The sequence below is a fragment of the Thamnophis elegans genome, chromosome 2 (genome assembly GCF_009769535.1).
Source record: "Thamnophis elegans isolate rThaEle1 chromosome 2, rThaEle1.pri, whole genome shotgun sequence".
Taxonomy (NCBI): domain Eukaryota; kingdom Metazoa; phylum Chordata; class Lepidosauria; order Squamata; family Colubridae; genus Thamnophis; species Thamnophis elegans.
The window spans coordinates 36,464,592-36,586,487 of record NC_045542.1 but is presented as its reverse complement, the minus strand read 5'-3'; the positions used below and the strand labels follow the sequence as shown (position 1 = coordinate 36,586,487).

Genomic DNA, 121,896 nt, shown 5'->3' with positions numbered 1-121,896 from the left:
GGAACCAGACCAGAAGTGGGTTCCTACCAGTTCGGACTGGTTCAGCCAAGTAGGTAGTAACTCGGCTGCCCACATCCCCATAACCAGTTCTATCGGTGGCACCTACGGCACATGCGCATAAACAATTTTTTCGTGCAAAATGCGAAAGGGACACACTTCGGGCACGCAAAGTGCGTGCATGCCCAAAGTGTGTCCCTGAGCGAACCAGCAGTAAAAGAAGCCAGGACCCACCCCTGAACCAGACCTGATCTTTCTTCCAATAATTCCCTTCCCTTCTGAAAGATCTATTTGCAAATTATTGGCCTGTCTCTATATACCAAGTTTAATGATAAAATAGTTAACAGGAAGAAAGATAATACTAATTAAAAAAACAGGATTAAGGTTCAAAATTCTCTGTTAACAAGCTGTTACCAACTTTATATTTTTCTTTTTGTTCTACACAATCTCTAAATCCTTCCAACAGCATTGGAGGTTTTGATCTTTCACCATTCTTTGGGTTTTAAAAGAAGTCTACAAAGTTTTTATTAATCTACTTTGTAAATGTCAGAAAGAAGCATCATCCATGATTTTTTTGTAGCAGCTGTTCCTTTTCCAGTCCCTTTTCTTGATTTATCTTTTGTATTCCTAGTTTGGTAAATTCAATTTTGCTGTCTTCCATGCCTTCAAACTATAATGATTATGTCAAGCAAAGTTTTAAAAAAATCTTTCTCGTCATCTTCTAAAAGTTTACTGTTGAAATCTGTATCCTTTCTGAGACTATGAATCCATTAACATTTTAGTCCATGCAAAAAAGAAAAAAATTACCAATTTAGCCAATTTACCTATTCCAATACTTTTCTGCCTGGTCCTTGGCTTGCCTCTAGTGACCATTTAGAAACTTCACCAATCGTATTAAAAGAGGAGAAGGCAGTTCAAACATGGTTCCAGTATAGGCAATTACAGGCCAGGTTGAAAATAGATCAAAAAATTGGTTTTGTCCAAATTGAGGACAACTTATTTAAACAAATAAGAGATCAAAGTTTAATGCATATAAAGAGGATATATAATGTATTAATACAGATAGATTCGGAAACAGAGCTAGTTAAAGACTGTATGGTCAAGTGGGCTCAAAATATTGAAGAACCAATAATGTTGGATACATGGGAAAAAATTTGGGTAAGAAATGTGAAATTTACACAAGCTCAAAACCTGAGAGAAAATTTTTACAAGATGTTCTATAGATGGCATTTAGATCCTAAAAAGCTGGCTTCTATGTATCCAAATTTACAACCCAAATGTTGGAGATGTGGTTCTCTCGATGCTACCTATTTCCATATATGGTGGACTTGCCAAAAGGTTAAGGCATTTTGGATAAAAATATGGTGGATTATGCAAAATATCTTTAAAAGAAGGATAAAGTTTACCCCTCAGTTATTTTTGCTAGGTATAAGTACTGACTTTACAGCGGTAGAGACTAACTTGATTCTGCACTTAATAACGGCAGCAAGACTGTTGGTGGCGCAATACTGGAAGAAGGAAGACCTGCCTACAACTCAAGAATGGACATTGAAAGTTACAAATTTAGCCGAGATGGCTAAAATATGCTAAGAGATGGCTAAAATATCGGCATATCTTAAAGATCACTCAAATGAGAGATATAAACGAGACTGGAAAAAATGGATTGACTATATACAAAACAAATATGGGACTAAGAAATTCCAGTTAGCCTATGCTTAAGATCAGGAATGATTTAAATTGTTTAAAGTTAGCTTAGCAAGAAGAAGCTAAGATCAATGTAGAGATGTTATTAATTTCTTTATTTCTTTTTTTCTCAATAGATTTTAGACTGTGTTTGTTAAAAATCTATACCGTGTACGGGTTCTGGGAATTCGCGGGGGGGGGGCGGAGGACGGGGGGGGCGGGTAGGTTGGAGGCAGGGAGGGATATACATTAGGCTAGACACGATGTGTTAGATCTCAATGCAATGTGACTTCACATGTATACTGTTTTTCTCTAATTTTTCTTTAAAAATAGGATAAGCCAAATACATTAACATATAGTGGAAATACACCGAGGGGAGGAGGAGTAGGAAAGAAGAAAGATGGGTAGAGAGGGATGGGAGAGAGGGTGGGGGGGAAGGCGAAAGGGAAGGAGGGGAGCAGATCTGGAGAGAGGAGTGGTAGAGGGGGAAGGGAAGTAGGGTAGAGGGGGATGATGGAGGGAAGATAGAAAGTTGGAGGGTGGTGGAAGAAAGAGGTGTATGGAGAATGGAAGAGGTATATTGGGCTTTTATTTTCTGGGGCATTGTTGACAAGAGGAATTGATGCAATTACTGTTTAATACTGTATGGTGTATACATGTGAGTGTATGAAAATGAAAATGAAAATAAAATATACTAAAAGGGAGAAACTTCACCAATCCTCAGTTCCTAATATATATCTGGTTCTGCTTTATGCAATAAAAATGAGTGATATGCCAAATCTCTCTGGTTTCCAAATTCAATTAAAATGTTCTTAAACAAAAATCCTTTCTTTCCAGCTTTTTTGCCAATTTTATACTATTTACATTTTTGAGTCTCCCTTTAATATTTTTTTTAAATCCGAAGAAAATAAAACTCATCGGATATCATATTAAGCTTGCTATTTTGAAGATGTCTAATATTTATAATGTGGTTACATTGAACCAGGATTGGGTTCTGACTTCTGTTACTGCCGGTTCACTCAGGGATGCACTACGCATGCATGGGCAGTAGTAATTAAAAATATTTTGATTTTGATTTTTTGATTTTACCTTTATTTGTATGCCGTCCTTTTCCCTGAAGGGACTCAGGGCGGCTCACAATTCAAAAGGGAGGGGGGAGACGACAAACAATAAACAATACAGCATATTAAAAGAGAAAAAAACGCAACAATCACACCATTCGAGTGGGGCTATAATCTTAGCCCCAGGCCAGCCGGGACAGCCAGATCTTTACAGCAGCGCGAAAGGATTGGAGGGTGGTGAGGGTCCGAATCTCCACGGGGAGTTCGTTCTAAAGGGACGGAGCAGCCACCGAGAAGGCCCTCCTCCGGGTAGTTGCCAGTTTGCACTGGCTAGAAGATGGGATTCGGAGGAGGCCTAATCGATGCGATCGAATCGGTCTGGTGGAGGTGATTGGCAGTAGGCGGTCTCTCAAGTACCCAGGCCCACTACCATGTAGGGCTTTATAGGTGATAAGTAGCACCTTGAAGCGCACCCGGAGATCCACAGGTAGCCAGCGTAGCTCGCGGAGGATAGGTGTTATGTGGGTGAACCGAGGTGCACCCACTATCGCTCGCGCGGCCGCGTTCTGGACTAGCTGGAGTCGCCGAATGCTCTTCAAGGGCAGCCCCATGTAGAGCACATTGCAATATTCCAGCCTAGAGGTCACAAGGGCATGAGTGACTGTTGTGAGGGCCTCCCGGTTCAGGTAGGGACGCAACTGGTGTACCAGGCGAACCTGGGCAAATGCCCCCCTGGTCACAGCTGACAAATGATGTTCGAAGGTCAGCTGTGGGTCCAGGAGGACTCCCAAGTTGCGAACCCTGTCTGAGGGGCGTATAATTTGACCCCCCAGCCTGAGAGATGGAGTACTTGGCCAATTCTTGGGAGGGAAACACAACAGCCACTCGGTCTTTTCTGGATTGAGAACAAGCTTGTTGACCCCCATCCAGTCTTTAACAACATCCAGCCCCTGGCTCATCACATCCATCGCTTCGTTGAGTTGGCACGGGGCGGACAGATACAATTGAGTATCATCCGCATATTGATGGTACTTTATCCCATGCCGTCGAATGATCTCACCCAGTGGTTTCATGTAGATGTTGAAAAGAAGGGGGGACAGGACCGAACCTTGAGGCACCCCACACGTTAGGGGCCTAGGGGTCGATTTCTGCTCCCCAACTAACACCGACTGCGACCTGTCCGAGAGGTAAGAGGAGAACCACTGTAAGACAGCGCCTCCCACCCCCACCTCCCGCAGTCGTCGCAGAAGGATACCATGGTCGATGGTATCGAAAGCTGCCGAGAGGTCAAGGAGCACTAGGATGGAGGCGTGGCCTCCATCCCTGGCTCTCCAGAGATCATCGGTCAATGCGACCAAAGCGGTTTTTTTTTTTTTTTTATTAAATGTTTTTTAGTTTTAGTTTAAAACGGGTACAGCATCTTTCTTAATATATCAATCAATTACAGATAAGTTTTGGTACATCTCCTCCACAGTCAACCAACATAACTCATATTAATTCAAGCATTATTATATATCCATTTTCATTTAACTGTAATTATTATTTAGAAATATTGGTAGGAGTAATAATCTTAAACAATACCTACCCACACCGATGGGAAGGGAGAAAAAAAAAAAAAGAAAAAAGAAAAAAGGACAAATAGAAATTAAAAATTAAAATAAAGGATAGTAGATAATACAAAAAAAGACAAAAACGACAATCAGGAAAACGAAACAAAACACAGGTGTCTATTATGAAAAAAAAAAGAAGTATATCAACTGGTTACAACATGTTTTGGTGCTTCTCTTCCGTTAGTTCATATTAATTCAGATATCTTAACTCGAATATTTACCATATCAACATCATTATACCTCCAGTTTTAATTATTATGGTTATTTAAACATCCTTCATCCTTAGCTATGCTAAGGAATTAGTCCATAACACATGCTGGCAGTTCATTTACTTATTTGTAAAATCCTCTATTATCATCAAATCCTCATATCCTATTTTAGCTAAACATCCATAATATTCAATTATATCATATATCATAACATTTTCCCAGTATTGATTAACATTTGATTGTATGAATTTTATTTAGTTTTTTAATAGTGCTAATTATTATAGTTAATACTCTTTATGTATAATCTAAAGGTGTTTTCTCATATCCAATTGTTAGTTATCATATCAACTCCACATTATATACATTACTATCAATATCAATTATTATTCAGCAATATCTGTTACAAGAAAAAGCAATTAGGTTTAACTAGTTTTCAATTGTATTCATCAATCTATCAGCCAGTTCCAAATTATATATATTGCTATCCATATCAGTCATTATTCAGCTATATCTATTACAAATTGAAGTAATCCGATCTAGCTAATTTTAGGTTGTATTGTCCCATCTGTCAGCCTGTGTCCCTCCAACAACGAGATTTCCTCCGTCCAATAGCCATTCGTTGGATAAATTTACCAAATGTTTCCATAAGCAAATCCAAACAGAAATATTTCGGCACCTTTGGATTCTGAATGTTGGTGATGAAATAATAATGTTGTCCTAGGCTTATAAAATTTCCCAAATTAACTTTAATTCTCAAGGGTGGATTCTCCATTCCTCCTGCACACTGTCTCTTTAAATGAGTCGTCTTTATAGCTTCCCCCCTCCTTTCTTCCTCTGAGATAGACCAGACACCATTTCTCACATTTTCCATTTGTGTTTCAGGAACATTTAAGCATTCAACGATCTCAGTTTTAACTTCATATTTTAGAATCAGTTGATCCAGTTTTCTTTCCAGTTTTTGGTAAGAATCAAAGAGTCCTCTACACGCAGAGAAAAGAGTCTGAAATGAAGTCTTAGAGGTATTTTGGGACGCCATGATGTGTCGTAGTTAAAAATTAGAAGCTCTCTTTTTTTTCCCCACAAGCTTCAAAGCATTTTTTTTTTTTTTAGTCTCTTACAGGCTGTCAATCTTATCTAGTTGTAAACAGAACTAGGTAGTAAAGTAATAAAAATGTCGAATCGTGACGGGCTAATTAGTAGGAGATAAGTTTTACGATCCACTTAGGGAGATTCAGAGGGGGGAGGATGTCGCGGAGTTTCTTGAAGCATTTAAGAAGTAAAGTAACCACCAGTCATAAATCCATTAGAAAGAGCCAATTCGCCGCTAAATCTTCCTGTTCTTTGGATTCAGTTAGCTTAATTTTTTAACACGAACAGTCTCTCTTGGATAATAAAATCAGCTTACCAGATGACATCACTTCTTCCATTCTTAGGGGCAACCTGCAGTTTCAGTTAGCACGCAGCTAATCCAAAAAGGAATTGGCACGAGGAGTTAATACCCCCCCCCAGAGATTTGCGGATATCTCTGGGGTCCTGGGTCCCTCCCCACCTTCACTGTCGTCTCCGGGACAGCTAGAGTTCAAAGAACCCGTCCAAAAATCCTTTGGTATAGAGGAATTTCAGGAGTAGCCTGAAACTCCATCTTCTCACTGCTAAGCCCCGCCTTCTTCCCCTGAAGCCAGACTGGAACGGATCGAGATAGTTGGCTTCCTCCAAGGACCGCTGGAGCTGAAAGGCCACCACCTTCTCAACAACCTTCCCCACAAAGGGGAGGTTGGAGACTGGACGGTAGTTATTTAAAACAGCTGGATCCAAGGATGGTTTCTTCAGGAGGGGTCTCACCACCGCCGTCTTTAAAGCGGGGGGAAAGATCCCCTCCTGAAGTGAGGTGGTAACAACCGCCTGGATCCAGCCTCGTGTCACCTCCCTGCTGTTTACAACCAGCCAGGAAGGGCACGGGTCCAGCACACATGTGGAGGCACCTACAGCTCTCATGGCCTTGTCCACATCCTCAGGGGCAACCGCCTGAAACTCAATCCAGCGATGATTTACCAGATCATCCCTTAGTGCCTCGGCTGGAACTGCGGGATTGGAGTCCAGGTCTGCCCGGAGCCGAGCAACCTTGTCTGCGAGAAATTGGACGTAGTCCTCAGCCCTGCCCTGCAGCGGATCGCCCGTATCCCTCCTATTTAGGAGGGAACGGGTTATCCTAAACAGGGCGGCTGGGCGCGACTCAGCAGACGCAACCAGAGAGGCAATGTGTGTTTTCTTAGCCGTCCTAATTGCCCGAACGTAATCTCTGGTGCAGGTTGTCAAAAATGCTCGGCTCGATTCGGATTTGCTGGACCTCCAAAGGTGCTCTAGGCGTCTCCTTCGGCGCTTCATCTCCCAGAGTTCCTCAGTGAACCAAGGAGCCTTCCGGGATCCACTGCCTCGGAGCAGCCGTAGAGGTGCAATCCGGTTAAGAGACTCCGCCGCTGCCAGATCCCAGGCAGCAACCAGAGTCTCCACCGAATTGCGGGCGAGAATATCAGGAATAACCCCAAGCTCCGTCTGGAACCCCGAAGGGTCCATAAGTCGCCTGGGGCGGAACCACCTGGTCGGTTCCTCCTCCCTACAGTGGGGGTTTGGTCTCCGAAAGTCAAGCCTCAATAGGTAGTGGTCTGACCATGACAGGGGCAAGATCTCGCTACCCCTCAGACCAAGATCACAATTCCACTGCTCCGAGAGGAATACGAGGTCAAGCGTGTGACCCGCTGAGTGGGTTGGTCCTCGGATTACTTGGGTCAAGCCCATGGTTGTCATGGAAGCCATGAACTCCTGCGCTCCATCAGAGTGTTCACCGAGCGAAGGCAGATTGAAATCCCCCAGAACCATAAGTCTGGGGAACTCAACTGCCAGCTCGGCTATCGACTCGAGGAGCGAGGGGAGGGCTGTTGCAATGCAGTTAGGAGGCAGGTACGTTAGCAGCAGACCCACTTGACCCTTGAGGTCCAACTTCACCAGCAGGGACTCACACCCAACAAGCTCTGGAGCAGGGATCCTACGAGGTGCTAGAGACTCTCGGATAACAATAGCCACACCCCCACCCCTTCCCTGAGCTCTCGGCTGATGGTGCACCTGAAAACCCTCTGGGCACATCTCTACGAGGGGGACTCCTCCCTCCGGGCCCAGCCAGGTCTCAGTAATACATGCCAGGTCTGCCCTCTCGTCTAATATCAAGTCCCGAACGAGAGGAGCTTTATGAGTTACAGACCTGGCATTTAGCGCCAGCAGCCTGAGGCCAGGGTCCTGATTGCTCACACCACCTGGCCTTGGAGTGGGACTCGTAGGGCCGGAAGGAGGGATCTCTGTGATGTAGCGAACCCTCCTTCCCCGGTAATGGCCTGCCCTAAAGTCCCCGCCATATCTGCCCCTCCCTGTTAAGACCGTAATGCTCCGTCCCACTCCCGTGTCCGTAGTTCCACCCACCACCCCTATAGCCCCCGCGTTCCCCGACAAGCCCTTCGAATCAGTCATCCCCTCACATAAACACAGTCACTCGTCCATACATTCCCCACATAGGTCAGTTAAAAACACAGAAAATACAACAGTAATGAAATTTAAAAAGTGGGTACAATCATCAATCAAACATAACAGTCACACTACATTCCTAAAAAATTTTTTGCGTACTGTGTAAGAGAGGAGAAACTTAATGTTTTTGGTCTTCTCCTCTGTGGAGTCCAGCAAAAAGGGCAAGGCCCAAGCGTTTAAAGTTTAAAATGGTTGGAGGATTAGTGTCAGTTGAGGGAAGGTGCCAAGCAGGCCCCCTGCCCATGTCCTATTCGTCCCCTGCCTTCTTCTTTCTGCAAAAGTAAAGTGCAGGATGGTATACAGGGAAATGGCTGGGAGTCTCAGCTTCTGCACATGAGCAGAAGCAAAAAACAAGATGGCGGCGCCTATGGCGCCACCGATACAACCAGTTCAGGTGCATGGCCAGTTGAGTTACTACCTACTCGGTAAAACCAGTTCAAACTGGTAGGAACTCACCTCTGCATTGAACATTTCCAAAAGTGATCGGCAAGTAAGTTTGATTGTCTTCGTGTCTTTATGGAAGGCTCCACCTCAAGAGCAAAGTTGTCACACCCTTGGCTCTTGGCAGTCAAACCCATGAGAGACTGCTGTTTTTCGTTGTCCTTGTGAGGCATTCATAAGAGCTCTCCCGAACTCTCATTCAGAAAAAAATGAACAATTAATCTACCCACTGGTCTTTCATTCTGCACAACAATTGTCTCTGCTTATTTACCTAGATGTCTTTTAGTCAGCCCTGGTTCACCATCATATTCTTATGAGCCTTGAAATAGCCACAAATCCTTGATTTCTTAGCATGACGAAAATCCAGCATTGTGGCAACATCTAGTTGATGTTTGCTAACACTAAAACTTTAACTAAGGTCAGGCCTGAATTATTGTTGGACAGGAGTGTCTTGGGAAATTGCAGGGCATTAGGCTAAATTAGGAAGGTTTTTTTTAAGTATCCTGGAAGGAGATAATAGCAAATCACTTCTTTATTATTATCAAAAACTCCCAGAACGACACATCTATAATGTTGCTAGAGAATCAAGCTCAACTTGAAGGGCTTAACTAGAAGTCTCTGTTTTTCTGTCAGTTACTTCTTTGCATTCTTTAGCTGCTTGATATAGTTTGCTTAAGCTCCATTGCCTTGCATCTGAACCTGGAGGTTCAAAGAAGTAACCAAGGTTACTTGGTTAAGAGGTTCAGAGAAGTAACCAAGACGTGAATGAGGTTGTGCCCTATAATCTCATCCTGATGATGCCCTTTAATGAAGTTGCGTAACTAGTCATTTGTCTCTCTCTCTCTCTTATCTCTCCCAACTTCCTCCTCTGCTGTGAAGCACCTCAGTGTTCAAGCATTGCCCAACCCCTTTACCCTGGCATTCCAGCTATGGGATTAAAAAAGGGGGGCCTCCTTGCGTTGGCCACAATGCAAACTTGTGACCAGATCACACAGCCAATGTTCCCCCCCTTCCCCCATCTTAATTATTAGAAAGAGGAGGGGGAAAGCCCCGTGCTAAAAAGAAAGCAATGTCTTCATGCTCTAAAGAGAGGTGGGTATATGCAAATGAGCTCCCTTTTTAATAGCGGGAGGGTCTTCCTTGCCTTCTTTTGCCATCAACTGTTCAAGAGACTACAAAGAACGAACTGGAGATTTGAAGATGTCACAGATCTGGTTCTTATGGGCTGCTGTTTGGGCTCTCCTGGTTACTACCTCAGCTCAACGCAGTAAGTAGAACTCCGTTTTCTCGTAGAGATCAGGTTTATTTCACCCACAGAAGTTTGCCCCACCATAAACTATAATCTTGTGTGCCAGCTTATTTCCAAAAATCAGACTGAGCTACACCTCAACTCTGCTGTCAGGAAACCCCTTGAGTAGTATCTATTAATTTCACTTATGCACAAGGCATGATCTTAATATTCTCTGTGTTGGACTGTTCAAAAATATTCAGAGCTCAAGATTTAATAGCTGTTCCTTTACTGTGTTGTCATCAGCATCACAAGGTAAGTTCAGGTATATTAGCCCAGGAATCAAAGGAACACAAATCCTTATGGCACAGTTAGACCTTTAGAGGCATTTTATTTTACACACACACACACACACACACACACACACACACACACACACACACACACACATACATATATATGCGTGCGTGCGTGCACAGATGCCTTATTTTTTTGCATGCAAAATCAAGATGTCCATTGTTTTTCAAGCTTTCCTTTTTAACAAAAAATATTCTCAGGAAAATATGATTGTAGATGAAATTAAATTAGATGAAATAAGATTTGTTTTAAATAATATATATTACATGCACACACAATTCATGTGCGTCCATGGATCAAACTAGATTTGATTCCTTTCACAGGTGCTAATGTATGAATGGCAATGGTAGATTTTGCTGAAGGAACAGTGAGCAAATACGGCACACTGTGAGGGGCAATGAATGGAGAATCCAAGCCGATTCCTTGGGACATAGATCTAACCTAGAAAATAGTTTTAATTTAGAGGGCAACTTTGCAGAGAAAGCTATCGGCATCAAAAGAAAGACTAATTTGCTCTTGTTTTAAAATTTGGATCAATTCTACAATATTCAAAATTCTTATAAAAATGTTTTTAGGGAGTAGTTCACCTCTACCCAGCTCATTACGGTGTGAGAAAAATAATGATGCTTATTTGCCACTCCAAAGCTGTCCTGGAACTTGGTTTAATTTAATAAGTTATGTTACACATACTCATTCATGCATACATATACACATAACTCTTGCAAAGCCAAACCTTGTGGTGATCTGGATTTTTGTCTAGGCAGACAAGACTCACTAATCCTCTTTTGTTAGTGCTTGTGGCTTGGGCTATGGAATGTGTGTGCCTAACTTGCCAAAGACTGATGGTGGAGAGTCTCACCCTGCTTGGTCAGATCCAATTCTTAGTCACCCCGATTGCGTTGAAGTGGGTATGTGGGAGGAACCTCCATTTCAAATCTTAACAGCCTTTTAATGTTCAGCTATTAGTTGTGGTTGTGTATCCTTTGTTCTTTGTGAGTGCTCCCTTTCTTTCCTCAGGGAACTTTCCAGACATGGGTCTTTCATAGCAATTTCATTAAGAATTGGCACGAGCTAGCATTTAGTAGGCATGAGTCTGAGGAGGATGAGGAAAAGGGCCACCATTTCGTATTAGAACATATATTTTACACGCAGCAAATCCCAAATTCAGTTCATTCCATGATATTTCCAAGTAAAGATTTTTTTAATTTTTAATTTTCTAAGTGGCTTACTGTTGCTGTCTTTAAGGATTTTTTTTTGACTTTCAAATCTAGTTTTAGTCCTAAAATTTCCTGGTGATCTTGCATTCAAGTACTGCTTAAGTATGACCTTGCCTATCTCTCATGACTGAAGAAGATCAAACAGATGTTGCTGCCAGGTGAAACATCTTCAGAGAGATGGACAAACATTCTTCATGAATCCTGGGGAGAAATTTTCTGACTGTGAGAGCAATCAACCCATGGAGCAGAAGTTGCCTTCAGAAGTGATGGGAGTTTCATCACTGGAGGCTTTCAAGAAGAGACTGGACTGCCATCTATCAGAAATGGTGTAGGGCCTCCTGCTTGGGCGGGGGGTTGGACTAAATGACCTACAAGGTCCCTTCCAACTCCGTTAACCTGTATCTGTATCTATATCTGAATTTGCCTTGCCCAACCTGATACTTTCCAGATCTGATAAACCTCCTCAACCCCAATAATGCCCAGCCAAAACTGAAGTACAGCCCCTCTCAGCAGGTAGGGAAGATCAGTGTAGGCATTGCTAAATGAAATGGCTGAATAGGTGTGAGGCAGCTTCTCATTTAATCTGGGATTGTTATTGCAGTGAGTTCTCTCCATTGCTTCCTTTTTTACCAGGAAAAGTCAGGAGAACTGAAAGGGAAGCGGGAATTTTGTTTTGCTTGTTTTAAAGAGAAGTGTCTTGGAGCAGCCTGTGTAACTAATGGTAAAAACCTGGGAAACCAACCCATCTTCTCACATTTAGCAAATGCGATTCCCCCCCCCCCCCATTTCACATTGTAGTTTCCTATGTACGTCCTCTGCTTCCCACAGGTAGTTTGGAACACCCTTCTCTAGGCTCTCTCTCCCCACTGCCAGTGATGTGGCTAGATACTAAAGACTTTCTTTTATTCCGCTATAGGTGCAGGCAGCATGTGACCGATCAGCCCACCCTAATGCTGGGGGGGCTCATATCACATGGGCCTTGGCGGCCTCTATTCAAGCTCTTTCATGTGACTCTCAGCTGAGGCAGGCCTGTATAGCCACTGTGTAGTAAGGAAGGTCAGCCACTACAGGTCTAAAGCTTGTCTAACCACTTCTCTGTCCCATTTCCTCCTTTGAATAGAGGCTGATTCATACAACCACAGGGGCAAGAGCAGCTTCCTTTAGGTGATATGTCTGTGGAGATTCTCAGTCATCCAGGTCACGGTTGTCTCAAAGGTGCTTTTTCAAGAGGCAACTGGACTTTCCGTTTTTTTTTCTTTGAAGAGGTTTCGCTTCTCATCCAAGAAGCTTCTTCAGCTCTTATTGGATGGACCCATTCCCCACCATCCAGTCAGAGCTGAAGAAGCTTCTTGGATGAGAAGCGAAACATCTTCAAAGAAAAACAAGAAAGCCCAGTTGCCTCTTGTAAAAGCACCTTTGGGACATTAAGGTGATATGGGTGTGGCACTACACAGCTCTCAATTCTTGCATGCTGCCCCAGAAGCCTTCCAAAAATTGCCTTCAAATTATTATTTTTTTATTTATCAAGTTTTGGTACCATCCATCTCATTCTCAGAGTTACAGAAGAAGGAGGCTATTTAGAAGATTTAAATGTATTAAAATTAATATCAATTAAGCAGATATTGTTGTTGCTATGGCCTACTGGAGGATATTCCTTGACCAAACTATTCAAAAGCCAACTAGGTTTGCACATGCTACCTTCGCTGCCGCTCTTATTTTTTAAATAATAACTTTGTTAAATTTTAACATTATACATTAAAATACCAACTAACATAAAAGGGAAAGGGAATGACAAAACAATAAAGTGAGAAAAACATACTTCAAACAAATACTGGTACAACAAAAGTGATCTCCAACTTTCTTTTACTATATGGGTATTAACAATACAGCAGTCTTAGTTTAATGAGAAAACACCATATATTATACCTTAAAATACTCATAAGTCTATATGCTAAAAATCAGCAATCATTAAATGCTCATCTCTTAATTTTATATAAACGATAGTAAGTTATCAAATATAAATAACCTTGTATTTAAAAAGCTGCAATATTTCTTTAGTCAAGTCCGTTCTCATTGTCAGAACCCAAAAGCGAAAGCTGATTTTTTGTCTTTATCCTGTAAGAAATCTATCAAAGGCCTCTGGGTTGCATGAAATTTAACTGAAATTTTATTGTCTCGGAGCAAAGCAGTCAATTTTTTTTTGCCATACCAGCTAGCTCCCCTAACCCCACTATGCCGATGTTTAAGATAAGAGACCCTTGGTCGTATAGTGTTACTTTCTGGTGCTATTTTAGGTCACTTTTCTTCTTTAAGTGAAAAATATGGAAAACCGTAAAATAATGTGACAAATATTACAGCTGAAGATTGGTTCTATGTGTCTTTCCCTGTGTCTTTAGTATCAGACACTAAAATAAAGACTGTAGCATTCCAGAAATGACTTTGCACGTTTTGGGGAGAACCCAGCATATTCAAGGACCTTCACATCTGGGCAGGCTCAGCATGAGAAGGGAAGGAGGGCGGATCAAGATGGCCAGAAAGAAATTAATCAACGAGCAGAACATTCCTTTGCTGTCTATCCAGCTTTAATCAGGCCATAAAAATATATTTTGCTCAACTATAATCCATTTACGTAAACATTCACTTATGTTCATTCACTTATTCAGAAGCAGGCTTTGGCAGAATCAAGGTAATATATGGTTGTTATACATCCAGCAATGAATGATACAAGTGACTTTAATAGAGTTAATGTTATTATACCATGGCTCCTAACTTTATCTCTGACATATTAGAAATTATGTGGTGGCAAAAAGCAGGAGTATTTCTGCCAAAAAAATTCCAAAAGGCATGTCAGGTACAAAGGTTGTGGCCGGCATTACTGCTGGTTTGCTTATAGGCACACTTTGCGCATGCGCACTGGATGTGTGCTGTGCATGCATGCACAGTTCAATGGAAATTGTTTTGTGTGTGTGCAGAACTCCAAAAAAAAAAAGATGACCAGTTCTGGGGCGTGGCCAGCCTGGGTCACTGCCAGTTCAGCGACCCAGGCCGGCATACCACTACCATTTTGGCTGAACCGGGCCAAACCGTTAGGAACCCACCTCTGATCAGGAGTATACGTTAAGTTGCAGTTCAGAAGGTTTATTATTTAAGCCAATACATGAGAATCTAGTCAACTAAAATTCAGTACTAAATTGACACCAGATAAAGGTCAATGGAATTCAAGAGGGATTAGACTGTTTGTGGGAAGGTAACGACTCTAGGCTGATGACTCATTTAACTCTGCCCCCCAGCTTTGGCTGTTCTTCTCTTACCAGGACCATTGCAATTATGCATTTAAAGTCTGCCTCTTTTTCTATATGTTAGATGGGTGTTTCAACTGCATGGCTGTGTCTGCCCTCTGGACTTTTTTGACTAGTGCTTCTCCCCCACACCCAGTGAATGCCCCCAGGATTAAAGCAGATTTCTTTCTTCTAGGGTTCAGTGGCCGGAACAACAGATGGGGGAAAAACGGGAGCCGGAGATACTCTGCGTACAAGACGTGGAACTCCAGTCTTTACCCCCGGTGGAGAGAAGGAGATGCCAGGCAGGGAAATTGTTGGCGAGGTACGAGATAAGTTTGAAGCAAGGACAGAAGGACTGAACAAGAAGGGGAAACAATTAGTTGAGGTTTCTAGGCCTCAGTGTTGGTGGTTAGGGTGACCATGAACTCAACTTGCAGTCCTTCTTTGAAAAGACTATCAAAGGCTCATCTTTGGGGTGGAAGCCTTTTCTGCCTGGCCTAAGTTCCACTTAACCATTAAAAACTGTTTGACAGCTTCTTTGCATCTGGATAGCAGTCTGTCACTTGGTCACCCAATCACAGGCATCCTTGTTGAAATGTACTGTGTCTTTGTTTGCAGTTATCCTCTCCTTTTCTAAATGTGCTTCTGTGGGGTCCTTGAGAACAAACCCCACTTCCTTCCAGCATTGATGATGTTGCCTAGTTGGGTAATGCAACATCTAAGCAAACAAACAAACAAACGACCTCCCCAACCAAGTTCAGAGAGCACCAAGGAGCCCACAGTTCATCGCTGAGCTACAAATATTCTCCTCTATTGAAATGTGCTTATGTTCTTTTAAGTTGTTACTAACACACTTTTTGCAAGCCCGTGCCCTCTTTTATCCTCGATAGCAGAGATATGGAAGTGTAGTGCCAGCTGTGGTATAGGTCAGAAACTTTGGACACTTTTTCCCCCTCTTTCTAGGTGGCAATGTCACATTTGATATCGACAATGATGCCCCGACTTTAACAAGTGCCAAAGTCACGTTCAGGATTGCTTTGCGCTTTCCCAGCAATCAAACCGCGCTGCCAGATGGACGGGTAGTGTGGAGCCAGAACTGCATCATAAATGGTAAGCCACACCCATTGAAATGGGATGTTCCTGTAGGAAAACTGTGATTTCAACTGAGGCCTTTTGGAGAATTATTGACCACTAGCCGATAACCTGGTGTTACTCGGCTATTTATTTATGAAAATAAATGTCCGGACCAAACGTAATTTCTAATGTTGGTTTTTCCCCTTACCAGAGGGAGCCCCCTTGTGGAGTACTGTGAAGCCGTTATCATGGCAATTCCACTGCACTGTACACTAGAAGCTATTTTATGGTAGTACAGTAGAAGCCATTTTAAGGCACAACAGGCGGTATCTTAACAGAACATACACCTTGTGGGATTTTAGGGGTATCTTGCCCCCACAATATTTGTTTCCAGAGTCATCTGTGTACCAGGTTTGGTTGAAATTGCTCAAGGTGTTCCAGAGTTATGCTGGAACACACACACACACATACACACACACAAACACATATTCATTTCTCTATTTTATTATCTTATGCAGGCACCCGTATGAGAAAAGGGGACCCTGTTTATCCAGACCAGGAGGATGATGCTTCTGATTATGTGTTTCCTGATGGACAACCCTTCTCCCCAAGCAATCGCCGGCCTGGCAAGTTTGTCTTTGTTTGGCAGACATGGGGTAAGTTGCTGCTTGGACACTTCGTGGTGGTGGTGGGTAGTCCCCCGCATTTCAGTCCTTTCCTTCTTCATTACAGGTAATCCTCGACTTATGACCACAATTGAGCCCAAACATTTTGTTGCTAAACAAGATAGTTGTTAAGTGAGTTTTGCCCCATTTTACGACCTTGTTAAGTGACTCACTGCAATTGTTAAATTAGTAACACAGAAGTTAAGTAAATCTGGCGTCCCCGTTGATTTTGTTTCTCAGAAAATTGCAAAAAGTGATCACATGACTCCGGGACACTGCAGCCATGATAAATATGAATCAGTTGCCAAGCATCTGAATTTTGATTGTGTGACCATGGGGATGTTGTCATAGTCATGTGAAAAACAGTCTTAGATCACATTTTTCAGTGTTTTTGTGACTTTGGATAGTCACTATACCAATGGTTATAAGTCGAGGACTACCAATATTCCAGCCTAGCAACTTATACAGTGTCTGACTCCAGTGTATACAATGTCTACAGAGTCTGATTCCATACATTGCACTAAACCATAAGGTGGTTTGTGTTTGACTTATTGTAAATGTTTGTTTACATTTCTTCAAAATATTTTTATACTGCCTGTCATGTTAATGACATTTGGGCGGGGAACATCAACAGTATGCATGAGTGGAAATAAAAGTAGGCAAATCAGAAAGCAAAATAAAATAGGTCACAGGTGAGTTTGTTAACCTGCAGTTAGCAGTTTTCAGGGAAGCGCTGTTTTGTGGAGAAAAGCAGCTCAGGAAGAGATGAGTTGTTTAAGCAATCTCTGCTCTGTCAGAGGGCAAAAAAGGAAAAAAAAATAGGTTGCCCTAGAAGAGAATTTTATCAGAATGAAAAGCAGCAACTAGTGACTTTTGCAGCATCTCTCCCTCCCTCCCTCCCTCCCTCCCCCCTCTCTCACCCACACTTACTTAGTGATCATTTCACTTAGTCACCGAGTGGTCAAAACCAATTGCATTAAATGATGACCATCTGTATTTGCATGATTTAGCTTTGAGATACAAGTTTCATTACAAAATTAGTATGATTAGGAGTGTTTCTTTTCTGGACAGATGTAGATGATAGATAGATAGACAGACAGAGATGATAGATAGATAGATAGATAGATAGATAGATAGATAGATAGATAGATAGATAGATGGATGGATGGATGGATGGATGGATGGATGGATGGATGGATGGATGGATGGATGGATAGATAGATGATAGTCATAGATAGATAGATAGATAGATAGATAGATAGATAGATAGATAGATAGATAGATAGATGAGAGAGAGAGAGAAATAGATAGACCGATGATAGTCATAGATAGATAGATGAAAGTTAGATAGATATGGATGGATTGATAGGTTGATATAGATGGATGGATGGATGGATGGATGGATGGATGGATGGATGGATGGACGGACGGATGGACGGATGGACGGGCGGGCGGGCGGGCGGGCAGGCAGGCAGGCAGACAGACAGACAGACAGACATAGAGGAGGAAGGCAGTTTCCCTTCCCAACTTAGGAAGTGTTATGCCTACTATCTTCAGCCCTGGCATTTCTCCCATATTCTTTTTCTTCCTGCAGGGCAATACTGGCAAGTGGTAGATGGTCCCACCTCCTCACTGACCATTGAAACAGCCGATATTGCTTTAGGCTCCTATACCATGAATGTGGCAGTCTATCATTACCGGGGACGGGAGAAATTCATCCCTATTGGTGGTGCCTCAACCCAGTTTAGCATCACGGGTAAATATTAATGGACTTGGCTGGGGACAATGCTTGATAAATCTAGGAATTATGTGACATTGTCTCCTGCCTTCTGCATGCAACCATTTAAAAGATATCCAAAGGTTCCATAATAAAAGTTAGAAAGGCTAGGTTGCTTTGTACACTAATTCCAGCTTTTTTTTTTATTAACAAAACGAATCTGCTGGACTGATAACAAGGCAGTTACAATAATTGTGGAGTAACCAAATTGGATTCCTGAAAGGAATGGAATAAATTTGTTCCAAAAAAAGCAGCTGCACTGATGATAGCACTTAGCACTTAGACTTATATACCGCTTTTCACTGCTTTACAGCTCTCTCTAAGGGGTTTACAGAGTCAGCCGAATATCACCCCCAACAATCTGGGTTCTCATTTTACCCACCTCGGAAGAATGGAAGGCTGAGTCAACCTTGAGCTTGGTGGAATTCGATCTGCCAAATTGCAGGCAGCCGGCAGTCAGCATAAGTAGCCTGCAGTACTGCATTCTAACCACTGCACCACCAAGGCTCTAATGTTACCTTGTTTGATAGTGAAACATTTGCAAGAAAACAACCAAGCTCGGAGAGCACCAAGGACCCCACAAGTTGCTCATTCTCTCCAAATAAAGTTTCCATGTTGATTCCACTGTTGATTTTCTGCTTCCTTTCCCAGACCAGATCCCATTCCAAGTGAACATTGCGCAACTTCTTGATACCGATGGGACAGATAGTCGTTTTGTGCGGAACCGAGCCATCTCCTTTGCTGTGCAGCTCCATGACCCTAGTCAATACCTCCATGATGCCGACATCTCCTACTCCTGGGATTTTGGTGACCAGAGTGGGATTCTGATTTCTCGATCAACCATGGTCACTCACACCTACCTTTCCGCTGGTACCTTCAATCCTCGCGTGATGCTTCAGGCTGCCATTCCCGTGGCTTCATGTGGAGGCAGTACTTCAGAAGATCCATTCATCATGCCTACCACCCTCATGCCTACCACCACCCCGAGTGGAACTACGGTTCAAGCTTCCAGTGTGTTTTCCACTATAAGTAGCATCACTGGGGCAAGCACTGAAGAGGCTGTGACCTCTGGTAAGGACTCATCTGCTTAGCTGATTTTAGCCAATATTCCATCTATTTCAAACTCAGGTTTCTACCAAGACTAAATGTACTTTTCAAATAAATTGGGATATAGCTAAGGAGTTGGCATAAATTCGTTTTGTGTCTAGAATGAATGTTCAGGTCCAGGGTAGAAGCGTTAAGAGTTTTTAACAGGAAGTTAAAAATGTTTTACTATAGCAGTAGAAAATTGAACAATGTTTTTCAACCTCTTTTAGAAAAAAAAAAGGGATGTGAAGGGGTCCCCAGTCAATTAGCTAAAAGACAATTTTCTATTTTTCTAATCTTCAAAACCATTCAAGACTCTTTTTTGTATGATGTAATCTCACTCTCATTTCACACCGGGAGATGAGCCCAAACAAAGATGTAGAAGTTGAGGGGATGCTTGTTTGTTTTTTGTTTTGCTGCCAATCTCACTATCAAGTGCCTCTGGGCACCTTATAATGTCGTAAATAGAAGAATAAAACAATTAGAAGGTTAAAATGTTTTTTTTAAGTTGTGCATTAACAGTTAAAGCATTAACAACGAACAGGATAAAAAGGACCAATAGATAAATGAGGTGGAGGTGGGATTTCTCAGAATCCTTTCCAAGGGCAGCTGAGATTTGAAGAAGCTTCTTAAAGTAAATAAGAAAACCTGGAAATATTAAATGTTCCTGAGGTGAAAAAGAGTTCAGAGTTTATTCTGCTCCTAGACTTCTTCCAAAGTTGGATAATTTCTCATTTTGATCACACTAGAACACTATTCAAGTATTTTCATAACAAGAATGTGAGCACCTGAAGCATTTATATCAGGGGTGTCCAACCTTAGCAACTTTAAGACCTGTGGATTTCAACTCCCAGAATTCCCTAGACAGCCATGTTTAGTTGAAGTCCACAAGTCTTAAAGTTACCAAAGTGGGACACCCTGATCTATATTCTGGTTTTAAAATCTTGAATCCACAAAAGAGCTTCTGAATTTTCTTTGGAGTACCATATTTTTCGGAGTATAAGACACACCATGGTTTTTAAGAGGTAGATTTTTTTAAAAAAAGGTTTTGCACTCTGCAGGCCTCCCAAACCTCTGCACACCTTGTTTTTTGCAAAAAAAAAAAAGGGGGGGGGATGCAGATTTTTGCGAGGCTTGTAGGGTGCTCCTGGGGACTGGGGGGGGCAAAAATGGCCCATTTTTTTTGCTTTTCTTTGCCCTCCCCAGCCTTCAGGAGCACTTTGCAGGCCCCCCAAACCCTCTGCACGTCCATTTTTGCAAAGGGGAAGGGGTTGGTAGGCCAAAAATGCTGCATTCAGTGTATAAGATGCACCCAGATTTTTCACCCTCTTTTTGAGGGAAAAGGGTGCGTCTTATACTCCAAATAATACGGTGTATATATTTTCCTAGACAAAAACTATCCTTGATACTCCATATTCTGAGTGACACTCATATTCCTTATTAGCCTTTGCTGATCTACCTGTATTGGATTCCCATGAGCCTACATAAATCGCAGCCTGACAGAACTTGAGAACATCCATTTGGGAAAGATTATTCCAGGTTCATGAAGCAATCCTATTGCCCAGCTTATGCCGTCAACAACCAGCCTATGCTAAACTGAACGGGAAGATTTATATAAAATAATAAAACGCAGGGTTGATGCCAGCCCTTAATGGAACATGTTATTAATTATAGCAGAAGAATTGGGTCTTCTAGTAGGTTGCAACTATCCTGTAGAAATTAAGTTTTGTACCTTTCCTGCATAACCTCTCATTCTGTTTATTATCTAACCCATCTATCTTTTGCAACTTTAGTCCCAGCTTCTGCGACTTCAGTCCTTTCCACTGTGTCACCAGCAGTAACCGAAGAGGCAACATCTGTAGCCACAGTTCCTGCCACAAACATCAGTGCTGCACCTGAAGAAACAGATTTGGCGGCTGCTTCTGTGGAACCTGCAATTGTTGTATCCTCTGATGCCACTGAAGACAGTACAGGCACTGAGAGTGTGACTATTGCCATGTCTGCATCTCCCCCAAATACCATGGCATCTACCACAGCATCTGAATCTCTACCAGACTCTGTGACTCCAGGTTCTTCATCCACAATAGCACCTGAGAATGACACAGGCACACCAGAACCCACTGTTTTGTCCCCCGTTGCATCTACAACTATCCTTTCAGGTATTTGAAAAGACTTTTTATCACAACTAGTGTCTCTGGCAGAAGGTAGGCCTGGCAAGATGTTCCTTATGCCTCTGAGAATAGCCTGCTGCTTTCTTCATCTGCATGTGAAGGGTAGAGTTATAGAACAGAGAAAGAATCTCAGTTGGGGCTCATTATAGGAAGTATTAGAAGCCAAGAACGGAAAACTATTTGTAGGGAAAAGTTTGATGGGTGAATAATCTAAATCAGGGGTGTCAAACTCAAGACCTGCGGGCCGGATCTGGCCTAGGGGTGCTTAGATCTGGCCCCTGGCTCTGTCCTGGAAACAGTGGACCAGACTGTGGTGCTTCTGACAGTGAAAACGGAGTTCAGGAGGGCCGCGCATGGCCCTCCCAAGCTTGTTTTCAGCAGCAACAGCCTCCTGCAACCCTCTACCAGCGAAAAGAGAGCTTGGGAGGGCCGTGTGCTCCATTTGCACTGGCAGAGCCCTCTGGCCACCATAGGTGTTCCTGAAACAAGTGACGTTGAACTGGCCATGGCCACCCTGGTGATGCACCCCTTGGTCCCCTCTGAGAACAAACACAACTCTGAAGCGGCCCTCAATGAAACTGAGTTTGACACCCCTGATCTAAATCAATTGGGGGAACAGTAGACCATCTGAAACTTGCCCTGATTAATTATTGTTTATGATTGATTAAAACTATAATTTTAGGGCAGTTCTAGAGGAGAGATGAGGCCCTCCACTTACTGCTCAGAATATTGCTTGCTGCTGGATAGCGTTACCAGGATTTGTGCTTCAGAAACATTTGAGGGACATGAGGTTTTCCACCCATATGCAGAAAGCATATGTAATGGGAAGAAGGAATGACCCTTGAGGATCAAGAAGAGTCACTATCAAGACAATGATCAGATAAAAGAAAACCGAGTCCAGGCCAGAATTGTAATCCAAGGAAACATCTCAAAAAGATAAAGGGAGGGAGAGGAGAAGCACTTTCAGACTTCCAACATTCTGTTTCTATGAACTTATAGTAAAAACAGTATTAGCCTACATGACTTTGCTCTCCTAGGCTGGACTGTTTTGAAGGGCTGACATCATGCTAGTGTTCCTTTTCTTGAATGCCGTACAATTACCCTCCTCAATTTGATCCCATCTAATGCTAGGACAGTTTATTGAAACTGTAATATCTCTGAAACCATCAATTTTGTGATGAATCCAGATGTTTCATCAGAATGGAAAAAATTGTCATAAGCACCACCACTTGCATATATATCTGTGACATTATGAATACACAGACAGACAAAAGGGACAGACTTTGTCAGGACAAATATTTCATGTTTCTCCCCCACCCTTATGCCTTAGCAACAATTGCCTCTTCCAGTGGTTCCCAAACCTGGCAACTTTAAGACTTGTGGACTTCAACTCCCAGAATTCTCCAGCCAGCAGAGCTCTGCTGGCTGGAGAATTCTGGGAGTTGAAGTCTACAAGTCTTAAAGTTGCCAAGTTTTGGAACCACTGGCCTATTCTAATCAGTTATTGTATTCCTGTTGCTTATCCTAAACAGGAGAAGGCGACCTAGTATTCTCTAGATGTTTAATTTCGATTGCCATCAGCACCGGGCCAGAGACAGTGGCAAGGGTTGTCAGAAGTTGTGGCCCAAAACATCTAGAAAGCATTAGTTCATTGAATTTCAGAGGCAGTCCATTAAATTTATGGCTATCCCTTCCAGCAAATACTATTTTTGAGATGGAGACAATCTGACGCTAAGGGGCAATACTAATAAGGCTTTATCCATGAATATTGTAATATATTGCCAGTATTTTTCCACCAATAGATAACTCTGAAGATACAGCAGCCATCAACCCAGAGGATTCGGTTATGCCTGACACAGGAACAGTTGCAGGAGATGTGGTCCAGCTCCTGGTGAAACGCCAGGCACCCACTGGATGCCTCCTCTATCGTTATGGAACCTTTGCCACTAATCTGGACATCATCCGTAAGTGTAGGGAATGATGGGTAAAAGGAACCATTAAGCACCCACACCAATTAGGCCAGAGGCTGTTGGGCATCATTAGACAAGGAGGATGGACCTAAACTACACGCAGTGCCATCTATCTTTAGAAGGTGACAGAATCATGTGATCACTGTAAGGCAGCCTACCCTAATCCAATCGTTGCCACATATTAAGTTCAAAGCTAGCAGAGAATTGTGGTCAGAGCACATTTAGAAAGTAGGAATAATATGACATGTCTGGGGTTAAAAGTTACACAAAGTGTTCCGTGAAAGTTAAAATGTCCATTCCACACTCTGTTTTCCAAATCTAAAAGCAGGTCCATTTTGTGCCACCTTTGGTGCTTTCCGAGCTTGGTTGTTTGCCTTTGCACTGCTGGTGTTACTTTGCTAAGTAATAAAACATCTGCAAGCAAATAATCAAGTTCAGAGAGTATCAAGGACTCCACTCAGTTCAATCCTGAGTTCAACTCTTCTATTGGAACCATGTCCTTGTTACCTGAAAAATCAAACATTTCTTCCAATTAACTTTGACTTGTAAAGGCCAGGTTTAAAGGGCCTCCATGCACAGGAACAATTCACAGGGTGAAGGGGAGGGGAATATAGGACCTCTATGCTACATAAACATTTCTGCGTTCTCTTTTATTGCAGAGGGCATAGAGAGTGTGGAAATTGTGCAGGTAGTACCACTGACGCCTGCTGTTGCTGAGAATGCAGTAGATCTCACTGTGACCTGCCAGGGAAGGTAGGTTTCATAGCTGAAAATAATGACGCTGATAGATTCCTACTTTCTTAAAGTGGTGGTTGAAGTATGTGGGAAGAAAGAAAAGATATTGGACCTCGAGCATCAGGAGCTGTGAAATAAGCCCCTCTCAGAATGGTGGGTGGTGGGAAAGATTTTTGAATAGCAATCTTTGAATAGCATAGCAGTCATGTGGAAATCTTGCCAAAGGAGTGTTCCATATGTATGATTGTGGGAAGAGAAGTGGCCTTTTTTGATGGCTGGACTAATTAATAGCCTTGTTTCACTTGTAGCCTCCCCCAAGAAGTCTGCACCACCGTTTCAGATCCTGATTGTGTGATAGTCCAGGAGAGTGTGTGCAATCCTGTTCAGCCAAGCCCAGACTGCCAGCTTGTTTTGCGCCAGGCCTTCAACCAATCTGGCCTCTACTGTGTCAACATCTCACTGGCTGATGCCAACACCTTGGCTGTTGCCAGCACCCAAGTCAGCGTTCAGAGTAAGCCGTACTATTCTATGGTGACCTAAGTCTTCTGTCGGACAATGTTCCTTCTGTTTCTCTTTATGTTATTGGCAGTTTTATTGCACTCCCTCCTTCTAGTATGCTGACAAGCAGAGGCAAAACATAATGGTTGGGTTTACATATCATTCTAAGCCCGTGATGTCAAACCTATGGCACGCGGGCCACAGATGGCACGCAGAGCCCTCTCTGTGGGCATGTGAGTCACCCCCCAACTCAGCTCCACCCCACATGTGTGCGTCCTTCCACCGGCCAGCTGATTTTTGAGTATCTGCCGCACATGCAGGAGACATGCCCGCATGCGTGGGGGTTGCACACACATGTGCAGGGGGTGTGGTGCCGCCCCACGGCCTGTTTTTGACTCCAGGAGACTTCGGGGAGGCCTACTAGGCCCAAAACAGGGCATGTGAGGGTCACGTGCATGCACGAGGGGAGCACAAGGGTTGTACACACATGCACGGGGAGGGGCGCATTGCATTATAGGTGTGGGCACGTGTGCATGATTTCGGCACACAAGGAGAAAAGGATTAGCCATCATTGTTCTAAGCCATAGTTAACAACTACAGTGGCTAAATTGACATACATCTAAGCTAAAAACAAATAAATTGTGTTATGGTTTAACATGTTAACCAATTTCTTCCTGGTTTTTTGCTCTTTGTGAAGAAGCATGATAAAGTTGAGGTAAAGTTGTTCACAATAAAGCTTGTTTATTTTTCCATTAGAAATATATGCCTCTTCTAAAGGAATGGTTTGTCCCATATTTCTAAAAGAACAGCATATAATCCTTATTAAAAGCACCACTAAATATCAATTCCCCTGTTTCTTATAGCAGAAAGGAATCAAGCTTCAGCTCAAATTACATTTGTAGTTGGAGTGTTGCTGGTTATTGCTGCCATGGGAGCTGCCATCTATACCTATCGGTGAGTCTACTCCCATTCATATTTGGGTTGTTCATCATTAGCCAGGAGTGAATGTACTGTGTATATATCATATACTAACTTAGGAACTATAGTAGCTACTAACATCTGACTGAAGATAGGACAGTCTGACATTTCCCAACCAAGCACAAGAGCTGCAGGTTAAATCCTGGCCTAATGTTCATATTCTGCTTTGGCTAGGAGATGATGCAAGGGGATCTGTGCTTTTGCTGCTCACCCACAAAAATCAAGTCCTTATGGCATCTGGGATGGATCTGAAATAGCAAGGTGATTAATCTTTGGAGCATGTTAAGTTACTGCATCAGAACACAGAAAAGAGTATCTGGCTGGACGTTGACCGATAGTGTCTCTCCAAGATTGCAAGCAAAGGTTTGCCCTGTAGTTAACAATCCTTGAAGTAGGCATGCCACGGATGCGTTCTGCTCTAAGTACAGACTCCCTTCCCTCTGTTAAATTCTCCATTGTGTTCTTTGACATTTAGGAGAGACAACAGCAGAGATGGAGCAGCTTTACTAGGGCAAAATCAGAGTAACAAGGGCAATTTGCCTAAAGACATAGCAAAGGGGTTAATTTGCTCTGTGAAGCTTCTACACAACAAATATTCCTCCCCAGAATTTCATTAATCGCTCTCGTTGGCTGTCTTTGTTTTTTTCAGGGCTTCTTACAGTATCTTGCAATTTGTTCCTTAGGCCTTCTGGGTACGATTTCAACTATAAACTAACCACTCTGAATGGCCAGGTCACTCTTGTCGTATTGTTTATGGCAGGCATTTTGCAGAGTCTACCTGGTGGAGGTCTTTATCCTTCATAGGGCCGTTGAACAGCAGAAGACTAAATCTTTACTGGTTGAGCTCTTCTCTTTTGCCAGACAAAGAATGTTAAGAGTTCTTATTCAATAGAGCAAGCTGAGTAAGGAACATGGAGATGCTTTGGGTGCTCTCAAACATCAATGTGCTCAAGATTGTTACTAATATCTTCCTTGGTTGCAGGCATTTGAGACACATCCCTCTACGGGCCATGAGGTCTGCTGGCACTTCTCCAAGGAACTGGTTTCCTGACCGCACAGCTGTACGCCTCTTCTTTGGCCAGGCGTTTGGCCAGAGGGCCAGTGGGGAGAGCAGCCCCTTGCTCAGTGGCAACGTCATCTAAATGGAAGTCAACAAGTTTGCAACTTGTTTGCAACAAGTTTTGCAAACTGAAAACTGAACGTGTTGAGCCCTTACTCAGAAAGGAAATAATGCCCCCTATATTTCCCTTAAGTTGATGCTCTTCTGATGCCAGCTGAGTAAACTCTCAGCCACTTTGAGGTGCCATCTCAGTGCCTGCCTGGGTGGGGAGATACAGACAGCACCGAAGGAAGTGTAGTCGTTTTTAGAGCACCGCAATTGCATTCAGTCCGTGCCATGCTGGTCCTAGGGAGTCAAGACAGCTGTTCGTTTGGCTTTCTGACATACCTCATTGGGTAAAGGAAAAAATCAGCATTGTAGTTTTGGGATTGTTAGTTTCTAAATTAACGTCCTACAACTGGCCAGGTCTTCTAACAAATGATAAGAGAGTTAACCCTGTTCACCAGTTACTGGCCATGTTCTTAAACAACCCCTCAAAAATGGGGCTGCGTTAAAAGTCTGACTCCATTTTATTTTGTATGCCCCATAACTAGATGGGGGTGTGTGTGAATCCTGGCAGGAAAGATATGAGAGAGAATAATATCATCTCTATCTTGTCTGCAGCGGCATGATCACCAATCAGCCACTGCAGACTTTTATTTTTTTCCAAAAAGAAAAAAAAAGAAAAAAAGAAAAAGGAACCAGCAGCACAAAGTGACAGAACTCAAGATGAAATGGTTCACATCTGCTTCTAAGACATCCTTAGTAGCATATTGCTGTTATGCATAAGCATTTCCCAGGAAAGAGGCACATTAAGTTTAACCCATGTCATGCAAACCCAGAGAGAACCAACAAGATGCAGGCTGGTATCATTTAAGCCAATGGAGCATCTCTGTATTTTTTTTTTAATTTTGTCTGTCCATCTTTTCCTTAAAAAAACACAGTATTTCCTTTATACACCATGAACAAATATATCAAGAGTTTGATGGACTACTTCTCAGTGTGATGTTTGTCTATGCAAAGGGAGCCACTTAGGTGGGGAAGAAGAGCAGTTGTATTGAGACATCCTGTTTGCTAAGCCGAAGGATAGTCTAGATGGAATCTGGTTGTAGAAACTGGTCAGTACCAACAGGCCACCTCATAAGGGAATGGATTTCCAGTTGCCTCGTTGATATTGTGAGCAAGATAACAGCTCCAACTGGATAGTGGTGGCTCCAGGGGACAGAAAGAGGAGGAGAAACAAGACACAAACACACTTGGCCAATTCTGGAGGTGGAAATGGGAATGAGGGCGGCTGCATTTCACGAAACAAATTCTACAAAACTTCCTTCAAAAAAAAGGTGCTAGTACCGAGAACAGGAGAAACAACAGGCTGATATAAAGCGAGCATTACTATGTGCAACCACTTTATATTCTTCAGAAAATAAACTTCAGAGATTCCTTTGAAATTGGATGCCTGGGAAGAGAGTAGTATGAGGCAAGTCAGAGTGGACAAAGGAATCCACAATTTATATGACAAATAATTCCCAAGTCAGGGTATGGTCTAAGGCCTAAGGCAGTGATGGCGAAACGATGACACATGTATCAAAGGTGACATGCCATGTTTTGGGTGACACTCCAGGTTCATCAACACCCGACAACTATTCTCTAAAGTACGCCCCATTCTCACAGAGTTTTCTGGGGAACTCTGGGCCATGTGGCACGCACCGTTCCTCAAGGTTTGCACCCATGTTGAGGAATGGCACATGCTGGCCTTTTTGAATGGCAGTGGTGCTGCTACTCAGGCTGAAAGTAAAGGCCTAGGTGGCCAGGCCTCTACTACATACCCGTCCTAAGACGCTACTAAGTGTCTCTGCTCAGGGTGACCTAGGGAGGAAGGAGAGGGAGGGAGGGGGAGGAGGGAGAGAGGGAGGGAGAGAGGGAGGGAGGGAGGGAGGGAGGGAGAGAGAGAGAGAGAGAGAGAGAGAGAGAGAGAGAGAGAGAGTGTCAAGTCAAGTTAAGCTTTTTCCAATTTTTGAACAAGCCGAGCATGAAAGGCTTGCTATCATTGGCCTCAGTTTTCTTGGATAGCAGGAGAGGCAGGGTTTGCTGCGGTGCGATCCTAAATTTCTGGAAAAGTTGTGGGAAGAGCGACGCATCTGTTAGAATGAAAGTCCTTTAAGCACACAACCACTTCCACTCCAAAACAGAATAGTAATTTGACACAGAGTAATTCAATACGTGAAGGCAAACTGTTATATAGGGATGGACTTTCTTATAAATTCTGAAATTGGGGGAAGGGGCGTTGCAATTAAAATGATATGCGTGGTTTGGTAATCTAAGAGTGGTTTACTAACACTGTATAATCTAAAGCTGGCCTTGCCTTTTCTAAGTACAGATGGACATCTGTATGAGCAGCTACAAGCCACGTGGGAACAATAACCACCAAAAGCAGATTAGCCACGTTGCTGTAGTAATATGAAGACTTTCTGCATGGCCCTATAGCAAAACCTTTGGGAAGAACAAAAACTGACATGGCTATGCAACAAGGCTACTCATCCTGATGAGGAGTTTCTGCTTCATTACATTTGTGTCATTGTCAGCAAAAGAAAATTGGGGTTTATCAAGTTTACTTATTTGTACTTGAGGGTGAGATAAGTGCAAAGGCAAGAAATCTTGTTTCAATTGATAAAAAGTTCTGATTGGGAAGATTTTGGAATGATCAGGGATGATTTGTCCCATCCCAGCCTATTTATTGTAAGGTGGTTTTGTTCTTGAAAACCCCCAAAGCAGTTTGAAAACCCCCGGAATGGGGGGGGGGGGAATTACAGCTCTACTTTAAGATGCCAAAAATGTGATATCAGAAAAGTAGACACACTGCATGATGTTATAGGTAAAATATATTACTTTCTTATGTCCTTATCTCATGCTGCATTACAGCATTCATTTGGCTGTCTGCAAAAATCCCACGTTAATATGAAGTGTTGAAAAATCAGCCAAGCCCCTTCCCCCTGGAAAACCCCTGCTTGTTGTTGTTACAGGGAGGGTGAGGCCAGTATATCCACAAACTGACCAACAACTCAACCATAACACACACACACACACGCCCGAGAACAGAGCATCTAAAAAAATACAGCACTTTTTACAGCCATGGTAGAAATAATTCACCATAACAACATTTGCTGAAAAAGTTGTTATTTGAATTGCTGGGTATGGAACTAATTCTTCAGCAGTGTAAACTATGTTGAAGGCTGCCCAAGTTGGCCCACAATGCCCATTTTTGGTATACAAATTATTCCATTTGCTAATTAACCTTTCCTTCATCAGGCATCCTTGACCTGTGATCATTGGTCAAGCTGGTTCTAGGATGTGAAAGCAGTAGACCAACCCATTCAGATGGCTCAAGGCTCATGAGGATTTCTAATCACACTTGTTATTTAATAATAAATAATAATAAAATATTAAATTCAATAGTTTGAGATTTTGTGAGGGTCCAAGTCCCAACTGGATCAAATCTTTTATAAAACTGTATTACTGTGCAGTTCTAGGCTGTATTAACAGAGGGATAGAATCAAGATCACGTAAAGTGTTAATACCACTTTATAATGCCTTGGTAAGGCCACACTTGGAATACTGCATTCAGTTTTGGTTGCCACGATGTAGAAAAGATTTGGAGACTCTAGAAAGAGTGCAGAGTGCAGAGAAGAGCAACAAAGATGATTAGCGGACTGGAGACTAAAACATTTGAAGAACGGTTGCTGGAATTGGGTATGTCTAGTTCAGTGAAAAGAAGGAGTAGGGGGAGACATGATAGCAGTCTTGTAATATCTCAGGGCCTGCCACAAAAAAGAGGGTGTCAGCCTATTCTCTAAAGCACCTGAAGGCAGGACAAAAAGCAATGGATGGAAACTAATCAAGGAGAGGAGCAACCTAGAACTGAGGAGAAATTTCCTGACAGTTAGAACAATTAATCAGTGTAATGACTTCCCTCAGAGGTTTTGGGTGCTTCAAGGCTGTATATGTTAAAGAAGAGATTAGACAACCATTTGCCTGAAGTGGTGTAGGATTTCCTGCCTGAGCAGGGATTGGATTAGAAGACCTCCAAGGTCCCTTCCAACTCTGTTATTCTGTTACTATCACCAAGACGTAATAAAGGTTGTGAAAGACTAAATGCAGAACATTGAATGGAGACCAGGCGGCTGTCACCAACTGATTTGTTCCTGCTACAGTGTTGGGAGTCATTTAGATCTCTTGTTCTCCCTCAAGTACTTCCCATGCTGTACTCTTCTATAATTTGAATAGAGGATGCAAGTGCTCAGATTCATTCCTTATTTCATAACAACCCAGAAGCATCATTAAGTCCAATAAAATCCTATAAATTCTCTGTAAATGCTAACTCTTTCAAGTAGCCTTGTCTTGCTCAGCAGGCCATAACATAGTCTCTATCTGATGTATTTTATTTTCCAATGTTTTTGTTTCCATGTTCCCTTCATTTTCCCACTTCATGCTGCTACGTTGAGAGCTGTGTTCAATGTTGTTTTTAACACACATTGAAATAACATATCAAGTTTCCTCATTATTGGTAATGAATAGTGCCTACATTGTGCTTTTTCTCTGGAAGCCCCTGACCATCTGCCTCTTATTTCCATTTTAATCTCAGAACTCTCTGTATAGCTCCTGACAGAATGGGATGTCAACCGGCTCTCCGCAGTTGCATTCTGATATTCTAACCGGGTTAGGGCTGTGCAGGGCTTCTGATTCAAGTGAGAAGAGGCACCTGGGAACATGCAATAGCACAAACACGGGGTTTGTTTGCTAGCTCATGAAAACAGGAAAAGTGGTTTCCAGAATCTTGGAAACCATAGATATTGGTATATTGTACCTCTGTGACACAGTGGCTCAGTGGCTAAGACATTGAGCTTGTCGATCAGAAGGTCAGCATTTCGGCGGTCCGAATCCCTAGCGTAGCATAACGGAATGAGCTCCCATTACTTGTCCCAGCTTCTGCCAACCTAGCAGTTTGAAAGCATGTAAAAATGCAAGTAGAATAAATAGGGACCCCCTTTGGTGGGAAGGTAATAGCATTCTGTGCACCCTCGGAGTTTAGTCATGCCAGCTACATGACCACGGAACGTCTTTGGATAGCGCTGGCTCTTCGGCTTTGAAACAGAGATGAGCACTGTCCCCTAGAGTCGGGAATGGCTAGCACATATGTGCAAGGGGAACCTTTGTCTTTCCTCTGTGGCAAACATCTATGAATATTCCCACATGGCCTTGCAAAACAGACACCAACGCCATTGTTTCATTCTATGAGTCACTAAACAAAAAACGGCAGTGCCAGAGTCTTTTTCTGTGGCAAATGTACAAAGTTAGATGCAATAAATGGACAACTGCACCTTTATTGTGCTAAAAATGGTAGAATGGAAAGGCCTTAGTTCTTTAAACATGATGTGCTTGGTGCTTTTGGCATCCTGGTCTGTCAAGGAAAGTGTGGCATCTCCCAAGATACTATCTGAAATCCTATCTCCCATCCCAGGTCAAAAACAATACATTACAACTAGGTCTAACAAGCCACAGTCTTCCTTCTTTATTGCACAGAACTCCAGCAGTGGAAGTTTTACTGAAGAAATTATGAGGGGCAGAATGGTTCATACACCACCCAGCGACGGTTTGTTGACTGAACCACATTGGCTGGGTTCACACTAAGCTATAAACCAGCATTTACAAAATACAATGGTTGGACCCAGTTACAAAGAAATCACATTGATGTCTCAGAACAAGATGAACTCAGCCTCTTCTCAATTCGTAGAAAAGAAATGCTCTACTCTTTGCTATCAACAGTTGGCCCCTAAAAACCTGTCCCTCCAAAAGATAGACCTGGGGCATTATGGGGATAAAATCAGCAAAAGGTGAGGGTGATTGCAGAGGGAGGGGATTAAGCTCTTCCACTCTCAAGGTGGCGCAGTGGTTAAATGCAGCACTGCAGGCTACTGCTAGATCAGCAGGTCAGCGGTTCAAATCTCACCGGCTCAGGGTTGACTCAGCCTTCCATCCTTCCGAGGTGGGTAAAATGAGGACCCAGATTGTTGGGGGCAATATGCTGACTCTCTGTAAACTGCTTAGAGAGGCCTGAAAGGCCTATGAAGCGGTATATAAGTCTACTGCTATTGCTATTGCTATTGCTATTTTTTCTGTTGCATCGTGTTCTGCTTTTTATGGGTGTCCTGCAACACGTTGGGCTTTTACACAACACAACTGCACTGCAGTGCTGTGTGCCTAGAAATTTCATTTGGAGAAGAATGCTAGGAATCTTTGGTTGATTTTTCAGGATCAACCAGAGCATAATCCTAGTGCCACAAAGGAACAATGTGTTATAACAAAATAAAAAGACAGCCTTCTGATTTTTATAAGATTGGTAGTGAAAAACATCTTGACTATTGTCCAGTGCCCCTTAATCTTACTGTACAAGTTTTTCACACACTTGGTACTAAAGCTATCCTTGACAGATAGAATTTGGGATGACTGAATCAAACATCAAACCTGCAACAGTAAAAATCTACAATGCTTGCTTTTACCCTGTTATTATTATCCCTGTGTAATCTTACATTACCTTCTTGCACACAGTATAGTGAAGGAAAGCGGGAAAACCAGCTAATCCATGCTGAACAGCTTTACAAATCCAATTAAGGCTTCCATCATGAGCAGATATACCAGCATATGTGCTGGTCTCCAATTTTTCATCCTCTCTATGACTGCAACACATTGAATGGATGTTTCATGCTTCTGTGTATATCCTGCTACATGGTTTCAAGCAGTTACAAAGCCAGTTTGCACAGAACCTGTGGTGTATGTGTGTGGAAGAATCCTGTGGCCCTCCAGTTGTTGCTGCACACATCATTCACCTCTCTCTATGTTGACTGGGTGTTGAAGTTCATGACTTCTGAAAGGCTGCTTCTGCCCTAATATTTAATGCCCATATAGCGATTCCTGACTGAGATTGTGCTCCCAGGATAGCAAGTAAAATGAGCCAATGGTGGGATTCCATTTCATTATCTTTTGTGGGCCAGAAATCTGGTAACATACATTGTTTCATACAAGCTTTGACCAAAAGGCAAATAACGTTTTAACAACTGGGAAGCCCACCATCTAACAGCTAATTTCTGTGTATAGCCAAGAAAACAGACTACAGTGGGAAAAACATATCCAAGCCCAATCCTTTATTACGACGTTGAAGCTCTTCTGAGAAAACTGTACAGGGAAGGACTTGGCATGGAATCATAATAAATTAAAAAAAAGAGGAGAGGAAAGGAAGTGGAGGGAGAAGAAAAGGACAGCTGGTGCCACCATTGTCTTTCAGTAGTTACAGCAAGTGCAAAAAGCAAAATCTACAAAGAGCAGAATTTGAACGACAAAGAGGTAGCAATCTACAGAGGCTTTTTTAGTGGGCAAAAAAGGAAGAATTTGGCATCCACACATTAAAAGGGAGACTAGCACAGGCAGGAAACCTGAGGGCACCACCAAATCACAAGGTGCTGCAAAACCTAGCAGGGCAGAGAGCCCACGTTCTCCTGCTCCAAACTAGGAAATTGGGCAAGACTGATGTATGTTGCAAAAGCTAAGAATTCGGATCTCGCCTTGCCATGTACAAACTATATAGAAATTTGGCTTCTTCTAATTTGCTATGGAAGGTGGTGACGGAACAGGGCTCTCCTTGTGGCACAAAGCAGCAGGATACCCCAACCGAGGACCCAAAGTTGCACTTTGGTGGGGGCAGCTGCGCCTGGGAAGAAACAGAAGCCCCATTCAGGTCTCCTGGGGTCCCTTTTTCAGGCCAAAAAAGCTGGAGGAACGGGGAGGCGGTGCGATGAGCATCGGAGCTTGGTTCTTGTGAGTTATTCTGATCTGAAAGAAAGATGGAGCAAGATGTGTCAATACTTTAGAACAGGCCTCAGGTCTTTCCTCTACTTGCCCATCCTCACACCCCCATATCACAGCTTATGGATGATTAGAGCAGACCAACCACTGTCTGGTTGCATCTCCTCTTCACCAAATAAGACATAGAGAGGTCTCTTTGCGGTCATTACAAGTCAACGTTGACTTGATGGCACTCCATCAATCCATCAAGAGAGAGCTTCCAAACCAGCTAGTTGATCTTTAAGGTCCTAATTTAAGTCCAGGTGATTTCAAGGACCACTTGGTAGTAGCCAGCCTGTTTGAAGTGATACTTTGGTCTTCTGAGTGGACAGGAACCTACTGAGTGGACAGGAACCACCAGACTAATCCCCACTGGATCTGCTGCTAGTCTTGTGCAACAATTTAATTAGTAAGGTGGTTTGTTTCAATTAGCTAGGAGTGGCAATTTGAAAAAGAGCCTACCAGCTTTTATGGTGGTTGTCACTTCCTGGGTATTTATTTCTTGGAAATTTGAGGAAAAAATGTCCTATAAAATCTGCAATGACCCAGTTGGAGTTGGAACTATTCTCTAGTTTTTTTTAACCGAAACCCTTTTTTAAAAAAATCTAACAAAAATGGTAGGCTCAGGCAGAGAGAGGGCTAATTCTCTCTTCCAAGAATGTGTGATATTTAGGCCACTGTGGAATAAGTAAATCTACAATTAAGTCAGTGATCTTGGTGGTGATGGATGTTCCTAGCCAAGAAAAGCTCAGGCTATTGAATTTGCATAATACAACATCACTTAAAATGATCTGATTAAATATATTATGCAGCCACTTTCTCTTGCTCGCATGCAGAAAGCCTGATAAAGGGAACATGTTTTAATCATATCCCACTGCATTAGTTATACTGCATCCTGATAAAAGATCACTGTTGGAAATAATCATTTATTCCTTATTGTCCAGATGCTGTGTTGTAAGAATGGGGATGGTGGTACAAATGTTCTATTGGCTATACAAAGAGCAGCCAATGATCATTTGAAGCTTCAGGTTTGCCTTCACATAACACGAACTGACAACTTTTAAGATCATTCTTACAACTTTCTTACTGACCATTCAAGAGATAGATCAAACATTTCTCAGTGGCCTTCTTTTATAAAATTTCCCCCAGAAGACAAATGGCTGGCCCTATTTGTAGCTACTTTCAACACTGTTTTAAAAACTCATCTGTTTTTTATAGTTTTTAATTGGTACTCATTGCTTTTAATAGGCACTAGTTTTTTTAAAAAAAATTGAAACAGTGTAGCTTACATATATTTTCATGAAATGTCTGCCTTGGTGGATTAGCTTAAAGTAATAAAGCCTTCTCATTAACTGTTCCTGGCAATTTTCATATTCCAGCAACTTATGAAATATTGCAAGTTTCAGATTTTACCAGAATGCATCTGCTTGAACACTTGAGCTGCTTAGCGAGCCATAAGGAGTTCTCTGGACTCACCAAAATAGGTATTCATATCCAAAGCCACAAAACATAGAATATGACCTTAGGAGGTGCTTACTGTGCACGGTGCTTGCATCCATGGCTCTCCATCGATTTGCATGGGAAGATGCTTGAAGGTTCTGCAAAAAGGACATGAGAAAAACAGGAAGTTGACATGAGATGATGAATATTCAGATTTTACATGCAATTATCCAAAGAACAAATACCGAAGATGACAGTAAATATGGGACACCTTAAGTGTTGATTTCCTACCTTCATGTGTCTATATTACAGCCAGCACCATCACACCTTCGTATCACATATTATCACAGCAATTGTCAGGTGCAAGGAACCAGATCCACATGTGTAGAGTTTGCTAACCACTTTATTGTATTCTGCCTATAATACAGGAATCTTCCCAAACTGCTTGCCTTCCCTTGGGAATAAATAAGTAAAGTCCCATGGAAAGGTCGGGAGCTCAGACCTAGGTCTCTTGTAACTGTACAACAATTCAAGGCTAATTCCCCACTTGAATCCTTCCCCCGCCAGCCTGGCTGGGCATTTCCCAGCAGCAATCTTTTTGGTCAGTATTCTTAGTCTCATATGGCAGATGTGGAGGTGGGATGAGGCTCAGGGATAATGGCTGCTTAAGAACACTCACTGAGTCATTCTGTATAATGGTACTGATTCAACTCAGCTCAACTAAGAAGGGTGTCAATTAATAGACATTTACTCTAAAGGCTCACAGAGACATCATTATTATTTCACATGCATCAAGGCTCTGTACATGCCCCCTTTGGGAAAGTTGAAGGAAAGGCTGTCAGAGTTCCAAGCAGCAACTACAAGAGAAGATAATACATCCATTGAGTTGCCGGCCCACCTACCTCAGGGTGATCTCAGAGCACTTAGCCAGCCGCGTGCCTGCATTCTTCAAACCGGTGTAGATCTGTCCCATTTCAAACACACCCTCCAGGCCCACCACCTCCATCCGTCGATCACTCAGATCTGGATAGGGAATTAGGGAGGGGAGAAAAGCCAAAGGTAAGAAAAGTCACCCCATCATCTCAAGCTCCCCTAAGAAGTCCTCACAGCAATGTTTCCGAAAGGGCAGCAGAGTATATTAATCTAGTTTGGCCTCTTAGAAATCATATGCCATTCTTCATTCACCCTCTCAAGCCATGCCTGCCTTTCTCTGCTATACGTACTACTAATCTACAAGGCTCCAAACTTTGTACCCACTCTCCTGGATCACCTTGTACACAGTTCTTCAGGATTTCAGCTTCCGTGATGACTTGAGGCTGTGCTGCTCCTCCAGCTGTGCTACGTGCCGCTGCCTCCCCCAAAGGTCTTTTGGTCTCGCCCCAGAGGTTGGAACCCCCATGCATGCTAGGGATATTGAGGACAGCTATTCCAGAGAGGGCTCCACTGAGGTCCAGGGATTGCCCGCAGCACTTGGTAGAGACAGACATGAAAGAAAGGAAGGTGAGCAAGATAGTAACTGCTGTTTTTAATGCAATAATTTGAACAAGCACTATAGAATCCAAGTTCTAGACCCATTCTTGCACAGCTGGGTAAATATGCAGAAATGGTACCGCTAGGACAGTGGTGCTTTGCAGGCGGTATGCCCACCTGCCCGCCCGAGCTCCTTACCTGTATTTGAGCTCTTTGGCGCTTCCGCACAAGTGCACAAAGCATACGGCGCCTGCACGACGCTCCACCGAGCAGCTGGAGCGTCGTGGAGGTAAGGATGCATCCGTGCGTGCTGCGCGCATGCATGTGGGGGACACTGGGCCCCGTTGCACCGTACTGTTGCAACGGGATCCAGAACCCACCACTGCACTAGGAGCAGGGTGTTTGAGAACTCAAGTTTCTTATTAACAATTTTGCCTGAGGTTGAAGTCCTAATGCTAAAAATGTAATAAATTGATCCAGGCTAATCAGTGTCAAAGAAAGAAAAACACTTTGCACCAGCGGTGCGATTCAAATAATTTAACAACCAGTTCTCTGCCCTAATGACCAACTGGGTAGGCGGGGGTTCGGTGGTCATGTGACTGTGTGGCCGTGGCCAACTCAACGTCACTCACGTCGATGGGCGCTTCGCCTTAGCTGTTACAATGTAATAAAGGTTAACTGGAGAGGCAGTTTCTGTAAGCATGGCAATAAAGATTCGGCTAGAAACAACACCAGAATGTTTCCTTCCTGCCTTCCTTACAGGATTAGCCCTGTAAAGTGGGGAAAAACAAAATGGGATTTCTTCTAACAACCGGTTCTCCGAATTGCTTAGAAAGTTAACAACCGGTTCTCCCGAATAGGTGCGAACTGGCTGAATCCCACTACTGCTTTGCACATGTTCATAGGAAACATAATGTGGCAGGGCAAAACAAAATCATTTTGGACCTAAAGCGTGATTTTGTGTTAGACGCCACTGCAAAGAATTGCATGCTGGTTAGAGAAATCAACAATATTCCCAACCCAGAAGAGCGATCACCTCAGAACCACAAAGGAAATGCTCACCTCTATAGACAAACACTCCTTGAGCTTTTTGCATGTGGCAAAGATAGTCTCCGATGTGGCAAATTCAAAATACCAGAGCTTGTTCTTCATCCTATTCAGAAAAGAGTAGAGTAGCAGGAAAGGAGCAATGTAGAGAGGGTGTGTGATTGAGCCCCACTTCTTCCCCAACAAGCACATCCACGGGCAGGACTTGCCCACTGGGAGCTCCACTCCATGGCAGATATTCACTTTTCACTGCCCAGTGCAGAGCCATTCTCTCTGCATGACTAGCTGTCCTTATATATTCCTGGGGAAATCAGATCAGGGTGTCAAAAGGAGTGGGAACATTTCTAGAGACAGAGTTGAACACCTAAGTACTAGATCAAGTTTCATGGGAAGACTTGAGATTTCAGAATTGCCATATCAGCCTTGAAAAGAGACAGGACAGCTGCAGCACCAGGAAACACCACCCCCACCCCCCACCCTCTTCCACAACTGAACTAACCTGCTGTTAAATTTCTCTGGGTATTTCTCTCTCATGACGTGAAATCGGTGGGCAATTGAGGCATCCTGAAGAAAAGGAAAGTGAAAAGGAGAAAGTCAGGGTTGAAGAAGTGCTTTGTGGAGATGAGAGCCTCGAGACAGAAATAACCACAAGGTTAACTCTCCCCTTTCATTTCTTAAACCCATTAGCGCCGTCTCTAGGTCATTCCAAAACCACCACTGTCGGGCACAAGTTACCACAACCAATGATGAATAGTTTCAAGCAGAAGCTTTATTGCTAGTCACCTATGTTATAAGAATCTTGCCAGACAGACTTCTTTCCCTTGGGAACGGTCAGATAACTTTAAGGGATTCTGAGGAAAGTCAGGCCTGTGCCACGTCCTGCGAGGACCCTAAGCTTGGCCCCCTCTTAACACCTCCCCACAGTCTAGACTCCACCCCATCCATCTTGTGTTACGAAATCCTGTCCTTTTTCCTTTTCATTGCTATGGCTCTTTATGATGGCCACTAGTTCTTTCTGCGCCTACTGTCCTCAGGGGCAACAGGAAGGTTACAGCAGTCCCAGCATCATTGCTACTCTTTCTCTCAGTATATGTAGAGAATAAATACCCCCTTCTTTGCCTTCTTGAGCAAAGGATGACCCTTCTCTTGTGTTTTCATCTGTTCCTACTTACTACGCCGATGGAGAAATAGTTATTGATGATCTCATAGGGCACAGGGTCTCCTTTCTCATCTGGGTTATCTGGCATCACCTGCACTGACCAGCGGTCCATCTGTATGATGTTACTTGCTTCAATATCTTTCAGTATCTTTACCAGATTCTCACCATCATAACCTGGGAAAGCGCAGAGCATTAGTTGGGAGAATTAAGGGTCACTTATTTATGATCACACTATTTAGGAAAGCGTTAGACCCTTAACTCTAAAATCTCTATCATTCGGCTTCTTCTCATTTTGACCAGGCAATTTTCAGCTAAGAATGAATATATCCAGGCAGTCCAAACTCTTTTTCCTTGCTTATATATTAACATTAATTCACATGCTATTGTTCATATTGGAACTGTGGTTTAAGGGCAAAACTAAGGTTGTTTTCATACTAGAACCTTAAACATTTCCACTGCATCACCTATCCATCAGTGAAGTGACATCAAATCTGCCTGTTTTACTATTATTTTTGGCACAAAAATAGTTGGATAACTCTAGAAGAGGCTATAAATTGCTAGTGTGGAAAAGCCTAACCTAGAACGGAAAACAGTTGTGATACTAAGCTAATGTGAGAAGCTAATGTCAGAAGTTGATTCATTTCACATGGGTAGCTGTCTTTCTGATCATTTATTCCTGCCAAGAAAGGCAGTGACCATGAGAAGTATGCAGAAATTATACGACTGAGTAAAGATCTGAAACAAGAGTGCCCCAACTGGACTTTATTATCCCTCTTATTGGCTATATCTTATAATAAATGGTGCGTTATTAATACTTGGGAGTCATATGTTCAACCATTATATGAATTCAAACTCAATAAGTTGAGGTTTAAGGTAGAATATAAGGGGAGTCTAATTGTGTTATTGATGTTTACTTCTAAATGGGGATTATTTCAATTTTGGCCTCACCTAATTCCCAACTACAAATCCTTTGCCTAGAACAAGGGTGTCAAACTCAATTTCATTGAGGGCCGCATCAGGGTTGTGTTTGACCGATGGGGGGGCAGGGGGTGTGGCCAGCTCAACATCATTGTCGGGGATGCCTGTGGTGGCTGAGTAATCTGCCAGCTCCTAAGTTCCATTTTTGGCTGCGACGGTTTCCTGCAACCCTCTGCCAACAAAAACAGAGCTTGGGAGGACTGCCCATGGCCCTCCCAAGCTCCACTTTTGCTGGCTGAGGCACCGCGGGCTGGTCCTTTGCTGTTTCCAGGTGGCCCTGTGGGCCAGATCTAAGCACCTCGTGGGCCAGATCCAGCCCACAGGCCTTGAGTTTGACACCCCTGGCCTAGAAATACTTCTAGACTTCATTCTAATTGTTTTCCTTCATTTTAACTATTTCATTACAAATTAAAGCTACAGAATATACGGTAGGAAGAGAAAGATAAATGTAATTACAAGTATACACACATAGGTAAAAATAAACCAAAATTAATGAAGCAATGAATTTGAGCTAGTCACTCTCTCTAGTCAGCCCTAAGGAGGCAAAGGCAAACTACTTCGGAAATCTTGCCAAAAAACCTGCAGGGACTAATTGAGGCACTTGCCAGGTGTCAACAATGACTTTAAGGCAGCCTCTCTCCCCCAATAAAAAGTAGAGGCTTTGTTTCATTACTTAGTTCCACTTAGTCAATACTCCAATTCATAAAAGCAAGCAAGTGAAAAAAATCCTAAGGGTCTCTCTTTTCCCCAGGACAAATAAATTCCCTAGTGCAGTTTAGAATCTTTTGATTAAACTTCCATCTAATCCCCCTCTCAAGACTCCAAACTATGTTTAAATTATCCATTCGCTCCTTCTCTGAAATTCTCTGGGTCAGACGCTGATTAGTGTTTCACTACCACATTTCTTTCCTTAATTGTGGTGATCTTTATATATGCAGAACTCTTAGTAGAAATGCCTTCCCATAGAAGGTCTCAGCTTGAAACAATCATTTCCATTCCTTAGAGGAATTATGGCATGGTCTAGGTCTAGGAAAAGGGGTGTCCAAACTTGGGAACTTTAAGACTTGTGGACTTCATGCTGGCTGGGGAATTCTGGGAGTTGAAGTCCACAAGTCTTAAAGTTCCCAAGTTTGGACACCCCTGGTCTAGGATATCTCTGAGGTGGGGATGGGTCCTGACATCAAGTTTTGGAATCTTCTGAAATCACAACAGATCATACCCAGCATCTATGACTCCAGAGACAAACCAAGAGACTGACTAAGCTTATGAATTTAACTTCCTCTCAAGTTCCTTCCCATGCTGATTTTCAGTAAGTTCATTGGTCCTAATCTGAGCTTAGAAGAAATATATGTCAAATGCACTTCACAAGATCAAAGAGAATGCTCAAGCTTTGGGATTCATGGGTGTAGCAGAAGGAAGGCCTGCTAGGCTTGATAGCAACTGTTCCTCACCTCCACCCCAACGAAGACAGCGGGCCAGATCATTGCCAGTTCCTAGAGGCAAGACAGCCACTGGCGGCCGACTTGGTAAGTTGGCTTTATCTGAGGAGAAAGTAACATGATGTGTTAGAATAATTTGTTAGAATTTGGCAATAGTTCTTTCTCCACATAATACCATGAATAAAAACAGGGAAGTTAGTTGACAACCAGTTAGTAGGAACCTAAGCCTGTTAATGGTACTTTTAATAGGCCTTTGGCAGTGGTGAGTTTTCATTTTTTTTTTTACTACCAGTTTGCGTGTGCACACACGCTCGCACACATGATGCTTCTGTGCATGCACAGAAGCTTCCAGGCGGAGCCTCCAGCCACTGCCGATACTGGTTCACCTGATCCGGGCCAAACCGGCAGAAACCCACCTCTGGCCTTTGGGTTTTGCTGCAAAAAGTATTGTTTTAATGATCTTCAGCAACCAAGAAACCATAGTCATGTTTCTCAAATATTTACCAATGGTGGCATAATAAAATCAAGATTAATATGGATTTTTAAAACCATTCTATTAGATGTGCTATAACTATATTAAGAATATGGGAATAGATACAAATGCAGTGCCTGAAAACACTTTTGTATCTCTCGGCACAAGAAGCGTTTTATGTACAAGAAATAATAGGCAAATGTAAATGGCTAACTTTACACAAGATAATAAAATTTTGTCAAAGGGAATCTAAAAAAAATCAAGAGAAGAATTGGTGACCGAGGGAATATAGGTGTCAGGGTTCTCTTATTTAGTAATATTAGAAAAAGTTAATATAGACAAAAGACTGAGTTTGAAATAGATATGTGTACAAATAATGAACATATTTTATTGAAATTTGAAACAAGTAAAAATGAAAGAATGTATAATAGTGGGCTAACATTTTTGGTTATAATGTACAGATGAAACAATGGGAAAATATATGGTTGAAAGAAATGGAATTAACATAATTATTTTAATGAGCATTTTTATAGAGTATCACAGCATCGATATATGTCACCAGAGAAATTGTCTAGAATATATAAAGACACTTCAAGTTTGTTTTGGAAATGTGAACAAGAAGAAGTGACATTTTATCATGTTTGATGGATGTGTAAGGTTTTCCTTTTGGGATTGATGGACAAATAATTGGAAAAAAAGTCATGGAACTTTGTTTTATAGATAATAACTGCAGTGAGATTATGCAGTTTGGCAGTTTGAGTCTCACCTACCCAAGGTTGACTCAGCCTTCCATCCTTCTGAAGTGGTTAAAATGAGGAGCCAGATTGTTGGGGGCAATAGGCTGACTCTGTAAACCGCTTAGAGATGGCTGGAAATCACTGTGAAACCGTGTACAAGTCTAAGTGCTATTGCTATTCTATGCCCCAAAGTGGAAAGATTTTGCATTATTCACAATTAAGTCATAATTAATGATGATAAAACATGCTGATATGCTTAATTTGACTTCTTTGAACAAAGAAAACATAGTGTCTATGTTTATTGTTGACTGGAAACTCTTTATAGATGTTTTTTGCATGAAAAAAACATGTGGTTTTGATGATTAGACAGAACAGATTATAGAAAGAACAGAGGTATGTTGTAACCATAGAGTAAGAGATAAGTTCATTGTTTTTTCTTAAAACTGCTATAAAGAATATTGGCAGCTACTTCTTTGTATCTTCTTTTCTTTTTCCTTTTTCTCTGTTTCCTTTTTTGCACTTTTAGCTTTTTTTATTTCTTCCTTCTTCTCCTCCCCCCTCCCCCGCGCTCCCTGTTTCTATTATTTGGTATTAGTTTTTAATTCTGTTTTAAAAATATTTAATGAAACGATATAAATAATACTTACCAATGGCATCCAAGATCCATCCCACAGTGCCATCACCCCCACAAACTAGGATACGGAAATTTGGTATATCTCGGAAAAAGGTGAGGCTAGGACAAAAACACACACAAAAATTAGGTACTGATCCAGCAGAACATGTGAAATACAGGAACATCAGATTGATGTACAAAAGTTCACATTAACTCACCCAGGTCCAGGGCCTCCCTTTAATAAGTTATAAACTTGTCGTGGGTTCAGCAGATATTGAAATTTCCGCAGCACTCTATCAACAAGACATAACCAGTCAAAAATCCCCACTGCAGTGAAATCTGAACAAGAAATCCATTTTGATAGAGAAATAAATATTGCATCCCATCAAACAGGAATGCAGGGGCCTTCAGATCTCATTAATTCTAGGTCCCTTGGGAACCTCCCCAAACACAAAGGCAAACCAAATCTACATCAGAACTGGCCACCTTTTCAGCAACAGCTGCCAACATTTTTTTTAAACACAAATTAAAATTAAATATGTCCCATGTTCGGTAAATTTTCAGCAACCTCTCTGCAGAAAACTTGCAAATTTTCAGGCAAATGTAATGTTAATGTTAATTTCTGGCAATTGCCTGGAGTAGTCCCTGCAGTTTTCTTGGCAAGATTCCAGAAGCCATTACCATTGCTTTTCTTCTTCCTCAGGCTGAGAGGGTGACTGGCCTAAAGTCACCCAACAGGCTTCATGACTAAGGTGGGACTAGAACAGTGGTGGGTTGTTCTTACCATCGCTACTGGCACACTGCTCAGTCTGTTCATGCACATGGCGGACATGTGCTGTGCACGCATGTGCAATCCACCGCCCCTGCGACAACCAGCTGCTTGTTGGGGCTTGTGCATGCGCCGCACGCTGTGCGTGCATGCACACTTTGCCATTTCCCATAAAAACAGCTATAAAGCGTGGGTGGGTGGGTGGGCCAAATGAGCCACCATACTGGTATGCTTTCAGCTGCTCCCAGTCACTACCGGTATGGCCGTACCGGGCCGTACCTGCAGCAACCCGCCACTGAACTAGAACTCACAGCCTCCAGGTTTCTAGTGTGGTGCCTTAATCATCACCCCAAACTTTTTAAAATATATAATTTATATTTTTTAAATTTAATTTTGAGGTTCCACCACCAATACTGGACCCATGGCATTATATAGGCAGTTCAGGATTTATATTACATCCAAGAGAAACATTTGGGAGCGTAAGAGGAAAAAATGTCCTGAAAACAACTTGTTTTGCTTGCATTCAAGAGCAAAGTTGGCTTAAGTTGTCCTACGACGCCTAGCTTGCCCTATTCCCACATTTGCACTTCCAACCTTACTCCGTTCTCACCTCTCTCCTTGTTTTCCACCACTCTTAGGATTGACAAAGACAAGCAAGGGGTGTGTGTCAGGCAAAGGGTTGATCTGTGGAAAGGGGTTAGAAACACAAATAGCCTTGGTAAATGGCCAACTCTGATTGCCCTGCACTGTGACAACAGGATGCAGATTGGGATACAGCACAGCACATACAGAGATAGAAAAAACAGGGGTAAATTGGGCTGGGTGGCCAGAAACGACATCAGTCTAATCATGCAGCTACATGGATTTACTGTAAGCTTTATTCCCAGAGGGGGGTCTATGTGTACCAAGCTGCACATAACAATTTTCCTTATTGCTATGAACGTAGTCAATCAGCTTTCAGCATAAATGCGTGCGTCTCTTTCAATGGCTAAAGTAAAATCAATTCTGCAAATATCTAGGAACATTAATCCCCAGATGCACCTACCAGAAATTGCCTGGTGTTTGCAATTTCTGATCTGATAACCCTTTCACTGCAGTGAGAAGCAACTGCCTCTGGCGGAGTGGCTACTTTGCTGCTTCTGAACCATGACAGGGTGTTTTTCAGAAGAGGTCTGGAATGTTCTAAAATGGGTTTCTTTTCCAAATGGAAAGGCGGGAGAGAGCAGGGATTGACAGACAGCTGGATGGAAGGGAGGGACTTCCATTCATCCTTCCCTCTGGCCCTTTTTTTGTAGGCGTGTTGCTGAATCATAACGCCCAGCATCCTTCATTATCAGCCAAGGTGGTTAGGAGTGCTGGAAGCGGCAGTTGAGCAGGATCAGGGACCTGCACAATTTGTCACATTTGAATTTGATGGATTGAATATCCCTCTTTCATCCTCTCCTCTAAGGCTGAAGAGGAGAAGTGGAGATGTTAAGGTCACCCGGAGGTTTATCTGTGTTCTCAGGGTCACCTGATTGGTGCAAATGGTCGTGGAGCCTTTTTGGAACTGTTGAAAGGACTGTGTGGTAGACTGGAGATAGATGAGGTCGTATCCCTGTTGAGAAAGGGCTGTTCAATTTCGACATAGATGGCTTCTTTGACACCTCTTTCAAAACAGCTATCCTCTCTGTCCAAAATATGGGCTTTGTTGTCTTCAAAAGAGTGGCCTGTGTTTTTTAAATGCAGACAGACTGCTGAATCTAGTCCTGATGGGTTTGTTCTCCTATGTTGTGCCATGCGCTTATGAAGTGGTTGTTTTGTTTCTCCAATGTATAGATCTGCACATGCCACATTGCTCAGTTTCTGTCTGAGTGTTTGATCCTCGGGGTGGACAAGCTTCTGCCTTAGTGTATTCTTGGGTTTGAAGTGTGCACATATGTTAAGTTGGCTGAAACAACCACTTGATAAATACATGGCACAACATAGGAGAACAAACACCTCAGGACTAGATTCAGCAACCCATCTGTATTTAAAAGACACAGGCTACTGGAAGCATTCTCACCTCAACCCTAGACAGCAGGGAGTGCTCAGAGAGCTAAGTGCTGCAGTGAGGGATCCTGTGCCGACAACCAGCTCTGTCCACTTTACCTCAGACACTCACCCGCAAGGCCTGTCCCTCAGGAGTAGTGAATGGCTGAGCTGGTTCATCTGAAGGGGTCCCGTTTTTTTGGCTGTTCTGCCGCTCCTGTGACACATGGGAGAAAGATGAGCAGGTGATGGGACAAATCAGAAGATTCAGAGATGGGAGAGAACTTTTGGGGTAGGAACGGGCATGGCCTATAAAAAACATCCCCCAAAGGTGCTTTTTCAAGAGGCAACTGGACTTTCTTGTTTTTCTTTGAAAATGTTTTGCTTCTCATCTAAGATCCTTCTTCAAAGTACCTTTGGGGCAACCATGGCCTGGATGACTGAGAATCTCCATAGACATTCCTCTCTTGATGGTTAAGTGCTTGCAGGTCTCCAGAACAAGGACAGACAAGCTCCTCCCTCCCTCCTTCCTTTAAGCAGACTGTATCTTTTGATTTGGAGGAATTTTGTTTCCCAACAAGATGATGGCTCAAACCTTTCTTGAAGTCTTTGCTCTTTGTTTTGAAATGGGGCTAAAAGGAGTAGCCTGGGGTTAGCTCTTCACTGATGCAAACTCAGCTCAGCTCATCTAATCAACGGGCTGTTCTGAAATGGGGGGGGCATTCAGGGGTGGGCTATTGCAGGTTTGCCTGGGTTCGGGAGAACCTGTAGCTAACATTATGACCGGTTTGGAGAACCTCCAAATCACACTGGCTGGCCCTGCCCACTCCACCCCTCCCCTCCCAGGAGTCTCCATGCGGCCCATTTTGGATGCAAGGTAAATGCAAGGCCTGTGTGGAGGGTCGGGAAGGGGGAAAAACAGGCCTCCTGGAAGTTCCGGAGGCTCAGGGGAGGCAGTTTTTGTCCTCCCAGAGGCTCAAGAAAAACCTCTGGAGCTTGAGGAAGGTGAAAATGGCCCCCCACCATGGTGCAGGAGGCCGACTAGGCCATGCCTACCATGCCCACGCCCACCCAGCAACCGGGCAGAGAACCCGTTGCTGAAATTGTTGAAGCCCAACCCTGGGGGCATTCCACAATTGGCAACCCCCCCCCCCAAAAGCATTTTATAACACTTCTCAAAATAGAAAACGGGTTTGAGTGTACGTCAGAAACAGGATGCATATGCTTCTACAGCAGATTCCTTGGGAGGAATATCAGAAGTTGCTTTATTCTGAGTCAAAGTATGGCTGTGTGTTCTATCGCTGAGCTGTGGCCCCTCCCTCTGATTCTCCTCTTGTAGATTCAACTGCCCTGTAAGTGGCATCTGATGAAGGCAATTTGAATCTCAAAGAAACATAACATTCTTCGCAAGGGCAACACATACAGGAGGGTGCACCCCCCCCCCAAAGGAATGAAACTAGAACAGTTTAAAAATAGCTTTGGGCCATTCCACCCAAAAGAGGAAATAGACCAAAATATCTCTTGCAGTGCATCAACATGATAAATGACTCACTGCAAGCCCTGTTTTTCTTTTCTTTTTCTTTTTTTTTCCTTTTCCATCAGCTGCTTTATGTACCCTTTTGAAGATCAGCTTTGGAGCTCTCCGAAGCTTGCATTCCAGGTTTTCCTGGCATTCGGGCTGGTCCTGATAAAGACACTGCCCAATTAAGGATTTTTCTTTCCTCCCAAGAACTGGCAAAGTCTTTCTTTCTTTCTTTCTTTCTTTCTTTCTTTCTTTCTTTCTTTCTTTCTTTCTTTCTTTCTTCTTCTTTCTTTCTTTTTTCTTTCTTTCTTTCTTCCTTCCTTCCCTCCTTCCTTCCTCCCTCCCTTTCTTTTTCTATCTACATACATACGCGCGCGCGCACACACACACACACACACACACACACACACACACACACGGTAAGGGTGTGCTTTAAATATCTCTGCTACAGTCCAAGCACATGCAAAACAACATGAGAAGATCTGTAACCTGAATAAGCATGCTTGACTGTTTCCCCCTCTTTGTGCTGGTTGAGAAACATCATCCATCCTTTCATCAGTCATGCTATTGAGTGACAGATGTTATAGTGCAACATCTCTGTACAATCCCTTGTAGGGATAGTTGATCCACTGTATATGAGTGTTTCCCAATCTTGGCTACTTTCAGATGTGTGACTGGCTAGGGAATTCTGGGAGTTGAAGTCTGAAAATGACTCAGATTGGCAAACGCTGATTTCAATAAAGGAGAATATTTGTAATTCAGGTTTGAAATGAGGGGTCTTCGGTGCTCTCTTGAGTGTTGCTGTTTCATGATCCAGACTAGGAACTGAGGATGTTACCTAGTTCGGGTAATGAAATGTCTGCAAGAAAATAATCAAGTGCAGAGAGCACCCAGGACCCCCTCAGGCACTGATTTACATATAATGCAAACTCTTAAAACTCTACCTTTAAGTTTCTATAACAGGATGGCCAATTATAATAACTGTCTCAAAAGGCTCCTTGCTCTCACCAGTACAACAGGGTAGATTGCTGAAGGCGGCAGGATATGGTCTCTGAGATTCCCACTGTCACAGGTGGAAGGCATGAGAGGTTGGCACTCATCATGAATCTAGAAGATTAAGATACAAAGCAAGTGTTTCTCAATGCCTCAGTGAAGGCAATAAAAATGGGCAGACAACCCCCAAAATCCCAGGATCCATTTGTCTTCCCTCTACTAGGTAACATCAGTTTGGGTTCAACACAATAATGGTTTCCTTTTACCGTTTGGAACCGGGAGTGCTCACTCGCTTTGCTCACTTATGGTGCTTCTGCGCATGCACAGAACCTTCTGCACATGCACAGAGCATCCAGGACAGTGGTGGGATACAACCAGTATGCCCCAGTACGGGCGTACCAGAGCCTGCTGGGAGCACCAGGTACCGTTCCGGTATGGTGTTCCAGAGGGCCCACCCACCTGCCCGCTCTCCTTACCGCTATTTGAGCCAATAGGATGCCTGTGCAATGCTCCGCCGAGCAACTGGAGCGTCGCGGGCAGTAAATATGCATGTGTACGCTGCGCGGGTTCATGTGGTGGATGCCGGGCCCTGTTGCAGCGTACCAGTTCCAACGGGATAGCCGGAACCCACCACTGGTCCATGATGACGTCTGGGTGGAGCCTCCCGCCCTGCCGCTGCTACCGGTTTGCCTGAACCGGGGTGAACCGGCAGAATACCACGTCTTAGAATTTTGCCTTCTGTATCACAAAGCAAGAGATCCCCTCCCCCTACTTTGAGTTGATTTAAAAAATTGACTTGTGTGTAAAAAACTAAATTCTAATTCCGGAAGAAATGATAGCAAGCTCTTTGAAGATGCCTAGATTTACACCCTATGCGCCATATATAAAAACTAAGTATGCTGATAAGAAAACAAATTCAATGCTTTTGCAAAAATGATGGCTTGTAAAGGCAACTTGTTAAACAATGGCCTTATTTATGTCTCTGCTCTTCTAACCCACATCTAACTATATCCATGAAAGAGTCAATATTCAAAACAATGGGAGTCTATAACCTGAGAAATAATCTGGAAAATCCCAACGATCTCAAAAATACATTTGCGTAGACAATATCTCTAAAAATAGGGAAACATAGTTTCAGATTTCATGAAAGTTATCTAGCTGTGGCAAAATTACCATTGGGTCACCACAAATTTTGGACAGTTAATCTATGAATAGGCAAAGACTAGATATGGTTCTTGCTCTTTTGAAACCCTCATTTAAATCCTCCTTTCCAATAGTTTTTCTCCAAATTTTCCTGCTGGGCAAATTCGAGTGAATAGGCAGGAAAAAAATGCTTTAAAAAGTGGGGAGGGAAAGCTTCCGACGATCGTGTGGATCAGCTGTGAGCTGCGCAATCGTCGGAAGCTTTTCCCCCGCTTTTCAAAGCAATTTTTTCCTGACAGTTCGCCTGAAAAAAATGCTTTAGAAAGCGGGGAAAAAGCTTCTGATGATCGTGTGGCTCACAGCTGAGCCATGAGGTCCTCAGAAGTTTTTGTTTTTTTACTACCGGTTTGCAGAACCAAGGACAATTGTCTCTACTAGTTTGGCCGAACCGGGCTGAACCAGGAGGATTTCACCCCTTCCTGTGACAGCGAGACAGAGATTGGGGGCAACACACCCATCAATGTGGAACAGTGGTGGGTTCCGGATCCCAGTGCAACCGTTATGCTGCAATGGGGCCCGGCATCCACCACTTGAACGTGTGCAGCATGCGTGTGCATGCATCCTTACCTCCTCTGATGCTCAGCGACACCTCTGTGATGCTCCAGATGCTCAGTGGAGCGTCTCGCAGGCGCCGTATGCTCCATGCATGTGCGCGGAAGTGCTGAAGAGCTCAAATACCGGCAAGGAGCTTGGGCGGGCAGGTGGGCCCTCCTGAGCACCGGAACGGAACGGTACCCGGTGCTCCCGGCAGGCCCTGGTACGCCCGTACCGGGGCGTACCGGTTGTAACCCACCACTGATGTGGACCTTGTTTCTCAGCTGTTTCTCTGCCTTTCCAGAAAGCCTCTGATAGCGAAACAAGGCCAGGGGGCTCCACACACCTCAATCTGGGGCCTGTTTCTCAGCTGCTAAGCAAAATGCTGACAGCAAAACACAGGCAGGGGGTGATGCGTGCAAGCAGCGGCAAGCAGCCGCAGAAGTGGGCCAGCAAGGCAAGGCAGGTGTCGGGGTGTGCAAGGCCTGGTAAGTAGGGCAGTTCCACACACATCCATCCTCACCCTAGCTTAATTTTTACCCATGTGCCTCACGCCACCCCGTGCATGCAGGGGGCGTGAGGCACATGAGCGTGCGGGGTCTTAACTAGGGCTTACTTTGGGGGGTGGCTTATATTGGGCACACATATAAAAATCAAGCTAGGGCTTACTTCCAGGGTAGGTCATATTTTCAGGGAAACAAATACAATACCTACTGAATAAGAGCCACCTAAGGAAAAGCCCCTCCTGATGCCAGAATCCCCTTTGAAATCAAATCATGGAGTCACAAGTAGCTTGCCTTCTGATGGCACCAGACACAGTGCATGCCTGTGAGACTCTGGAAACTCTTGATCTTCTTTTGACACTTGTCACACTTATTGCCCTCGCAGCCTCCTCTTACCCAAATGTGTGCTTGCACCTACAGGAGGGAAGTGAGGAATGATGAAATCCGGGGGAAGAGAGAGAGAGAGAAAGAGAGACCAGCAGAACTTCAGACCTCAGGCTACAAGTTTCTACCTTACTGACACTCTTCAAAAGGGAGGCTTAAAAAACTGAAATGGGGACAAGGGAAGGGATGGGAACCAGAATTCCTGGGGTCTTCCTGATATTCTCATTCACATTCTCTTTTTGACATTCTCATTTTCATTCACAGGCAATTTAGTTAAGACTTACTTACTGTAAGTTCTTCAAAGCACGAGTTGAAGTTTTGATCACTCACTATAAAGTCTTCAGGATTAGACAACAGCATGCGTGGGCAACTGGAAGCCACACATGGTTCCCCTGGCCTCTTTATTTGCTACCGAGAGTTTATTGCTCCTTGACTTATGACGGGTTGTTTTATGACAGTTTGAAAAACACAGCCACAAAATGTGTGCTTTGCAGCCTGTAAAGACCCCCAGCTGTTGTAAATGGTTGTCCTGCCCCTCTCCATGGTCATGTGACCACACATCGAGTAGGTCAGCTTTATTGCGGCATTGTGTAGTCACACTACCACAATTCACACTAGATTTTGCCAGTTTCCGCCAAAAACATTCATTTAAATGAATGGGTGTGCTTAATGATTGCAGTATTTGCTTAATGACTACCCTGAAAAAGGCTGGAAAATTACATCCCATTACATGGGTGCCTCAACTTATGATTATAATGACCCTTACAACTGGATTTCTGGTCCCAATTATGGTCATAAGTTGAACATTACCTATAATTCAAAAAATACCATGTTTGCCCTAAAATAAGACAGGGTCTTATTTTCTTTTTGACCCACAAAATATGACTTGAACCTTATTATCGGGGGAGGGCTTATTGTTTTGGGATTGTTGGGCGACTGCTCTCTTGGCTGCTCTCTCCCTCTTCAGCTGGGCACAGTGCCAGTCACCAACCTAGCGGTATCCTGAAGGCACCAAGCAATGTGAGCGCTTTTGCCCCTTCCCTGGTTCCCATGGCTTGGCACCTTCGGGATACTGCTAGGTTGGTGAGTGGTGCTCTGCCTGGCTGGAGGGGGGTTGTCCAAGGGGCTTATTTTCGGGGGAGGGCTTATTTATTTTTGCCCACCTGAAAAATATGGCATGGCCTCATTTTCAGGATATGTCATATTTTGGGAGAAACATGGTAGCAAAAATACATAAGGTTTCTTATCTGTTACCATGCCATAAATACCTTGGAGTTACCTTATGGTAAGATGGATGGCTAATAAATTTGATAGCTAGCTAGCTAAATATAATGAATACCTAATTAGCCACTACCCAAAACATTATGTCTTTTATTTACCGGATCTTATCGGAGTATAAGATGCACTTCTACCCCCCTAAAAGAGAGTGAAAGTTTGGGTACATCTTATACACCAAATGTAGCCCCGCCCACCCACCGGCCCCCACCCTTTGGCCTCTGCCTCCCAGTAATTTGCCTCCTTGCAGAAAACAGCAAATAGCCTATTTCTGTTTTAGCGTCAGCACAGCCTGATTAGCACAAGCAGCTGATTGTCAATTGGATCAGCCTCCTGACCATCAACTGTTTCAGGCTGCAGGGATTGCCATTGACTATTGCCGCCTCTGCACACCCCTTTTTCAGCCTCCGCAACCCATTTTTGGCCTCTGCGTGCCTCATTTTCGGTCTCTGCGTGCCCCATTTTTGATCCCTGCTGCCCGGAACAGGCAGAAAATGGGGCACATGGAGGCAGCAATCCCTGCACCCTGAAACAGCTGATCATTGGGAGGCTGATCCAACCAACAATCAGCTGCTTGTGCTAATCAGGTTGTGCTGTAGCTGAAATGGGCTGTTTGCTGCAAGGAGGCAAATTGCTGGGAGGCAGAGGCAGATATTTTGTTTCTTGTTTTCTTCCCCAAAAGCTAGGCGTGTCTTATATTTTAGAGGGTCTTATACTCTGAAAAATACAGTACTTTTAAATGAAATATTAATTTAGGCAAGTTTGTCTTTTTAAAAACATTATCTTTTTCGGTTGCCATCTACTTTTTTCCTGTCTCCTGGGGGAATGAATATATTTTCCAGCTTGTGTTGCATGCTGAGAGACATTATGTCTCTCAGCATGCAATATAAACTGGAAAACACATCCATTCCTCCAAAAGGCTTCTAGCGGTGATTATGACACTAATACCAAAGCCAAGGAAGGGCAAAGAGTTGAAGTAAAAAGGAACCAAACAAGGCTATTTCGATCTCACATATTGAGGACTAGAAACAGGCATACCACCTAGACCTCTTAGAAGAATGAAGGGAAGGGTTGGGAAGATGAAGGAGCCAATAGAAATGGGGAGAGCAGAAATCCTGGATAAGGAAGGCAGAAATACAGAAGTCTGGCTGATGGGTGCAGAACTTGTCCTTGCTGGGTTACTCACATTGGTGTCACGGCGGTTCTTAGCATAGGTGCTGATGCAGCTGAGAGGAGCCTTCCGAGCACAGCGCTCATGCACGATGTACTTACAGACTGTGGGCGAAAAGGAGGAGGGATTCAATTAGATGCTACGGTAATAGAAATTAAAGAACCCCTGTTATTCCCCAAGCAGCATTCAGCTTCTCTACCTGAACTTGGATCCTATCAGCTTAGCGTAACATCTCCTTTCCTCTCCTTTCTCCCCATAGCTTCCTCACCCTTATTTTTTGGTTGAGCCTTTTCCCCCCAAACCTAGCGATTCATACAAAACAGCTGAACGACTCCATTGCTATCCTGGATAAGGGATCCCATGAGCCAGCAACAGCGAAGCACAGCTAAAGGCCTGGGGAAATGACCAGCAGTCTTTTTTTTTTTTTTTAAATCCAGCTAGGCAAAAAAAGTTAAATTGGAATAAACGTCTGTGGGGAGCGATCCGTTCAGGCAAAATTGGAGGCGGTTGAAGCACCCCTAGTGGTGTACCAGTGCCCCCTAGAGGCACTGGTACACCATGGTACAGGTGTACCAGTGCCTGCTGGGAGCACCAGGTACCGTTCCGGTACAGTGCTCCAGGGGGCCTACCTGCCCTCCTTACCTGTATTTGAGTCGATCGGGGCTTACACGCATGCGCATGGAGTGTGTATGGGGCCTGCACCATGCTCTGTTGAGCGGCTGGAGGGTCACAGAGCCGTCACAGAGTGTGGTGGACACCCGGCCCCATTGCACTGTACCAGTTGCAATGGGATCCGGAACCCACCACTGGGCACCCCTAAATCTGTTTCTGTTGGGTTTATCTCCAGGCAAGACTGTAAAGAACCAGAGGAAGAATTTCTCAAGAATTCTTGCTTTTCCTGGGACTATTTTGGAAGTTTCCCCAGAAAAGAAGGTTAACCTGCTATGAAACCTCTCTTCTATGTTCACATGACTTGGCTGAGCACAGAAGATTAGCTTTTGTGGGATAAAAGCAAGCCTCTCTAACCCCATGGCTGATTTAAATATTTGTATGACACACTAACCTGTTTAACGATCCAGTTTAGTGTGTGATGAGAACACGGCTAAAAAGAAACTCTTGGAAAAGAGAACATGAGAATTCAGCCTAGTTTTCTCTTCTGGTTTAAAGTCAGCGTGAATTCTTAGATCTTCTGCTAAGCAGACTGTGGTTGAAAGATTTTTCACCTTTTCTAAATAATCAAGATGCAATTCTTTTTGGATTTGGAAAGGAGCTAAGGAGGATTTCTGAGATGGCATTTTTCTTTTTCTCGCTGAATATTTTATAAACATCCAGAGAGAAAAAATTGCCAGATTGTTCAGAGGAAGAGAAAGCTACTTTTAAACTTCTGGGTGGCCAAAGCATACAAATACTCCAAGTTCTCAGGAAGAAATAGCCCTGAACAAACAGCCCTGCACTTGCTGTGAGTACAGAATGCACACATGTACACATATGTGCAATGTATCTAAAAATATTTTTTTAAACAGATGCTCATTTAACGAGGGAAAATCCTCCAACTTATCCAAATAGAATTCGTAACAGAATTATTTTGCATCTGTTTTAAACTAAGAGTATACAAAGATAGATGCTTCTTCTGAATAAATTAAATTACTGCTATTATGAATGCTATGCTGCATGCACTTAAATATTACATGCTTCATAAATATTTTTGTCAACATAATTAGTGATGGGCAATGTTAATGTGTTCCAGCAGATGGCAGTATGGGGCTGACCTTGCCTAGCTCAGAAGCCAGCCAAATTGAGAAGACTGGATTGAAATTTAAATGGGAGCCCAACACAGAATAACCAGCATTGGAACATAGATTAGGAAATGTGTGTGTGTGGGGGGGGGGGAACCAAACTGACAACCGAAAATAGATTTTTAGTTGCTATTGAGAGAGAACTGCAGGGTTCAGTCCACACAATCACTGGAAATTGAGTGTTACTTTAACACTATTTTTTATCACATCTTTCCCACATTTTCCCCACATCTTTCACCTTCCAAAACCTATGCAGTCTTGAACCAGGTTTCATAGGAAATTTCTGCTTTCTTTTGCAGTGTGGTTAAGGCACCAAGCTAGAAACCAGAAGTTTGTGAGTTCTAGTCCCATTTTAAGCATGAAAGCCAGTTGGGTGACTTTGGGCCAGTTGCTCTCACCGTAATGCACCTCACATGATTGTGGTGGTTTGGAAACCAGGAGGAGGAAGGGCTGCAGGTAGTCCGCGACTTACAACAGTTCATTTAGTGACCATTCAAAGTTACAATGGCACTAAAAATGCGACATACAACTGTTTTTCACAGTTGCGACCTTTGCAGCATCCCCGTGGTCATGTGATCAAGATTCAGATGCTTGGCAACTGGTTCATATGTTATGTCCGTTGCTGTGTCCCAAGATCACGCTGCAACCTTCTGACAAGCAAAGTTAATGGGGAAGTCAAATTCAATTAACATCCGTGTTCCTAGCTTATCAACTGCAGTGATTCACTTAACAACCGATTCAAGGGAGGTCGTAAAATGGGGCAAAACTCACTTTAACAAACATCTCTCTTAACAATAGAAAATTTTGGGCTCAATTGCGGCCGTTAAGTCAAGGACTACCAGTATCAGGGATGTTTGCTGCCTTTAAATTATCAAAATAATGAAGGTAGGCCTTATAAATAAAGAGCCACAGGATGAAAGTAATTCCCGTGGAGGATCACATTTTATGACATCACAGCTGCCTTGCCCACTGGAGGTTCCAGTTTCTCCTAGGTGTCTTTAGATAGGGTTGTTGGGAAGACTACTGAGGCCAATTCAGGCAGAGCCATCGGCACCAGGACCGACAAATCTGGGTGAGATGGATAAATGAAGTGACCTGGACCATTGCAGCTTCTGGTTTGATCTATGACAGTGGTTCCCAAACTTGGCAACTTTAAGACTTGTGGACTTCAACTCCCAGAATTCTGCAGCCAGCAGAGCTTCTGGGAGTTGAAGTCCACAAGTCTTAAAGTTGCCAAGTTTGGGAACCACTGATTTATGAGGAGGATATCTGCTAAAGCAGCAGCTGGAGGAAACCTTCGCCTTCTGCTTCCACCATCAAATCAGTCTCAGCTCCCTTGAAGGGCTGGAAGCCTGAGCCCCCAGGAAGAAAAGACCATCTCCCCTCTTCCCACACAACGCCCAGGACAGAGCAACACACTCACAAGTACAGCGCAGCCCCTGCTTGCGTAGCCCCAAGAGCAGCGTCTCACACACGTTGCAGTAAACAGGGCGGTTAAAGTGCTTCAGGCGCCACAGGTGCTGCCCGTCATCTTTCATCGTCTGAAGCAATGGAGAAAGTTGGCAATTAAGGAAGAGGCTTAAGGGGGTGACTGGTTTGGGAGACAAAGGGAAGAGGAGGCATCGAGGCTCTCTGAGTGGGAACAGAAGGTAGAAGTAGTGAAAGGATTTGAGCTAAAAAAATTTCCTGAGCACAAAAGTGATATTGCTTTCGGAACATGCATGGAATGGCTTGCACCTAAATGCCTATTACATACCGTGTTTTCCCGAAAATAAGACAGGGTCTTATTTTCTTTTGACTCTCCTAAAATAAGCACTTGGCCTTATTTTCAGTGAGGTCTTATTATTTTTGAGGTGCAGGATGTGGCGAGCGTGGTCACCATATGTGTTACAATATTTTTGGGGAAGGGCTTATTTTAGCAAATGTGCTGAAAAGCCCGATTGGGCTTATTTATCTAGGGAGGATAAATAAGCCACTGCGTCCCTACAGTTATTTGAGTAACATTTTCTCTTTAAGCCAACTCAAAGTCAAAGCTATATAATGGTTTTGTTTCACCATTCATTACATTGTCGGAGGTGAAATCGGCGCTCAGCTGCAGGTTTTATGGCCATTTTAGGATGATGCTGTCCTTCCCCTTCAGTCCACAGTCAGCCTCCCATGCATTCATTCTGCTGCAGTCCCCAAAGGAGATGGAGAGAGCAGCAGAATTGCAAACAGCCTTCAACTGCTGACTCGACATCCCTCTAAGACACAGCACAGCTGGCTGGGGAATTCTGGGAGTTGAAATACCCAGGACTTAAAGTCGCCAAGGTTGAGAAACACTGCTCTAAGAGCTTTAACTCCGTGGCCCCTATCAACTTAGCTAATTCCTTATTTGTTGTCTATAGACAAAGGAAAACAAAGGGTGAGACATCTTAAGTAAAAGTGCTACCTGTGACTCAGTTCTCTGGGTGATTCTGAACTATTTTTTTTTTTGTTTAAAATGTTTAACTTCGATAGAAGAGAATGGGAGACAGGAGCAGAATCACTGGAAGGCACCTGGAGGTAAGAATTTTCCAGCCAGACCAGCAGTCCTTCTCTAGTGTCGTGATGGGAAGGGGCAGGAAAGGTGAAATAAATCAACCAATTATCACATGTCGGACAAGGAAAATCAAAAGCCACGTTCAACAGTAAAGTTAGAAGGACCAAGGCAAAACGAGGCCTTCGTCCCCTCTGTACTTACCGCCTCCAGTCCAAGTAGCACCAGGAGGGGGACGGTGGTGGCACCTCCGCGGAGCCATTCAGAGAGAGACACAGTACCGCTGCTGTCATAATCAATTTCACGCATCATCTCCTGCAGGATCTGAGCGGGGGAAGGGTTGATCCGAAAAGGAGAGCCTTAGGAGGGAGCCATTGCAGTGCTTGTTCCAGTCCATTTGTCCCAAAGTGATGCACAACCCTCATTTTAGGAGAAAAATTTCAAGACAGCTCGTCTTTCTTGTCAAAGAGGCACCCGACAAGCTACAATTATCTGCAGCATAAGGCAGGGACTACTCTTTCCTCATTGCACAGCACTGAATTGGCTCCTCATTCCCAGGTCTTTATTTATGCAAATCTTGAAAAAAAAAAACCAGATCCCTTGAACAAACTGAAAAGAAACCCGAAGTCAGGATAATGCTGTATCTTAAATAGAATTAATCATGTGCCTCCAGATTTAGGACAAGCTATCCTTCACCATCAATAATTCAGGCAATAATTTGGGATATAGAAATGTGATAAATACATAAGCAAAAAGTATAATGAGATCTCTCATACCTATCCAGTATCCCACATCCTTCTGTACACTTATCTGAATGGCAGCAACTACTGAGCAGAAACACGGAAAATAGGTTCTCCCCCACCCCAGCACTCAATTTCTTGCAAAAAACAAAAACAACAACCTTCCCCACAAATCCAGAAAACTCTAAACCTCTTTCATCTCTTAATAGAAGCAGAAAATGAAACCACAATTCTATTAGGTAAATCCCATTAACTAAATACTGATTCTATATATGAAAGTCACATCCGGCTTTATCTCATTTAGCTGTAGGTTCCTTCCCTTCCAACTGTCTCCTAATCTTTCTTCCTTAATGCACACAATATGAGCTCCTTCCCTTTTGGGTGTTATAGCAAAAATTATTGTTAATAGCAATCCTGGTGTCAGTCTCCAAAAACTAAGAAAGACATGCTGAGTTTCCTTTATTGTTCCACACCTATACAAGGGAAATCTTGCCAAACTAAAGCAACTACTTGCATCATTAAAGATATATCTTGAGAACTCCTGGGGAGGAACTGACTTGACTCTCTTCCTCCCAACCAATCTATCTAAAATCTTCCTGCCTCTTAGTCCTCTGGAATGGCCTCCCTCCCTCCTGGGAATCCAGACTACGTTCTACTGCATCCAGTTCTAGAGCCCAACATAGACACCTACATTCTGGAGCCAATCATGGTGATTATACGTTGAAAGTATGTAAATGGGGAAGGGGTAGATGAAGCAATTGAAGGAATTCTGTACTTACTGGTTTAAGTTCAGTGACATCCCAGTCCAGATATTCAGCTACGCGCATCATCTGCGTGATGATGCGGTCTACCTCCTAGAGAGAACACCACCATTTAGGACCAGAATTAAATTCCAGTGGTTCATATGAAGGGTCATGCATGCATTTGTCAGTCTGGCACCTCTTATTGTGTTCAACCAGGGGTCAGCAACCTGCAGCTCTGGAGCCACATGTGGCTCTTTCATCCCTCTGCTGTGGCTCCCTGTCGCCTGTCGGTGCCATAATTTCCGGTTGGGAGGAGGAGAAAACACAGTGTGCCAGGAGGAGACTCTATGGCACGTGGCGGGTTTACCAGTCAGTTCCACATTGATAGGGCTTTTGGTTAGCACAGGTAGAGGAAAAAGGACACCACTCTAGGAGGAGACTCTATGGTGGGGGAACCAGACTTCTGGTTGGCTCCAGAATTGAACGGGGGGCTTCCAATTAGGCCCTTTGTGGCTCTTTGAGTGTTTAAGGTTGCCACCCCCAGTGTTAGACCACGGGTCCTCAGAATTGCTAACAAAGGATGTTCTTGGCATTGTAGCCAAAGGTATCAAAAGGAAGAATGTTGATGAAGACTGATCTAGAGGGATAAATTTAGAGCTCAGATGAAAGCAGGTGTCCCCAATTTTTTTTAATCAAAGAACAGAAAATGAGTCAGACAAAAGCAATATATCTTAGCCTGTTGAAAATGAGATATTTTGGTTCTCACAGGAGACACAGTGATGGGGGCATGCGGCTGTTTAATAAGAAGAGAGCAAATTTCTTCTTCCTCCCAAAGGCGCCATAGGATGTGGTCTCCAGAGGACCTTCAAAGTTTTTACCAAAATATCATTTATAATGTGAAAGGAGGGGAAACCGCGTCCCAAAAACATCTAAGAGTTTCTTCTAGCTGCATTTAATTAACTTGACTTGAGGGTGATTACATTTATACTTACATTAAATCAAATTTAATTTTTATTGTGGCCTAACCACAGCCCTTGGAGCAAGTCTGCTGCACATCACTCAAAAGCCCTGTGTGGTCCTTTAACCAAAAAAGATGGTACCTTTCGGTGCTAAACCAACAGGAACCAACAAAAATCAGACTGATGTGTACACTAGCACAGGAGGCTGTCAGCTATATTACAGTGGGATGCATTACTGAAAAGATTTTGCATCAAAATATTTGGGCCTTTTTTACCACAAAAAACTGAACATACTGGTGTTTCTGTGTGTGTGTGTGTGTGTGTGTGTGAATCTGTTGTGTGGATAAACCAATACTTCTATCTGAAGTGGAGTTAAAAAGAACAGGGAGACTCGGTTCCAAAACTCTATAATCTTATAACGGCCTCATGCTACTTACTGAATTGTCAAGAAGACCATTTCCATCTTTGTCATAAAGCTTGAAGGTGACTGTGGAAGGAAAAATGGAAATAAAAAAATAGAAGCTTCTAGACAAGGGATCGCCAAATACGCATGTCTCTGCCTTTACCCTCTTGCCCCAGGCCTCTTCCCTCAAGAGTCTTGTTTCATCTAGCCTTTTCATTTCACCTTACTTGAGGGAGACAAAGCGTATTACTAAAGCAGGCTCCTTCAGTTTGAGAGCAAGATCAATTTCTTTTGCAGAAACCCCAGCATAAATTCCCCAATGTCAGTTTTAAAATGTCAGTTTTCAGCAAGGATTTCAAAAGACTTCTACAAATTTAAAACAGAGGCATTCTTGTTAAAACTGTATGAGCTTAAGATGGATGCCAGCAGAAGAATTACAATTATCCTACACAAATAGGAGGTGAACATGACTACCCCGAGCCTACTAAAGAATGCTACCCTTCTGCATATCCAGCAAAATTAAATTCTCTTTCACAGTAGAGTGAGTAAAAATTAATCAAAATTTTATATACCTATGATAATATATTTGGCGGATGACTCTAGGGAGGCGAAAATCATATTCAGGAGGGAGGGAGGGAAGGAGGGAGGGAGGAAGCGAGGGAGGGAGGGAGGGAGGGAGGGAGGGAGGGAGGGAGGGAGGGAGGGAGGGAGGAAGGAAGGAAGGAAGGAAGGAAAGAGATATCTTAATGACAGCAAGTTGGTTCTCTGTCCTGAAGAATTATCAAAATCAGATTTTCCCAGTCAAAACGTGCCTCCATCAAAAAATCAAGCTCTGAACTGAGACCTTTAGCTGCTATTCTGCTCTCTTGATCCTTTGCAGTACTCACATTCCAGTTTGTCTTCGGGCCTCCCACCTTCTAGCAGCGAGAAGTAACAAGAGACGTCATTGACGCAAACAGAACCACTGGCTGAAAAGCAGAGAGTACACTGGGTTAAGTAATCCTTCGTCCTCGGAACTGCTAGATATTCCGGCTGCCTAACCCAGCCCTCCTCAAAGAGATCCTTACTAAAAAAAAATGGGATGGAGGGGCAGAAAGGATGCAAGCCCACCCTCTTCCCCAAATCCTCAGAGAAAGGTCAATATTTTATATGAGGCAGCTTGCCAAGCCGACATACCTGGCTCTTTTGTGGTTTGTCCTGCCGTAGTCTGGAAAGACATGAAGAGGTGACAGCAAAGTTCATCCGAGATCGCCTCCGCTTCCAAGTAAGTTTTCAGGAAGAGCTTGAAGCCTTCGAAGTCTATGGACTGAGAACAGCATTATCAGAGAGAAATAAGGCAAAGCCACAGAGAAGAATGCCAGGAATCACAGCTACTGAACATTCCCTATTGATTGTGCCAAAAAGCGGAGCTTTGACTCAGCTAATAATGTGTCACTTCAGTGCTAGATATATTGCTGTATGCAGGCAATGGTAAAAATGCTATTTCTCATTTTAATGGGAAACAGGATGGCTGTTCCCCATTGTTTGGTTGCTACTGGAACTACCGTAATGAAATTGTGATTAATGGACCCAGAAAGAAATCATTGCATATACTTCAAACAAGAGGAACATGTGGAGTGATGGGGATGGGGGTTTAGGATAAGCCACAATGGAGCTGTTGAATGTCAGATGTAGGAAGGGAGGCTGGAGTCAGTTTTAGGATATATGTCACCTTATGTGTCCTATGAGAACTGGTGTTTAAAGATACCCAAAATAAATCAGTAAAATTGGCAACTGGGATTTGGGTGTGTGTGTGTCACAAACCCATATTTGACATTTTGCTTAAAAAGCTACTTCACTGCAGAGGAGATTGCAAGAATCACACACACAGACTGGAAGGAGGACCTGGGTCACGGCCACATGACTGACTTTTGTACTTCTGAACATGTTCCGTTTACATGAAGGAATGGGAGAAATGTCAGATCTGAGAATCGTGTAATGTAGTTGGAGGATTCACCAACATCTCAGAATGAAGGAATAAACCCTCAAATAATTGGCAGAATGGAAAACCAAACACCAAGGCCACGTTCTGGTGGTGTGTGTGTGTGTGTCTGTGTGTGTAGGAAAAACAGCACACCAAGATAAATAGTAGAAAAAATAAATGCAGTTAATGAACAAAAAAGAAGAGCCAGAAGCACAACCAAGCTGCAGTACTAAATACTTGGGTGCAATCCCAAAACAACCGGAGTGCCACTTGAACACTACTGGCATTGACAAATTCAACATCAATCAATTGCAAAAGGCAGCTTTCCTCAGACCAGCTTATGTCCTTGCAACGATACTTCTCATGCCATCAAACATCAACATCTGCCTAACCCAGATCCTTGGGAGGACTCGGGAGGTGGATAAAAATGCCAAATCCAGTTGCAACATTTGGCTGACGAACCATAAAATAACAATAATACTTCAGATTGTATTTGAAGTTATGCTTTCAGTTCTAGGCAAGAAACATTTTGAAAAGATGTAGGACAGGAACTGGACAATGCAGTGCTTTCCAAATGTTTTGGCCTACAACAACTTCTTGCTATTGGCCATGCAGGCTTGAGATGAATCCAAAATATTTGAAAGTCACCATGTTGCCTGCCACTGACACAGACACAGTGAAAGTGGCTCAGGTGATGGCAACAAAGACATTTGGGAGTGCAGAAAATAAGGAAGAAAGTTGAAAGAAGATGATTATTTATAGCTGCTGAAGACTAAGAAAGGGATATGAAAGCCCCTCAGGTAAGAGTTATCACACAAGAGTGAGTAAAGGGTTGTTCTCATCTTCTGCAGGGAGTAGAACTGGACCTAGATTACAAAATGTCATAATCTTTAGAGGTTTAGATTTACATGTGACAAATGAATCAATTACTTGGGAAAAGGGCTCGTCTGCTGGAAATCCTCAATCAGAATCTGACTGACATCTTCTGGCTCCAGCACTGGATTTCCTGCTCAGAATTGGGGATTGGACTACAAAGCCTTCGCTGTAATTCTATGACTCTGTCTGCATATCACAGCTGATCCAGTTAGTATGTCGCTTCCATATGCCATCAGCAGACCATCTGGAATAGCTGGGTCAGACAGTAACCGTGTAATAGCACCCCCACTCCCAACTGCTACAAAGGAGGATTGGAATACGGTAATTTCTCTTCCCACTGCCTGCATTTTTTAAAATTTTCCTCCAGGAGGGAGATAGGCATGGGTTGGGTAACTTGGAGATTGTGCTCTAGAGAGCCACAGCCTACCTTGCTTGTTTCTGCTCCTTGCTCTCATGCACAACCCCAATGTGACCAAAAACTAATTGAAGCCAAAATAGCTACACAGACAAACTATCTCTCCAAATGCTGTTCCATTTCCATGGGGCTCTCTAGGATATCCTCTTGATCACCGACATTGGGGGAGATCATTAACCTTTACAAAGTGTGGCTATGACAATGCAGAGTGAATTGATAGAGGACTGGTTTAGTTGCAAATAAGATCAAGTCTCTTTGGAGCTAAATCTAACGCACGCTGGGTAAAACAGCTGAGTTTTAGAGTTTATAAAACACTTTTAGGGACGCGGTGGCTCAGTGGCTAAGATGCTGAGCTTGTCGATCAGAAAGGTTGGCAGTTCAAATCTCTAGCACCACGTAATGGTGTGAGCTCCCTTTACTTGTCCCAGCTTCTGTCAACCTAGCAGTTCAAAAGTATGTAAAAATGCAAGTAGAAAAACAAGAACCACCTTTGTTGGGAAGGTAGCAGCGTTCCGTGCACCTTTGGTGTTTAGTCATGCCAGCCACATGACCATGGAGATGTCTTCGGACAGCACTGGCTCTTTGGCTTTGAAACAGAGATGAGCACCACCCCCTAGAGTCAGGAACAACTAGCACATATGTGCGAGGGGAACCTTTACCTTTATGACACTTTTACTGCCCTCCAGAATGTCCCATAATGCAGCTAAGCATCGTGGAAACTCAGAATTTATGTGTGAAAGACAGAAGACACCCAAAGCGGTATGTAAGTTTGAAAAGATGTTGTGCTGATTTGCAAAGTCATCTTGCTGGTAAACACCTAATTAGGCAAATATACAACTTAGCAAGGCAAAAGATGGAGATGTTTGCAGGAAAGGAAGCAGAAGATACTCACATCCCCTTGCCGCTGCTGAGACAAGGTACCCTCTCCATAAAATTCCTTCAGCACATCCTGCACTTTCTTGCTGCTATCTGTGGAGCAAGGAACAACGAAGACTGACAAGGAAAAAAAAGTGTAGGAATTCTGCTACACTTCATACTATAACCGGGAAATGTGTCAAGCACGACATTTGCATTGGCTAACGATTAGAACTCTCTGAATGCTGTCCTAAGTTTCAAAGTGATGTAAAAATCAGAGGGTTGCAATGAGGCATCCAATCCAGCTGATGGAAATTAAAAACATTCTTAACTTGGGGTGTTAAAATGCAAGGTATCTAACTTGTAGAACGAATGGGTGGCCCAAGAATTTAAGTCATTAAGATAAGCCAAAGTTAAAGATTATCTTGTTTAGCAGAGTCCTTAAAAACTAAGACTATGCCTTCCTTGATATTTGTCTCTGGAAACTCAACTGTGATTTGTGCAGCCCACATGAGATATCAAGCTAATGCTACTGGGTTTGGGGGGGGGGATGGATGGAGGGAACAGATGGACATGGGCTAGCACAAAAGAATTATCCTAAGAGCCTTCCTGGGACCAGCACAGAAATGGCTGCTTTTCCTTTCTCGATGCTCAAATCAACCAGATTTAAGTTCTAAGGAGTTGGTACGGCCTTTGATTTTAGAGAGGAAGTTCTAGCTTTAACAGGTCTGCCTGTCTGTGCCTCTACCCCTCCCAGGGGCTAAGAGAAACCTACTGGTACAAAGGGAGAAGGAAAAGGACTCACAGTCAATATACTTCTGCAGCTGGGTGAACTCCTCTGGGCTGAGGGTGGCCCACTCCTTGCCGTCAGACATGATGCTGCTCTTCTTCCAATTTATGTCTGCAAACAGAGGAGTCAGGAGATGTCGTTAGACAGCAGGGGACGAAGATGAAATGGGCAGAGAAGGTGCTCTCTGGGCACACAATATCTCTCCCTCTCCCTCTCTCCCTCCCTCCCTCTCTCTCTCTCTCTCTCTCTCTCTCTTTCCCCCTCGGTAGTCTCCTCACATTCTCTGGACTGATCCGCTGAGCCAGCACATTCTTTCCTGGCACAATTGGCTTCTGGAGCAGCAATTGGGAATTTGGCCATGGCACAGGCAGCCCCTGGAGAGGCAAGATTCCAGCTGCACAGGCTGAGAAAGAGAGAGAGACATACCGCCTGGAGGATTTAACTCCTGGAGAAGCGCAGCGATGCCAAAGGCTTTGCTCCCGATGCAGGTGGAATCCCGACTGAAGCCAAGCCAAGCCAAAAGAAACCGGCGGCGGTGGGGCATCGCCCAAAGGAGGAAACATGTTGCACAGCAGCTTTTTTAATCTGGACAACAAGCTCACGCATTCAGCCTGTTAAAGGGACAGTCCCCAATTACCTGCGTGGGTGGGTGAGCAGCTGGCATTGCAACAGCTGTATCTTTTGCCCCAGGGCAAGCCCATTTTTTTTCAGAGGCCCCTGCAGGGCTGGGAAAAGATGGAGGGATCCAGAAGCGAGGCAATAGGCAGTCAAGGAGATCATTCGAATGGAAGGGGGAAGGAAAAGCAGTTTGGGATGTGATTGGGATCAATTTAGCAATTTATACCAGTCTGCTGCAGAGGGTGCCAAGTTTGATCCCATTAAAATTTAATGGAGGTTTTGAGTGTTATTGACGGAAATGCCACACATTTTACAGAGATACAATCTTGGCACTGAGTGCAAGGAGGGTTTGCAGGAAGCTGTTGGAGGGGGCATGTTTTAGCAGCTCACTTAAAGGAGGAAACTTCTATCAACTGAGTGCAACTGAGAACATGTCATCATCCGGCATCCGCAACCTGATGCCCACAGACCCCAGTGGGCCTGCAACATGCTCCCTTCTCCATCCCAAGTACAGTTAGTCCTGGATTGTTGCAACCATTCACAGAGTGACCATTCAAAGTTACAACGGCACAGAATCCCTGTGGTCATGTGATCAAAATTCGGATGCTTGGTATCTGACATGTATTTCAGAATCCTGTGGTCATGGGTTTCTCTTTTGCAACCTTCAGACAAGCAAAGTCAATGGGCAAGTCGGTTTTATTTAGCAAACATAATATAACAACTACAATGATTCCGTAAGCAATTATTGCAAGAAAAGTTGTAAAATGGGGCAAAACTCACTTAGCAATTGATGGAAGATTAGGGCTCTAATGTGGTTGTAAGTTGAGGACTATCTGTAAAATGCTCATCCTGGAATTTTAAAAATCCTTTTACTTTTACATTTTTATTGATTGGTTAACTTGAGAGGTCAATATGCCACAAAGCAGAGCCACAGCTTCCATCTTTATTAACAAGAATGTTTCCTCTTTAAAACACATAAAAACTGTTGTTAGCCACTGAATTCCTTATCAGCGAGTTCCAGAGATCTCATTTCAAAGGTTAGGGTTAACATATGTGACTCCATCTCTCTTTCTTTTGTTCCACACTGTCTTTGACTTACAACCACAACTAAGACTGAAACTTACATTGCTTAGCAAGCCAGTCGTTGTGAGTCATGCACAATTTCACAACTTTTTATGCCGTGGCTATTAAGTAAGTCACATGTACTTTAAGCGAATCCTGCTTCTGCCATTGACTTTGCTTGTGAGAAGTTGACTGGAAAGATCGCAAATGGAGATCATATGACCCGGTTGCCAAGCACCCAAATTTTGATCACACAACCACAGGGACGCTGCAATGGTTTTAAGGGTGAGGACTGGTTGTAAAGCACTTTTTTCAGTGATGTCATAATTTCAAATGGTCGCTAAACAAGTAGTTGTAAGTCAAGGACTACTTGTATATCTTTTATACACATGATCTACAGTACGATGAGAAAAGAAATAACGAAGAAACCAGAACCAAAAAGCATTCATCCCATCCCATTACATAAAAACATGAAGACATCAACTTGGGTGAAGAAATCACCCTGAAATATCCTAGGCACTCATGAATTTCATTTCATAATGACAACCTCTATATCTAGGCCAGGGCTGGGTAACTGTGACAACTTTATGACATGTGGATGGCTGGCTCAGGAATTCTGGGAGTTGAAGTAGTTAAGTAAGCTCCCCGTTGGGAGAGCGAGTACGTTCAGCGAAGCATTGTGAGAGTTGTGTTGGAGAACACAAAAACCAGCATACAGAGACACTGCAGTTTAAATAGGCTTTTACTTTCATGTATCAGAGTCCATCAAACAGTTCAAGTCATACATGGAAAATTCAGTCAGTCATCAATGTCTTTCAGTTAAAGGATAATCCAAATAATATAGTCCAATATCATATTATCAGTTCAGTACACAAAGTTTGTTAACAGTTGCAAAACTTACAATAGCTCACGGCACTTCCAGATCAGCCCAGCATCTAACAGACAGAGAGAGAGCTAACAGACATTCTGGCTCCCTCTTAGGGCTGATTGAGGAAAAACAGCAACCAATCACATTTTACAGTATGCTTTAAAGAAACAGGTACAACATTGTTACATGATTTATATATTGCCAACCCAACCGTTAGAATTATATTCCTAACATTCTCCCCTTTGGGTAGGACAATATATAAATCTTACAATCTTAATCCGTATTCCTCACAACAACGTTTATGCTTTATATTACCTTGGGCCTTAGTAAAGTGGTCTGCAATGTTATCCTCAGACATACAATACTCCATAAATACTAATTTACTATTCACACTTTGCCGTACATTCAGATATCTTATATCTGTGGACTTTGACCTAGTTTTTACAGCAAGATTGGATGCCATCTGAATTGCTGCTTGATTGTCTTCATAAACAACAATAGGCTCTCGTATGTCAATCCCCATATCAAGTAGGAGTTGTTTATAGCAAACCAAATCCATACACACTAATGAGAGACATGAGAATTCAGCCTCCATAGTTGATAGACTTAGTTGTAACCACAGGTTGTAAAATTGCCATAGTTTGCCCATCCCGATCTGGGTAGATGCAATAGGACTCCCCAACAATGTCAGCAATCCATAAGTTTTTGAATAGTAAAAATGGAGATGTGTTATCAAGTAATGAAAAGAAGGACTAGGGGAGACATGATAGCAGTGTTCCAATATCTCAGGGGTTGCCACAAAGAAGAGGGAGTCAAGCTATTCTCCAAGGCACCTGAGTATAGAACAAGAAGCAATGAGTGGAAACTAATCAAGGAGAGAAGCTATTTAGAACTGAGGAGAAATTTCCTGACAGTTAGAACAATTAATAATTGAAACAACTTGCCTCCAGAAGTTGTGAATGCCCCAACACTGGAAGTTTTTAAGAAGATGTTGGATAGCCATTTGTCTGAAATGGTATAGGGTTTCCTGCCTAGGCAGGGGGTTGGACTAGAAGACCTCCAAGGTCCCTTCCAACTCTGCTATTGTATTGTATCTTTAGATGCAGTAAACAAAATATTGAAGAATTTGACTCACCAAGTTGGGAGCCAGTGTTTCAGCACATATGTAACATGTATACCTCAAGTGCTCAGCTCAGTAACTTGGCCATTACCATTTTCCCCCTGCTCCAGCCTCCAACAAAGCACAAGGGAAGTCCAACATAGAGTGCCTTACAGTAATTGTACTCTAAAGTGATAAATGCAAGAACATTGCTAGACCATCCTGGAAAGGTCACTGTTCAGGGATAGGTTGCTCCCGGCATTGCACATGCATGCACATTTGCTCAACAATAGGTATGTGCATGTGCAAAACATTAAAAAAAGAAAAAACGTGTGCAATTACAGTTGTTCTGCGCATGCGCAGAACCAAAAATCAAGATAGCGGCCACATAGAAGAACAGGTTCGGGGGCGTGGCAGCCCTGGGTTGTTGCCAGTTCCAGTGACCCAGGCCACCAAAACACTACTGGTTCAGCCAAACAGTCCAACTGGTAGGAACCCACCTCTGTCACTGTGGATATACAAACTTAAGTTGGCAATAGGAACTCCTAGCTACAGAGTTCCCTTAGGATTCCAGTGACAGCAGTGGGGCAGAAACAGGATCCTTTAGACCTTCTGATTCAAAGGGGAAAGATGTTTTGGAGTTCCCGTAGGTATCATCAGCACAGGGCCCAGGTGCACAGTCACTGTACTACTCTTTTTTGAGGTTGCCCTTGAAAGTAGAAGCAAAATATGGACACAGAGCTGAGTCCCTATCTTATGAAGATGGTCCACAGAGAAATGGTGCCCATGGTATCAAAAGCTATAACATCAAGCAAAATCAAAGGAGTCATACACCCTTTGCCTTTTTCACATGCATCAGGCTGATCATTTTCCAAGCCAGGTTGTAAAAGGCCAAGACAACGGTTTAAACACAAGAATACTGGCAATTGAGTGGAAGCCATTTACACAAACAGCATTTACAATAAAGGCAATATTTGATTGAATCCTTTGCATTTAGAGAGAGCTTCTTCTAGGCTAGCCAGACTATTTCTTCTTTTAATGCTGGAGGTACCACTTCAGGGGTGGGTTCCTGTCAGTTCTAATCTCTTCTATAGATTTCCACAAATCTACAGTGCCATTTAGAACCGGTTCCAGCTCTCTCCCCCCACCAGTCCGCACATCATCAAGATGAAGAGCGAGAGGATGAATTCTGGGAGTTGAAATCCACAAGTCTTAAAGCTGTCAAGTTTGAACACCCCTGGGTTTTTTTTTCTAAAGGGTTAGGGGTGCAAGGGTCTTGTAACTTGACAGCTTTAAGACTTGCATGCTTCAAATGCCAGAGTTTCTGAGCCAACATTTTGGTTGCTAAGCAAGAGCGTTGTTAAGTGACTTTCACCACATTTTACAAGTTGGCCACGCCCACTCAGTCACATGACTGCCAAGCCACTCCCACCCAGTCACATGGCTGGCAAGCCACTGCCACCCGGTCACATGGGCGGCAAGCCACTCCCACAAAGCAGGCCACACCTACAGAGGAGGTTGTAAAAAAATTTGAAACCCGCCACTGTACCACTTCCTCACAAAATAATGCATTCCCCACTTTCTGGATCCACTTAGCCAACCTCCCTCCCCTAGTCTGAGTAAATCAAGATCAACGGGAGTTAAAAAGCCTGTGGTAAACCAGAGAATTAAAACTATCGCGTCCACCATCTGAGGCTTCATAAACTAAAAGCAATTCTACACAATTAGACCAAATGGCATGCTGTACACTGTGACCTGCATTAAAAAGCATCCTTTATTGGCACAAAAATGCTTCACAAATCAGTCACATCAATTCTTTGAGAGCTGCAACACTGGGCTTTCTAGAGCAGATGACAATAAATGGGACCGTGTTTTACAGCAGTTTTGATGAAACCAGGCTTTCAGCCAAACTGCGGCCACGGCAAACAGTGGGTTCTCACAAGTGCAGTGTTCATTTAATGCAGGCGTGTCCAAACTTGGCAGCTTTAAGACTTGTGGACTTCAACTCCCAGAATTCCCTCCCTCCTTCAATTCTGGGAGTTGAAGTCCACAAGTCTTAAAGTTCCCAAGTTTGGGCACCCCTGGCTTAATGACTGGGGTTCACTTGATGGCTGCAAAAAAAAAAAAGAAAACTTTGTAAAATGTGGTTGGTCACGTGACCTGGCCATTTTATGATAATCATTTAGGGCAGGCTCCATTACAGCCATATGTCAAGTACTACCTGTAGTTGAGGATGTGATAAGATGCTTCAAAGTAAGCCTTCTTTGCAGTCTTCAGTACTGAAGTTATATCCAGCTGGCCTCAATGTGCATTTATTCATTCAGTATTTTACCACTTGTGCTCAAGGCGACTCCTGGCCTGCTTTATTCCCCTGAGGCTCCAGGAGAGCCAGTTTGGTCTATTGCAGGGGTGGGTTCCTGCCAGTTCTAACCTCTTCTATAGAAGAGGTTCCACAAATCTACAGTGCCTTTTAGAACCGGTTCCAGCTCCCTCCCTCTGCCATCATCAAGATGAAGAGCGAGAGGAGGAATTCTGGGAGTTGAAGTCCACAAGTCTTAAAGCTGCCAAGTTTGAACGCCCCTGAGGTTTTTGTTCCCTAAAGGGTTAGGGGTGCAAGGGTCTTGTAACTTGACAGCTTTAAGACTTGCGTGCTTCAAATGCCAGAGTTTCTGAGTCAACATTTTGGTTGCTAAGCAAGAGCGTTGTTAAGTGAGTTCCACCACATTTTACAAGTTGGCCACACCCACCCAGTCACATCGCCGGCAAGCCACTGCCACCCAGTCACATGGCCGGCAATCCACTCCCACAAAGCAGGCCACACTTACAGAAAAGGTTCTAAAAAGTTTTGAAACCCACCACTGGTCTAGTGGTTAAGGAACCAGGAGACCTATGAGTTCTAGTCCTGCCTTAGGTATGAAAAAACAGCTGGGTGACTTTGGGTCAGTCCAGTGGTAGCTTCCTACCAGTTCGGCCAAACTAGTAGTGGTATGGCAATCTGGGTTGCTGGAACCGGCAGCGACCCAGGCCTGCCACACCTCTGAACCGGTTCCCTCATCACCGCCACCATCTTGTTTTTCAGTTCTGCGCATGCTCAGAACAATTTCAATTGAACTGTGCACGAGCGCGCAATGCACATCCAGCGCACAAGCGAACCAGTAGTAAAGCCGGGCAGAACGCACTCCTAGGTCAGTCCCTTTCTCTCAGCCCAACCCACCTCACAGGGTTGCTGTTATGGAGAAAATAGGAGGCGGAAGGCGTATTAGGAATGTTCACTGCCTTGATTTATTTATAACCAATAATAAAGATGGGATAAAAATAAATAAAAACAAAAACAAGAAGGAGGTCTAGGATCCTCGGTTCTGAAGGGAAGGATTGTTTCAGTTGCTTACAGGTAGTCCTCCACTTACAATAGTTCACTTAGTGACTGTTCAAAGTTACAATGGCACTGAAAAAAGCAACTGACGACCATTTTTCACACTTATGACCGCTGCAGCATCCCCATGGTCATGTGTATCAATATTAAGGTGCTTGGCAGCTGGCCCATAGTTATAATGACTGCAGTGTCCCTGGGGTGATGTGATCAGCTTCTGACAAGTAAAATCAATGGGGAAGCTGGATTCACTCAACAACTGTGTTACCAACTTAACATCTGCAGTGAATCATTTAACAACTGTGGCAAGCAAAGTCATAAAGTGGGGCAAAACTCATTTAAGAAATGTCTTGCTTAGCAACAGAGATTTTGGGCTCAATTGTGGTCATGAGTTGAAAACTACCCATATTCTGTTTCCTTATTCCAGTGATGGCAAACCTTTTTGGCACCCAGTGCCCAAACCGAACATGTGTGCATATGCGTGTGCCGCAGCGCCAGAAATCTGAAGACCAGCTGGACAGCATGTGCATGCCTTTTTTTGGCCATTTTCAGGGCTGTTTTGGGGTCATTTCAGGCCCTTTTTCGGGCTGCTTTTGGCCTGGAAAACGGCCTGTTTTTTGGCTGTTTGGGGGGTTATTTTCTGGTGCTCCAGCACCCATGAAGACCAGCTGTGCATGTGCACGCTGGAAACCAGAAGAGCAGCTGGCAACAGCACAGGTGCCCACAAAAAGGTTCTGCGTGCTACCTCTGACAGTCGTGCCATAAGTTTGCCATCACAGCCCTATTCAATAGGTCAACAAAGGTTTCAGCAAGATCACTTACTGCAGCTTCTTGAAATTCCCCCCAGTGCCCAAGAGTCCATTACTTTCCCTATCTCCTGGGAGTCTTACCATCCTCATGAAGCACACCCATACAGGGCCTGGTTTTCATACCTCACCATTTCCCCCAAGTGCCATCAATGTCAGAGCTTTTCCTTCATCTTCTGCTTCTGCTTCTTTTCTTTTTCTTTTTCTTTTTGCTTTCCAGTCATTGTAACTTTTTCCAGCTGTCTCTCCTAAGAGCCAAATTAGTCCTTTTAAAGTTATTTCCTGTTCTGCCATGCCCTTTATAAAATTAAAGAAACTGTTTGGGTTATTTCACTTCGATAGCTAGAAAAACGAGGAAATAAATGAAGCATGCGATATTCCAAGACCATCAACAATTATGTCATTTTAACTACGTAAATTAAAGAACTTCATTCAAATTTGTGGTAGTAATAATAAGCAGTAATAAATGCACCATCTATGAGCCCAGATAGCACGTTAACCATGATGAAACAGCATTAAGCAGTTCACTGCAGCTAATTGCTGGCCAAGTACACTAAGTGTATACAACATAAGCGGGGAGGCAAGGGGCCCCCGTGAACATTCAGTCTCCTCAATGGGGAAGTACAGGCAGTTCTCAACTTATAACCACAATTAAGCCCAAAGTTTCTATTACTAAGCAAGACACTTGTTGAGTTTTGCCCATTTTACGGCCACAGTTGTTAAGTGAATCTCTGGTTGTAAGTCAAGGACAATCAGTAAAGGTTCTTATAGAAATAGATGTTGCAATGGAAGGAGGAAATAAAGCTGGTTTCCTGAAGTATTTTGCCCCTCACAACTTGCTATGTTGTCTTGTAACTGGTGTGTGTGTCTGTGTGTGTGTGTCTGTGTGTATGTGTCTGTATGTGTGTCTGTTGCAAACTTTGAGATGGTCAGTTCTACAAGTAGATCTCAACTTACAATCATTTGTTTAGTGACTGTTCAAAGTTACAATAATACTGAAAAACGTGACATGACCGGTTTTCACACTTACAGCATCCCCATGGTCAGATGATCAAAATTCAAACGCTTCGCAGTTGGCATATTTTTATGACAATTGCACTGTCCAGGGGCCACGTGGATAAGTCAATGGGGGGAGACTAATTTGCTTAAAGCTGCATGATTCACATAACAACTGCGGCAAGAAAGGTTATAAAAAGAGGTGCAAGTTATTTACCAACTTTCTTGTTTAGCAACAGAAATTTTGGGCTCGATAGTGATCATAAATTGAGGACTGCCTATAGTTCCATTTAAGGCATGAAAACCAGCTGGCTAAATTTGGCCCAGTCATTCTCTCTTAACCCAACCCATCTCACAGAGTTATTAGCGTGAAGAAAATAGAAGGAGGAAGGAATATTTAGATATGTTTGTGACCTTGAGTGGTATAAAAATGAATAAAAAGATAGGGGGTAAAATCTGTGTGTAAGACTTGATTGTCAGATACCCTAAAAATATATACTGACTGGCAGAGACCAAACCTTTTTTCCCTTTGCATCCGTCTACATACTGTTAAGGACTTTGCCTTATATACCTTATATACCTTATATACACAGCAAGCCTTGTAACACTGAGATACAATATTTCCAAAATATATAAAAAAAGTATTTGTGGAATCCAAGGTAAGAAAGAATAGGGAATCTAAAAATGAGAGTCAAAATTCCACAATATGCTGTGCCTCAGTTTCCCTATGTCACGATGCAAGTGCCTTTCCTCAAATGTGGATTCAGCCCCTTGTTAGGTCAGATTTTTCCATTTCATTTCAGGTTTGATCCAGCTGCTGTATATCATCCTTCTGTCAGGAACCTCCCAGAAGGATCATTAATTTGTTGCTCTGACGTATGCTGGTCTTATTTTGCTGAGATAAAAAGGAACAACAAGTGCTCCATGTTCTCCAGTTGGTGTGCAGAAGTGGGCCCTGTGCTCAAACCCATTAGTGCTAATAGGACTAATTGCAACTAGCAGCATTTAAGGGAATAGAAAAGGAAGGGGCCTCTCAAGTCCTAATAGCATTTTATGGCCCACGCAGATTTGCCGTGCCCCGCCTTTTAACCCTAGATGTTAATTTTTTCTTTACATTTTTCTCCCACATCCCCCTTTGCTTATTGTCTTTTTAGTCACACACCATGTTCTTGACCTTCAGGCCCTAGAATGAGTGCAGAGAAGAGCAACAAAGATGATAAGGGGACCGGAAGCTAAATCGTATGACGAACGGTTAAGGGAAGTAAGCATACTTAGCCTCACGAAGGGAAGGCTTAAGAGGAGTGTGATAGAAATCTTCCAATATTTGAAAGGCTGTCACAGGGAAGAGAGGTTTACTCCCCATAGCATCTAGGGCAGGACAAGAAGCAATGGATGGAAACTCTTCAGAGGGAGATCCAACATGGAAATGGGGAATTTTCTGAAAGTGTAAACAATTAATCAATGGAACTGCTTCCCTCCCGGAGTTATGGGTGCTCTGTTGCTGGATGTTTCCAAGAAAAGATTGAACAAGCACTTATCCGGGATAGTATTCCCTATCTTGGGAAGAAGTTTGGGCTAGAAGACTCCAAGGTCCTTTCCAGCCCTGATAGTCTATGATCAAGACAGGGCGGCCAAAGATAATAAAAGCCAAACAAGCATCCCTGTCCCACACTGGGCCTGCTAACTTTAGCACCAACGTTTGATCCTTCACTGTCTCTGTAATCCTAACCCTTTGGCAAAAAGGTGAAATACTTAAGGCAGATGCTGACATTCAATTTCCTTCGTAGGAAGGAGCACAGAATATAATATTGTTATATTGTTAACAATATAATATTGTTACGAAAGTCTGACTTCCAAACAGTCAGGATAGGTAGCACAAAAAGCCCAACAAATACAGCTCCAAAAGGCAACAACAGTCTTTTCCAGCCTTATTTTTTAAAAAACTCTCTGCATATCATGCAGATGTAATAATGTCATGCATCAAGAAATGACTACCTAGAATTTGTCTACACTGGCTGCCAAATTGGTGGCCCGGGAGCTGGATGCGTCATGCGCAGGCCACGCCCACCCCAGCTCCGCTAATGGGGAAAACATTGCAAAATGTCACGTGACAGCAACATGACGTGGCTTGTTTGACACCATTGGTCTGGAAGAATAAACTGGCTAGTTCCCATCAAGCAAGCAAACAAATAAAAAGATGCTTCCAGACAAAACTTTTATTGGGCATCTGTTCTGCCTCAACCCAGAATCTTTATCAAGGGTCGAGACCACAATTCTTTCATTCATATCCCTCTTATAAATGAATTCTTTATTAAAGGCATTTAAACAGCTAAAAAGCCCAAAGAAATTGATGTTCAATTTGGTTAATTAATGCTTGCTATGGCTATTAAGTGCCAGGTATCAAATTTTGCCACTTGAGTTGCTCTTAAACTCAGTAACTTTAAGAGACGTAGATGTCAACCCCCAGAATTCCCCAGCCAGCGAGAGCTGAAGGCCACACCTCTTAAAATTGCTGAGGATGAGAGACACTGTGACTGTAGCAACAAACTGCCTGATCTCCAAGAGAAAGAATGAGCAGAAATCCATCTGGGTCATCTGGAAAGTTTGCTATGGCAGAATGGTAGAGGGCACAGCAATTGTTCCTCTGTTTAGATCCATATAAAATAGACAGTATCATCAGGCATGGCCAACTGCTTTGACCACAATCCCAAGGTCAGGGCTCATTTTACAAAATTGTACTTCTTGCAGAGCAGATGGAAGGATATTAAGGGTGACTTGGGAAATAAAATCATGACGGTTAAAGAAAGTTACTTTTCTAGCTACAGATTCAAGATTGAGAGCCTACTATTTATAGGGTAAACTTCTGGTGGTTTTCCATCACTTTCTTCCCTCATGCTCTGTTTCCCCCCCCCCCCCCACAGAATGCTTATGTGTGTGTCTTTATAGGTGTGTTTTCTTGGCTATATGTGCAAGTGTATGTATAGATATGCACACACACGTGCACGCACACATACAATACACACACCCTAGTCATTTTAAATCGATACTTTCTGGAAAAAAGAGATTGTTTCTGAACACATTCTTTAACATATGGATCCAAATTTTTTGTGCATCATAAATATTGCATTAAAAAAGCTTTGACTTGCAAAACAGAATTCTGAGCGTTTGAGGGGCAGAAGAGAGATTAGGATGAGCAATACGCCAGAGGCAAACCCAGAGCCAGACGTCATCGTGGCAAATTATACCATCCCAAGCCAATTCTATCACCCACAGTCTTGGTCACACTTCTGGAGGCTGGTTTGAATTTCAGGATGGGAGGGGGGAACGCAGAGCAGGACAGATACAAACCATTCGTCTCCCACCACCCACCCAGCCACTCTATGCCAGTTCTAAGTATTCCCGTGTGTCTCATCACGTCCTGCCAATTCTTCCTGCTCTTTGACAAAAAAAAGGAAATAAAGCAGAACATAGAAATATTTTTTTCAAGAAACATCAAACCAGTCAACATTATGGCCTGTCAATTAAGGAAAACGTATCTGTGATTTGGCTTGTTGTTTGGACCTAAAAGTGTTTAGGTGCTGCTGACCTTAAAGGAGCTTGAATTTTTCAAAAGTTGCAAAAGGGACTGACCACCAGGACTGAAAGGAAATAAATCTGAAGGGGCCTAGCTTAGGCGTTTTAATTTTTAGCATTGCAGGAATGGCTCCTCTTTCGCAGGCCGCAAGTCCTGTTTTCTTCCCAATTGTAACCTTCTTGTCAGGACCAGAACATAAATAAATCCATAAATTACACCCAATAGTTCATGGGCTCCAACAAAGGAGATGTTTCCCTGGCAACCAGAATAACATTGCCCAAGGTTATTTAAGCCACTAAATAACAGCGGTCTTGTTGCTGGAAACAAGAACATGGCTCTCTCTGCTGAAACAATACAGTACAGCTCCATGCGGGGCCACCAATGCATTCTGGGAGCAGAAACTAAGTGGCTTCAGCCATAATTTCATGCTTTTTAAGGGCAGAGAGATCCATTGAGATAATTGAGTTAGAAATGCTCCTCTTAAGTCAGAGAACTCCTTTTGGTCTCTGTGAGTGCTAAACTATGAAGCCATGCCAATGCTGAATCCCTCAAAGACTTAATTCCCATGAATCTGAGGCCTCAAGTCTTTCACGTAGCTAGCAAGGCTACCAAGATAGGCTATTTCATAAACTCATCTATAGAAAAACAGAAGGAACAACAAACACAGGAGAATGTTGGCACTACAAGGCAATTACATAGCATAAAGCATCTAATTTGTGAACTAGGCAAGAAGGGGAGGACTGTATGAATAGCAATCTCAAGGACTTAATACCATAAACAGCAAATCAAAGCATTGTGATCAGTCCCTGTTTCCCAGCTGGTAGTACATCAACAGTCAGTAACCATGCAGAGTTCCCCAGCTATAAATGCTCTGAGATTGAAAATATTCGGAATGTAAGAAAAGTCCTGGTGAATTGGGCCTTGCTTAACACTCTCTTCTCAAAAGGGCCAGCCAGATATTTACAGGAAAGATGTAGGGAACAAACCCCATTCAGCAATTGTGCTATTTTAATTTTTGTATGTATGGTGGAAAGTTAGTCTTACAGGTAGTCCTCAACTTACAAACATAATGGAGCCTGCCTGGTTGTAAGTAACGATAGTCATAAAGTCACCATGTCACTGGACTCATTTTTATGACCTTTTTTTTTTGCAGCAGTCATTAAGCAAATGCCATAGTCATCGAGTAACCACTACACGCATTAAACAAATCTATGGTTAGCACTATGGGGTGTTATGTTGAAAACTGGAAGTAAACAATGATTTTTGGCAAAAATGCAAACTATTACAGTCAGGTAGACTCGGGATGCTGCAAACAGCTGTAAATGTGGACTGGTTGCCAAGTGCCCAAAATGTGGTCAGGTGACCACAGGGGAAATTGTAAGTACCTTTTGAAGGGGGGTTCTGTCATAAATGGTCACTCAATGACCATTCGTAAGTCAAGGACTATTTTAAGATTGTTCACCATCCAGAGTTGTGTGCATGCTTTTACAAGAATAACTCATTCCATTCAATGAAAAGGATGAGTCTGAAGGAGGGTTTTCCCCTGCCCTCAGTCTTACTTGTTATGTCCTCCATTGCACCACAGCTTTGGTCAGGCAATCTAAAGAGATACCTCCTTTTATTTTTCTTGAATTTCCCATTTAGCTTTATCATATGATTCAGAATTCTAGAAAAGTAGTCCCCAATCTTTGCGGCTTGGCTGGAGGATGGGAGGGGAACTGGACTGTGTAAGCAGTGAGCCGGTGTGCATGTGTATGACCACACAGCCCTTGTGTGAATGGCAGGTCAGCACACATGCACACTGGTTGACTTGTGCAAGCGGTGGGCCAGTGCACATGCATGAAGCTCAATTTGCACAAGCAGTAGGCTGGTACACACAAGTGCAAGTGCCCACCAATCTGCCACTCGTGCAAGTTGAGTTGCGCACACTCCAGCCAGCCACTCATGCGGCCCAATTCTCAATAGGCCACGGCCCCAATAGTGGGCCAAGACCTGGGGGTTGGGAACCCCTGTTCTAGCACACTTGTTCACTGCTTTTCTAAAATAAAAAGCACTAGATAATCTTTTCTAACAGAATGGATACTCCAGATCCTGAGTCATGCTGGTTGCCTTTTGAGGGATTATTTTATCCAGTTCCATAATGCTGCTTTTCAGGTTTTGTGTCTCAAATGCAGCTTTCCAAATATGATGGGACTATGAAGCTATATAAAAAATGTTTACTATGTGATTTTCTTTTCTGGATGATTCTAAACATAGAATCGGTGCAATATTTTTCACAACACCATGGAATGACGCTATCATCAAAGTAACAGTCATAACTCCCAGATGCGTTTTCCGCAGTCAGTCAACACAAGCACTTTTATCTTAACACTGTAATATACAGTAGTCATTCATAAGGCTTTTATGCTTTTCCCAACCCAACCCAACTCATCCAGGAATATTTTACCACAATCCCTTTTGTAACAATTCCTTGAGCAATTGTCTCTTCTATGCTACCAAGAAAAATGTATTTCAGTCTTGTAGTATATAGCATTGACTAATGGAGAGGGATTCAACATTTAGCTTCATAATTGTTTGCTAGGAACATAACTGAATCAGATGTGTCTTCTTTGAATGATACAGAAGAGTTGGATGCTGCTAAGGAGGAGGAAAATACAAAAAGGAGGGGAAAAAATCCCTCCACCTACTGTATTATGATTGCAGACAACAAAAGAGTACTTTCAGAAGGAAGGTTTAATAGAAAGGTATATATTGCACCATTTTCAACCTTTATATCGATAACACTGTTAGTCTTTGTTCTTCAGATGCTTCCCTGAAAATATCCGTTCACTTATTTATTTAATACAGATAGTTCTGGACTTATGATCACAATTAGGCCCAGAATTCCCATTGCTAAGCAAAACAATTGTCAGACGTGCCCGGTTTTATGTTACAGTTGTTAAGCGAATCACTGCAATTAATAAAATGAGTCATGTGGTCATTAAGAGAATCCAGCTTTCCACATTGACTTTGCTTGCCAGAAACCAGCTGGGAAGGTCTCAAACGACAGTTGCATGATCCTGTGATGCTGCAGCCATTGTGAATACATGCTGGTTGCTAAATGCTTGAATTTTGATCATGTGACCATGGAGATGCTGCAATGGATGTTAAATGCAAGGACTTGATTGCAAGTCACTTTTTTCAGTGCTGTTGTAACATTGGTCGCTAAATGAATGGTTGCAAGTTGAGCAGTATCTTGTAACACATGCATCTGAAGTACCGCATTTTTCAGAGTATAAGACACACCTTTTTCCTCAGAGAGGCTGAAAAGCTGGGTGCGTCTTCTACATCGAATAGAGCAATTTTTTGCCTCCTGAAGCCCCGCCCCCTTCCCCAAAATGGCCTTGCAAACCCTTATGGAGGCTTCCAGAGTGCTTCTGGGGGCTGGGAAGGGCAGAAATGAGTAAAAAATGGGCTGTTTTTTGCCCCCCCCCAGCCCACATCACCACTCTATAAGCCTCCATAAGGCTATGCATGCAATTCTTTTGGCGAAAAATGAGACCGTTTTTGTGAAAAATGGGCTGTTTTTTGCTCATCCCCCCCCCCCAGCACTCTGCAAGGCTATTCATGCCTTTTATTTGGAAAAAAAAACAACAGGTCCGCTTTCGTGTTTTGGGGAGGTTTGCAGAGTGCAAAGAATTTTTTTTCCCCTTCGGAAAGCTCTTTAGTTAGAGTGGTTGATGAGAATTACACTGATTAAGTGCTGTGCCAACAGAAACAAGTCTTTATTTCTGCTGTTAGCGATTTCCTTCTCCAGCACATAGATAAATACACCTGGAAACATCTACCTACCTACCTACCTACCTACCCTCTCTATCTACCTACCTACTGTATTTCTCTCTCCCTCTACCTACCTACCTACTCTCTCTCTCTCTCCCTACCAACCTACTGTATTTATCTCTCTCTATCCCTCTACCTACCTACCTACTCTCTCTCCCTACCTTCCTACTGTATCTCTCTCTCTCTCTATCCCTCTATCTACCTACCTACCCTCTCTCCCTACCTACTGTATCTATCTATCTCTATCTCTATCTATCTATCTATCTATCTATCTATCATCTATCTATCTATCTATCTATCTATCTATCTATCTAATCTATCATCTATATCCCTCTATCTACCTACCTACTCTCTCTCCCTACCTACCTACTTTTTTTTTAAAATTTGCCTCTTCAAAACCTTGGTGCGTCTTATACTCCGATGCGTCTTATACTCCGAAAAATACGAGTAGTGGAATATCCCAGCCATTTTTGTTTCAGCTCAGAAGCTAAGTCTGGGCTTGACTAGTATTGGATGTGAGCCTTATGAGGAATATTATTAGCAATTTGCTAGCCTGGAAAAGGAACTCAAAAAATGAACCTGACAACCACTTCTATCCAATTGCCAAGAAAACCACACTCATGTGACCATACAGACACCCAAGGTCAAGCTCAACTTGAGTGAATCTTTATCCTTACTTGCAGAACTTTTCAGAGCAGAACAAATTTTATTAAAGTCCATGACGACTGCAAAAGAAAATAAAAATATCATTGCATGTGTAAAATGGGTAATTTTAAAATAGCATAACAAATTCTAAACTATAAAGCCTCTTAATTTAATTAATTGTTTATTAAACCTACCAAGTCTGATACCTATATAACTTATCTACTTTATTTACGACATTGTAAAATATTGCTGGATGCATAGGACAGTTAAGTACAAAAAAAAATGGAAGTAAATTTTCTAATGGCATACAATATTAAAGTGTGATAAAATATGGAATTTTGCTTTGCTAAGCCTTATGTGCTATCTTTTCCATAAGGCAGTTATGCTTTTGTATGGCTTTAGAGCAGAATATTGCAACTTTTTAAACCGTTAGGGTTGCATCCTTCAGCAACCGATATGTATTCCCTTTCCCTCTTTCTACATGGGCAGAGTTTATCCTCTTATATCTGCCTTCCAAGATAGCAGAGTGGAAAGCATGAATGAAGGCCCTTGAAAAGGCCCATCTATGTCTCTAAAAAATAACAATAGTTAAGATTTTTGGAAATAATTGGCCAGACCATCATCAGTACCATCCACCTAATGAGCAGCAGAAGTATGGTCCAGGTTTTTCTGCTGTTCCAGATCAGCCATCCTTTCTTTAACCATTCTCATGGTTTCTTCATATCTCCATGATACAGCTGAGAAGCCAGAGGTCATGAGCTTTTGTGTGCAAACCAATTGCCAGTTGTCTATGTTGATTCACAACAGCAGAAATAATCCATTGGGGTTTAAAGTTATCTTGAATCCAAATTAGTATTCTAGACCAACATTGGCAAGCCTGCGTCCGGGCTAGGATTCCATTATATATCTGGGGCTACCTATTGTGGCTCTAAAGAAAGCTAACTGAAACTGTTGGTAGGTGGTAAAATATGAGGATGGACCCAGCTGCATTGCATGCATCCTTTGTGCTAAGCATTTGACCTGAAATGGCTTAATCACTGCCAGAACAAATTTCTCACCTTGTTTGCTCTAAAATCTTAGAACGGCTGTGGCACTCCTCTGTGCCTTCAAAGTAGCATGTGTAATTTGAGCCTTTCATTTCCTATTGCTCTGGAAAAGTAACAGCTAGATACTTACACTGAATAATCTGTATGGTTATTAATTCTCCATTTGCGCCTTTGTTTGATGTTGGAAAGCACTACAGGTTTTGACTTTTTTTTCATAATTTATGATAAAATGTCAACTTTGGCTAGAGGATGCCAACGTTTTTATTTCTTTCTCATGCTAAATTGTTTATGAAAGCATTATTACATTAGTCATAAATGAAAAAGCTTAGAATTTTTCTTTCTGCTAATTTAGGGGCATGACTATTTTTTACTAGTAAGTTTATTTATTAATTGATTAAATTTGTTTGCTGCCCATCTTGCTTTGAAGTGACAGTTTACAACATTAAATGTATGTAGAGTATCTATTAAAAATATGTGGAACCAATATACTATATTACTTCACACACACACACCAAAGCAATCTTAATAGCAACAGTACTTATATACCACTTTACAGCCCTCTCTAAGCGGTTTTACAGAGTCAGTCTATTCCCCATAACAATCTGGGTCCTCATTTTACCCACCTCGGAGAGCTGGAAGGCTGAATAAACCTTGAGCCTGGTGGGATTTGAACTGCCAAATTGCAGGCAGCTGATAGTCAACAAAGTGACCTGCAGTACAGCACTCTAACCACTGTGCCACTGCTAACCAGTGGAGGGTTCCTAACCGGTTTGGCCAAACTGGTAGTGGTTTGGTGGCCTGGGTCACTGGAACCGGCAGCAACCCAGGCATGCCACGCCCCTGAACTGGTTCCCTGGGCGCTGCCGTTGGCAGCACCACCTTATTTTTCAGTTCTGTGCATGCGCAGAACAGTTTTAATTGTTGCAGTGCGCGAACGCAAAGCGCACACATGAGCAAAGCAGCAGTAGTGGCTGCTGGACCCCACTCCTGCTGCTAACCAACTTCTAACATAGTTAGGTTTCCTTGTGACTGCACATCATTTGTAAACTCATTTTCTCATATAACATATAGGAAATGGGGGGTACCTCTCTCTTAAGGAGTTACTTACAATTACCCCTAACCTATTTCTTCAAATCAGGTCAAAAATCAACAAGCTCATCATATAATTTAGAAAGTAGTTGTGCAATGCATATTTCAATAAGTAATTGCTAATACCAGGAGTGATTAATTGTTGATGTAACCCCCTGGAATCCTGCTTGTTCAAGATCAATACTGTCCTCCTCAATAGCCCAGGTACTTAATTTTATCCATAGGTACCATACAGATAAACTTACTAATTTATATTTAAAAGGTTAATGGAGATCTATAGTTGGCCATATTATTTGTATCACCTTTGTAAGCAGAGTGTTTCAGGGTCAAAGTGTTCCAACCTCTAAGCCATTTGTTCCAAAGTCAGACAGACTGTTCCAATCTTGCAAGCTTATTGGAAATGGCCCAACCTTGAAACAGGTGATTCTAACCTCTACTTGGCAGTCAGAATGTCACATTTTAAGGTCAGACTACTTCTGGAGAATTTGGAATAGCCATTTTGATGTCAGAAGGCTTCTAGTGAGATCAGAACAAGGAAGGACTGGAACATTTTGACAAAACATCTGCAGATCTTTACTTGCCAAATATCCTCTCTCAGAATTATTTTTTAACCACCCCTCTAATGTTTCCAAAACTTTTTATATGTCCTTATCATCCAAGAAACCAATTGTCTTACCAGAGAATGTTGTTTCTGTTGTATTTTTCTTATTCTTGGTTGCAATATTTATTTATTTATCTAATTTAGCTCCACTAGTATTTGTCATATATAGCTCAACTATATATGTGGAATCTCACACACACACACACACACACAGGAGGGAGGGGAGAGAGAGAGAGAGAGAGAGAGAGAGAGGGAGAGAGGGAGGGAGGGAGGGAGGGAGAGAGAGAGAGGGAGGGAGGGAGAGAGAGAGAGAAATAATATATATATGATAAATAAAATATCAAATATTTTAGGTTGATGTAGTGGTTAAGATCCTGGCCTAGAAACCGGGAAACTGTGAGTTCTACTCAGTCCCTAAAGTGCCTTTGATTTTTCCTTTTCTTGAGAAGTTGGCTTTAGCATTGAAATGTAATTGCTTTGCCTTTTTGCAAAATATTAAGCAAATGGAAATTTTTGTAAATTCAGAAATATGAACTTGCCCTTTTGGTGTAATTTAATGTTCAGAAATAGTTTGTGAAAGAGCACCAAGTAAAGGATGCCTTTTCTCTTTACTTTTTTTCTTTCAATGCAGCAAGCTCAAATTACGGATCTAGTTTTTTTCTTAGTCTTCCACAGTCAACAAAGCTTCTCCTTTTACTGTTTGGGGGATTTGAAAAGAAATCAGCTTTCCTATATGTTAGATTCTGTGGTGAAAGACAAGACTCGTACAGCTGAGGTAACTGGAACGAACAATTTATTAACAGGAATGGAACAGAGCACAACTATTTACAATTCAGCACCATGTCCTGCTTAACAGCTATTTATACTCAAGCTGTCAAGCAGGGCATCCAATAGGAAGACAGCAGAAAGTGGGGGCATTCCTTACCGCCTCTATCTTAGAGGGGGGTGGGGTGGATGCCATGGGCGTCCACAAGGAAGCCTAGGAATTCCACCCTGGACACAGCAAAGGGGCATTTACTGCGCTTCAGTTTTAAGCCCACATCCCTGACATGGTGGAGAACCTTCCGTAAAACTTCGATGAGCCCTGAGTGACTGGTAGCAGCGATCAGGACATCATCAAAGTTCAGAACTATGCCAGGGAGCCCATGGAGCAGTCACTCCATGAGGCTCTGGAAGATTCCCAGGGCAATGAAGATGCAAATTGTAAGCGGTGGCAGTGGAAAGGCCCTCGGTGGGTGACAATGGTCTGGGCAGGGCGGCCTCATCATCCATTAGAAGCTGCTGGTAGGCTTGAGTCATATCCAGTTTCGTGAAGATGCAGCCCTTCTCCAAGGAATGGAGCAGGTGCTGCACCACCGGAACTGGATACGGGTTTCCCTGCAGGCCCTTGTTGATTGTCGACTTATAGGCGGCGCAGATCCTGATGGACCCGTCGGCTTTAATGGGGACCACAATTGGGGTCTCCCATTTGGAGTAGTCGACAGGTTCCAGGATGCCCTGCGCCAAGAGCTTGTCGAGCTCGGCATCAACTTTGGTCCTCAGGGCAAACAGCACCCTGCGAGCCTTAAGGCGGACAGGCGCAACTTGGGGTTCTAGGTTTAGGGAGATGGGGGTCCCCCTATATCTGCCAAGCTTACCATCGAAGATGTCAGCAAACTCAGCAATGACGCCTTCAACTGAGTCAACTGTAGGAGAGGTCTGGTGAACCCCAAGGAGGGATAGCCCTAGGGGAGGGAACCAATCAAGGCCCAAGAGGGCTGGCAGGGGCTTCCCCACAGCTAGAATTGGCCGTAGTCTATCAAGACAGTCATGCTACCCAGGGTAGGAATCTCAGTCCACTGTTAGTCCTTTAGGGTGGTGTCTGCAGGAAATAGCTGGTCGCGAATCACATCTGGGCAGAGGCAGTTCAGGGTGTTCAAAGAGAGCAGGGATCTTGAGGATCCTGAGTCCACCTCCATCACGCAGGGGGCGCCTTCGATAAGGAGAGAAATGGTGATCTTCTTAGCGTCAGCTGATGCCTTGCTGACCAATGCTGTTGGAAGGTCTTGCTTCTGATTGACAGTGAAACAATTGTCTCTGGCCAGTGGGGAGTGGCATTGTGGTCAGCTGCCACTTAGGTGGTAGTCAGTTGGGGCTGGTGGCGGAAGGGTGGCTTGGCAGAAATGGGCAAGGTTAGGTTAGGTTAGGTTAAGTTTATTTATAACCCCTTTTTATTGCAGCGGCGGCAAACCGCTGCTTTGAAAGGGCAGACTGTGCGGGCATGGTTGCCGCCACAGCCCAGGCATTGCTCAGCAGGTTGTTTGGCAGGAGTTTGGGTGGCCCCCCTTCTAGGCTGCACCCTAAGGCAATCGACCCTCCTCGAGGTCATCCAGAGGGGCCAGTTCATTGATGAGGCAGGTGAGCAGCTGAGGGGTGAATAGCTGCTGACAATGTTGTCTTTCAACAGTGGACCGTTCAGAAAGCTCTGAAGCCCTGGCTTTGCCCACTGCTGCTTGTAGAGTGATGTCCGACTGGGCTAGCAATCTCCGCTTGAAGCGGACGTTGTGGACCCCACAGACAAACTGTTCTACCAGCGAGTCATCAAGGTTGTGGAACTCGCATTGGATTGCTGCAGTGCTTAGTGATTGTAGGAATTGGCTAACCGTTTCTGTGTCCTTTTGGACACACTGACAGAACGCATAGCGGTGGGCAATGCGTGCTGCGTTGGCATGTAGTGGTTTTTCAGTTTTGACATCAAGATGTCCCACGACAAGGCATGGACAGCCAGCGGTGAAGCGAGAGCTCTTGCAGTGTTAAACATCTCCCACCCGCAAGAGCTGAGGAAAAAAACTGTATTTCCTATCCTCTGGAAGCTGGTGGTAGTTATTAGCAATCAGGAAACATTCAAAGCATTCTAGGAAGCCGGCCCACGGCTCCGTAGCGAAACTGAACAGCACGAAGTGAGGCAATGAAGCCATAGTCACTACCAGCTCAGGAGATTTTAAAGGGAAGAGAGAGGGAAAAAAACCTTTTCTTCTTCTTCTAGATGCTGTGAGAGTGAGTTGTCTTTCAGGATCCCATCCTCGTCGCCAGTGTTAGATTCTGTGGCAAAAGACAAGACTCGTACAGCTGAGGTAACTAGAACGAAAAATTTATTAACAGGAACGGAACAGAGCACAACTATTTACAATTCAGCACTATTTATACTCAAGCTGTCAAGCAGGGCAGCCAATAGGAAGACTGCAGAAAGCCCACTCTCAGCCCGGTGCATCTTAACCAATAGGCGCAAGCCTCTGGTTGCTGGGCTGACAGTCACGCTGTCATTCGTATGTCGAGGATTTGTGGCCGGTCGCAAGTCGAGGACATAACACTGTATGCCACCAAACAATTTGTCAAGATGAAGTTATAATATAATTTGGAACAATGACAAATTGCATGTTACTTATTTTACAGTGAAAGAAATAACCTCTGTAAATTAGAAGATAAAATCATTCTCAGCACACAATCATTTATTTTCATCCCTATTAAGATTATTTAATTAAGCTACCATTCTCCATGAATAAAACCTTTGACTGGCCAAATCCCAGAACTGGATTTGGTAACATTTAAAACAAAATAGAAGCAGGTAAATTGTGGAACCTGATGGCTGCACTTTTAGGTTTCTGGGTGCCCCAGGCCCAGGGGTGTATGTCTTGTTGTGATGCAGGGATATCACAGGATGGGGAGGGAATTTAACAGATGAAAGTAATTTATTCTCTCTCCCTCTCTCTCGCTCTCTCTCCCCCCCCCCCCTCTCTCTCTCTCTCTCTCTCAAGCGCGCGCGCACACACACACACACACACACCTACCTACCTTCCTAATACATTGCCTCCTAACTAGGGAGGATTTTGGCAAATGAGAAATGGTAACAAGCCTTCTTAAATAAAATGGTGCCAATTACTCAGAATGAATAAATTCAGTGGAATTTTAATAAGGACCCATACTCAGAACAACTGGATTAAATGGCATTTAGATCCCTAGTTTTCAACATTTAAGTCTTAACCTTGATAGAGAATTCAATTACAGAAAAATAAGTGAAAAATAATGTACCTTTTCCAGGAGGAAAATCCCATCACTTACATTTTAAAATAATCAGGAACGTGCTTCTCATCTACAGATAGTCCTCGACCTACAACCACAATTGGAACCAGAACTTTCCTTGCTAAGCAGGGCAGTTAAGTGAGTTGTACTCAATTTTATAACCCCTTTTGCCATAGTTGTAAGTGAATCACTCCAGTGAATCATGCAGTCTTACGTGATTTTGGCTTCTCCAATTGATTTTGCTTGTCCAAAACTGACTGGAAAGGTTGCAAATGATGATCACCTGACCACAGGATGCTGCAACTGTCATAAATATATGCTGGTTGCTAAGTATCCAAATTTTGATCACATGACCTTGGGGACGCTGCAAAGATCGGAAGTGTAAGTACCAGTTGTAAGTCACTTTTTTCAGTGCTATTGTAACTTTGAACAGATCTAGGCCAACTCACCCCAGCCAACTCAACATGGGACAACTTGCTGTGGGACAATTCAATGCGAGATAATTCATTGCGGTATAACTGTACTGTTATCCACTACTGTTTCTTTGATATTATTTTAATTTTGTCATTCACATCTCATTTTGTCCCTCCGTTAGCATCCTTTCTTTGATGATTCTATTCCACTATTTTTTCAATATTATCGAAGAAATATCAGAGAAATGGTGGAATAGAATCATCAAAGAAAGGATGTTCTTTGGACAAAATGAAATGTGAATGACAACAAAATGAAATGTGAATGACAACAATTAAAATAATGTCAAAGAAACCGTAGCGGATAACAGTAGAATTATTTTGCATTGAGTTATCCCATATTGGAATTGTCCTGTGGCGAACTAGCTACATTGAGGTCTCCTTTGTTGTGTGGGTCAGGGCAAGTCGGCTGCAGCAAGTCAATGGGCGAGCCAGCTGCGGCAAGTTGTCCTTTTCCTACTTTGAACAGTCGCTAAATGAATGACTAGGACTACCTGTAATACCAGAGTTTACTATATATCTTCTATTCCATCTTTCAGTTGTGCAATTAGTTTAATAGTCTTCTACTAATGGATTTATCTTAAAGAAGTATAGATTCTTTTGTACCTTAGCCCCCACAACTTACTGTAGGAAGCTAGCACCCAGCTCTCTCCTAGAAAAATGAAATATCCTGGAAATATTGAAAAGGCAGAACATATTTCCCTGGATCAGAAATGGAGAAACATGTTTTTAGGCAGGAAACAGACTCACTCTTAATAACCCCCACTTTCCTTAATGGGCCAGTCTATTCTACGTAACAAAATGCCCGAGCCAGTCTATTCTACATAACAAAGAGTTCCCACCCTTCAGCTCCAGGGTGATGGGAATAAGACATGGTAGTATTAACCCTTCACCCATTTCACCAAAGCGCACCTGGGAAAAAGCAATGCTCAACCAAACCTGGACTCAATACAGCCTAGAGAGTTGCCAATGCATGGCCCCATGGGAGTCTGACAACCAATCAGAATACATTTCTTACACAGGAACAGGAAACAGAGAGGTGGGGCCAAACATAGTGTGTAAAAACCCCAGCAAGCCCCTTCTTCTTTCTCTTCTTTTCTTCACCCAACATCTGGAAGCATGTGACCCCCCTTTTCTGCTCAGGTACTCAAGCCATGTGATCCTCTCCACCATTAAACCATCTTTCCAAGTAGCCTCCATGTCTCCAGTGTCTTTTTCCCCACTTGGAGCTGAACCCAAAAGGACATTTCTTCCAACATTACAATGTGCATAATGGTCAGTAATTCAAAATTATTCAAATCAAGCCACTTGGATTCTTTGCAACTTGGTTCTGTAAATATAAATTCCCAGCTACTTAAATCCCACAGGTTCTCAGTTCCTCTAGTCTAAGAGAGCCGCCTAAGGACCTAGACAACGTTGTGATTGGAGGGGGAGGAAGGGGTGGGGAAGAGGGACCTGATGATAAAAAAAAATACAGACTAGCAAAGTAAATTCCATTTTCATCCATACGGGGGTAGTGTACATTTATTAAACAAATAAATGCATGATTTTAATTTTTTTAATGTTATGAATGTCATGTACATCTGAACCTACAGGGATAATCCCCTTCAATCTTCAAATATCTGATGACCTGACTTTGCTTGATATTTTTCCATCAGCAGAAAGAAAAGCAGAAAAGATTGGTTGTTTTCGGCAGCTGGGGAACATAAGGCTCACCCTTTCATGCAGATCTTCTCTATATGAATGGCAGAGACATTTCCCCCCAATGTATTGTTGTGCTATCTATCTTACATTATCTGATTTATTTGTTTTATGATTGCTTTCAAACTGCCTCAATATATTTAATCGGAAACATTACATGTAGATGTTTTTAATAAATAATACAAGGGCAGAAGCAATTATGTGAAGTCCTTGGTGCTCTCTGAGTTGGTAGTTTTCCTGCAGATGTCTCATTACCCAAATAGATAACATCTTCATTGATGCTATTACCTAGTTGGGTAATGAAATGTCTGCAAGAAAACAACAAAGCAGAGAGGGCAAAGTTCTCCACAGTTGAACCCTGAGGTATAATTATTCTTTTTCTATAGCAGAAGGCTTAAAAGGCAGTAAAAGGATTTATGCAAACAACAAGAAGATGGTTATCAGTTTGCATACAGACACTTCTTGGGACAACAGAAGAAGAAAAAAATATACTATACTTATAATAAGGTCTTGTTACAAATCCGTCTTTTGTAATTTGCATTATAGTTTTTTTTAAAATATTTTGTAATGTCCCCAGGAACACCTGAATTGCTTACAACAAAGGCAGACTTGTATGCAATAATTGGATACCGTATGCTTCTTTATATCTTGTATTGCTGGACCCATCTCACAGGAACAGCTAATAGCCTGTCATTCAGAACATGTTTAAGGCAAATGCCAGTACTGTTGAACCTAGGCCCAGGGCATCTCTGAAGTCACTTTGCCTTCCTTTTCTTCAGAGCAGAAAGTGGCATGGCACATGGTTTCATGAGTCTCATATCTGAGATCACAGAAGAAACCTTTATTTTGACCAAATTCTATAAGACTTTGGGGGGATTACTGTTCACTTCATCTAGTATGTGGCCTAAATCTGTTCTTGTTTTACCATGCCAGAATAAATAAGTAGCATGGTCTCCCCCTTACCCTAGAACTCAATTGTGGGATGCCACAAGAATGCGGTTTTACATAGTAAATTCCGTGGTCCATCTCATAATCTGCTCTTGAGGCATGTGCCAAAGGAATAGCATAAAAGGAAGACCCCTATTCGTCCTGCCCAACATGAATGCTAAAAGAGCTGATCCTGGCCTTGAAAATGAAGCCAAGCAGCCAGCAGCAAACAGTTTGGAGAAACACATTCCTCTACCATTATTAGAACTACAAAAATGGGACTCGAGGGAGCATTGCTACCCTAGACATGAACCTAATCATACTTTCACAAATGCCTGAGCAGAATACCTCAAGTAGAAAGACTGAGTCAGCTCTGGAGCCAGCCCAGGAGGCTGGAGTCACCAAGCCAAGCTAACTAGATCAACATACGCTGTTAATTTTAGATTTTCAGCAGATGCCCTTGGCTTGAGGGGGCAGGAGTTCACAATGCAAACCAGATGCTAGAAAGAAAGAAGTCACAGATCAATGTCCCAGCCTCTTAGGCTGGAGTCAGATTGCAGGGAAGAAACCCCTGGAATCTGCTTGGGAAGATCAGAGCACTGTCTGCCCAAATGCAAGGAATATGATCGGAAAGTGACCGGAAAGGGCAATGAGATCATCAAATGCAGCCATCATAACGCAGCTCTGTGAGTAGACAGCAGGCCACATGCCACGCTAGCTAATCTAGCTGTAAAGAAAGAAAATACATATGCATTACATGGTCTGTAAAGCAGATGAGTTGGGGAGATGTACAAAATAAAATAAAAATAAAACTCTGGTGGATTGGCAATAACCAACCATAAATCATAAGTGATTTACGTGTACCATAGGTTCGCCATCACAGGGCTAGATATTTCCAGCGTGTTCAAGAGTATGTGGGCAATATGAACACATAACTTTCCATACTATATTTATGTACATAAAAAAGAGGTGTTATTATATATGGCTATGTTACCAAGAAACATTGAAATGTCAACCTAATTATGTATATGAAATTGGACTGTAATCCAAGAGATAACAAAATATTGTAGTTAGGCAAGAATAGAAGCCAGATTTTTCAGTTTCTGTTCTCATTTTGGGTTTCTCCTGCTACAACAGGATCACTTGTGAAAGTTTTGAACAAAGCACTTGCTCTCTGCTTTTCTAGCCTGGGCTATATAAAAATGGTAAAGCCAATTATCTTCTCCCCTTAATCCAACATAGGAAAAGGGGAGAAATGCTTATTTGCCATGAGTTGAGAATATTCGCTGCTAAAGATGAATTAAATGTTGTTGTTTTTTGTTAAGGCACAACGTTAAGTACTTGGGAAGAAATTTCAATTTTTAATTATTTATTTAGTAATTACTTAGAGAGAAAGAAGAGCTTTAATTCTCCATCACATTGTTCTATGAATTGTTTAATATTTATTTGTTGTATCCCAATTTTATCATTTTTACAGTTACCTCAAATAATGCAAACCATATCCAACATGTCTTCCTCATTCTATTTCCCCCACAACAACAATCCCATGAGATGAATTGGGCTGATAAGAGAGTGACAGGTGATATAGCTGAGAGATAGAGAGCTCATGTAAAGCTTTGTGGTTCTTTCTTAAACCTTTCTTAACAAAACACAAAGGATCAACCACCTATCCAACAATGGCCATGGGCCTACTATACTGCAAAAAAAGAGAAAAAAAATCACCTATGGTTCTGTTTTCCAATTCTGTTTCCTTCCCTCTCTGTACTCCCCTTGTGCACATCAACAGAAGGTAGCCGAATCATCCTCAAAGCTGCATTGTGTTCCCCAAATTCCCTTTGTAACTCTAGAGCCTCCTCCTGTAATAATGAATAAAGCCTGGTGCCAGTTTCCCACCATTTTGAGGGAAAGAAATACCCAAAACCTGTAATTATAGATCAGTGCTTCCTAATCTTGGCAAATTGAATAGGAGTGGACCAACTCTCAGAAGTCTCAGCAATGGCGATGCTGCTGTGGAATTCTGGGAGTTGAAGTCCATAGACCTGGAAATGGCCAAGGTTGGGAAATCCTGGAATAAGTGCTAAAATAACAGGTAACATGAAGAGGCAGTACCATGAAATTCCCTCCAACTCAGCTAAAAGTAAAAACCTGGTCTTACAATAGTAATTGATACATTTGTAATACATCACCCTCCCATTCTGCAACCTCTTCCCATCTCTACTATCCTCAGACCTCCCAAAATTGGATGAAACCTTGTTTAACTTGTCTTTAATTTGTGTGGGGAAAGATAAGCCCTTTCCTCGACTCCATGTAACTAAAAGAGAAGATCCATCAAGGATCCAACATTGTGGCACACGCTCAGAACTAAGATAAACCTTTAAAACTAAAATATTTGTGTGGTCATTATATTGTACAAACATCGATAACAATTTTATAACAATGCAAGCAGTCATTTAATGCGGAGATGAGCAGCATGCGGCCTTCCAGATGTTGACATGTGGCTCCCACCAACTCTAAGCAACATTACTGACAGTAATGAATTAAATGAGCTACATTTAGAGGGCTACACATCATCCAAACTTCCCATATATTGTGTTAGGTCCATGGATTTGTTACATTACAACCAGCATTCAAACACCAACTTGCAGGTAAACTTGCTGTCCAATTAATAGGAAGAGGTACAATTATTGCTCAGTTGTAACAATCCTCTACTGCAACTGTCACTAGACTTCAACTACAGCAAAGCTGAATTGTCAGTTTTTTCACCCACTCCTTCCCCTTCACCGTTTTCTTTTCAAAACCGCCAATAAATGCATTTCTTTCAAAGCAACCCATGTAGATTTGTTTTAATTATGTTTTCTTTTTGTCTTCAAGGATTCCATGAACTTCAAATTAAGTCAAAGATTGCCCAATAATGCTGAAAAAAATATTTTCATAGGTCACTTAGGTGGCTGCCTTTAAAAGCAGGAAAAACAACATTTGGGGGCTACTAGAGCCTGTTCCCCAACAGTTCAATTACTATAAGTGGATCAATCTCAATGTTTATCTCATCTTCCCCTTCAGTGTTGCTCTTCTCCCTATGTCTGCAAACTGAAATATACAGCAGTCCCTGAGGATGCCTGGCTATAGAATTTGTTCTGTCACACTTCAAGGCTTTGAAACTGATTAACACTTGTGGGATTGTGTGGGCCGTAAAAATGCATAACTCGACAAAAGCAAGAAAATGACAAACAGGAGTAAGGAGAATCTAAAATGATTTTTTTCCTTCGGTCCTCCAAAATTGTCATAATTTAATTACTTTTTTGGCTGGCTTAGTTTGAGATGATGGTACACTCATCCTTAAATTACTTGAAGTCTATAGACCAGCTATAGAAAGCTGCATATTATTTTTTACTTGGATTCATGAGCTAAAAGTTTCAATAATAATATTAGTAGCTCAAACAATGAGGAACCCCTTAATGCTGAGTCTTCTCCCTCCAGATATCTGCAAAATCCAATTTTTGATTGCCTTCTAAAGTATAGCAAATATCTATCCTTTTTTTTCCAGAAAGCTATGAAATAGTGAGAGATAAAGCTTTATATATGTATTGTTCTTAATTTTATATTTAGGCATTTTTATAATTTATTGGTATGTTTATTTTTTAAAACTACTTCAGATCTACAGTACTTTTTTTAGTCAAGGCGGACAGGAAATATATTCCCTAAGTAAGCGATTGGCTCACTTTCCAGATAATGGATACCACCTCCAGTCTGTCATATTTCTGCCCCCACACATTTCAAACAGCACCCTCCTGTGTTCGCTTCAGAACAGCCTAATAGTACATTGCAGTGCACTAATGTATGCTTATATTACTTCTCAGAAATTGTCAGGGAAAAAAGAATAAGCTGCATATTGAGTTTATATTGCATATAAACTGCTGTCCAAGGACAGTAAAATGACTAACACAAAGGGAGCCACAGTAAGTAGCACTTTCCTCCTTAGTACTTAAAGTCAATTTAGTTGCTTACAATCCCATGGTTAATTTGTGCACTGATGCTCAACCAATCCCCTCAATGGCAACAGTCTTTCAAGGCTGCTTGCATTACTGACAAATGCATTAAGAGTACTGTTCCCTACACTGAGAAGGAATGGTCTTGGTAAGGGGTGGCTGTTACTAACCAGCCAACTTGCAGAAAAAAATGGCAAAAGATACTATTACGACAAATTGAGAACATACACAAAAATACACATAGAAATAACTGATGAAACAGAGAGTTCTCTGTTCTTACACTGAGGCAATGGAACCAACACTAGGACGAACATTGAAATTATCGTACATTCTCAATTATCAATTGGTTAGCACCTCCCAATCTGAACATTCCATCAACTGCTATGATACAGTCTTTTTAAAAATGTTTTAAACTCATATACAAAATTTATTGAGGGATTGAATGGTTTGTTAACCTTGAGAAAGTTCTGGTATTTTTCTTCCCCTTGGAACTTGCAAGTCTAGCTATTTGGGGATAGCGCAGTACTTTTCCAGAAGTAAATCTTCTATAATAAGATGTCTACTTCATAGTCAGATCAGAAAAATGGAGCATTTGTACAGAAACCAGAACAATCTATTCCAGAATTGTAAATTTTGAATGTCCTTAACTATTTTCAACATCCCACTTAGGTAGCCAAATACAAAAGAAGACTGGACTATTCAGGCAATTAAGTGGCATTACAATGACAAAATTATTAAAATACCACCAACTCCCGCTATTATTTTCCCAAGTTCTTACAGCGAAAGCACTCTATTATACCTCAAGTAAGATGCAAACCTCAACCTGCAATCAACAATCAACTCAATACAGACATTATTTTCTGTTTCTTCAATTTACCCCTGAATGAAAAAGCAGCACAGACAGACAAAATCATTGAGAAGCTATGGAGGGGAGGTAGCTGGATGGAAGCCTAGATGGGTAGATGCCTCCACTTCCACTGTTCCTCAAAGTTGGCAGCTTTTATGACATGTGGACTTCCAATTCCCAGAATTCCCAGCCAGTATGCTGGGAGTTGAAGTCCAACAACTTAAAGCTGCCAACTTTGAGAAACATTGCTCTAGTTCATGCTATCCCAAGATAAGGTTGGCATGCTCGGGCATGCCAAGGGGAATGCTACTTTGCAACTTTAGCAGTTGCTAGGAATAGAACATCTCCTGGATGCCTGGCCTTCTCCTCCAGATGTGGTATTCTTGACTGAGGGCTCCTTCCACAACCTGGAAGATTTCAGCTGCTGCATGACTACAAATCATACATTAGAGAATGTCTCTAGTCTTAACAGGTCTGTCACAAAGAAAATGACTCAAGCGGAGAAACTCCTTCAACTATGAGTCAGTTTTCTCATTAGTAAGGAGCTACACAGTTGCACACTTGTCATGTCACACACAGCCATGAATTTCTGAAACTGCTGCTTGAACAGCAGGTAAGTGGAGTTCCACCAGCTGGGAACTTGGCTTGCAATTGATTTAACATCTTCCTTTCTTGATGGAAATGCCAAGAAAGCTTATAACACTTCTGTGTTATCATACTGGCCCCTTCCAGACCAGCACAGTCAGGTGTTCTTAGTATACAAGGCAATTCATGCTGATCAGATTCTACTTTACAAGCTGGGACGTATTTCAGAATCAGCTAGGAAGAGGGTCATCACAACGCACAGAAGCACAATCTCAGCACTCATCTGCAACTCAATAAAGCAACTATATATTTTCCCAAGATGATGGGGTTGCTGTGGGAGGCTTCTACTACAGCAGCACCATCATGAAAGCAGATATGGATGCTTTAGTGAGCTGCAAACAGAAGCAGCCTTCACATTTTCATGCATTTTAAAACATCTCTGACCAATCAAAAATAGTCTGATCACATTAATGACTATAATACTATGCTATCCCAGTCAGTTCTTTCCTACAAGCAACAAGGGCCATGCTCACTTTGACTTCCACGAGTCAGGTCCAGCACCTTGAAGTGAATCAAGATATGAGATACCCAGTGACATGCGGTGAGGTTGATACCTGGTGAGGCTCAGCAGGGCAGCGGTCGGCCTCGGCGGGGGGGGGGGGAATTTGCATCGCGGGAGCAACCAAGCGCCCGGGTCTGCAGCAAAGGCGCTTGGTGGCTCCCGCGATGCAAAGTGCCCCACTGCCCCCCCGCTGTCCCGGCCTGCGTCCGCTGCTTCTCCAAGCTCCGCCGCTGGAAGTCCCGGATCGCCTCTGGGGGAAGGCTGAGTGAAAAACGGAGCGAAGCTTCTCTGCGGCCTCCCGGCACTGCCCAGAGGCTCTTGCAGGAGCACGTGTCAGCGGCTGGCGGCCTGGAGCGGCCCCGGCTGTGAGACAAGGGAGCACTTAAAGTAGCCGCTGCTGCTGCCGTCACCACCGCCCCACCAGGCGAAGGAGGGGTGGTGGCGGCGGCGGCAGCGGCACCCAGGTCTGCAGCAAAGAGGCAGCCTCCTCCTTCTCGCCCACTCCTCTCTCCTCTGAAGCACGCCCCGCCCAACGTAAGCGTGCTCAAGAAGACACAATTGGCTGCTTCCAAATCAGGAGGCGGGAGAATTAGTGCCTCTTTTCCATCTGAACTTCTTTGCCTTTTAACTCTTTATTAACTTTTAGAAGGCGAAAAATTCCTTATGGAAAAGAGGCCCCGAGTTCTCTCACCTCCTGCTTTGGTTAACACTAAGCAGACACCAAGCCACTGTGAGCTGGAATCTGGTAGCAACTATCTTGGCTTTAATTATTTAAAAAAATATATTTAAATTTCTTTCTTTTTCCTGAGGAGACTGGTGAGGCTCCGCCTACCTTGCCTCTAGTGACTGCACGTCCCTGGAGATACCATGTTTCCCTGAAAATAAGATGGGGTCTTATTTTCTTTTGAACCCCCCCTCCAAAAAAATAAGTGCTTGGTCTTATTTTGGGGAGGTCTTATTATTTTTGAGGTGCAGGAGGCGGCGAGCGTTGTCACCTCATGGCTGCTGCTGTGTTGCAATATTTTTGGGGAGGCCTTATTTTCAGAGAGAGGCTATTTTAGCGCATGCGCTCAAAAACCCAATTGGGCTTATTACCCAGAGAGGGCTTATTTTTGAGGAAACAGGGTACTGATAGTTCTTGTGGCCGATATCACAATGAATGTAAAGTAAGAGAGGGAGAAACACTGGACTGGACCAAATGTGTGCAGTGAACATTAGCACCAGGGCTACTCAGTAATACTGGAAGGCCCTATCTGCCTGCTAAAGATGGTGAATAAGGAGAGATGATGGAAGTAGCAAGGGTGGCCACCTAATTGACTCCCATGAAGTCTCCTGATATTTTCCTTCACCGGAAGGCAGAGGGTGGTTTGAGAATGCAGCAGAGTGAAATATAATTCTTTATTTGCCAAGTGTGATTGGACACACAAGAAATCTGTCTTTGGTGCATATGCTCTCAGTGTACATAAAAGAAAAGATACATTTGTCACGAATCATAAGGTACAACACTTAATGGTAACCGTAGGTTACAATTAAGTAATCAATCATACTAATAAGAAAACAATCAATATAAATCGTAAGGATACAAACAACAAAGTTACAGTCATACAGTCATAAGTGGGAGGAGATGGGTGATAGGAACGATGAGAAGATTAATAGTAATAGTAATGCAGACTTAGTAAATAGCCTGACAGTGTTGAGGAAATTATTTAAAACCTAGGATCTCTCTTCAATTTTCTTTTTCCAGTGTCACACCTGCCATTTCAGAGTTGGAAACGATTATCTTTGCTTGTATGGGAGCCAGACCAATTCTTATTTTGCTTTCAGAAGTAAAGATGTTTCTCATCTCAGTTTCTGTATTTGGACTAGCATTTCAGTCTTATTTAATTTAATGATGGGAGATGATTCTCCATACTTGAATCAGAAAACCAGTTTAGGAGAGCTCAGGTTAGATTTGACCACGTTGCTAAATCACATAGTAGGGCTGTATTACTATTATCCTTCTCATCTTTCTGTTACCTATTCCTTTAGCACCTTATGACTATAACTTTTTTATTTGTACCTTATGATATATGTTGATTGATTTTATTTAGTATCCTATGACTATCACGGTTGTATCTTATGATTTATGATGATTGTATTTTATGATTGTGATCATGATTTATCACGTTGCTTGCATGTACATTGAGAGCTTATGCACCGGAGAAAATTTTCTTGTGTGTCCAATCATACTTGGCCAATTATTCTATTTTGTTCTGTTCCGTTCTGTTCTATTTTAACCAGCTTCATCAAAAGAGCACTGTTCTGGCTGGTACCTTGTAAAATCAGAAAGGGATCCAATCCAAACCATCCCATGTCACTTTCAGTGACTTCAATCTCACTCAGCCACATGACTGACTGGTGACTCAAGCAAGAAAAGAAGAAGAAAATCCGTCTCTTTCTTTTCAGTTGTTTTCCTTTGTCAAGTTTTCTTTCACCACTTCGTCAGCAAAGTCTTGAGTATGAGGCTGCTTCAACGTCACAGTATAGTCCCAGGGCTTGGCAGGAAGGCCACCAGGTAGACAATGGGATTTAGTGCTTATAATGTTTCCTGTTGCGGCTCAAACAAGTTCTGCATTCATGACTGACAATTTACTGCTTTGGATGGAGAGACAGATTTAAAACATGGCATGGATGGATGAAATCATGGATTCATTTCCCATCTTGCATGAAAGGAGCCCCACATAGGTTTTTTTTATTTATTCCTCATCTGATCCCCATCCTGTTCCCTTATTTTATTTATTCCTCACATTTATAAAGCTATCTGCCTGACAAACATAACTCTGGGTAGTTATAATTTTTTAAAAAATCATAAAAAGGAAACACTTTAAACATTCCATGATAAGAACATCAATATTATTTTTAAAAACACATTGAAGAAAAAATGTTTGGTGATACAATGTAGCTACTCCATTAAGACCCCCCAAGCCTGTTGACATAACCATGTTTGTAGGACTTCTGGAAGGCTACCAAGGTTGGGGCCAGTTTCATTGATACTTTAGATAGGCATCATACCTTAATCCTGTCCCTCTTTGATCTATTCTCATCAAACAATTTTATGAAAAATATTACAGTAACCTGCCTGATGCAGGTAAACCTAGAAATATATACAGAAGATGATCAGCAATCTTTCACGTTATCTTGTCAACTCTTGGGATGGTGGTAGAAGAATAATCTTGTAGTGCATTGCAATTTCAAGATAGTTTGATTTGATTTGATTTGTTTATTATTTATAGGCCGCCCTTTTCCCTGAGGGGACTCAGGGCGGCTTACAATTTGTGGGGAGGGGAATACAAGACAAGACATGAGACAATACATAAGTAAAAATAGAACACAACATTCATTCATCATTCGGGTGGGGACGGATTAGAATCTTTATCCCCAGGCCTGACGGGATAGCCAGGCCTTGAGGGCTGTGCGGAAGGTCTGGACGGTGGTGAGGGTGCGAATCTCCACGGGGAGATCGTTCCAAAGGGTTGGAGTTACTACTGAAAAGGCTCTCCTCCGCGTAGTTGCCAGTCGACACTGACTGGCAGATGGAACTCGGAGGAGGCCTAATCTGTGTGATCTAATAGGTTGTAGGGAGGTAATTGGCAGGAGGCGGTCTCTCAAGTACTCAGATCCACTACCATGGAGGGCTTTATGGGTGGTAAGTAGCACCTTGAAGCGCACCCGGAGATCAACAGGTAGCCAGCGCAGTTCATATCACCAGGACCAGATGGATTACACCCCAAGGTCCTGAAGGAACTGGCAGATACGATCTCAGAACCACTGAACCATATCTTTCAAAAATCCTGGAGCACCGGGGAACTACCAAATAGCAATAGCAATAGCACTAAGATTTATATACCACTTCATGGTGCTTTTACAGCCCTCTCTAAGCACTTTACAGAGTCAGCATATTGCCCCCAACAATTGGGTCCTCATTTTACCCATCTCAGAAGGATGAAAGGCTGAGTCGAGTCTGGTGAGATTCAATCTGCCAAATTGCAGTCAGTCAGCAGTCAGCAGAAGTAGTCTGCAGTACTGCAATCTAACCACTGCGTCACCATGGCTCTAACCACTGTGACGAAGGACTGGAAAAGAGCTGGTGTGGTTCCCATCTTCAAAAGAAAAGAAAAGAAAATGAATCCAGGAAACTATAGCCCTACTGTATCAGCATTACATCAATATCTGGGAAGATTCTGGAAAAGGTAATTAAGCAACAAATCTGTGAACACCTAGAGGCAAACAAAATTATAACCAAAATCTGACATAGCTTTGTCAAAATCATGCCCGATAAATCTTATTGCATTCTTTGACAAAATGACATCATTAGTGGACTAGAGAAATGCTGTGGATACAATTTACTTGGACTTTATTAAAGCATTTGATAAAGTAAACCACAAGCTACTACTTCATAATTTAGAAAAAATGTGGGTTAGACAGCATCACCACCAGATGGATTCATAACTGGCTGAACAACCGCACTCAATGTATAGTTCTCAATAAAACTGCATCTACATGGAAGGAAGTATGCAGTGGGGTACCCAAAGCTCTGTCTTAGGCCCAGTACTCTTCAATATCTTCATCAATGATTTAGATGAGGCGATAGATGAGGTGCTCATCAAATTTGCAGATGGCACCATGCTAGCAGGAATAGCCAACACTCCAGAACATAGGCTTAAGATAGAGAAGGATCTTGACAGACTTGAACATTGGGCCCTATCTAACAAAAGGAAATTCAATGGTGAAAAAAGTAAGGTTCGACATTTAGACAAGAAAAGCCAAATGCACAGGTATAATATAGGTGGCACCTGGCTCAACAGTAGTAATTGTAAGAGGGATCTACTATCACCTAAACATGAGCCAACAGTGTGGTGCATCTGCCAAAAAAGTCAATGCAGTTCTAGGCTGCATTAATCAACATCATGTGAAATGCTGATGCCATTTTATAATGCCTTGTTAAGACCACACCTAGATGAAAGAGTGCATAGAAGAGCAACAAACATGATTAGGGGACTGGAGGCTAAAATATATAAAGAGCGGTTGCTGGAATGGGGATAGCTATTTTCTGATACTTAGAACAATGAATCAGTAGAGCAACTTGCCTCCAGAAGTTGGGAACGTTCCAACACTGGAAGTTTTAAGAAGAGATTGGACAACCGTTTGTCTGAAATGGAATAGGACTTTCTGCGTGAGCAGGGGTTGGACTAGAAGACCGCCAAGGTCTCTTCCAACTGTTATTTTATATTCCATTCTGTCTCCCACCTGTTTCTCCTGCTCTATTATACAACATGAGAATTTGGATTTTATTGTTTTATTGTTATTCAACAATGTGGGAGAGAGAAGCAATAAAGGGGAGTTTCTAAAGAGTCCTTGTTTTGCTTACTGAAAGAACTATATATAAAATGCAAATATGGGATTTTTTTATCCTTGTGGCACATAATTCTACACACACACACACACACACACACACTCATCCTCTCTTTAATTACTACCTCCAGAAGATTCTCTCAACGAACAGTGTTGGAGCACCAATTCCCATTTTCTTCCACCTCCAATTTGTGTCACCTCAACTGACATCTTAGTGTATTTTTTATTCTCAAAGCTTCCCAGACCTTCTCAAGCAATTGCGGACTTTCTTTTAAAAATATGTTTTTCTTTTTGTTTACAAACTTTGATTATCGGGCAGGGGGGGATTTTCCTCTAATTATGCAGAAACCACTAAAAGTGCAGTGCTTTAGATACGTCTCTTAAAAATTCCTTCTGAGCACATGCGTACCTCCCTGCAGCAGCCACATGTTCCTGGGCAGGGGGGGGATCAGAATTTAATGAATTTGCATTTGCACACCCACATACCCCAAACTATCTTTTCTGAAGTAAATCCCAAACACTGCACACTCCTAAAAAAAGAAAGGAAGAAGAGAAAAGCCTTTTTCTGAGAAGACATGTCCCCGAATCCATTATCTTTCATTCTTTCTATGTCCATAACCTCCAGTGCATTCTACCTTATATCTAAACTACACACAGGATTTCTTCCCTTTGTTCTTGTCATGCTGTTCCTACTTCCCTGATACACATATTTTCAGAGCTTTGGTCTTAAAACAAGGTCAGGCAATGACCATTCCTTTCTCCTTCCTCTTCTTATATATCTCCCTACACAATTACTTTCCCACCCCCCTCACACACTTCAGCCAATGTAACTCATATTGGGAAAGGCAAGTATGAAATACAACACGTTGCACCTTCATCCATCAGGAAAGTTCAAAGTCTGACAAGCTACAAGTAGATGTTAAACTACAATTCCTTTCTTCCTTTGACTTCAATGTCCATCACTCAGGAAATAGGCACACCTTAAGAAAGAATTGTAATTCCAGAACAAACACACCTGAGCTTATTAGATCCCTGTATGGACTCTGCACAATTTGAAAGAGAGAACAGATGTTTCCTTGGACAAAGAAAACAATCTTCTGTTGACATTTTTTACAACCACCTTTATCTCTGACGTGGCAGAAAGTCAGACCGTCATGCTAGCTTCATGGAAGGCAGCTTGAACAAAATATCCCTATGGCTGATTCTCTACTCCCAGCCACGATCGCTGGATTCTCCCATCTTTTCCAGTTTTCATGAATTAAGCTTCCAAATGAGAAAGAGCCACATAGCTGTTTCCCGTTTTTGGCACAGCAGGCTACCTACCCAAGGGTAATCCTGGGACATAAAAGTTTATAGGACCGTGATGGCGAACCTGTGGCAAGCAGAGCACTCTCTTTGGGAACGTGTGCCCTCGCCAGCTGCTCTTCTGGTTTCCAGCACATGCGCATGTGTTCCAGTCAGCTGGTCTTCCAAGCTTCCAGGCTCCGGCGTGCACGCACACATGTGTTCCGGTTTGGGCACTCGGTGTCGAAAAGGTTCTCAATCACTGTTTATGTTCAATAAAGAAAACCATAATATTTAGGAATGGAAAAACTGGAAAGTTAGGTTCTTTTTTCCATAATCAGCTTTTCAAAATACACGCTTATGCTTGCTTAAGTAAGTACTATCGATTCAGTCTTGATTCTTGGCAACTACATAGATTTTCATCAATCCATTTCTAACCTGGTTGGTCAGGTGTTTCAATGATGCACCCACTGCAACTGAGCCATCCACCTTGCTGCTACTGTTTTCTTCTCTTTCTCTCCACCTTTCTTTGTATTAGAGCTAAGTCTTCCCCAAATACTACAGAAAGAACATCCAAAAACAAATCCAATTATTTTAGGTCTTTGGAAACACATATATCTCCTACCTACGAGTTGTCATGTCCTGTTCCATTCAATACATTCCATTTTTCATCAGATCACTGCTGCTGCTTGTCGTACTTTCACCCAATCCAAATATAGTCTGAATGCTGGATTGCAAAGTCTTTATATGTGAAGTAAGATTCCAGATGTCCATATTATTTATAAGTCTTGATACATCCACTTCTGATTTAATGATAATTTTGTCTTTGACAGATTAGAACCATTTGGTTTTTGAGTTAATTTTTGAACGGGAAGTTCTTTTATATACCTAAATTAAAAATAATTGCATTTGAAATTGTAAAGTTCATTGATCTTTGTCCAAGGACATTCTCCTATTTCTTGGTAAAAATGGACTTTGACAAAGGTAGTTAACTCTACTATTGCAGCTTTCAGAAATCAAGTCAATAGGCAAAATGATGATGAGATGTCTAGGGTTTTATCTCCTATGGATATTTTTAAATAATACAGTCATCTAGTAAAGGGGATTCCGTTTCGCCTCAAACTGAATTGACACACAAGATACTGATATCTGCAAAATATCTGCTTATTTCTCTGTCACTTTCAAAGGATAATTTTTAAATAAAAAATACAGAACATGGATCATTGGTGTTGAATAGAATAGATTAACATTTCTTATTGCTTTTCCTGTGTCGCAAATGGAACTAAATGACAAAAAAATAAGCAGCTCCCCAGTCTAGTCTGAGTAAGCAGCTGAACATATAGATCGGTATAACATCAATTGGTTTTTTGCCAACCTTCCTGGATGAGATGGCTGTTGAATCAAAAGGAATATGAATATAATATAACAGTAAATAAATCAATACAACTAAAGTAAATGGGGAATACATATTTTAAAAAATCAAAACGCTTGGACTCCAACGGTATCCAATCTGGGGCACAGATGGATAATGTAGAACACGAGGCACAAGATGTGCTTTCAACGATCCACTGGATTCCAATTAGAATTTCAGAAATCTGCAAATGACTTTTTAAAGTTACAGCCAGAAAAACACAAAACATTAGTTTAATACTGAAGATGGGCAATAAAAATAAACCCTAATTTATTCTTCGCACTGTATCAGGATTCTTAGTATTGTTTAGAAACAAAAAGTCCAGCAATTAACGAAAAATGTTTGCAAACAAGCACATTTACAAGGAATCACTCTAAAAATATTGTGCATAGACTTCACCACATCCAATTTAATAGTTTGTTTGATTTAAAATGAATCTGGGGACATGCATACTCTTTTAACACCGCTTTGATATGGCAAAATATAGTTATTGCTAATCCCCTGTAAATCACACTGCAACTCAACAATGCAGCCTTTCCCATCTTGCAGAGATGTTTCTTGACTGCAGTTCCAGCTCACCTGCAAATTACATGATTGAATAGTCATCATTTTTCAGATGTTTGCCACAAAATGTTTATTATAAGTCTTTTTTATTAAACATTCTTGAGGGGAAAAAAACACAAACTTTAACTAGTGTTTAGTTCACACAAAATGTTATCAGCTATGCATGCCTGTCACTGACCTACACACACTTTTTCCAACATTGCTATTATCACTTAAAACCAAACTCTTTTATACTCTGCAATCACAATCCCCTTCTAATTTTTCTGTTTCTTGTTCCCTTCTGGGGTAAATCTGTCAATTTTCCCCACCTCGTATTAAATTATGGAGAAAGGAAGGCTGCATGCCACCTTTCTTGAATTTTAACTCCCCTTTAGGTTAGAAGTGAGCTTAAGACATACTCTTTTGATAGATCAAAGGATTGTTGTTGTTTATTCCTGCAAAAGAACCTGTGACTGACACTGGTGTTCTAATTAGCAGAAAGTGGAATAAACTGATCGCTGTGCACAAGCACTAAATATAATGCTGTATTACGAAGCATGTCATCTCTGTGGCTCAGATCCTCTCATAATATTGATCTATTGTTAAAAGTATTTTTAATCTGTCCTTCATCGTAGGATATCAGTTCATCAGACAAAAGGCACAACAGGCAAAACAAACTACCCAATAGAGTCATGAAACACTGTAAGAATAAGAAATCAAAAGCATGTCTCCTCCTTATTCCAGCAACATTTGGAAGTCTCCTTCTTGTTTGTCCAGCCAGTTTTTATTTAATTTTAATGTTGGCAGAAGGAATATTGGAACAGCTAATAGTGTATTCCACACTAACAGATACTGGGGGAAGAGGCTTTGTTTATCGATTTGCTCTCAGATAGTTTCTCTTTACATTTATAATGAATTATCTATAAATAGCTGTAAGTAATGAAAGGTTCCCACTACCCATGTGACAATTTTAAGAAATTCTTCGTCATTTATCCTTTCAACATGCTGAACAATAAATGATACAAACAGGCTACACGTACAAACAGAAGTTGGTTAAAGGCAAAGGAACTTTTGAAGGTGGACAGTGGCACCTTCAATGTGTGCTTTGCACATTTATGCTATTGTGTCATTCTATTGTTAAAATAATTTTACTCACCAGAAAAGTACAAAAACTTTAGGATTTAAAGTGCTGATAATAGCACCTGGAGAATAGTTTCCAAAACATAGGAGAACAAAGGATAACAACTCCAGATCAAAAGAGGGAGTTTGGAAAGAACTGATGCAGAAACATATAACCAGTGGTAACAGCATAGCAACCCCAGAATCTCTCCCAGTGTTACCAACCTGTAATTTTTAATGAGCCTGAAGAAATACATTGGGAACATTTATTTAAATCATTTTTGATTCAAATCATTTTTGTTCACCTCCATCCAGATTTTGGACTGTAAGGTCACATCATTCAAAAGCAAGAACAACCTTACACATGAAAAAAAGCAGGCCCCTTGAGTTAATGTATTCTGAAGTGAATAATTAATTCACTTTTTTTTTAGATCAGTAGACAACCTGATATTCTTTGGAGTTCTAGACTATAGCTACCATAACTGGCTTGTGGCCACATTGATGGGGACTGAAATCCAAACCATACATTTAGCATTAGACATCATAGACTCTGTCATAAAGGGAAATAAGGGTGTTCTTGGGGAAGAGGAAGTTGGCAAATGCCCAGAACTTGGATCTGACTTAAAAGGACAGGAAATTATGATGTCTATGCCCTATAATGCAATACAAACCAGCATAATCTATGTATGTGTACCCACTACCAGGATTCAGATACAAAAGGCCAGGTCATGTGTCATGACATGGTAATGCACATTTTATCATTTTCATGTCATCACTTTTGTACCAGTCACCTGTGGAGTTAGTTGGTGTAACTATGTGATGGGTTTGCTGCCTCTGAAATAAATCTCACCATTGGACTGTAATCTAGTCCTGGGATCAAAACAGCTTTGCTTTGTAAACTCTTGTCACTGGCTGTTTTAATCCTTATCTGCCAGGTCAGATCAAAACTCTTGGTTTTAGTTGTTTTGCAGCCCAATTTAATTTTTTATGGAACCCTGGAACTAATCACTAGTATCAACGATGCTCCTGTATAATAAACGATGTCTCCAATCCATTTGCTGTTTGCTTGTTTCAATACAAAAAAATATTTATACTTAACAATTTCCATCTCTGTCCATGCAAAGAACCTCCTCTTTGGGTCCACATGCATACCCATGCCTTAGATTTTGTTTCTGAATGCCGAGACTTTCTATTCAAATGAATTGTTCCCTAGTTTTTTCCATCTGTACAAAAAAGTTTTCTAATTCTAGGAAACATTTAAACAATTAAAAATATGCCAAGCCTTATATTACAATTAAAAAAAAACCACAAAGTTTTCGTTGTAATTCTAATTATACTCATGAATTCCACAACATTTTTGCGCACACCGAACTGGCAGTAATGCCGGCAGCATCCCATCCCTGCTCCATTTGCATAAGCAGTGGGCATACACATGCATACCATCCAATTCTGCCTCCCACCCCGGTTCCAAACGGCGGTTGCGTACCCCTGGCTTAGACAGTGTTGTAAAGCACCATGAAGTGATATATAAGTCTGAGTGCTACTGCTATTGCTGTATTATAGCAGGAACACTTTATAAGAAACTGGACATTATTTTTGGTGAATACTAATGTGTTAGACCTAAAGATGAATTTTTATAATTCCATGTCTTGCCTATCTCCACCACACCAGACCTCAATCAAATGTATCATATTTACAAAATATGTAACACATGCATATGCATAGATAGATAGATAGATAGATAGATAGAGAGAGAGAGAGAGAGAGAGAGAGAGAGAGAGAGAGAGAGAGACAGAAAAAATAAATACCCCTTCCCCCCAAATAAACATCACATCCTAGTTGTGAAGTTTTCCAGATTTGTAAGTATGAAGTTTTGGGAGGAATAGAATAACAACAACAATAATAATTTGTCAAAAGTGATACTCATTGTCATCTTGGTACCATGTCCAAGAATTTTATAAAACACATCAAGAAATTGCAACTTCTTGCGATAACAGCAGCGGAACTGCAAAAAACTGTGCTACTCGGAACATGGTATATTTTAAGAAGGTACTTGGTTGATACCAAGGACACTGGCAGCAACCCATATCAACCATTAGTACCAGTCAATGGTATTTGTGATGCATTTTTGAATGTTCAGTTGACTGAGTTTCATGCTTAATGAATAAAGTATAACAACAACACAACAACAACAACAACAATGAAATCTTACAAGGCTCTATCCTGAGCAGCTGCATCTTAAAAAGAAACATTCAAGATCCACTTCTGCAAGATCAGGCAATATACTTTAAACCTTGTGAGATTATTTACAACAACCTTCTTCTACACTGTTTTGTAATCATGCAATAACACAGCTATTATTCTGGCTTTACCACCTAGATGACTCGTAATATTTCAAGAATTTCTGAATTATCAGAACAATGCTTGCAGGTTCATCCAAAATACAGAATGTGAATCCGATAATAAATTGAAAGCCTTGTTTTATAACCACTCCAATTCACTCCAGGAAGCTACGAATTATAGCTTGGTTCTTTTTTATGGCAGCCTTGATAGATTTTAATGCTAACTAATAATGTCTCAATTTGATCACTTCTGGCTTAAAATTTTTAGCTGTGATCCCAACAGGTTTATATTAAAGATTTTGTTTCTAATTGTTAGAAATATTCACTATTTAAACCACTTTATAATGTAATTCTCACTTGATGCACATTAAATTTAAAAATATACAGTAATTATTCAAGGCCGCTTCTGAGACATATAACTTGATCTACCTGCTTCTCAACATAACTATTCAATTAAATGTTGATAATAGCCCTCATAAATACATGAAAATTAATTTTTAACTGTTCATCTAGTCTAAATTATAGAATATTGCATATGCCCAGACAAAAAATTTCTGGTACTTACAATTAAAAGTCACAGTACAGAAAAATCTGTTTTCAGAAAAAACGTAGAAGTGTTGAATTACAAGAGAAAATGAGTGCCATTCTTCCAAATAAAATATTTTTAAAAAATTGTAAGGCAACATGCTTCTCCTGTAGCATAGACAAGGTTTGAAATTGATGTTTTCAGCCCTTCTTTTCACCTTCTTTGGGATTTAAACCAATCTAATATGTGATAAAGAAAATCAAACTTTATTTTAACAATGTAATTCAAAGTACACGCTTTTGGAAGCTCAATTTTCAAAAATATGTTCAACGTTCTTAGTAGATCATAAGATGGTTTTGACTAGGACAAGTATAAGTTAATGATTTTATATATCAGCTCCTAAGAAATTAAGAGAAATTGAAATCTGAAACACAATTTAAAATGAATGAAGAAAGATATATAACTTAACATGATCTTTAATTAAAGCAGCTGTCTAAGAGACAACCTGAATCCTGAAGCAAAGCTTTCTCTTTCTTTTTCTTTGGACTTCCAGCAGCTTGACTTAATTGCAAGCATTTATCAGAGCTGCTGGGGAGCTACAATATATCATTTTAGCAGTAAAAAGTTACAATTCTATATATAGTTATCTAATGCAATTAATATTCGCACACCTATTTCATATACATTTATATAACTATCCTTTTTAAAACTACTGTATTTTGTGCAAATGAATCCCATATTGTATTAATCTATATACTTTTCTTTTTTAAATTTTATTCCCATTTTTATCACTGTTTTAAAAACAATAAAGTAATAAAAAAAATTAAAAAGTTCGGGGGCTGGTACATTACACTTGTTTCTCCAGCTCAAGCACAAAAACATCTAGGTCAATATCCCCAGAGTACTGTCTTCGCATTTTAAAAGAACAATCCTTTTTCAAGTAGGGAAGAGGACGAGGAAACCGCCCGAATTTCCATACTTGGGAGTAGGTATTCAAACTCAAATACAGTGTGGTAGTTAGACTGGCAGTGAAGCTGCAGTGTTGACAACGAGGTTGGTTATTCAAAACACCCCTAGTTTTAAAAGTAGGCTAGGGAGCAAAAGCTGTTTTTTTAAAAAAGCAACAACTTACAACTCCTAAAAGTTCTCATGAACTTGTCATGAAGTCTCATGAAAGAATATTATGGTAACACTTAGAACAGGGGTGTCAAACTTATGGCCTGTGGCCCAGATGCGTCACGCACTGGCCACAATCGCCTCATTTTAGCAAAGTGGGGGGGGGAGTCACAATATGTCACATGATGACAATGAGTTTGACACCCCTTAGAACATTATACAGAGAAAATGAATTGGGATAGCCTATAAACGCTATCGTTCCATTATTTGGTCAACCTTTCTTCTACTTTCCACTATGAGTTATTGACTTCCTGGGCAACACATCTGGCAGTGTGATCATTCTCCATGGAATATATTTAATACACTCTTCTGTAGAGAAAGACTCCATGTACAAACATCTTCTTGTGTTGGATATACTTCAGCCACTTCAATGTGAGATGGATGGTTCAAAACAATGGCCCCATAGATCTGGCAAGCAGTTAACTTCTCAAGGGTACGGACGATGGCATCACATTCCTTTTCATATGCAAATCAATGTGATTTCCTCTCTGACATTATATCATCACCAGATGAAGAGCACGGCTCCTTTGCACCACTTGCATTAACTCTGTCTCACTAACCCTTGCTGAGGCATCAATGGCTAACACAGAAAAGTCTAGACCTCATAACATCAGACAACTGCTGAGGCAATTGCAACCTGGCACTCCTCAGTCTACACGAGGGGTGTCAAACTCAAGGCCCGGGGGCCGTATTCCGGCCCGCAGGGTACTTAGGTCTGGCCCACAGGGCTGTCCTGGAAACAGCAAAAGATTGGCTCGCAGTGCTTCTGCCAGTGAAAACAGGTTCCCGAGCTCCGTTTTCAGCTGCCACAGCCTCCTGCAACCCTCTGCCAGTGAAAACCGAGCTTGGGAGGGCTGCACGCTCCATTTTTACTGGCAGAGGGTGGCAGGAGGCCGTGACAGCCGAACCCAGAGCTCGAGAGCCTATTTTCGCTGGCAGGGTGCTCGGGCCACCACAGGTGTCCTGACAGGAGTGAAGTCGAGATGGCCATGCCCACCCCGTCCCCCCAAGGTCAAACACAACTCTGATGCGGCTCTTAATGAAATCGAGTTTGACACCCCTGGTCTTCACCATCATATTATACTACAGCAACAGTCTTGTGAGTGACTTCCTTGGCATTAATTCCTGTAGTAATTAGCTAATCCCAAGAAAAACCCCACCTGCTTTTTCTTGTTGGGGCAGAGCATTCCTAGATAACCTGTTCCTTCCCTAACAAAGGAGATATAACAAAATGACCTATCCAATTATCTGATTTAGATCAATTGTGAACATCTTGGCCTCCAGATAATGAACCTGGTATCTCTGATAAGTGTGGAAATCATTTCTAGTTGTTCCAGCTATGCTTTCAGGTAGTTGAAAAGATGGACACGTTATCTAAATATGCCATGGCACAGTGATTTAGGGACAGCCAGTTTGGTGTGGTTAAGGCACTTGGCTTGAAACTAGGAGACTGTGAGTTCTAGTACCACCTTAGGCACGAAGCCCAGATGGGTGACATTGAATCAGCCACGTTTTCTCTGACATAGGAAAGAGTACAATGGCTTCTTGTCATTCTGAAATCTTGCCAAGAAAACTGTAGGAATCTGTCCAGGCAATTGCCAGGAATCAAGGCTGATTTGAAGAAGAAAGTCAATGAAATCCTTGAGCACCTCAGGAATCAGTTTTAGGAAAGACCAAGCAGGAAAATGTTAAATTTATACATCACAACTTATGGTGCATGATGTAGGCTGTCTTCTTCATGCCACTTTCTGACAAGGATCTTTGTCAGTATCCTTTGGCCAACTCAAATGTATTTGGCTGTCCAAAGTTGCTCCATCAGGTCATCAGTGCAAAGTACAAGAGAGCTGTTTGGCTGTTTTCTTATTAAGCTTGCTATAGTCTACACAAAAGGGATGTGGTGGCTCAGTGGCTAAGATGCTGTGCTTGTCAATCAGAAAGGTCAGCAATTTGGCGGTTCAAATCCCTAGCGCAACGTAACCAAGTGAGCTCCTGTTACTTGTCCCAGCTTCTGCCAACCTAGCAGTTTGAAAGCATGTAAAAATGCAAGTAGAAAAATAAGGACTACCTTTGGTGGGAAGGTAACAACGTTCTGTGCACCTTCGGCATTGAATTATGCCGGCCACGTGACCACAAAGACGTCTTCAGAGAGTGTTGGCTCTTTGGCTTTGAAACAGAGATGAGCACTGCCCCCTACAGTCGGGAACGGCTAGTACATATGTGCGAGGGGAGCCTTTTTATAGTCTACACAAAATCATCTTTCTTTGCCAAACACAGGTGGCGAAGATAACTGAGGAGGCTCATGCTAATTAAAACTTAGAATTTTCTGCCACCTAACTGACATATATGGCCTTTTCACTCAGTGCTCAAAGAATAAGGCTCCTTCTGTTGCAAATTCCCCAAATTCCTTCTAAAACGTTTTGGTGAGGAGGGGTCGAGGGAATTTCCCCATGCCTGAGCAGAGGTGTACACTGAAACTCAACTGTCTATCATTTTTAGACTAGCAGAAAGGCTGTAGTCAAATAATGCAAGATAGTTACTCAAAAACCGCTGTCTCTTACAACATTTCCACATTTAAGTATCTTCAGAAAGGAAAACTAGAGAAAACTCTTGACACTTCTGTAATGTGGACTATGGAATAAATCCTACTGACACCCCCCTCCAAAAAAAAAAGGCTGTTTTTCCTCAAATCCTATTGTATGCAGAGTCAAGAGACGTGGTGCTGGTGACCAATTGATTTGGTTCCCTTCAAAAAAGCAGTTGGAGGAATTCATGGCCATCAAAGGCTCTTAACTTTAATTTGCCTCTGAAGGCCATCTGCTTGGAGACTAATGGGCTTCTGTGGGCAGCTGGTTGGCTACTGTCACACCAGACTGCAGCACAAGATGGGTTAGGGATCCATCTGGACCAAGCAGGGCATCGCTTATCTTCTTAGCCCTAGGAAGAGACTCCACCATTATTTAGGCTGAAAAAATAGCAAGCACTTCTTCCAATTGTGCACTTTTATTTTTTATTTTGGTAAGGATAAATTACCTAGGCGTTAATTGGGGAGGGGGGTAATTATCTCCCGCATTGCAGAGACAGATACAGCCAAGTGGAAAGAGCCCAAACATGCTCAGCACAGAATCGTGTTCCATGCTTGTAAACTGAGGCATGCAACACTGTGTGCCATGGTATCCTCAATACATCCAAATAATCGACGCCCACTTACAGGAAATGAAGCCAGGCAGGCCTTCTTCCCCGGGGTCAGATAAAAGCCGCAGAGCCTTGAAAGAAGCACCCGCTGCTGACACCAGCAGGCAGGGCAACGGCCACGTTGAAAAGCACCCAACCCGCCGCGTTCACCAACCCACCACAAGCTTGGATTAAAATAGTTTTCCTTCCTCTTAAGAGGGCGGGGAGGGGCGGTTTGAAAAGCGAAGAAAGTTTGCGTTCGCACCGTTTCTTGGGGCAACACTGAGTGCCATTTTTGCAAGGCAGTCCGAGGTGAATCACCCGAGACGGTACCCTGCAGTTTCTATACCCATCTTTTCTTTCTCTCAGCATACAAAGTTCTCTTTCTTTTTCTCCCTCTTTCCCTCCCTCCCTCCCGGCTAAAATAAGAAGCCGTCTGCTGGCTTCCTCAAGGACCTGCCTATCGTACATACTTTAAAGGAACCCCTTTTAAACAATAATATTTTTTTAAAAAGCCTTCCTAGATTGCAACCTCTCGGAAGTCACACTCACACACACACACTCATACGCCGCCGCGCTCCCTCCCTCCTCCTGGAAGACAGACGGGCTAGCGAAAAAGAGTTGGAAGCGGGAAGGGCAAATGAGCCCCTCACAATCCTTTGCACGGGTTTCCTTCCAGCCCCTCGCAACTATTTCGGCGAGGATAATCTGGGGCTCGAACGCCTTGCCTCAAGAATTCCTCTTGCCGCCAAAAGGCGCCCCCGGCCGGTCCCGAAAACGGCCGCGTTTTGCATCTTCTCCAACTTCGCCCCCTCCCCCGCCCCCCATTTTCCCGCCCCCGACAAGTAGTCCGGGTTGGACGCCTTTCCTTCGCCGCGCGCCTGCAGCCTTCGTCCTCGAGCACGCGAGGAAGGCGAGAGGGGGGAGAAAGAGAGAGAAAGCGAGCGGGAGGGTCCGCACAGTACCTTGTCCCCGCAGCCCGCCTCAGCGCCGGGAAGTTAGCCGGAGAAGATAGAGGGCTGTCTGAAGCTCAGCCAAACGCAATCACACCCTCTGGCGAGGCAGCCTCTACGCCACGCCTGACATCAGCACGAAGGAGTTCCCTCTCGCCTCGGCTCTGCAGTTAGATACCTTCAGCGTGCACCTCTCGAGGGTGGAGAGGCGGTCGGTCTCGGTGACCGCAAGCCGCTGCTTTCAAGGAAGGGAAGGGACGGCCATCCCAAGAGTGGGATTTGACTTGAAATTAGCGCCAGGGTTTTAAACCATAGCTATCGCTTCAGAGCAAGGTTTGTGGGACGGGGGAGATGCCTGGATGCTCTCCCTGCGGATTCAATATTATTGCCCCTCCCCCTCGGGTCGCTTGGTGTTTTTTCCCTCCAGACTAAGGCAGGTCATTTGTTCATAGGGATTGCAAAAACAAAAGAGGTGGTGGGGAGTTATACGTAATATTCTGAGGAAAGAAGCATCCGACTTGGTGATTTTTCAAACTATTATCTTTTCTCCCAAAATAGACTAGAATAGAATTCTTTATTGGCCAAGTGTGATTGGACACACAAGGAATTTGTCTTTGGTGCATAGCTCTCAGTGTACATAAAGAAAAATAAAATAGAATACATTCATCAAGAATCATAAGATACAATACTTATGATAGTCATAGGTTACTAATAAGCAATCAATTCATACTAGGAAACAAATGAAACAATATAAATTGTAAAGATACAAGCAACGTGGTTATAGTCGTAAGTGGGAAGAGATAGGTACTTGGAAGGATGAGAAGAATAATAGTAATACAATTTTAGTAAATAATTTGACTGTGTTGTAGGAATTAGTTGTTTAGCAGAATGATGGCGTTCCGGGGTGGGGGTGGGGGTGGGGATTAGCCTTGTGTCTAGTTGTTCTGGTGTGCAGTGCTCTATAGCATCATTTTGAAGGTAGAAGTTGAAACAATTTATGTCTAGGATGTGAGGGGTCTGTAGATATTTTCACAGCCCCCTTTTTGACTCTTGAAGTATACAAGTCCTCAATGGAAGGCAGGTTGGTAACAATTGTTTTTTCTGCAGTTCTAATTATCTGTTGAAATTTGTGTCTGTCTTATTTGGTTCCAATCAACACACAGTTGACTGGTGTTTCTTCTGCAGACAATTCTCAAAGTTGCCTCTTTAAAAAAAGGATCCAGGAAACTACAGACAATTAGCCTGACATCAATACCAGGTATAAGGTCTCCTGACTGTGCAGCTTGTTGGACTAGAAGACTTCCAAGCTCCTTCCGACCAGTGGTGGGATTCAGCCAGTTCGCACCACTTCGGGAGAACCGATTGTTAACTTTCTGAGCAGTTTGGTGAATGGGTTGTTAGAAGAAGTCATTAGGGCCAAGAACTGGTTGTTAAATTATTTTAATCCCACCACTGCTTCCGACTCTTGTTATTCTGTTATTCTTTCACGGGCAGATGGACAACATACAGCTACTCCTCAACTTGCGACCATTTGTTCAGTGATTGTTTGAATATGACTATTTGTCACACTTAACAACCATTGCGGCATGCCCATGATCACATGATCAAAATGCAAGTGCTTGGCAAGTGGCTCTTGTTTATGGCAATTGCAGCATCCCAGGATCACGTGATCCCATTTTCCAACCTGACAAGCAAAGTCAACAGGGAAGCCAGATTCATTTAACAACTGTGGCATGAAAGGTCTAAATTGGGTCAAAATGCACAACAACTTAGCAATGGGCTTTTTGGGTCCGCTTGTGGTCATAAGTCAAAGACTACTTGTATGAATTAAATATAAACAAACAAACAAAACAAATAAATAAATAAATATACTTTGTCCTAGGATGCACCAGACTCTAGAAGGTACAATTTAATATTTTATCAGAGCCAAATTGGCTCCCTATTTGGATAGTATCAGAAAAAAAATCAATTCTGAATAACCTTAATTAAACTATTGTGTTTCCAGAAGCTGTTTGAAAATACCTTGTCCTTAATATATAAATGAAAGACCTACCAAATCTCACCAGCAATTAAAAACAACTAGCCAACTATTATTAAATTCACTGAGATCATGTCCACATCAAACTATTAACTATGTATGCTCTGCCTAAACAAACTTATATAATACATCAGCGATCCCAGTCTTTGCAGCTTGGTGGCTCGGGAGGGGGGGGATAGGGAACTGGAGTCCGCAAGCAGCGGACCGGCACATGGACCCGTGCAGCTCAACTTGCACAAGCAGTGGCCCAGTAAGCATGCACTTATGTATGCAGGTTGACTTGCACAAGTTGAGCTACGTGCGCATGAGCACACGCACTGGCCTGTTGCTCGCACAAGTTGAACTGCATACGTGTACTCGTGCACCAGCCTGATGCTCACGCGGCCTGGTTCCAAATAAACCACGACCTAATAGTGGGCTGAGGCTTGGTTGTTGGGGACCCCTCTGCACTATATAATAAAGACTCTATACCAGTGATGGTGAATCTTTTTGTTATTGGGTGCCAAAAATGCGAGAACGTGTATGCAATAGCATGTGTGCATGCCAGCATCCATAATGCAAAGCGCCCCTCCCCATATGCATGCATGCACAACCCCCCCACGCACGCTGTACTGCTCGCCTCCAAACTGAGCTTGGTATTCCTTCTGGGGGGGGGACACATTTTTTGCCCTCCCCAGATTCCAGAGGCTTTCCTGAAGCCTGGGAAGGACTAAAACGGCCTCCCACAGCCCTCTGGAAGGCTGAAAATCAGCTGGCCATTGCATGCATGCTCACTGGAGCTGACAGCTCGCGTGCCGGAAGATATGGCTCTGCGTGCCATCTGTGGTATGCGTGCCACAGGTTCCCCATCACGGCTCTATACAATAGTCAAAATTAAGCCACTGAAAACAAAAGGGTCAATATTGGAGAAGAGAAAAAAACAAGAGAACTCTGTTGGTTGTCTGTTTTAAGAAAGTTAAGTGAAAAGGAGTCATATCCTGAAAGAGTGCAGATTTGCAAGCTGGGACACCAGGCAAAGCCCTTCATGCTTAAACAATTTGTGGCACTTTTGTTTTATGGGTATTTATCTATCTACCAACCACCCACACAAGGACACACCATATCTGTTCAGGATGGTATATTTTAAATAGTACATCATTTTTTTAAAAACTCATGATTTTCTTACTTAACCTCCTTCAAGTGTACTGAAGGATGTGAGTGGGTGTGCGCCTATATCATGTTATAAACCAGATTTCCTGTACTTTGTTGCCCTCCAGACATGTTGGAACTGCTAACCCCAGAATTTCTGGCCAGGGTAGGAGTGACTAGGTAATTGCAGCACCAATATATCTGAACTGCATCAGTTAAAGAGGGCCATAGTAAGCATTTTGAGAGTTGGCTAGTTTGTTGTGAATCTGCCCAATGGCAGGGCTCCACAACAAATAATAGTGGAAAGAAATAATGCTTTAGCACAACACATAAACCTAAGAGTTTCTTAGGATGGATTCACGTATATAATTAGAAGCTTATTCCAAAAAAGTCACACTTTGTATATTTTTAACACCTCACTTTTACAGTGATTAGCTATATAAATTAGTCTGACACAAAGCTGAATTGCTAAGAACTATGTAAGAACTATGCTTGGAAAATCAGGATTGTACCCAACTCATACCGTGAATAATTTATTTTCTTTCTTTCTTTCTTTCCTTCCTTCCTTCCTTCCTTCCTTCCTTCCTTCCTTCCACCTACCTACCTATCTACCCACCATGTTTCTCCAAAAATAAGACAGGATCTTATTTTCTTTTCACCCCTGAAATAAGCATGTGGCCTTATTTTTGGGGAGGTCTTATTATTTTTGAGGTGCAGGAGGCGGCAAGTGGGGTTACCTCGTGGCTGCTGCTGTGTTGCAATATTTTTGGGAGGGCTTATTTTCGGGAGAGGGCTTATTTTAGCACATGCACTCAAAAGCCCAATTGGGTTTATTATCTGGGGAGCTCTTATTTTCAGGGAAACAGGGTATCTATCTATCTATCTATCTATCTATCTATCTATCTATCTATCTATCTATCATCTATCCCAATCCAGTCCAATCCAATCCAATCTAATCTTTATACCTATGCCTTCAATGGTCTTGTCACTTACAGACTGATTTTACACTGATGATTCTTTTCTATACATAACTGCATAGAAAGGCTGAAAGAAAATAATTCGATTTCCTGAAACCTCATAATCTATTTTACAGTTCTCATCATTCCTGCAGTACTGTAAATTTGTGAGCCTTATACATTATGCCTATAATTTGGTTATGGAAACTGCTGGCTCCTCTAATACTCCTCTTGTATTAGAACAGAACAGAAGCAGTTGGGCATTTAGAGGCCATCTGGTTGTTAAAGGGATACGAGTAGTCCTGGACTTACCACCGTAATTGAGCCCCAAATTTCTGTTGCTATATAGTTGTTAAGTGAATCTTGCCCCATTTTACAACCTTTCTCATCCCAGTTGTTAGGTGAATCACTGCAGTTGTTAAGTTAGTAACATGGTTGTTAAGTGAATCTGCCTTCCCCATCGACTTTGCTTGCCAGGAAGTCACAAAAGAGGATCACGTGACACACACACCCCCAGGACACTGCAACCGTCATAAATATAAGTCAGTTGCCAAGTGTTCGAATTTTGATCAGATTACCATGGAGATGCTGCAACAGTTGTAAGCATGAAAAACGATCCTAAGTCACTTTTCTCAGTGCAGTTGTAAACAAATGATTCTAAGTCGAGGCCTCCTCATATTAGAATGGGAATAGGTGCTTGTGACAAACTTGCCCACGTAAGACTCTAAACAAATGCATTCCACAGACC

At 42.4% G+C, this 121,896-nt stretch overlaps 2 protein-coding genes across 3 annotated transcripts; one reads left to right on the top strand and one right to left on the bottom strand.

The window, feature by feature from the left end:
• The first annotated feature begins 10,968 nt into the window (after positions 1 to 10,968).
• On the top strand, positions 10,969 to 27,661 carry PMEL (premelanosome protein). The gene is made up of 15 exons (XM_032211786.1): positions 10,969 to 11,067; positions 11,177 to 11,348; positions 11,825 to 11,889; positions 12,010 to 12,097; positions 14,851 to 14,979; positions 15,621 to 15,767; positions 16,250 to 16,387; positions 17,991 to 18,152; positions 18,825 to 19,244; positions 21,053 to 21,418; positions 23,233 to 23,394; positions 24,060 to 24,153; positions 24,444 to 24,646; positions 25,497 to 25,587; positions 26,594 to 27,661. Exons 1-15 carry the CDS (start codon positions 10,969 to 10,971, stop codon positions 26,751 to 26,753), a joined length of 2,496 nt encoding a protein of 831 aa, XP_032067677.1. The 3' UTR covers positions 26,754 to 27,661.
• Positions 27,662 to 33,891: 6,230 nt separating this feature from the next.
• On the bottom strand, positions 33,892 to 117,127 carry DGKA (diacylglycerol kinase alpha). Of its 2 annotated transcripts, XM_032212283.1 has the most exons (24): positions 117,039 to 117,127; positions 66,396 to 66,491; positions 65,628 to 65,704; positions 62,658 to 62,787; positions 62,369 to 62,449; positions 61,516 to 61,565; positions 60,156 to 60,230; positions 58,841 to 58,960; positions 57,542 to 57,659; positions 54,338 to 54,426; positions 51,787 to 51,906; positions 49,268 to 49,366; positions 46,871 to 46,954; positions 45,338 to 45,411; positions 44,177 to 44,251; positions 43,993 to 44,078; positions 42,149 to 42,238; positions 39,733 to 39,893; positions 39,060 to 39,124; positions 38,576 to 38,666; positions 37,314 to 37,512; positions 36,946 to 37,066; positions 36,141 to 36,201; positions 33,892 to 34,591 (listed from the first exon to the last, which is right to left on the bottom strand). In XM_032212283.1, the coding sequence occupies exons 2-24, from the start codon at positions 66,463 to 66,465 to the stop codon at positions 34,493 to 34,495; spliced, it is 2,235 nt and encodes a 744-aa protein (XP_032068174.1). In that variant the 5' UTR covers positions 66,466 to 66,491; positions 117,039 to 117,127; the 3' UTR covers positions 33,892 to 34,492. The 2 variants fall into 2 exon arrangements, with proteins under 2 accessions (XP_032068174.1, XP_032068175.1); XM_032212284.1 differs by lacking the exons at positions 66,396 to 66,491; positions 117,039 to 117,127 and having other exon boundaries at positions 62,658 to 62,780; positions 65,628 to 65,698.
• Between the last annotated feature and the right edge of the window lie 4,769 nt (positions 117,128 to 121,896).

Bases quoted from the DNA above. Each gene is read 5' to 3' on its own strand.
- PMEL (XM_032211786.1), top strand. From the start codon at position 10,969: ATGGAATGTGTGTGCCTAACTTGCCAAAGACTGATGGTGGAGAGTCTC. The intron at 12,098-14,850 runs GTAAAAACCTGG...TCTTTCTTCTAG, and splicing joins AGCAGCCTGTGTAACTAATG to GGTTCAGTGGCCGGAACAAC. The intron at 24,154-24,443 runs GTAGGTTTCATA...TTTCACTTGTAG, and splicing joins ACTGTGACCTGCCAGGGAAG to CCTCCCCCAAGAAGTCTGCA.
- DGKA (XM_032212283.1), bottom strand. From the start codon at position 66,465: ATGTCTGACGGCAAGGAGTGGGCCACCCTCAGCCCAGAGGAGTTCACC. The intron at 49,367-51,786 runs GCAAGCTACTTG...TTAATCTTCTAG, and splicing joins GTGTCTGGTGCCATCAGAAG to ATTCATGATGAGTGCCAACC. The intron at 42,239-43,992 runs GTAAGTATTATT...CTTTCTCCTCAG, and splicing joins ATGGATCTTGGATGCCATTG to ATAAAGCCAACTTACCAAGT.